Source organism: Crocodylus siamensis, chromosome 2 (assembly GCF_052110815.1).
Source record: "Crocodylus siamensis isolate JL-2025a chromosome 2, ASM5211081v1, whole genome shotgun sequence".
NCBI lineage: Eukaryota > Metazoa > Chordata > Crocodylia > Crocodylidae > Crocodylus > Crocodylus siamensis.
The window spans coordinates 269,028,941-269,173,119 of NC_143396.1; the positions used below are offsets into that span (position 1 = coordinate 269,028,941).

Genomic DNA, 144,179 nt, shown 5'->3' on the forward strand with positions numbered 1-144,179 from the left:
GACTGGGGTGTAAACCTGGGACCCATAAGATCCAAATCAGGAGCTGAGGGGCTCATGGCCTACAAGTGTGAGACAAGGGACTGAGAGGCCCAGAGACTATGAGGGGTAAGACTGAAGCTGGGGCCTAGGATCCTAGTGTCCCGGTGCCATGAGCCCCAGGTGGAGGAATACAGCCAACGCAAAGTGGGCCAAGGCCAGAATGCCTCAGCCCAGACAAGGGCCCTACATCCAAAACCTACCCCCTACCCTCTAGCCTTCCTGTCTAACCACAACATCAAGCACAGCAGGCAAGATAACAGGGTAGGACTCTGGGAGGCCAGAAGATGTAACAGCGTGTAGGTCCAGGTAGTGCCAGGAGGGGCAATCAGGAGGCAGCAAGAGAAATAACATCACACCCCTTTCCTGAGGGGAGGAAGAGAAGAGCTCTCCTGGACCTGATTGAAGACTGCAAACTGTCAGGTCTGGAAGACTTCAGGGGCGGAGCCCTGGAGTGTATAAAAGAAGCTGCGTGCGCAGCAAAAGGGGCAGATGCATCGGGAACAGAGAAGAGAAGAGCGGGGCTTAAAATTGCTGAGGAGAGCTGCTCAGCAGGGCGAAGCACTAGCCCAGGAAGAGCCCCTGAAGACTTCTATCAGCGGGGAGCAGGGGACAGCTCCAGCGGTTAGGTTCTCAGTGCACAGCACGGCATCCAGACCCTGGGAGCTACGTGAGGTGGCTTGGGTCTGCAACCTCTGGCGTGCAGCCAGAGACACGGTGCACAGGCCAGTGCACAGAGCAGGATCTTTGGAGCCCCTGGGGTAGCTCAGGTTCTCAACCCCTGGAACAAGGCTGGGAGCTCAGTGCAGGAGGCGCTGCACGGAGGGTGAGAGACCCTGGGACCTGCTTGAGGGCTCGGGTCTACAGCTGCTGACATGGGGCAGCAACTCAGTGCAGATGATGCAGTCCAGAGGAACCAAGAACAGACTGAGCCCTGGTGCTGCACAAGGCTGTCCAGGCCTCCAGCCCCTAGCACAAGGTGAAGCATCCGCTACACACAACAGTGCATGTGGCCCTGAGCCAGGACGGTGACAGCAGAGTCAGGTGTCAGGAAAACCTGGCAGGGACAGAGCTTGGCCTGGAGAACAAGAGGCAACCCTCCGGGACTGTAAGTTACCCTGGAGAGAGGGTCCCCACAGGGGAGGGCCCCCAGTCCCCGCCCCACCCAAGGGTTGCAAATGGGCACTACGTGGGCTGCTCTTGGGTGATAGCAGTGCAACTTAGGAGTCTTTGGGGTCTTCCTCTTCTTTTTCCTTTCCCCCCACCTCCTTTCCTGTAGTGGTACCTAGGGAGTGAGGCTCCTGCCCTGGAGGGCACTCAAGTATGTCTAAGGACTGCTGATTATATTTATAGACTGGGCCTTACAGTTTATGTGAATAATTTGTATATGAATAGTTATAAGGTTGCCCAATCAATATCCTTTGGTCTGGTTTTGTTCTATTGTTCATCTGTATTTCAAATGATAACTGGGCGTGGTGTGTATGTGTCTATGCATATATATGTGTGTGTGTATATATATTGTAGGGCTTATTGTTTTGTGATAATAAATCTGTATAGTGTAATTGATTGACTAGACCTGACTCTATAGGGGATGAAGGCGGCCGCTGGGCTGTTGTGTCCCTCCACAGCACACTGCCCTGCCAATACTTCCCTCAATTGGAGAGGGAAGTACAAACCCATGTACACCCGGGATACACTTGTTATAACAGCATTAATTATTTCTGGTGCTCAGTGTGTATTTTCAGATACCACAGTGATGTATCTGGTTTAAAAAAAAAACACATAAAAATCTGTGATTTTTTTTCTTCATAAAAGGTGCATAATTAATAATTAAATATGAATGCAATGAGCTGCTTTCTAATGTTTACTTCAGCATTTTATTTCATGCCCAAAAAATTCTGAAGGAGTCACTGAATATTGTCTAGCATGTGGGTGGGAACCAATTAACACTAATATTTTATCTGCCAGAAAAGGCTTTTTATATTGTAATTTTAACTGAAAAAAGTAGCAGCCATAATAAAAATGTAAAGGATTAATCCTTTGGTGGCCAAAACTCAGAGGATCATCTATACAGATTTTATTTTTAAGCAAAGGAGTGATTTTAATTACTACATTGGCTTTTCAATTATGCCTCTCAAATATACAGCTCACCAACTGAAATACAGACTAAACTGCCATCCAGGATTCACAGTCTTATAAATGAGATAGGATATTTCTATGCATCTTGCTGTAGTGATATAATCCTCTGCTACCTGGAATGGGTAATTCTAAGACATCAAAATCATCCTCAGTTTCTTGATCCATTATATTATAGTGTCTTCTCTCCATGCATGCTCATTTCTCTGGGTTAGCAGCAGGTGTGGCATTAAGTAACTCATCACTGGTTGGCTCATTGAATATAAGGAAGTCTTCATCCACAGCCCCAGCAGCTGTCAAGTCCACTCTTGTCCACTCTTGTCATATTGCTAGGACATAAAACATCATTTGAGGAACAACATCTGACTCCTTCCTGTCCTTGCTTTGCTCTTTTTCCTCTGGCACAGCAGAGGATTTTATGAACTTTCTTTTCTTGAAACAGTCGTGAATTCATTTTTTGGCTTTAAATCTTGCCTCACTTCAATCAGATAAACATCATGTGACAGGTTGACAGCTTTCCAAAGTGAATGAACAGCTGCGCCTTGTTTATATTGGAAGCAAAAAAAATCTAACTTACAACCACTGATAATGTCCTTTCAGGTTTTTATTTGCACCCTGATCCACAGGTTGCAACAAAGATAGCATGTTTGGGGCTAGGAATGCAAGCTGAATGTTAGTAAGAGGCAGTATGCTGAGCAGTAGGCCTGTGTGAATAGGGAATTATTCAATCTGGATTTGGATTCAGATTCAGCTAATTCAGAGGCCAGCCGTTCAATTCAGAGATTCGGATCACTGTTCTGAATTGATTCAGCCAAATTGGCTTTGGAAGATTTGGCGCTGATTCAGAGAGACTCTGAAAAGTGATTTGAAAATTCAAACAAGAACCTAACCTCATCCCCAGAACTGAAGCCAATTTCCTACAGCTCAAAACAAAACCTGCCACTTATCTCCAGTACGCCCACACACTGCACACCAGAATCCATCCAAGACCACAACAGCCAACTACCTGTGGGGGCACATTCCTCACCAAAAAAAACCTCTGCGTCCAGTCTCTCAGGCCTGATCCTGAAAGGGAACCATTTACAAACCATGTTTCACAGCTGGGCCTATGAACTTCACCTCATCAGCCTCCTAGGTATAGAAACTCCTGGACTCAATACAGATTAGACAGTGGAATTCTGACACACTGCGACCTGCCGGACATCTGACTCCCCAGGTACCTCTGCACTTTTACCTGCGCTGCTACATCGCCCCTCCCCTGCCTGTCCCTCATCGCCTGACACCTCCATTTCCATTTTCACTGACTGGCTTTCTTGCCTGTATTGCAGGCCAGGCCAGCCTCTGGCTTCTTTACTATTCCTTCCATCCAGGAACAGCGCACAGACACACCAACTGCAGATGCTTACTCAGCCTGGTAAGGGTTTTTCAGCCTGAAAGCTGGCATCCCAGGCAGCTAAGCTGAGCAAACCTGGAACCTCACAACTCCACTTCAACCAGCAAGCCTCAGGCCTGTCAAAGACATGACAGGTCTGGGCTTTCCCCAGCCAGGACTGTGCGTGCATGTAGTAGCTGGAGGTTATGGCGCTTCCTACCTGCCTTTCACCAGGGGATCCTCAGTCCTGGCATTTATGGGGCTGCTGTGCTGCCAGCAGTCCCACCAGGCCTCTCTGACCCTGGCAGAGTGGAATTTTAGTGGTCATGCCCAGGACCTGGGGCATCCTCCTTCCCCATACCCCAGCCCATACCTCCAAGTTCATCCTAGTATGGGAGCTCAGTATGGACATGTTCTTCTCCTGCTGGGTTGTGGTGAGTGCCCCCTCCAGCTCTGAGAGCAGGTCAGTAACACTAACCGGCGTCAAAAAATAAAACAGAAATTGGTGCAGACGGAGTGAGGCGGGTGGCACTCAGTCTGTCTGCAGGTGGAGCTTAGGGAACCACAGCAGCGGGAGGTTCACATTTAGGAACACCAGCTGCTTCACCAATGAGGATCCAAGCAGGTGCAGAGGGGTGTCACAACATCCCCAGCAATGCTAAATACCCTCTTGCTTGGAACACTGGTTGGTGGACAGGACAGGTGTTACTGGGCAACCATGGCCAGATCCTGCCACATCTGGCTGTGGCTTGCCTAGTAGGCCAAGGGGTTGCAGTCTAGTGGCTCCATGTTCTTGGTGAGGTAGGTAGCCATTGAAGCCTCAGTGCTACCTGCTCAAGGCTGGGGGTCTGGTGCATTTGGACTTTCCCATGCCAGCATTGAAGCCATGCACTTGGCCCACATTGGCAGTGCCTGGTGTGGAGGAGACTGGCTGGTGCTGGGAGTGCTGGCACAGGAAAGTGGACCACCCTCTTCACATCCCCTCACCTCTGCCGTTTGTCTTCCCTGATTCTGACCAGCACCTGCATCCAATGATTGAGGATTTTGGTGCTGCCAGTGCATGTACTCCCCTTCACCCTCAGGACACATATGCCTGCCAGCATGTGAACTATACTTGACTGCCAGAGATCCAGCCATCTCCTGATGCCCTCCTTTAGCCGCCTCACCAGTGCCTGAACATCTGGTGACAGTGGCTTGCCTCAGCCAGGAACATCGATCCCCTGGAACTTCTCCATTTGGGTCTCCAGTTCCCTCACTATCAGGATCACCTAGCTAAGGAGGGCATTGGCAGTGCTGAGGGTCTTGGTGGCTTCAAGGAAGGGCTTGAGGACCACAAAGATCTGGGAGATGGTACCCCACTCAGCTCTGTTAAGGGGACTGCTGATCCCGATCTCCCTGAGCAAGGCCATCTCATAGCTGGCCTTCTATTGCTCCACCAGCCTTTCCAGCATCGGGTATGTGGAGTTCCACTGAGTCTCCACATCCTGCATGATTTGTGCTATGGGATGATCAGCTCTGCCTGTTTCTCCCACAGTATCTTGCCCGCCTTGATGCTGTGGTGGAAATAGTCCACCACCTTCCTGCATTTTTAAATGAGTTGGCTGGTAGTGGTAGTGGCAGTGCCATCACTGGCATTCCTAACTATGAGGTGCAGCCTGTGTGCTACACAGCAGATGCCAAGAAAGTTAGCATCACGGACAGCCTTGACCATATTGGCCCAGTTGTCAGTGACCATGAACCTGGGGGTGAGCCCGCCCTGCCCAACAAGCCACCCCTGTACCATGCAGTTCATGGCCACCATAATCTCCCTTGCCATGTGAGACTCATCCAGCAACTTGGCTTGTAAGAGAGCCTGAATGATCACATCAGTGTCCTGTGAAGGAGAGGTAGGTGTGATGGCCACATGGGTGCTCCAGATGTTGCAGGTGAAGTGCAAGGCTACCTGCGGCTCTGCCTGAGATGCAGCAGCATCACCATGGTAGTGAAGTGTTTCAACTCCTTGCCCCATCTGATCTGCCTTTGGCAGTGCTTGCAGATGCTGGGATCATCTGCCACCTCAAAATGATCCCACACTACACTACTCCCCTGCTTCTGGGTTGAGGGTAGGGATCTTGCCTTTTCTCCTCCTCAGCAGGCTGAGGCACAACAGCAGGAGGAGCTGACTCAGCTCAGCCACTTGCCTAAGCCTCCATAACCTCAATCTCCTCTGAGGTGCTTTCCAGAGAAGGACACCTTGGTCTAGGGGAACTTTGAGGGGTGTGGAGCACAAACTCAGATTCCTCCTCAGTCCCCAAAATTGCTTAGGTCCCCTGGTTCCAGCTCCAGTTCCTCTGGCAGTGGAAGACTCACTCTGGGAGATAAAATTGGGCGGAGAAGACAGTCATACTGCTGCTGGTACCTATTTCTGGAGTTAGGGGAGGTGGTGCAGGGATTTCGGGTACTGCTTTCACCTCCTTGCTTCCACTGGCAGCAGAAACCTCATAGCTGCTTGGGAAGAGGAGCTGTCTATGTTTGGGGTGGGAGGGGGGAGGAACTCGTATCTCTAGCTCTCTCCCTACCCCCTCTACCTCCCCTGCCAGAAGACCTGGCACCTGCCTTTCCAGCACGCTTCATATTAATCTTTCCTGTGCTGGAAAATGTGTGCGTGTGTCTGACTTCTTCCATGTTGCGTGTTTTCTTTACTCTGTGTTGTGTATGGATTCCACTATGATGATTATGATTGATTATAACTATATGTAGTGTCTTCTTCTGTGATGTGATATAAGAATTAGGAATGTGAATGTGTGATGACTTCTTCTGTGTTGTGTTTCTTTACTATACTGCTCTGTGTTGTGTACCTAAAATAATATATCTTCTTCTTCTTCTAGGACTCTGACTTCTGTGTTGTGTGTGTTAATCTCAGTCTGAACCTCTATCTGACTTCTTCTGTGCTGTCTTTAGTCTATATGTAAACTAACTATAACTAATAATATTAATAACTATATATAATCTCTTCTTCTTCTATGCATATCTGACTTCTTCTATGATGCGTGTATGCAATATGTGCTTCCCTGCACAGTGATGGATCACACTGGCAGGGAAAACACTAAGCTTTCTTTTTAAAAAGTATTGGGAGGAAAAAAAACAAATATAAATTGAAAGAAATGAATTGGATAAGTAAAGTAAAGGGATTCTAAACTAAGCTAAGCTAAGCTATATCCTATCCAATCCTTTCTAGGAGTAAAAAGAAGCAGGTGACTAGCTAGGAAGCCAAGCCAGTCCAGTACCTTTTCAGATGCTGTTGCTCACTCAGGTAGAAACAGCTCATAAAAGGGACAGAAAGGCTGCATACAGAGGCTTTTATGCTGTTTCTATGTCCCTCCCCCAAACACTGTAATTGGAAGGGGACTCAGGGAGAGATCACACTCACTAGCCTGCTAGAGATTTCAGTCCTTCTCCCCCTGCTCCCCTTCCCTCTTCTAAGTTTCTGTTTCCCCTGACACACCACCTCCGAATCTCCGAATCTTTTCCAAATTGATTTGGAGGCTCTGAATCAATTCAGAAAGTTTTAAGCTTCTAGCAATTTGATTCTGATTCAGAGATTCAGCCTCTGAATTGGGCCAAATTTTCTCCAAATCGGATCACAAACTGAAGCTTCACACAGCCCTACTGAGCAGTTGTCTAAAAAGCAGAAAATTTCAGTCAGAGGTATAGCTATCTATGTTGACACCTTGGGTAGTATCCTACCTGTCACAGGATGGTCCACTGTACTGTAATTGCTACAGCTACTGTAGTGCAGGCTCAGGTAGCTGCAGAACAGCTACAGCAGTCCTTGAGGCATAGGTTCTAGGAGGGCTCAGATTTTGGCACTTCCTCTGAATTGGTACCCAGGGCTGGTGCTCTTCTTGCACAGCCTAGTTAAACCACTGCTTGTGGGCCAGGATTCAAAGCTGATGATTGACTTTTTTAGCCACGTTATGAAAATGGAACTTGTCATACAAGCATTTGCCAAATTCTATTGAGAAGAGTCTTAGGCTTTAGAAACTATCTGAGTCATTTTGACTTCTAGTGATCAACAGCAGGTGTTGGCATAGACAAGAAAAGTTACCCTGTCCTTTGAAACTTTCCTACCTTTGAAATTCTTGGACCGGCGCAAGACGGACCAAAGCGAAAGCATTTGCCAAGAATGTTTTCATTAATCAAAAACGAAAGTCGGAGGTTCGAAGACGATCAGATACCGTCATAGTTCCGACCATAAATGATGCCGACTAGCGAACATTTTTTTCTTTTTTTCCATGATGCCTCTGTTAGAGAACCTATTTCATCTGCAGTATAAAGATCAGCTAGGAAAAGCTTGTGAAGTATCTGCAGAAGTTCTAGGATCATAGAAAAGTAGGGCTGGAAGGGACCTCAGAAGGTCATCTAGCCCAGTCCCCTGCTCAAGGAAGAATCATCCCTCACTAAATCATCCCAGCCAGGGTTTGTGTAACCTGCTTTTGAAAGTTTCCAAGGAAACTTTCTTTTCTCTGAGTAGCCTGTTTCAATGCTTGACCACCTTCAGAGTCAGAAAGTTCTTCCTAATCTCCAACCTAAACTTTCCCTGCTGAAGCTTGATGCCATTGCTCCTAGTCCTGTCCCCTATGTCTACAAGGAAAAACACAATTCCATCCCGTCTATAATCACCCTTCAAGTTTTTGAAGACTGTTATCAAATCCCCGCTCAGTCTTCTTTTCAGACTAAATAACTCTAGTTCTTTCAGCCTTTACTCATAAGTCTTGTCTCCCAGGCCCCGATCATTTTTACTGCTCTGCAGCTGACTCTTTCCAAACTGTGCACATCCTTCCTGAAGTGGGGCCAAAAACTCGATCTGCAAATTTTTGCTCTCTTTGCCTTCTTGAGCTATAGAAAAAGAACCTCATCTACATCAGTTTGTCCTTCAGAGTTGCAAAGAATCGTGTGTGGAATGGACTTAAAACATACAGCATATGAGCCTAATCTGCATATAAAATGAACTGTTCCAAACAGGAGATTTTACCACACCTTCAACATTTCTATGAAATAGTATGACAAAGGCACCTTCCAGGCCTAATACTATTAGCGCCCTGCCCTTGTCCCTGGGCAAACCACCTACCTTGCTCACCTGCTACACCTTGTTTGTCAATGATTATGATATCAAATAGGCAGGAGGCTGCCTTTTGTGAGCCCCAAATGACCATGGACAATCAGTATACTACCCCTACATGTGTCCCATGCCTCGCTGATGTCATGCTGTAACCATAAACAGCTCTGGCTTACAGCTGGGTCAAACATAGCCCCTTGTAAGGCTGCTCACATACTGCCCTACTTGGGCCTCTCTCTTACTGCACTCCTTTCACAGGGGCCTCTCACACTCCACACCCCTCTCACAGGAGCCTCTTACACACTGCCTATCCAGGCCACATTCCCACCGCTCTACTCCGGAAAGATCCTCAGGCATGTCCACTTATACTTCAGACAGCCCTGGCCCAGCCTTTTGGGCCTCTCCCATGACCCTCATCTGGGTGGTGACCACTGATTCACTCCACCCCGGGCTCTCTCGGCCCTCACCTCTCACTGGGCCATTATGCCCCACTCCTGGGCCACAACTCTGCCCCCCTTACACTAAGGCTTGGAGTCTTCCACCCCTTAGGGCTCAGCTGCTACTCCCTCAGCTTAACTGGCCCCACAACTCCACCCTGCAACTCTCAGGGCATGGGGTCTTACATCCCCTTGGGCTCACATGCTGCTCATTCAGCATGCCTGGCTCCCTACTCCAGGGTCCAACACCCCATAGGACTCATGCACTTCTCAATAAGATTGCCTGCCCTGCCCCATCTCTCGATAACCCACCAGAAGGTGGGGGCAGGGTTTTAGGTGCCCTGACCTGCCTTACACCAGGGAGGTTCTCAGTTCTGGTATTTGAGTGGCCATGCCCTGACACAGGCAGGACCACCAGGCCTCCTTATCTCAGCAGGGTGCATGTTTAGTTTGTGCCCAGGACCAATGAGGAATCCTCCTTCCCCATAGCCTCACCCTTACCTCCAAGATATTCCTGGAGCAGGAGCTCCACCAGGTGATGTTACTTCCAGCTGGCTGATCTCAAAATGCTCTACTCTTATAACAGAGCTCTCCCAAAATGGTCACTCTACAAAATGGCTACTCTCATTAGCCACTGTTTCTCTCTGTTTATTAGTTGATTTTAATTCTCCATTTTTACACAGAAATGAGCTAAAGAAGCTATAATGTGGTGGCCTACATTTAGGCCCACAATATATTTACAAATGTACATCTTGAAAGAAGCTTATAGTACTTTAAGAATATGAGTGTGTAACAGGATGTGTCCTACAGGCAGCCATGATGCCCCTTAGTGGATGTCTTAATCCCATCTTGCTCCCACTCCAGCCTCCCAGGGACTCACCCTGCTTCCCTACCTGCCATGCCTTGAAGTTAACGATGCAGGGAGGTTGCTCAGCATCCCAGGCCTCCCAGGCCAAGATACTTTGTTCATGGAGTCAGAGCCCCCAAGCCAAGAGCTTCTGGGCAGTGGGGTCGGGGCCTCAATGCCAAGAGACTGTGGGTGGTGGGACTAGGACCTAGTTAGGCAGGCCAAGTTAAACCCAATAAAAGGACCTAGTATAGAGAGGGACAGAGAGCAATCAGAATTTATCAGCCCCTGAGGGCAGCCTCCCCACATCATTAACTTCAAGGCATGATCTCAGTCCTCTCCATATCTTAGGTCTCCAGGCACATTGGCCCGAGCAAATCTTCTTACAGTTCCACCCAGCACCCTGGCATTTCCAACCCAGAGCAAGGCTGCTTGCAATCGCTCAATGGTGTGGCTTTTTCCTCTACACAGCCTTCCCAGATCCTGGAAGGGCTCTATTTGGGCCTTAGCCTCTCCTGCTGCAGGGTGCATATGTAAGCACTAAATGACTGGCAATACTATGCAGTAGTGTCCTGGTACAGCTTCCTGGTGATGCTGATTGCACAGTAGCTCATTAGCACGTGCAGTAGCATCACATCACAGTTCATGTCACATGATGCTACTCCACAGTAGTAATGAGCTACTGTACTACAGCAAGCATCTTGTGTAGATGCATCCTGTATGACTCAATTGGTAACTCCAGTAATATGTCATAAGTAATACTCCTCTTTGGAATAGTTACATAACCAGGTTGCTTTTTAAAACATATGTGTTTTATAAAGTTGTGCAATTTTCTGCTGGGTGTTTCATTTCAAAGATGTTTCGAGGCATTTGAAGCTTGAAACAGAAAAATCAAAATGAAGCAAAAGGCTTTGAAACAGCTTTGAAGTATAATGAGGGCACCTGAAATGTTTCAAAAGTTTCAAAACATTTTGAGTTTCAAAGCTGGGCTTACTTGGCTTCAGCACAGTTGCAGGTGGCAGCGGCAGCCTCCTCTCATCCAGCATGCAGATCCGAGGGTCCACACCCCCATGAAGGCAGTGGGACTGTGCCGGACTTCTTCTGGGGGTGCGGCCCCTGGATCTGCACATCAGACAAGAGGAGGCTGCCACTGCTGCCTGGGACCAGCGGCAGCATCAGTCTTCCCTGGCACTGGGCATGGGCTGCACCCAGCACTGGTCCCAGGTGGCAGCAGCAGCCACCTGTCATCCAGCATGCAGATCTGGGGACCTGCACCCCGGAAGGAGTCTGGCACAGCCCTGCAGCCCTCCCAGGGAAGCAGGTCCCCAGATCTCCACAACAGATGAGAGGAGGCTGGGGCTGCCAGCAAGTGTCACCAGTTTTGCTTTGAACTGTTTGAGGTGCAGTTTCCCAGAAACCTTTGCACCTATCTCCTTGAAACTTGGCAGACTTCATGCCCTCAGAAGGGGGCTACCATCCCTGCAATTTGCGTCTGAATCAGGCAAGAAATTACAAAATTTTAGGGATTTTCATAATTCCCCATTATAGCCTATGTGTGAAACTTTGAAACAGGTTGAAACAGCGAAAGAGTTTTGACAAAACAAGATGGAACAGCGCTTTGAAATGAAACAAAACACTGTCCCTTCAAAACGGTGAAATGGAAGTTGAAACAAAATGATGCTGTTTTGCACAGCCCTAGTGTTTTAGAAGGATTATTTTCTAGGCATATCGATCAGGTCTATACCAAACTAATGTCTGCAATAAAGGGGTTATGTTCTGCTCTTTGAGGAGACATTCTTGTTCATTTATGTTTTGACCAAACGGTTCCTCACTTTACACTTATCATTTGCTGTCTTCACAGTTAAAGACTCCTATTAGAAATTCTTGGCTATTCTAAACCGCTTCCTGGCTGAGCCCAGAACCACTGTCAAAAACCAAACCTTGCCCACAGGCTCTGGTTTTGTATAGGCCTGAGCCTGAGGAGGTCCTGATCCTGGTAGAACATAAAAACTGCACTGAGGCATGTGCTCAGGACCACTCTGAGCTGTCTGCATCCATGATTGCTGTGGGAAAGAGTTCAGGGATTTTTTTCTCAGCAGGGAGGCAATATAGACTTTTTTTGTAAAAAGGCATGAATCACAATAACTAACAGTTACATAATTTTGTCTAGGCATAGCATAAAAAGAAACAGCATAGAATGTTAAATCAGACTAGAAATGATTCCAGAGTCTTTGTAATCAACCTTGAAAGTAAAAGACACGGATTTATGTCTAACAAGGCATTGATCCTTTCAATAATTTGGGGACTTGGCACTGGTTGACAAAAAGCAGAGACTTCCTAAGAATGTTTTTAATAATTTAAAATTTTAATTTTATTATTAAGCACATTAACCCACAGCAAGTGAGCTGTCACACACTTGCCAAATGTCATATAAATGGTAAGAATTTTTTCTTCCAACTATGGTAAAGGTGAGGTAAAGATTATAATACTATACAATTAGAGTAATATATTACAATAATCTTATTAATAACCATTTTGCATCAATATTGAAGTCTGTCCCCTGTGATTATCTCATGTTATCCCTTTTCCTTTTCATGAATAGTCCTTGAACACTGAAGATTTCCTCATATCTTTTGTCATATTAAATTATTAATTAAACTCCCAGAAGGATTTCTCATCTATAAACTGTGAGAGAGCAGTTACTTGTGTGTGTGTGTGTGTGTGTGTGTGTGTGTAATGGGAAGGGAGGGAGAGAGAGAGAGAGAGAGAGACCTATGCTGGTTAATTTTGAATAGGTCCTTTTTTTTTTTTTAAGAGTCCCAATTCTAAGGGTTATGCCTATGTAAACACAAGTTTCTGTCTGATACTCAGACTATGAATAGTTTGACTATAGATCACTTGCATTTTTTTCTGTTTTCTGTCCCCAGAAACAACTTTCAACACCTTAAGAATAATTGCTGGGGACATCCCTGGAAGAGCTTTGCTGCTGCATTTTCAGATTTGGCATCTGTGGGCAAGAACTGGCAGGCTGACAGTGAGTGGAAACATCCCTACCAAGAGGCATTGGGGTTGTGGTGCACACATACCCTTAATCTGCTTTGTGCTTCAGTTCCCTGTTTGTGAAGTGGGAATATCTCACAGGGAAATTTGCTAGGACAAAATCCATTAGTACTCTGAAGTACTCTGGTTGGGTCATTGGTGGCAATCCTTCAATTTGAAGATGATCTCTATCATGGTTCATTGCAGGGTCTTGAGATGACTTAAGAATCCAATCCATGAGGCACAGATCTATCTGCAGAAGTTGCGGGTCTTTCCACAGGGACGAATAGACTGCTGCCTGGGATTCCTCTGCTTTTCCTTCCTCTCCTCTCTCTTCTCAGCTTCAAGGACAAGACACTTTACCTTGAAATGGGCTGTCACTTGCCTGAGGTTGTGGTACCATTGGAGTCGGTCGGCAGCCAGCTCCTCCCAACTCCTGATGTTTGTATCTGTTTTCTTGACCTATGCCTTCAATGTGTCCTTGTAGTATTTCCTCTGGCCACTGCAAGATCTCAGGCTTTTACTAAGCTGGGAGTAGAGTACTTGTTTCGGGAGTTGAGTCAGGCATCTACACGCAGTGTTTGGTCCAAGGAACTTGGTGCTTGACAATCACCAATGTAGTGCTGGTAACATAGCTGTAGCAAGGTGTTTGTGGTGGTGATCTTCCCATCTGATGAGGAGAATTTTCTGGAGGCATCATGGATGGGACCTCTCCAGGCTCTTCAGATAATGGTGGTAGGTCACCTACATTTCACATCCATAGAGGAGAGTGGGGATGATGACTGCATTATAGACCTGGATCTATAGACACTGTTAGGAATAACTCTCTGTCTTCTACCTTGCAGAGTGCACCTTCAGTGGCCCAGTATGACACAAACTGGTCCACATGCTGTTGCAAGGTGAAGTGTACAAATTCAAATGCGATGCATACTCAGACCACAAAGCAGAAGATTGGAGGTCATTGTTAAAGCCACCGCCTGCAAGCTGATTTCTATGGCTTTTTAAAGTTGCCATCTTCATCTGACCCAGCAAAAAACTAGCCAGGAAGATCATGTTCCCCTTCTTTTCTTGGTATGGGATAGAGAAAACATACACAGTCTCAGAGAAATCCAAGCCCAGCCTGCCAAAGACGGTGCTGAGGGCAGCAAAGACCAGCTACAACTGGGGGCCATCGAGGAAGGCATGGAAGAGTCTCCTGCTCGCAGAAAGTGCAGGGTACCAGTGACAATGGGTCTAAGTAGTAGACAAAAGTGACCATAGCCAGGGCCCCATGCAGCAGCCACCAGTGGTGATCACCACTTCTCTTGATGACGGTCAGCTTGTACAGGGTGTGCTATGCTGGGTGGGCTTGCTCACGTGTTGCTGCTACTAGGTGTTGCCCCTACGTCATGTCAAGGCAGGTGATGTGGGCACAGGCAGGACATACTATGACTGCCCACATGTACAGTGCCTTCCCACAAGATCTTGAAGCAGATCCCACCATTGTTCTCACCGGGCACAGGGAGGAACAGCGGGGTACTAGAACCATCACTGTCATTGCTGTCCACAGCTGGAGCAATAGGCAGCAATAGCAGCAGTGGAGGGGTCTCTCTAGTGAGCTGCTGTCAGGGAGGGCACATCTTATGTAAAGGTGGTGGTCCTCCAGGGCAGCAAGAGCATTTATGTGGAGGGCAGCTTTCACTTCAGTCAAGAGGCATGAAGCAAAATGAACAGAGTGCAAGCTCAGCCTGTCGGCCAGCTGTTTTGCCAAAAGCCAATAAGGTGGGGGGAGGGGAGAGAGAAAGAGAAAAATTGTGAATGGGGGTTGCCATTTTTTATAGAGGAAAGTAAAAAAGAAGCTTCTCATTGTATAGGAGAAATGGGAAGAGAATGAGTGAGGAGTAAATCTGGCTTCTTTGTTTTCACTGGAAAACTGCAGGGGTCATGACACAAGGTGCTGATTTAATCATCATCTTATATTCAGTGCCCTTGCAAGGGATATTATCTTTCCAGATTTACTCCTTCCTACTCTTTGCTTCAGTGAGAATTTTTGAGGATCTGGTCTAGAAATGTATTAGTTTGTTTAACTGTTTTCCAGAATTAATTATCAAGTATCAGATAGGACAGAGATAAGAGAGTTCCCAGACAACTTCCTTTTTTGGTTTACTTTTCATTGCTCTTTCCCCCAATGGCTACCTTTTCCACCATCCAGACAGAAGTGGTATGGTTAGAGCTGTGAAGTATTATGCACAGAATATAAAGTTTAAAACCTTTTGATGGTATGAGTAGTTTGGGGATTCAAGGAAGTGATTTTGTTTGCTTCGGACAGCATAAATTGGAGTGTCAATTTTGTATATTCTTGTCAGGATGTTCTACAGTTTTCCCTAATGTCATAAAAGCAAAGGGTTTTGTTTGTTTGTTTTAAAATTAAAATGAATTAATTCAGCCCTGTAAAACACTGCTGATGGAGACGAAGAAATAATCATTGGCTGTCTTGGTAAATGGAAGCCTTTTTATACTTGTTGGCCTTAAGAGTGAGGAAGTTTCTAGCTTATCAAGCTCAGTGGCTGCATCTACATGTGCATATTAATACACTGTGATAAACTCTGGTGCATATTGCACTGAAGTTTATTGCTCCCGGGCATGTATTTACATGTGCATCTGGGATCACAGCATGTTGAGCCAGTTCAGAGCAACCTCAGCTAGCAAAAAGAGTAATGTTCCCAGCCATGAAGCTGCTCCTTTTGTTTGCTGTAGTGGCAAGCATGCATGTAAGACTGTAGCTATTTATGTTTGTATTTGTCTGTCTTTCCTGTAAAAGACATGAGCCCTTGACCAAGTCTGGGTCTAGGGTCTTGGCTAGCCGCACCAAGGTCGTCCGCGATCTTGAAAGCAAGGGGCCTTGACCTGAACCCTGTGACGCAACGGACATAATTTCCCGTTTAGCTGTTTGTAATTGTTTTGATTATGTTTTGATTGTTAAATGACCTTTTAAGAGATATGAGCCGTTGACCAGGTCTGAGACTAGGGTCCTGACCAGCCGCACCAAAATCACTCGTGGTTTTGAAAGCAAGGGGCCTTGACCCGAACCTTGTGACCCAATGGACATCACTCCTCAGCTTTGATTGTTTGATTATTGTATGTTGTCATAGATTAGTATTATATAAGAAATCATTTGCTTAAGTTGTCAATATTTTATAGGTTAAAGCCAAATAAATATTGCATATTAATCATAAACTGCATCCTCATTGGTGTCCAGCCCACCAACCTAGCCACAACTGGGCATTTCAACCGAGTGCAACATACATGTGCCCTACTGCAGAGTAAATTAGTAATCCAACCTAATAGGGGTGCATGTGTCGATATGCATTGTTTAATATGCAGCTAATTAGTATATTACGCAGTAAATGTCTCATGTGGGTGCCCAGTGAGAGGTATTAATATGAACAGAGTAGCACTTAGTTCTTCAGTGAACAAAAGAGGATGCTTATGTTTGTGCTTCATCTAGTCTTTTTCTTTGTCCTGAAATTTTGCAAGGGTTGATTTATTATCACAGGTGTCACTGGAAGGTAGATATGATACAGTGCTATTGTGATGGTAGGGTATAAAGATCAAGATATACTAAGCCATGGCTGATGGATTTAACTCACTTTAGCAAATGCGGTAGGGAAAACAACTTGTCCTTTTAAAAAATATGTATCATTACCCACTTTCCCCTGAAGTTTAGTGCCTTTGAATGAGTTAGAGAAAGAAATACACTATCATCAGGACAAATACAACATCGGCAAGCTTTTCCCTTCCTGCCCTTCAAATGTATCAGATCACTGCCAATGAGGGAACATAGCTGGCAGAGTGTGATGGATTTAATATTCTGACACTTCTCTATTGATTTTCTATGTGTGAGTATGCCCTGTTGCCAGTAGCTCTGCATCTAAGAAATGAACCAGTCACAGACATTCCAGATAGAGAGGACAAATTTTGCTGTTGATATGCACTGCATATAAAAAAGAATTGCCACACAATTAACAGATCTGCTTCTCTGGTTCTTAGTGCTTATGCATTTAGAAAGAAAGAACGTATAGGACTGCATGTTATTGTACCATCTGGTCACTTTTCTAACAGCACCGCAGGTATAAGAGGATGTTGTAGTATTCATTCACCATCCAAAGCTATGTCTTTTTGTCAGTCACCAATTAATACTAATTTTGTTGATCTTCTCTGTGATATGGAAACCTCTTTGGGTGGAAGTTGATTGAGGGCAGGGTTCAAAACTGTTATTTGGGGCTTAATAAATGGGATTTCTGTGGGGTGTGAGGAACCTGTTTGAGTCCTGACCTGAGACTCCCAAGCTTACCACATGTAAACAGCTGGAGCTCAGAAATTTGTCAATTTATTTAAGGTCTATAAAGCAATTTACAAATATTTGCTATTACACTGGAGCTACCATAGTACAGTCATGTAAGAGGAGGAAGGGGATAGAACAGAAAACAGGAAAGGATAAGCTCAAAATCAAAAAAAGCTTTTAAAAGCTATCAGTGCCTGAATCTCCTTGAGGCCTCCTAGGGTTATATAAGCTGCCACATATATAATACCAAGCTGGACGCAACGCTTGTGAATGGACAATAAGGAAAATTCCCAGCTGTATTTTGGGAGGCAATGTGGTCAAATGAATCAGGCATTAGGGGCATCTTTACATGTGCTCTGGGGGTGGGGGACACTTTAATTAGAGTGGCTCTTGGGAGCTGCTCTAATTAAAGCGCCCACATCATCTCATGTATTCAGCACCCCATGTTTCAAAATGGTAGCAGGGGCACTTTAACTAAAGCTCGTTTGACAAGCTTGTTTGACAAGCTTTAGTTAAAGTGCCCCCACCAGCATTTTGAAGCACAGGGACGCCGCTGAATACACAAGAGGTCGAGGCTGCTGGAGCGTGCTAATTAGCATGCTCTAGCAGACTCGATTAATCAAGTCTGCTCCAACACATTGTAATTACAGAACTTCAAAAATGTTAATGGAGTTTAACAAAACACAGTACATCTGTGTCTAAATTTGTTTTAATTTGTGTTCCTTTCCAGTAAGACATCCAATGATTTTGTTTTCAAGGGAGGGAAACTGTGTTTCAAAAGAGCAGTGACATGTATGCTGTACATGTTTTGGAAGGATGTTTTCATTAATTTTGCTCAGTGGTGAAGAAAATGAAAAGTCTGGTGATGACCCAAATTCAGCTAAATTCTGAGCAGCAAAAGCAGGATCATCCCTATATTAGAAAAATACCATGCAAGTGACAGAAAACTGAGAGCTTCCCAACAAATTGTCTGTATAGGTTTGCAGAAGGAGATAATTTTCCCATATGGAATGATCATGGAGTTTAATCCCTCAAAAAAGTCTTTATCATAAGCAGTCAAAGGCAAGTGAAATTGAACTGGATGCCTTCCTAAGCCCTGATCCCTTAGGCTTACTGATAGTGCATTTCTATCAGGGAGCTGCCTCTCAAGCTGCTGGTCCCAGGAATCCGCTGAGAGAGGGAGAAACGGGAGAGAATACCTAAATTAATTCCATGGAGGCAGATGGGGATTATTGTAGGATAATGATGGAGACACATCTTCACAACCTAGATCTATCAGATTAATTAATTCATCCTTCAGAGCCAGAGAGCCAAATTCAGCCCTCTTGTAAGAGAGCCTGCTGAAGCCAACAGAGTTTTGTACCAGATTGAATTCTGGCCATTAGCTCAATTACTAGGTGATTTGTTTCCTGCTTGTAATATATACTCTACCAACCTACACAGCCATCCTCAAAGAAGCTAAACAGTCTCATTCTCCTTTATCTTTATTTTATAATTTGCCTACTGGGTTAAGTCCAATACCTAACCAGGAACTCTTGAGGTTTAATCCTACTAAGCAGGTCCTGCCTCTGACTTGCTACCTGATTTGGGGTAAATCTCATCATCTTTCTGTTTCAGTTTTCCTGGCTCTAAAAACTGGCCTAATAATGTCCGCCTACATCAAAGGGGCTTGAAAGACTGAATAGTTAACACTTCTGCAGGGACTCCAGAATATGAAATGCCTTATATCTATCTAGGGAGTTATTTGATAATTTAACCAGACATTTAGGCTGCTGTGCTCTCTTCCACTGTAAGGCATAGAAGGTGGCAATTAAAACTTGAAAGTGACAGAGAAATCCTGAAAGCTTTGAGTGTGTGTTGAGATAAAGGAAGAATATATCAGATTTTCTGTTCTTTAAGAGTATGTTCACACACACCCTCCCCACAAGCCAACAATTTATTCAGAAAGCCTTGGTATTGGGGTAAGTGTAGAGGGACAATGGTCAGCCAATTTATTTTCTGAAGGGGAGCATATGTGGCGGGGGGGGGAAGGTGGTTGAAGGAGTACAGTACAGGGACAACTTCGGTTAGAAGTGGCAACACAGTTCTTAGGGTGACCATGTTGTCAAGCAAGACAAGTCCTTGTAAGTTAACAGTAAGTGGGATTCAGAGGTGTAACAAGTAGGAATTTTGGCACCTTGGGCAGGGGAGTGCCGAACACTGCAGAAAGGGGAGGAAAAGGGGGGCAGTCCAAGTGCTGGAGAGTCTTACTTCCCTTCATATGGACCACTGAAGCTGGTACCCCCACTAAACTGGGCTGGTTTCCCACTCTAGTTATCAGTGGCGATGCATCGAGGGTGCATGGGGGTGCATGTGTACCCCCTGACTGGCCACGCTCGCCGCTTAGGTGATGGGTGGTGGGGCAAGTGGGAGCCCACCCTGCAAGTGCTGGCCAATCACTGCAGTTGCTGCAGCTGCTTCCAGGAGCGGTGAGTAGCCATCCCAGAAGCAGCTGCAGCGATCACAGCGATTGGTTGCAGTGATCAGCTATTGTGGGATCACCTGGAGTGACCCCCCCCCCCCCCCGTCAGTGGGATAGGCCACAGCCCTCCTCCCTTCCCCCACCCCCTCAGTTGATGGGAATGGGACTAAGGCGGCACCAGTCACTCAGGCTAGTTATGTAACTGAAGTGAGTATCTACATGATACAGGGATAGACAGATCTCTCCTTTCCTTGGGTTGTTGGTATTTTCTGTGTTCATAGTCTTTGTCTATTATTATAATATCATCATAATGCCCCTTCTTCAGCCTTTTCCATATCTCATAGATTTCATAAATTTCATAGACATCAGGGCTGGAAGGGACCTCGGGAGATCATCGAGTCCAGCCCCCTGCCCAAAGGGCAGGAAGTCAGCTGGGGTCATAGGATCCCATCAAGATAAGCATCCAATTTACTCTTGAAGGTGTTCAATGTAGGTGCTTGAACCACCTCCGCTGGCAGGCTGTTCCAGACCTTGGGGGCTCGGACAGTGAAGAAATTCTTCCTTATGTCCAGCCTGAAACGGTCTTGCAGGAGTTTGTGACCGTTCGACCTCATCATCCCTTGGGGCGCTCTGGTGAACAAACGTTCCCCCAGATCCTGGTGGTCTCCATGAGAGAATATTTAGAAACTCTGAACTTCTCCCCTGGGCACATGCCCCTTGCTCACGCGGTTTGCTTTGGCTGGTGCTTAATTCAGTATTTTAAAAAGGCAGGCAACAGAGCACTAGGCACCTGGCTGGGGTCTTATGACCCCTCCCACCCCCAGTGCTCATTCCTGCCCATGGCAGGGGGTCAGACTAGATGATCTGTCTAGGTCCCTTCCGACTCATTGATTCTATGATTCTATGATTTCCAGGAAAGTTGTTCTGTTGTTTAAAGACTAATCTACATTTCATGTTCAGCACTTTGCTCATGACTATCTATGGCTATATAGTTTCAAGCAGTAGACATTAGTTACTACAGCATACATGTAAAGAATTCAAATGTACTGTCATAAAAAGTATACTACAGATCTTGTTTTTTGCTGTCGAACAGAATGGTTGGACTAAGAAAAGGTTAAATGCCTTGGCATAGTGATAAAATATGTTTTATTTCATACAGCTGGAAAAGTAGAACATGTAGTTTTTCCATAGGAATTTAGCTCTGGGCGGTAGATAGGACTAGTTCAGCCAACTTTTCCTCTGGGGATTTTGCAGTCAGAGCCCTCCTTTAATTGGGAAATCTTCTGTTCTTTTTTGTCAGAATTTTTCAGCCCTGTCTCGTGGCTGACTAGGCTGCTGACAGAATGGCTTGTGCTATCTGACCTGAATTGTATGGGAAAACCATAAATCTCTCCAAATGCCAAGTTTTTTTTCCTCTGAGTTTTTAGTAACAACTTAACACTAATTGAATCTAGTTACATAGATTAATGTTTACCTCCTTGTTTTTATATAGCTAGATTCATATGTTCCTGCCAGTATTTATGTGCTAACTATGATAATTTTGACTCATTATCTGAATGGTCTATCTCTGAGGAAACTGGCTTTTAAGCAAAATATGTAGAAAACTTTAATTAACGCCTGAGAGTGCCTCTTGTATCTTGCTTCTATTCTATTAAATAATAGATATAAAGGCTAGGGACAGACATTACACATAAACCAATATAAGTGATCAGAAATGAATTTAAACCTGTAACAGAACAGATGTTCAGTGCATATAAATCAGTTTGACAATGGCTGAAACTGGTTTGAGATAAACCTGGTTGAATGTAGTATTAAACTTAACTGATTTGGGTCAAACTGGTTTATGTAATGTCTGTCCCAGACCTCTTGCTGGTTTAAGTTAAACCAGATTCCCCCAGCATCTTGGCATGCTCTGTGGGGTAGGATGGGCTCTCTGTTCCACAGTGGGGCTGGCCCCTCTCCTCTGCTCCCTGGCTGGAGCTCCAGCAGAGACTGCAGGCTGATCCCCCTATTCCCCTGCACCATGGAATTCCCCATTCCCCTCTGCCTTACTGAGAGGTGTCTGTGTATTAGCTAGCAGACCACATGTTGGCTATGGTCTATGCTGTGAGAGACAAAGGCAGAATCAACAGGTAGCTGGTAATTTCCCTCTGTTGTTTTCTTAATGGGATGGTAAACGCTGAGTTAGGGGTGATAAACACTGTGTTATCAACGCCCTGCTGGGCTGGCCAGAAGTGGGGGAACCCCTCCCTAATCAGAGCATTCTGCCCGGGCCTGGTCATGCCCCCCTCAGCTCAGCACTGTAGAAGGGAAGGGGGGGCTGTTTTAGTACCCTCTGGTATCAGCCTGAATCACTACAGGCATGTGCCTGCATGTCTGAGATGTCTGTGCAGTTACAAACTGATTTAGCCTAGCCAGGTTAGACTAAGTCAAAGATTGAATCAATTCAGGCTCAGGCTTTTTGAATGTCTGTCCCTAGCCAAAGGACCAGATCTTCAGCTGATGCAAACTGACTTCAATAGATCTATGCTGATTTACATAGATCAGTAGCTGACAATCTGGCCAGAGATCTGTCCTAAGTATTTATCACTATGCCCGAGACAAGATCTCTATTTCTGCCTTCTTTAGCAATCAGGAGTTCTTGTGAGGCTGGAAGTAATGATTTCCTAATGGCTTTCTCCATGAGCAGCCATTATTTCTTTTGTTCTTGATATCAGAGTAATTTGTTTTTAATGCTGTGATACTGGTGACCCTAGGATAGAGTGAAATCTCTAACCAGATTTCAGAGGCATTATTGCCCATAGGACTAAGTTCTACGAGAGACTAAGAAGTCCAGTCCTGCAATGTTAAGAATCCTCATACTACCATGGATGAGCTCTCATCCTATCTTGGGGATAGATTCAACTGCAATTTGTAGATATTCCTTCACTGTTACAATTTATGCTAAGTGTTGTAGTTGATATGATTTGATACACACTATGGATTCTGGTATAATTCACATCAATTTAGCTCGGCAATCTGTCTTCCTGTAGTGGTGAATGGGCTACATATAGGGTTTTAGGTTATAATTTTGGTTAACAATGCTTGCGTTTTCAGCTCAGGCATCAGAGGCTTTTGGATTTAGATCTGGAACTAATTGATTTAATTTCTGTTGTGAAGCTTACAGCCAAAAACAAAGTATTATGGTGGTGATAAATCAGAGAACAGTCACAGGAAGACTGACTGCAATCTAAAATTTAGGCTGAAATTAGGGCATTACATACTTGTGCCACAAATACTGAAGTCCATATGTTAATCAGTGCAGAATCTGTCCCATTGTTTCTTAAGATTTATGGAGGCCAACATATCCATTATGGATATTGATCCAAGGATGGACAATTCCCAAAACAACAGCAAGGTAACCAATTCCTGTTTGGGCTGTCATTACAAAAAAGGTAAGCTGGTTTTATAACCAAATAAGAAACAAAGAATCTGAATTCTTGACCCTACCACATAGAATTTGTATTTCCTTGAACAAGTTAGAGTTCTGGTCCCTTCATGTCCTGTAAGACAGGAATGTTTACCTCACAGTGTTTATCTTGCAGCATTTTGGAGTTAAGTTTCTTTGTGTTTGCAAAGGTATTTTGCAGTGGCAATGCATGGGGGTATACATGCACCCCCTGAGAGTGCTGGTGCACCCCCTGTCAGGCTGCGCTCCCTATTTAGGCAACGGGCACCCCTTGCGAGTGCCAGCCGGGGCATGACTTCCAGAAGTGGTGTGGCTGCTCTTTGGTGAGTGACATTGGCTGCAGGGCACCCCCCACCTCCGGTCAGTGAGTTCGGCCATGGGGCACCCCCACAGACTCAAGAGACACCAGTCACCCATGGTATTTTGTGCAAAATGCTTCCTCTAGACCAGCGGTACTCAACCTTTTTGCTCCATAGGCCACATCCAGCTGGTGTTCCTAGTCCAGCACCTGAGCAGGCACAACGGACACCATCTGGCTGCATGAAGGGAAAGGATCTTGATATGGCCCAATACAGAGAGAAGGGGATGTGGCCTGGGCCTGCAGTGGGGAGATGGCATGACCAGGCCCCAACCCAGCCCCAAAGGGGAAAGGGGTATGGCTTGGCCCTGAGAGGGGATGGGGTGTGGCCAGGCCCCAACCCAGCTCTAAAGGGGAAAGGGGCATGGTCCAGCCCCAATGGGAGGGAAGGTTGCATGGCCCAAGCCTGGGCGGGAGGGGGTGGGGTGGGGAAAGGAGAGCATACATGTGCACCACTGTAACCCCCTGTATCTGCCCCAGCACAGTTTATTTGTTGAACCACTGGAGTTCAGCTGATTTGTACTACTGGAAGATCTGTCCCTGCGTTACAATGCAGCATACAAAGGGAACGCTTAGATAGATGTGGTATGTTTTCCCAGGACAGAGAAAGAGTGCTAAGTGAAAAAATAAATAAGCTTCATTATGCTGTGCCCTTAACACATTTCTAGTTAAGAGTGAGATGGCATTCAATTCTGTTGTAGATCAGATTCATCTAATTCCTCTAATATTCATTAATATTAATTTATTTTAAGGCACACACAATACTAGAGGTGAGGAAAACCAAAAGCCCCTAACAAACTTGAGCATGTCAACCCTGAAGGGAAAGCTATGAAACACTGTACATTTCTTAACAGGAATATGTGGTCGTAGGAAGTAGTGCAATGCTACAAACCTACACTTGCTTTGCAGTATTTTGCAGTTCATTGTTGATGGATTGAACTCTGCCTTCGTGTCAGTTATAACAGTGAGGGATGATAAATATTTCAGGGGATCCGTGTTAACTCAAATCATTACAAAATTAAAAGGAAAGGAACTAAACTTTAAAAGGACTGAATATTTTGACCATAAATTGGCTAGAGTGGAACTGAAACAATCAGAAAGTTCTAGGCTGAATGGATTCAGTTCAAGATGTTAATACCTGTGACCCACAAAGAATATAAGGGGAAAAACCCAAGCTTGCAAATGTCCAGGAAGATGAGCTGTAAGTTTACCTGTGTGGACACTCTAAATCACAGTTTGTAGATTTGGCTCAAAAAATACTAGATGAAACGTCTTGGCCTATATAATGGAATACGGTCATTAGATTATCATTATGGTCCCTTATGGCCTTTAATATCTACTAATGTATAAATGCAAAAGATTGTCATTACCTAACGAGATGTATCTGCTTACAGTCTAAATGAAGAACAAATAGGGGCACTGCAAAATCTTGAAGGTGAAAACAAAACAAATCAAAAACCAAAAACTAGACTTTCAATTCATTACAAAGGAAAATTAGCTGTCAGCACACCTTAAAATAACTCCTTTCATGTTACTAGTGGTGAAAGAGAATTGACAACCTGAGGAAAATACCTGACTTATCTTGTTGAAACTTAAAAGGAGACTAAAGATGACAATATCTTTGTTGATTACCAGGGGTCCTGGTTTTCTCTGTTTAAAAATAAAAACTTCCTCCACAGGCATGGCCAGAAGGGAGTCCATAGGGGTGGCGGGTGCAGGCTGCCAGCTGCCTGCTGCAGGCTCAAGCTCCCTGCCCTGCTGCCCTCCCCCAGGTCCTTCATGGTCCAGTGGGTGGGACTCAGTGCAGCAGGGCAGAGAGGCTCATTGCCACTGCTGGGAGCCCTGCACTGCCATAGCAAAGTACCTCCTGCGTGGCAGCAGCAGTAAGGAGCACAACTCTGTACCACCACCTCCACTATTCATGGGCGGGCAGGGGGTTCCTCGCCAGGGCAGCATGAGGCTTGTGGCTGCAGCACTGAGCTTCCCTGCCCAACCAAGCTGTGCCCTGCTACACTGGGTCTCACCTGCTTTACTTCAGAGGCCCCAAGGGGAGGGTAGCAGGGAGAGGAGCCCAAGCTTGTAGCAGGCAGCCCACCCCGACCCCACACACAAATCTGTGGGTCTTGTGTCCCTCATGCCCCCTGGGAGTCCATGCAGCAGCAGGGATCCCCTGCTCTTGGCCCCGTCACTCCTCTCCCTGCCCCTGCCTGCGGCTCCGTCCTGCTCCTCGCCCAGGCCCTGCAGCCATGCTTTTCAACCCCTGGTTCCAAGTTCCACCTGGACTGGGCAGCAGCCCAGCACTGCCCAACTCCCTCCCACCATCCCTCACTGTGGGGGCCTCAATCCCACCCCCCTCACTTAATTGTGGGAGCTGCTCTCTAGGCTGCCTGGTGGCTGTGTGTGCGTGTGTGTGTGTGTGTGTGTGTGTGCACGCGCACGCGCACACAGAGCACCCCCTGCTGATCACCCTCCTCCCGTTCCCCCCAACCCCTTGCAGGCTGCCACTCTGTCAGCCTGCAAGGGGAAACCCACCATTTCCGACATTTTTCTCCTCAAAATGAGAAGATCCAGGTTTTTCTCAATAAAATGAGAAATGAGAAGATCGGAGTTTTACTGCATTTTTTCGTAGCAAACAGAAAATCTGGATAACTGCTGAACATTCAGTTCCTTGAATGGTACCAATAAGAAAAGTAAGGGTTAAGAATTTATAAGTGAATTCTCCTTTGGCAATACAGTCTGATACTATATTAAAAATTCAGCATCCTTGGTGTGCTTCATGGTATACTTTTAACAGTAGATGTCTTCCAGAAATAATGCACTCATTCAGGCAGGGTTCCTCTCATTGATTTGCGTGAGCCTTTGTCAAGAAAACTAATTGCAGGCTCCTGCTACAGCTTGATGCAGTGAGGAGATTTAAGTTACAAATGAAAGTCAGAAAGAAAGAATATTTGATTAATTATTTCACAAATGCTCCAGAAGCCAGGGATTCCCCTTGTGTCCAAGAATGAGATCAAAACTAGAAAAACTGGGATTTGGTAGTGCACTGCTTTGGATAGTGAAATACAAATACAACATATGGTAAATATGATGGCACGGATACAAGCACATTTAAAATGCTCCTCAGTAGCAAGATCCATTTGTCAATTTATGTTAGGTCTGATTTATGAAGCAAAAGCACAGCTTATGCCCATATTCAGTGCAACATAGGATTTCCTACTATGCCCCAGGAAATCTGACAAACCAAACTATGCTCTAATTGACTTATGTTCCACTGTACTGAGAAAGGAGGTCTTTTCTGCAAACTGCTTTAAAGCAAATTGAGAACATGTGAGTCTATCATAGCTTGTTTTTTAGGAACAGGCTAATGTTACATAACTTTACTTGCATTTTTTGCTATGGATTTTTATACTGTATTTGTCAAAGGAACTAATAAATCATGAAGTATCACTAATAAATCACTAATAAATTTTTCTCTTGCATGGGTGACCTCTATCTGACACAGGGAGTTTACGGGCTGATGAGAGGTAAAGCGCTGTTCGACCTGGTACTGGCAACCGGGGACGACCTAATCAGTGACCTAATGATCAAAGAGAAGCTGGGTGACAGTGACCACAAGCTGATCACCTTCATCACCCACTGTAAAGCTGGCAAGTCAGACAGTAATACAGAAGTCCTTGACTTCAGGAAAGCTGCCTTTGACAAGCTAAGGATGCTTGTCAGTGAGGACCTAAAGGGCCACAACCTAAAGGGGAGCGGGGCTCAGGATGGGTGGTTGCCCCTCAAGGGACCAATCCTGGATGCACAAGCAAAGTCTATCCCGTCTTGGAGGAAAGGCAGCAAAAGGGCACAGCAGCCCCCTTGTCTCTCCAGGGAACTAGCGGACCTCCTGCATCTTAAAAGGAAGACCTACAAAGGATGGAAGACTGGACCTACCACCAAGGAGGAATACTCTGCTCTGGCCCGGACCTGCAGGGAGCAAACCAGGAAAGCCAAGGCTGTGATGGAACTCCAGCTAGCTACAAATATCAAATACAATAAAAAGTCCTTTTTTAGATATGTGGGGAGCCGGAGAAAAAGCAAGGGTAACATTGGACCCCTACTAAACCAGATGGGACAGCTGACAACCAATGCCCATGAAAAAGCAAACTTGCTAAATGGGTATTTTGCGTCAGTTTTTCACCAGTCCCATGGGACACCCCTGCCCACTGTGGGTCAGGGATGCCTGGGTGTGGGAGATTCCTTACCCTCCATCAGTGCTGACCTCGTGAACGAACACCTTGACAGTTTGGATACCTTCGAGTCAGCCAGCCCTGATGGTTTACACCCCAGGGTATTAAAGGAGCTGGTGAGTATCATAACTCAGTCCCTGGCACAGATCTTTGAGAACTCCTGGCGCTCTGGTGTAGTGCCCGAAGACTGGAAGAAGGCCAATGTGGTGCCTATCTTCACAAAAGGGAGGAAAGTAGATCCGGCAAACTACAGGACCATCAGCCTGACCTCTGTCCTGAGGAAGGTCTTGGAAAAGATTACGAAAGAGGCCATCCTTAACAGACTAGCTGACGGAAATATCCTGAGGGATACTCAGCACGGGTTTGTTCTGGGTAGGTCTTGCTTGACCAATCTCATTTCCTTTTACAACCAGGTGACCTATCACCTGGACAATGGGGAAGAGATTGATATCGTATATCTTGACTTTAAAAAGCATTCAATCTGGTATCTCATGATCACTTCTTGACAAAACTGGCTAACTGCAGTCTCAACCTCACCACGATCCACTGGCTGGGGAATTGGCTCCATGGTAGGACCCAGAGGGTGGTGGTTGACAGAAGTCAATCATCGCGGTGCAAGGTGACCGGTGGGTTCCTCAAGGCTCTGTCCTAGGGCCTATACTGTTTAACATCTTCATCAGTGATGTAGACATTTGTGTCAGGAATGGACCAGCCAAGTTTGCTGACAACACCAAACTCCAGGGCAAAGCATCCACACCTGAGGACAGGAGAGTGATCCAGGCAGATCTTGACAGGCTCAAGAAATGGGTGGATGAGAACCTGATGGTGTTTAACACCGAAAAATGCAAGGTTCTCCACCTTGGGAGGAAAAACCTGCAGCATACTTATAGGCTCAGCAGTGCTACACTGGCTAGCACTATAGATGAAAGGAACTTGGGGGTCACCATTGACCACAAGATGAACATGAGCCTGCAACGTAATGCTGCGGCTAGTAAAGCGAGCAAAACGCTGGCTTGCATCCATAGATGCTTCTCAAGCAAATCCCGGGACATCACTCTCCCGTTGTACTTGGCCTTGGTGAGGCCGCAGCTGGAGTACTGCATCCAGTTTTGGGCTTCACAATTCAACAAGGATGTGGAGAAGCTTGAGAGAGCGCAGAGAAGAGCCACACGCATGATCAGAGGTCAGGAAAACAGACCTTATGATGAGATGCTGAGAGCCATGGGACTCTTCAGCCTGGAAAAGTGCAGGCTCAGGGGCAATCTGGTGGCCACCTATAAGCTTATCGGGGTGTTCACCAGGATATAGGGGAACATTTCACCAGAGTGCCCCAAGCGGTGACAAGATTGAACGGTCACAAACTCCTTCATGACTGTTTCAGGCTGGACATAAGGAAGAACGTCTTTACTGTCCGAGCCCCCAAGGTTTGGAACAGACTGCCGTTGGAGGTAGTTCAAGCACCCACTCTGAATACCTTCAAGACACATTTGGATGTTTATCTTGCTGGGATCCTATGATCCCTGCTGACTTCCTGCCCCTGGGGTAGGGGGCTGGACTCAATGATCCTTCGGGTCCCTTCCAGCTGGAATGTCTATGAAAGTCTATGAAAATATGTCATTTAAATGTTCTACTTTGCTATCCTAATGATTCTGTGATGCATCTATAGCTTTTGTCGTGGACCATCATCATATTGTGGAAGAGATGTCCACACAAAGTTTAACTGGTGATTTCATATTATGACTTTTTTTAAGTTACCTTTGGCTTGTATACATATTAGGGCCGTGCAAAGCTTCAGTCCCTGATTCGATTCAATGGAGATTCAGCCTGATTCAGTGGCCAAATCTCCTAATCCGAATCAAATCAGGAGACCCTTTAACCTCTCCGAATTGAATCGGAGCCCTCCAAATCGATTTGGAGAGATTTGGAAAGATTCAGTGATTCGGCCATAGACACAACTTTAAATGTTTTTTCTACATGCCTCTGTGTAGCAGGCAGCTCATGAATGCTGCAATGCTGGGGTGCATGGAGTCCCCCACAGAAGAGGGGTGGGTTCCCCAGCACGCTCGGCAGCTGACCTGGAAGTGGATCAGAAGTGGATCGTCCAGGGAGTGCACTGGGGGGGGGCTGTCTGCTTAGTGACTGGTGCCGAATGCTGAGCTGGAAGGGCGCAGGGGGTGGAGGCGCATGCTCTCTGGAGGACCCAGAAGTGGGTCAGAAGTACTTCCAGTCCACTTCTGGTTTGCTGCCGAGCATGCAGGCCCTGCCCCCCCGCATGCTCCTGTGGGACGCTCCATCTGCCCCAGCATCACGGTGTTCACAAGCTGCGCCTGGTACCTTGAGGAATGTAGAAAAAACACTTAAAGCTGTGTCTATGTCTGAATCGCAGCATCGAATCTTCAGATTCAGCGAAATCAAATCCAGGAGAGTGATCTGAATCAACCAATCAAATCGCTATCCCCAATTTGGACTGAATCTGAATCGAACAGGACCTGTTTTGCATACCCCTAATACATATGTCAAAAACCTTTTAAATCTTGTAAGACTCTGGAAGAATCCACTAAGGAAACTGGAGGAATTCTAATATTCAGGGAACCTAATTTAAAATCTTAAACTGAGAGTCTCAATTAGCTCTTATTTGTTTCAGTTAACAGGACTCTTGGCGCACACAAGAATTTTGGCAGGCACACAAAGTCATTCAAGTAACAATTGATTTTTGACATCTGAATTCTTTTCCACTGTCACCTGCTGAAAAATTATATTGAAAAAATTAGCATAAAATTGCCTGGTACAAAGGTGTAACTGTAGTGATTTCTTTTTAAAGCAAGGGAGAAAAATTATTCTTGAGCCACTTCTGCTATTGCATGCTCTTTCTTTATTACTGCATCACAGTAGCACCTGGTCAGGCTCCTACAGTGTTCATCTCTGTAGACATACAAAGCAATAAAAACATGGCCCCAGCTGGCATCAGGGCTTACACAATCTTGAAGATTTTATGATAAGTAAAGGAAACAGATTTATAGCGAGGGAGTAGTGAGGTAACAGCAGTGCAAGTTCAACACCGCAAGTTGTAGTTATGTCTTTCTGTCTGCCTAGCAGTAGTCAATAGGCAAGGGGTTTTTAGGGACCCTAGCAGAAATGAGTGTCTACATGGAATAAGAAAATGTGTAAAGAGTGACTGTTCCAATTTGGAAAGAAACAGCACGAGAAAAAGCATTGGAAAGAATAACCACCTATTGAGTGGTAAAGTTAGTACAGTTGAAGGGCAGTGGTAACTGTAGACATCATGACATAAGCCAGTCAGTGAAAATTATATTAAAAAGGTATGTGAATGGCAAACTTTAGGCACTTGCTCTTCGCTTGTTTAATTGCTCAGGTCTTTGTTTAAGTGGGAGGTGTGCAGTACTTAACACTTAGAGAGAGGCTGTGTTGCGGGACAAGCAGCTGAACAGCATCTAACAAAGAGGTAGAGTTGGTCAGAAAAAAATAGAATTAAATTCCATTACAATCCAACCAGCTTGTGAAAGACCAAAAATATGCTTGTGACATTAAATGTCACAGTTACAAATCTGGAGTGGGGGGGAGGAGGGGCTATCAGGGACCTGTTCACCAGTACCCTGCTACTGATGTAGGTGTACAAGGTGACAAAGGTTGCAAGGACGCCCATCTTCAGCATCTTCAGTAATGGGATACCCGGTCGTAGGCCGTCCCCAACTCTTGGTTCAGCATGGTGACGTTCTGTCCCCTCCCCCGTTGGCACTGTCATGCTTCTCACAGCTGTATCAGGGCATCTGGATCTGTCGCGGCAGCACTGTGCACGCCTGGTCCTCATGGATCACCGCACCTGTAACAGACATCAAACACTGGGCCAAGACTTTGCCCATTAGCTTGTACTCAAGGTCCAGGAGCGTAGCTGGGTGCCAGGTTCCCAGTCCCACCTCGCCCCCGTCTTGCAAAGAAGGCACTGAGCACAGTCCAGCTCCATCCCCTTTGGAGCCGCCCCCCCTTCAGGTAGCCCAAGGCTGCTATTAAATCCCCTCTGTCTTCTCCTTCCCAGACAAAACAAGCCCAGCTCCCTCAGCCTGTCCTCAGGAGTCGTGCTCTGCCATTTCCCTCCTGTTTGTCCGCATTCTTTCTGGAGCGGGTGCCCAAAACCGGACGCGGGACTCCAGATGTGGCCTCCCCGCAGCTGGACCGGGGGGGAAGAATCGCACCCCTCCACGTGCGGGCCGTCAGCCCTTCAGCCCGGGGCTGCGAGCCGCGGCCGCCCGCGAGCCCCAGCCCCAGCGCAGCCAGGCGGCCGCGGCCCCCCGGGGGGAGAGCGGCGGCGGCGGCGGCGGCGGGCGCGTCACGTGGCGCCGGGAGCAGCCCTGCGCCGAGCCGGGCAGAGCCGGGCCGCCGGCACCGCCTTGCGCTGGACCTGGGATCGCGGCCGCGGCTGCTGCTGGCGGAGGAGCCGCTCCCGGTTCCGCTCCCGGTCCCGCCCCGGCGCGGCAGCAGCATCAGCAGCGCCGGGAGCAGCAGCACCAGCACCAGCAGCAGCAGCACCATGGACCTGTCCTTCATGGCAGCGCAGGTAGGGAGGGCCGCGGCCGCCCCGCTGCGCTGCGCGGGAGCCGCGAGGTGCGGGGCCGGGGAGAAGCGCCTCGCCCGCCCCCCCCCCCCCGGGGCTGCCCCCGCAGGCGGCGGTGCTGCCCTCCGCCAGGGGCCGGGCCGCGCCCTCGTGGCGGGGCGGGGGTGGGAGACCCGTGCGGGCGCCCTGCTCCAGCCAGCCGGCGCCGGCTGCCTCCTCCCCCCTCCCTCCCGGGGCCTTCCACGGGTGGAGACGCCGCAGCCCGGCCCTGCGCTCCTGGCCAGGACTGGCTTTCCTTGCTGCAAGTTGTTGCTCCTCGTCCCGGCTGTGCCTCCCCTGAGAGCGGCCTGGCTCCCGGAGGTGGGGGTTGTTCCCTACGAGAGGGCCGGCAGATGCCTGAGTGTGGGACTCTAGCGTTGCTCTGGGTGTTGGGCGTTGAGACAGTCTCTCTAAAAGCCCTGTCCGTGCGTTGCTCCAGCCAGGCTCTTGCTGGCCCTGCGGTGACAGCGGTCCATGCCGGGTAATTCCACCTGGCCTCCGGGCGGGGAAATGTAGGTGCCTCCGGCTGTATCCAGACTTTGAGACACATCGTTCCTCCAGAAACCTGATGGCCTGTGTACAAACGCACACGCGCTGCATGGTTTGAATAGGTTACTCGGCGTCAGGTGGTCTGTGTATGTGTGGCTTAAGGGATGTGCACCTGCAAAGTTCAAGTCCAGGTCTGAACTTTTTTGCAAGGGATCGAGGTATGCTTAGGCCAAATTTGGCTTTTTGTTTCCTGGGACATAGAAGTGAAGGTTTAGGTTGCAGTTGCAGAACTGAGTAAAATTTGAACCCACGTGTGCCACATTTTGCTATTGAGATGATAGTGTTTTCTGGGGGTACAGTCTTTTCCTTTCCTATGCTAACTTATTTTTAGGTGTGGGCATCCACTTATTTCCTTTGGAAGCAGGGGTGATCCTATACCCTAATTCTGAGTTAGGCCTTTGTGTTAAGCAGAATTATCCTCAGTAAGAGAGCATTGTATAAGAAATGCTATGCTGGGCAGGAGGGCCAGGGAGGGGGTTGGGAATTCAGCAGTTCTAGTTTACTGCAGTTTTGCCAGAAGAGACCACTACTGATTTATTCAACATAAACTGCCATACTTGCCAAGTGTCCCTGCTGTTTAATAGCTCATTTAGTTACTTGTGTATAGGTTTTCCTGGGATCTCTATCATCATAATCCAAGTGCCACAAAATCAGTAATTTAATGTGAGGGAAGGAGGTCTTGTCAGCCTGATTTTACACGTAGGTTAAGTGCTCACCATGAAACAGAGCAGTATCCATGGCAGAGGCTGAACTAAAATCCCCCTTAATGTACTCCATTCCCACATCTTAACCATGAGCTCTTCACTGGACTTAATCCATCTGTCCAAAAGAATGAAAATCTGTATCCTTTATTAATAGGGACCTTTTGTAGAGAAAATTATATGATAGCTGTAAGATGTGTTGTTTGTTTTCTGGCACATGAAGATGTGTAGATCCTTTGTGTAGTTTTGCCTGGCAAAGTTGGAGAACCTCCTCATCTTATGGGTGCCCGATTATTTTTGTTCAGAGCTGTCAAAGTTATTAGCCACGTTGTGCTAATGTTCCACAGCAGTGAGTGATACCACTAAAATGAAATCATCCCCAGATGCTCACTTCCCTGTGCAGGAAGGGGTGAGATATTTGTGTTCGGACATTGCTAAGGGAAAGCGGACTTCTTTAGAATCTGCAGTGGAGCATGGAAGAGAAACTGGATGTGCCGTGGGAGGACTGGGCAGTTTGGGGCAGTGCCACATGTGATCCCTCTAGTGTCTGCAAGACTCTTGGAAGGAAAAGATTAAACAGCCTGGAGCTGTGGTGTCTTTCCATACAGGGCCAGTTGTCTCTGGCAATGGAGTTGCAAAGCCATGTTGCCAAGAAACTGTTCACAGGTGCTATCAAAGGGACCCCCTGTTGCTGAATGAGGCCTATAAAGTGAATGAAGGGAACCACTGGCCATGTCCACACCTTATGGATCCCTCCTGGTTCTTTCTGTTATACTTGTACTCCCCTCTTGTCTGAATTGAACAACCTTCCTTCTCTTCTTCCTTTGTAGTTACATTTGCACAGATTCATGTATTTAATATTTTTTCTCTCTCGGTCCAGTCTCTTTTTCATGCTCTGTCGATCTGTCTGTTTGTCTCTTTAATGTAGCATGCTATCAAATATATTAATTTGAAGACATGCCATTTGTTTGATGTGATGGCGTTATTGTGCGTGTTCAGATACTTGGTTCCAGCATCAGATTATTCACTCCATTTATACGGCTTGTCTCTCAACCCATCTTTTTGTTTCAAATCTGTTTGTCTGGCTGGAGTCAAATCTGTTTGTCTGGCTGGAGTCCTTAGCACTCGTGGTGACAGGGCTAAGGTAGTCCTTCTTCACAAGGAATGAAAGGATTTGGAGACCAAAGAAAAGGAGGTAGGAGAGCAAGAGCTGCTAGGAGGAGGGAGCAGAACACCTTTAATTGAATCATGCAGCCACTGACTAAAGTCCTGACAAGTTTTCCTGACCTGAAGCAAGATTATATTTACTGTTTTGCTGTGTATACTGCCATATACATAGTTGTTGTGTATTATTTTTCTGCCAGAAGAGTCCATGCTTATAAGTGAAGTGCATGGTTAAACACGAAGACAAAGGTTACATCTCAGCTGACTTCCTTGCCTCATAATTCATCAGACTGTTTACTATTCCTGTGAGAGATGCTCTGTATATTCTTAATATGTCTTTATACCATACTTCTTGGGCCAAAGCTTGCCTGGTTTAATGCCGTGTGAAATGCCATAGAACATTATATGCCTTAGAGCACTTTATTTGCACACTTTGAGCCAAAGCCTCAGCTGGTATAATTTGGGATAGTTCCATTGACTTCAGTGGTGCTACTGTGATTCATGTCAGCTGAGGATCTGGCCTCATCTAATTTGCAGTCTTTTTCTCTTCAGGTCTCAGTGAAAATGGACTGCCGGAGTCAAAGTTGCAGTGAAGCTCCTTCTTAGTGAAGTTTCAGTATATTTACAAAAATATGTTACAGGCCAAAATTTGCACATCTAAGTATCTGCCACTGTATCCATATGTAAATACCAAAATAATTGTCTCAATTGTCAGAAGTCTCTGGCACCCAAAACTATTGAAATAAGTCAGATTTTGGGAAATCTAGACTATTTTCATTTTGATGCTTAAGGGCTAGTCTACACAACAGAAGCTTTGCAGGAAAGTCTCCTACTGGAGATGCATCTTGAATTAGCCAGATTCTTTGAATGGCGTATATTGTGTTTCATTTAAGGTTGTAGCTTTGGAACTGAAAAAAAATCTATGAACTATTAGCCAGACCCAGTGCAAAATAAGGCTTAGAGTCCAAACTCATATACTGGTGCTGCTGGATCAGCCCCATTGATTGACCCATGGATGGATTAACTCCTGTCATTTTCAAGGCTTCTAATAGCCCTTGGACAGCTGCTTCCCTCTCACTGTTTTCTTGCCAGGTGAGCAGAGTACTGTTAAATTACAAAATAGACTGTGGGGCTGAAGGACGTGCTGAATCTCCTCGAGCAATCTAGGGGTGCTCAACTCCTGTCCCATGGGCCAGATCCAGCCCACAGCACTGTGTCACCCAGACTGCTGGGCTCCCCATACGTCCAGAAATCTGGCAGGAGGGGAGAAGTTGCACTCCTCCATGGCATGAGGTTCCAGACAGGTCCAGAAACTTGGCAATGGGGAGCAGTGTAGAAGTGCAACTTCTCCCCTCCTGCCAGATTTCTGGACCTGTCTGGAACCTCATGCCATGTGCATTTTAAGTATTTTCTCTAACACTCTGTAATTTAATATCAGTTCAAATTGTTGGCTAAAAACATTTTTGATAGGAAAAAACTGCAGCACTGCTGGGTTGCGAGTTGAGTTGTATTCAGCATTAACCTTGAAAAAGCAGGAAATTCAATGGAAAAGCCATTACAAGAAATAGCATTTTGCATTAAGGTTCTGTGACGTTTGTATCACAGGTGGGTGGCACACTAGCTACAGGATTAGTTCCAGTTAGATATTTTGTGGGATTTACATTTTCAATATAATAATTTTCACCTAGCATCTTTATAGTAATTTTTGCTCCGTAATGAAAATACCCCCTCTCAAAATAATTATTATTTGTTCTATTTGTAGTTCTTTCATTGCATTATGTTCTCTAGAAATTACTACAATTAGTTTCCAGATGCCATCAGTGTCATCTTCTTTGTACAAAGCCAGAGAGCGAGTTGTTAGGGTTTTAAATGCCTTCAGCCAAATAAGGCAGACAAGGTTCTTTGGGTAAATCTGATATCTTTTATTAGACCAACTCAATAGTTGGAAAAATATTTTTCTTAGCAAGCTTTACAACTCTTGAGTTGGTCAAATAAAAGATAGCAGAAGAAACTTCCTTTTGTTAGTTTTAAATCTCCTTCCCAGTAATTTCCTTGCATGACTGCTACTTTCAATATTGCGAGTAGTAAATCCCAGTTTCCTTTCTTCACACCATTTATTATTTCTGCACCCCAATCATCTTTGATCTAAGGTGAAGATTCATAGCCTGTTTAGTCTCTCCTCATATGGAAGCCTTTTCATGCTCCTTAGTCATCTTTGTTGGCCTTCTAGTTGCCTTTTTGATCATATCCTTTTGGAGGTAGTGGGACCAGAACTGTACACAAGATGTACATGTACCACGGATTTATAGTGGCATAATTACATTTTATGTTTTGTTTTCAATCCCCTTAATAATTTCTAACGTTCTTTTTGCCTTTTTGACCTGACAAGCATTGGAGCAATATTACTGTGGATAATTCTCGAAACACTTCATGATATTTCCTGTGTAATAACAGCAAATGTAGAGCCTGTCACTGTGTGCACACATTTGGGGTTATTCTTTCCCACACGCATTACTTTGCACTTATCAAAACTGAACTTTATCCGCTATTTTGTTACCCATTCACTCCATTTTCCAAGACTGTTTGCAATTCTTCACAATCAGCTTTCTTTTTTACCTTCCTGAATAATTTGGTGTCATATGCACATTAGCCACTTCTGTTTCCAAATCATTGATGAATATGTTAAAACATTACGTATCTTTGGAGCTCCCCACTCCTTATTTCCCTTCAGTGTGAGATCTGGGCATTTATACCTACTCTTTGCTTCTTGTCCTTTAGCTAGTTTCTGATTTCTAGGCTTATAGGAAAGAAGGGCTTCATCTAGTCCAGCCTCCTGATCAAGGCAGGATCATTCCTGATTTAAACTATCCCAGCCAAGTGTCCATCTAACCTAGTTTTGAAAACTTCCAAAGATAGAGATTCCAGTTTTTCTGTTCCAATTCTTAACTATCCCCATAGTTCCTTCTAATCTCCAACCTAGACTGTTATCAAATATTCCTGTCAGTCTTCTCTTCTCGAGACTAAACAACCCTAGTTCTTTCAGCCTTTCCTCACAAGTCATGCTTCTCAGGCCCCTAATCATTTTTGTTGCTCTGTACCAGACTCTTTCAAAACTGTCTACATCCTTGTTGAAGCGTGGGGCCAAAATTGGACATAGTACTCCAGGTGAGGCCTCACCAGTGCTGAAGAGAGTAAAATAATCATTTCTCTTGACTTGCAACTGACACTTCTGTTAATACAACCCATGAACCCAGTACATTGCTGGCTTTTTTTATTTTTTTGCAACAATAGCACACTGTTGGCTTATATTCAGTTTATGATCCACTGTTGCCCCCAAGTCCCTCTGGATAGTACTGCAGCCTAACCAGTCATTCTCCAGTCTGTATTTGTGTGTGCAGTTATTCTGTCCCATGTGCAGGAATTTTCACATGTTCCTATTGAGTCTTATCTGGTTGCTTGTGGACCATTTTTTGAGTTTATTCAGGTCATTCTGGATCCTGACCCTAATCTTTGGAATATCTGCAGGTATACATTAATGAACACGTTAAATGATGCTAGACTCAGGATAAACCACTGGGGAGCCCCACTTGATAACTCCTCTGAACTAGAAATTGAGCTATTGATGACTACTTATTGAGTATGATGATCCAGCCAGTTATATATCAACCTTACAGTACTTTTGTCTAGTCCCGAGTTGTTCAACCTTTTGGCCCTGTGGGCCAGGTGAGTGGAACGGTGCCAGTACATGGACTGGATTGGACTCTCCATGCTAGGATCAGGCTCACATGCCTGGATTGGGCCCTGCATGGCTTCAACTGGTCCCCAGCATGGTGCAGTGGGATTGGGTCCTGGGGCCCCCACTGCCCCTGCCTAGCCCTGGACATGCTGAGGTTACCATAACTTGTTAATAAGAATGTCATGAGGGACAATATCAAAAGCTTTGCTTAAGTCAAGGTAGACCTCATCCACTGCTCTCCTCTCATCCACAGAGCCTGTTCCTTATTGTAGAAGGAAATCAGTTTGGTCAGACGTGGCTTGCTTTTGCTCTTTATGAGTGGACCTTGCCTCCAATTCTGTCACAGCTTAATTTAATTCAGAGCCTTTGGTGCAGGGTTTTCCAAAGGTTTTTTGAAAGTCTAGGTACAATGTAGCAACTGGATTACATTGATTCACATGTTAGTGGATGCCCCCACAGCGCTCTAGTAGAATGGTGAGGTTGGAGCACCCCCTACAAAAGCTATACAGGAAACCCTCGCTATTCATGGGTTCGGCATTCGTGGTTTCAGATATTTGCGAATGCCAAACCCTCATCTTAAATACACTTAAAGAGCTTCTTGGGAGCTCCGTGCTTGCCACCCCTGGGCTCCCACTGCTCCCGCCATAGTCCCACCGTTGCCAGCATAGCTGTGCCCCCCCGCCAGCCACCAGGAGAACTGCGTTCATGAACGTAGACAGTGTTCATGAACACCGTGCCTTATTTGCGGATTTCGCCATTCACAGGGGGATATGTTCTCATATCCCTGCGAATGGCGAGGGTCTCCTCCATTGATGACTCCTCAGCAGGTTTTATTCATCCACATGACAAAGAATTCTATTTTTCATTAGGGCTTCTCGTAATTTGTTAGGTATGGAAGTTAGGTTAACTGATTTATAGGTTCCTGTATCCCCTCTGGAGCCTTTTTTAAAGATTGGCTTTATGTTGACTGCCTTCCAGACCTCTGGTACAGAGACTGATTTTTAGCAGTAGATTACATAATAAAGTCAGTAGATCCACGATTTAGAGTTGCTTCAGAACTCAGGCAAATGCCCTCTGGTCCTGTGATATGCCACTGTTCAGTCCATCAATTTCCCCTCTAACTTCTACCGATGCTTCAGTTAAGGTCAGTCATACCTATTTGTCTCCCAGAAAGAGTGGCTGTAGAATGCAGCTCTTTCTAACATCTTCCAAGGTGCAAACTAATGCAAATAAGTCTTTTAGCTTCTCTGCAATGGTCTTATTCTCCTTGAGTGCTCTTATTATTTAGTGATTGTCAAGTGCCCCAGTGAATCCCTGGCAGGCTTCCAACTCCTAATGCACTTAAAATTTGTATTATGTTTGGCATCTTTAACAAGTAGCTTCTCAAATTCTTATTTTGCTTGCCTCCGTATAGTTTTATACCTAGCTTGCCAGCTGTGCTCTCTTCTAGGGGTGCACCAATAAAGATTTGGGGGGGCTGATATTGATGGCCAATTATTAGCAAGCCATATTGGCTGATACCAGCCGATTGCAGATATGCAGATCAGCAGCTTGGAGAGCAGCGTCCGGCTGGTAAGTCTGTTGCAGGGAATGGGTGGGGAGAGGGAAGGGATGAGGGGAGCAGATTCATAGATTGTTAGGGGCTGGAAGGGACTTTGCAGATCATCGGATCCAGCTCCTTCCCCCCCTCCCCCCTGCTCTAGGCAGAAAGATAACTGGGGTTAAGTGACCCCAGCAAGGTGACTGTCCAGTCTCCTTTTGAAAACCTCCAAGGTAGGTGACTGCACCACCTCTGGAAGGAGTTTAATCGACAGTATGGACACCCTGACTGTGAAGGAGTTTTTCCTAGTATTAAGCCTGAAGTGGCCTTCCAGGAGTTTGTATCCATTGGTCCTGGTCTTCCCTGGGGGTGCCTTAGTGAACAGTGGTTCACCAAGCTCCAAATGCATTCCTCTGATATAGCGGTAAGCTGCTATCAAGTCCCCTTTCAGCCTTCTCTTCTTTAGGCTAAAGAGACCCAGGTCCCTCAGCCTTTCCTCATATGGCTTGCCTTCCAAGTCCCTGATCGTATGGGTGGCTCTTTTCTGGACCCTCTCAAGTTTTTCCATGTCCTTATTGAAGTGTGGCACCCAGAACTGGACACAGCACTCCAACTGAGGTCTCACTAGTGCTGAGTACAGTGGGAGTATTGTTGCCCTGTGGGGTCAGGCCAACTCTCAGGATCTCAATATTGTGCTGTTGGACAGGAGGGTGTGACACAATTGCACATATACAAACACACATGTGCACACACACACACACACATCCAAACCAGTCTAGGCATATGCATACCTATCACCAATTCAAGCACATACACTATACACCCCAAAAGTTAGACAAAAATCAATTGTATACCTGCACACTCAGTACACATACACAGATATCTAATTCATATATCATGTACATAATGACATATATATATACACACACACACACACACATATACATGCATACACTCACCAGTTCACACACATATAGCCCACCTACACATTTACACAGGTAAGTTCCTTACTTCAGTGGTACATTAAGTATGTGTGTGCTTGGGGTACCTGGGATATTTGGGGGAAGGTTAAGGTGAGAGAGAGAGTTAAAGTGTAGGGAATGAAAGTTGCCAAAACTAGGATTAGAACTGGTGGACTAGAGAGAAGCTGGCTGAGGAATTGAGACTTGGGTTTATTTAAGATCAAGTGGCCCCAGGCTTACTTGAGGTCACTGGTGTAAGGGGAAAAAAAAGCCTAGTGGCAAGGAGACAGCCAGGAAAGAGAGAAAATAACCTGGGAGCTTGGGGCTGGAAACTGAGGCAGACAGCTGAGATATTGGGGGGCGGGGAGGGGGCAGATAAGTGGTGGCAAGGAGGACACAGCCAGGAAAGAAACTGAGTCAGAAACCTGGGAGCTCAGGGGAAAAAACAGTGGGAATAAGACAGTGGCAAAGAAACAGGGGGTTTGCAGGAGGATAGGAGCTCAGGATAGATGTTGGAGGTGGCAGTGAGCCAGAAGCAGGAGGGGGAGAAATGAGACAGAAGTTAGAAGGGCGAGGAGCAGAAATTGGAGCAGGGCTGGACGATAGTAAAGCAAACCCAACTCAGGGGTCCAAATAACAGTTTTATTAAACAGACAACACACTACACTGGCCCATGAAGTTATTGTTTCACACACAATGACAGTGGGAGAAAGAGACTCAGTGAAAGGGTTGGAGTCCAGGTAGGGAAGAGAAGCAAAGTCCAAGTTGAAAAGAGGGTGGGGGGTGATAGCTACCTATCCAGGCTGGAAAGGGGTCTTTCTCCAGCAGGTGTTGTCCAGAGGGGGGTCACCGGCAGGGCCTCTGGGTGGATAGGTGGTGTGGCATGGTGCTGGTCCAGATGGAGAGGGCATCCCAAGGAGCCAGTCTTCACTACCCCTTTTTATGGGGCAGACTACCTGTGATCTCCCATGGGGGGGCCTGTCCAGGCAATGCCATTCCTGTTCCAGAGGGCTCCAGGTGTTCTTATTGAGCATGTGCAGCCTTGGCACAAAGATGGGTTACCTCATCTTTTGTTTCTTGAATGCTGAGGGTGGTTCCAAGGGCTGGGTCGTTGGTCCAGGTATTGGTGTTGATGGTTCAGTCATTCAGAGGGAGCTATTTTTAGACCTACTGCCGTTGGCTCTCAAGCACCCTCATTCATCCCCATTCATTCAGGAACCAAGTTACATGGGGGGGTAGTATGAGTCATAGGTTACACAACTGGGCATAGGGATAAGATGGAGACTTGACATGACTTCTGCTAACTTACATATATAGGCCTAAAACAGTAATCACACAATATAAAAGCAGTAAAAAATCAATACAAACATAATAATTATCACTTATAAAACAGTGGATAGCTATATCAAAATAGCAGGGGACTTATTTGCAAAGAAGGGAGAGAAAAATAAAACTTACTACCTATAATAAAATGTTAAAGCTTATCCTACATCTTAGCTTACTTATACTTATCTATAGGGAATAGCAAGGGAGAGGAAAAGTCAGAAATGGTTGGGGAAAGGGAGGGAATGCATTTTAAAATAAATTTAAAAAAAAATTGGGGGTTTGCCTACAGTATCACTTCCTTAGTTTATGCATCAGTATCTGCAACCTATCTTCTGACGTGACCACACTGCTGCATAACTTGGTGTCATCTGTGAACTTGGCCGGCAAGCTTTTCACTCCCCCATCCAAATCATTGATAAAGATGTTGAAAAGCAGCGATCCAAGCACAGGTCCCTGAGGGACACCATTGGCCACTTCGTGCCAGGATGACACAGATTTGTTCATAAGAAGTCTCTGGGTCCTACTCTGTAGCCAGTTTCCCACCCACTGAACCTTCAAGCAGCTGAGCCCACAATTTTCCAGTTTTCCCACAAGGATATCATGGGATACTAGGTCAAAAGCCTTTTGGAAGTCTAGATATATAACATCTACCTTATCTCCCACATCTAGGTGGCAAGAGACCTGGTAGTAGAAGGAGATGAGATTGGTAAGGCAAGACCTACCTGCAACAAAGCCATGCTGGCTTTTATTCAGAATCTTACCTTCCATGAGCGTATTGCACATAGATTCTTTAATGAGCTTTTCCTAGATTTTCCCTGGGATGGAGGTTAGGCTGATTGGCCTATAGTTGACTGGGTCCTCCTTCTTGAAGATGAGCACAATGTTGGTCCTCTTCCAGTCCTCAGGGATTGCCCCGTGTGCGACGAATTCTGAAAGAGTTTTGCCAGCGGTTCCGCGATGACCTCAGCCAGCTCCTTCAACACCCTCAGATGAAGTCCATCCGATCGTGCTGACTTATAAATGTCTAGCTTTTCTAGCTGGTATTGCACCTACTCGGCATCCGCAGTGGGGAGGCTGTCCATCCTGGTATATCCCCTATGAGACCTATCTTGTTTGATGAGGCCCCCATAGTGAGGGAGGGTTTGGGGCTGGGGCTACGGCAGAGACAGGCACTGCCCAGCTAGCGTGGTGCAGGGCACGGGATGGAGACGCAAACAGCGTATGGGCGGGGGCAGCTCCTGCCACTGCGTGCATCCCCAGGGGAGGCATGGGTGACATGTGCCTCCCAGATCTGTGCATGGGACAAGGAGGCTGCCACTGTGGGATGGTGCAGGGGCGGCGGGGGGGCCTGGGCTTGGGCTGTGCTCAGGGTGGGTGGTGGTGGTGCTGGAGGCAGGGATATGGGGTGGGCTACAGTCATCCCAGAATTCACCATAGGCTCCCCTCCCAGGGGTGCCCCAAGTACAATCTGAGCCCAGCCCCCTCCACTGGGAACACACTGGCACAGCCTCGAGCCCCAAGCATGCAGCAGCAGACCTCCCTCACCTTGTGCACACATCTGGGGGGGGCACAAGCCCCCATGCCTCCCCCAGGGGTGCCTGCAGCCCCTCCCCCTCTTGTGCCGCTGCAAACAAGCCATCCTGCACCCTACCCCGCCCTGCCTGGACGGCCCCTGCCCCTGCCCCAGCCCCACTTCCTCCCTCACCGTGAAGGCCTTGATCTGAGGCTCCTGAACTTGGATTCATGCATTCTTTGAAAACCCAAACCAGTACTTCATGTGGTTCACCCCCTTTGAACAGAATGGACGGATTTACAAAAAAGGCCTCTAGTTTTTCCAACTAAATGGTTAAAAAACCCATCTGGCCCACGTCTACGTAACGGTTACCGTGAAGTAATTATTCTTCACCTATCCCTTGAAGATGGGGATCCCATTATCTCCAGTTAAGGCAATTTTATACTCTTTTCTGTTAGCTGGCTCCATTTTTACACAATACTGGTTAGTGCATTATAAAGTATTATCAGTACAATTATTCAAATTCAGCTACAGTTGTTAAAATAATTTAATAGAGTACATAGACTGTGGCATGCCTGTGATTTAATTGCGTGCGGTTCTCAGTGTGGTAAATCCTACTAAGCCACCCACTGAAAGTGTGATTTGGAAGATACATAATCCTGCTATTTCTTCCGTGCCCATAATTTTGGTCTGTGATTTTTTTTTTTTTTAGGGCATCTCCATTCATGATCATAAAAGTCTAATCTTATGTAAAATTCTGTTTGTATTTTCCTGAGCCTTGGTTCCTTTGAAGTACCATTAATAAAATTTTGAATTCTGTCTGCCCTTGAAAACAGAGCACTTCACAAAAGGCATCAGAAGTGTCTAAGCAGAGCAGTGCTATTGATAAAAATTAAGGAGCCTGAGTATTTTCTAGTTCATTTTCCTATAGTTTTCTGAAGGAAAGTAAAATATGCAAGCTGCATAAGTCCTATATCCTTATAACCAGTGGTTCCAGAAACAAACTCCCATTCCTTTCTTAAATTTGGTACTGTGTGATGCTTGTGGGCATGCCTGTTTTACTCGATAGCTGAATTTTGTTCAAATTATTTCAGACACTCTAAATTCTACTTCCAGCTACAGTGGGTTTTTGCATACAACTCCCACAAAACATTCAAATGTCTCTGGGTTTACACCAGAGTAGCCGATTACAGAACATTGCTTTTTTGTGCTAGAGTTGGATTTTTCAGTTTTGTCACAGAAGCCACTAAGTAGCATCAGCATCTGCTTTTTGTTAATTTTTCCAAACTCCTCAGAAAACGGCCAGGTTGATGGACACAGTTGCTGTTACAAGAGATGAGTCAAAGCAATTGTAGTGGCCTATGCATGTCTAAAGAATATAAATCTGGTAGTATACTGTGAGCCCTCCTCTTGCTATTAGAAAAATCTCAAAACTGGTGTGATGTGGCTTGATCTTGTTGTTTTAGGACTTTATTGTCTTTATCCATAATGTCAGTATCCAGAAGTCAAATTCTTCCCCAGCAGTCTTCCCCTGAATGTTACTATGTTAGGGCTGTGACACTTGGGCACTGAGGCTGTTCAGCTACCATTCTGCCAATAAGCATGGAGGCAAGTCTGAGTGTATCGTGAGTGCAGCTACTGCTTTTACCTCTTGTCCACACACATCACTCAAAGCTGCAACCCTTCAGCTTTGGTCTTAGAAGCCATAGCTGAGCACATGAGGAATTATGCCCTTTGATGCACAAGACAGGTCCTGGGGTTTTTCAGGGCTGTGCTGCCCCAACTGCATTACCTACTAGAAGCAAAATCTTGCTTTAAGTCTTGACTTGGATCAGGATGAGACCCTAAGTTTACCTAGAGCTAATCTGTTATCCAAATCAGTTATCCAACTAACTTGTAACTGTTGGTACTGTAAAACATACTATCCTCCTTGTAAGGTTTATTTAATACAATTCCATATGTCTACTCTTTAGTTTGATATGTTAACTTGTAACTGTTGGCACTACACACTCGGCACATCTACACGTTGCTATGGCACTGTTGTTACTGCGCTGTCATTTAGTACTTCCTATTAGAAGTACTAAAAGACAGTATAGTAACAGCCTGTATTGTGCTGTGTGCACTGCGCACGGACATTTTTAGGCACTGTCACTGTAGCAATGTGCTATGAGGGAGCGTGTTGCTGTTGCATCCTGTTTTTTGCCTACGGATGCTACGTCACCTTAGTTTAATTGCTACTATGACATAACATCATGCGTAGATGTGTCCACTGCATTCTTTTAAGCTCTATTTAGTATAATACTGTATCTCTGCTCTTTATGTCATGGTATCTTTAAATTGTTGGTACCAGCTAATAAACTATTCTCTTCTAAGTTTAATCATATATTTAGTATTTCTACTTCTGAGTTTGACTTGGTGTTATGTTTTAAATCCCATGTTAACATACATGGCTCCTCACAAAATGTTGCTGTTTCACTTATCTGAACTATTCAAAGCGGGTTGGATAGCCAGCAATGTGTTGTAGTTGCATATTCCAGGGGTGGAGAAGAAAGAATGCAGAGGGACACGACAAAATTGTCTCGTACATAAAACATTCAGTAGAGTATATAAAATATGTAAGAGTCACAAACAGGTGCTGGGACCTTCCACATCACAGCTGACACCCACTCTAGTCATATGCACAATTTGTTGAGACCACTCAGTTATTATGTTTGAGCAGCACTACTGTTCTCTCAGACTGCCTGCTTTGCAGCTGAATGAATGCCCTCTAGCAACTTCGCACCTGCACCATCCATAAACGAGAGGCAAATCCATTGTACGAAAGGTTGGAAAACAAACCAGAGCTGATGAATAACAAGCAAATGATCAGTGTGTTTAACTACTGAGAGCATAAGCTGTAAATGGTGGATGCTCCCTAATGAATTAGAAAACTGAAATTATTAAATAAAGGAACTCTAACACTCAGACTTTTATTTTCTTTGTGGACATCACAAATTCCACTAGCTTAATGCAAAGCTTTTAATTTTTCCATTCAGAATACTGTATGATGGCACCAGCCTTGTATACCTGACAGCTCACAAGTGCAGACAGCTGAGTCTGCTTTTTTAAGCAAAAAAGGGAGACTATGGCTGTATACTTTGCCTCTTAAGAAAATCCTCCCCTCCATTCTTTTTTAGACCATTTAAGAGCTCCTTATGAAACCAGAATTTGTTGGGAATTTTCTGTCAATGGAAGAAAGCTTCTGAAAAAATGACATTTTCCAAAATATATTTTTTCGTCAGTTTTACAAGTTTTCTTTCAGAAGGCAAAAACAAAATGTTTAATTTTGGGCCAGTTTGATCCGCATGAAAATATTTTGACCCCTAATGCTCCTTATGAAGTCTGTTCACCATTATTAAACAGCATCACTCTCTGCTTATATTATTTCATGGGAATTACAGTTCAGAACCCAGACATTCCCAGTCTCTCCTCTTGGCCAGGCTACCTGTCTGGCCCAGATTTCCTACTATGCAATTCAGTCTCCCATCTGATCAAGCTGCATGGTCTAATAATAAAAGCCATACAAGTAGGTGAATCATGGCAGGTACAGTCCTGCCAAGGGGTTAAGCTCCCAGAAGAATAATGATACTATCAGGCACAAAAAAGCATCCGGGAGTGTCTCCTTGCTAAAAAGGAGGCTTACACCCAATGGAAGGAAGGGGTCATCACCAGGGAGGGCTATTCTGTAGTTGCTCGGGGATGTAGGGGGTAGTTAGGAAGGCGAAGGCAGAGATGGAACTGGGACTAGCTTCCCAGATTAAGGACAATAAGAAGTCCTTTTTTAAATACATAGGGGGTAAAAAGAAGGTCCCGGGTAATGTGGGGCCCTTGCAGGACGCGATGGGAAACTTGGTCGTCACACCAGACGGCAAAGCTAACATGTTTAACGATTTCTTTGCCTCTGTCTTCCTAAGTAGGAGCCAGAACAGCCACCTTCCTGCTGGGCCCCCGTCGGGCCCCGGGGGAGGCACACCTGGACCATGGGTTAGCGAGGATTTAGTTAGGGAGCTTCTGGAGGGGTTGGACATATTCAAGTCAGCCCGTTCGTCAGAGAGAGAAGACAAAAGATCAAAACCCTCTGCCCCCGGGCACAATCATTAGCAGGCTTTTATCCCCTCTCTTCTGGCACGTGTACAGAAGCAGAAACTCTTACAACTCATTTCCGGTTCATACAAACATGCATGTGAATACGTCAGATCATGCATCCCATGTGTATTATAATTAACTACTTAAGTATGCGGGGCGGATAGGCTTAATATGTATTAGGTTATTGCGCTTGCCCAGAAAGCACTCGAGGTTATGAAGGGTTTAACTTCAAGGCTAAGATTGCAATTATTCTTATCTTAGCCTAAGAATGTGGGAGCCATGAAAGAAAGTGTGATTTAGTGTAACAAAGAGATAGTAAATTTGCAGAACAAAGAGAGAGTGATACCTTAGTACAAAGAGCTCTTGGAGTTTTTCCTTCAGTTTCCAACCCCCCCTTCCCTCTCTCATTAAGGAGACAAGGAGGGCTGGCAGCCGTGCTTATTCAGAGGACAACACTATTGATGGGAGCTAACAGCTATTGATAATGCATTTTTAATAATATTTCTAACAACTTTATGAGCGCTCATGGTGCTCTGGTGAGGTACCGGAGGACTGGAAGAGGGCCAATGTGGTCCCCATCTTCAAAAAAGGCAGGAAGGAGGACCCGGAAAACTATAGGCTGGTTAGTCTTACCTCGATCCTAGGCAAGCTGTTCGAGAAAATTATGCTGGCACACATCCAGGAGGGGCCAGCAGGGGACTGATGCTTAGGGGCAACCAACACGGGTTCATCAGTGGCAGATCCTGTCAGACCAACCTGGTGGCCTTTTACAATCAGATCACCAGATCATTAGATGCAGGGGTAGCAGTGGATATAATCTTCCCGGACTTCCTGAAGGCTTTTGACACTGTCTCTCACCCCGTTCTCATTAAGAAACTGGGGGGCTGTGGTGTAGACACCCACACAGTCAAATGAGTCGCCAACTGGCTGGAGGGCCACACCCAGAGGGTGGTAGTGGATGGGTCCTTCTCACCCTGGAAGGACGTGGGCAGTGGGGCTCCGCAGGGCTCGGTCCTTGGGCCCGCACTGTTCAACATCTTCATCAGTGATTTGGACGAGGGGGTAAAAAGCACCCTGTTCAAATTTGCTGATGACACTAAGATGTGGGGGGATGTGGGCACACTGGAAGGATGCAACAGGCTACAATCAGACCTAGACAGGTTACAAGGCTGGGCAGACGAGAATAGGATGGGATTCAACACAGATGAGTGCAAGGTGATGCACCTGGGGAGGCACAACCGGCACCATACCTACAGGTTAGGGAACTCCCCTCTTATCAGCACGGAGGCGGAAAAGGACCTTGGGGTCATCATTGACTCCAAGATGAACATGGGCCAGCAGTGTGGAGAGGCAGTCAGGAGGGCCAACTGCACCTTGTCATGCATCCACAGATGCATCTTGAGCAGGTCCAAAGAGGTGATCTTCCCCCTCTATGCAGCACTGGTCAGGCCGCAGCTAGAGTACTGCATCCAGTTCTGGGTGCCACACTTCAAGAGGGATGTGGACAACATGGAGAGGGTCCAGAGGAGGGCCACTTGCATGATCAGGGGACAGCAGGGCAGGCCCTATGAGGAGAGGCTACGGGACCTGAACCTGTTCAGCCTCCAGAAGAGAAGGCTGAGGGGGGATGTTGTGGCCTGTTATAAACTAGTCGGGGGGATCAGCAGGCATTGGAGGAGTCACTGTTCCCCTGAGCACCGCCAGGAGTGACCAGGAATAATGGTCACAAGCTGGCGGAGGGTAGATTCAGGCTAGATATCAGGAGGTGCTACTTCACAGTCAGGGCGGCTAGGATCTGGAACCAGCTTCCAAGAGAAGTGGTGCAGGCTCCTACCCTGGGGGTGTTTAAGAGGAGGTTAGATGAACATCTTGCTGGGGTCGTTTGACCCCAGTACTCTTTCCTGCCATGGCAGGGGGTTGGACTAGATGATCTGTTCGAGTCCCTTCCGACCCTAGAAACTATGAAACAGAAACAGAAACTCCCACAGAGCACCTTCCAGAGATGCCATTTTTCATAGAACTGGCTCAGAAGAAAGTACTGTCAATACAATAATATCAAAATGTTGTGATTCTTTGCCATGAAAATCAAAGCCAAAACATTTAACATTTTATAAGTATGTTTCTATAATTTTGTGTTCCTTAAAACATTTAATTTTTCATGCAATTCGGGATGAAAATGGATATTAATATATTAAAATTTCCTGTGGGGTGGAAATTCCATTGGAAATGCAGCTATATTGCTTCTGCAGGCTCAAGATCAGTTATATAGTTCTACCAAACTTGCTTTCATTATTGTGAATCTGACCTCACTTTTAGTTGGATCATATTTTTTTCTGTCCAGTAGAAGTGCACCAATATATCAGTTGCATATTGGATTGGCACTGATAAGAGGAAAATTAACATTATCAGCTTTTTTTTGGCCACTGTAGCTGATAATGTTCACTGATAAATATAACATGTCTTCTGGTCAGGACCCCCAGATACCACGTGCAGGCATGGAGCTGCACACACGCATAGGGCCAGGAATGCAGCCAGCAACTTGAAGAACAGCACCCTGCAGGTAAGTATGTGTGTGTGGAGGGGAGCAGATCAGGGTCCCCATGGTGAGGGAGGGAGTGGGGTAAGGGCTGGGGGCTCTGTCCAGCCAGGGCACTAAATGGGACCCGGGGCTGGGCACAGAGAGAGGGGTCAGGAGTGTGCCAGAGCTGTGTGCAGCTCATCCAGGGGTTCAGTGTCCCTGCACTTTAAAATGGTGGCAGGGGTACTTGAGCTACAGCTCATCTAACGAGCTCTCCGCTCTGCTGCCTTTGCCCTGGGAGCACCGCACTGGCTGTGCACCCCCTGCCCACCCAAAAGCAGTTGGGGCAGCGAATTGTGCCTTCCAGTGCTGGGCGGGCAGGGGACACATGGCCAGTGTGGGGCTTCCGGGGCAAAGGCAGCAGAGCAGAGAGCCCCAAGCTCATAGCAGGCAGCCCGCATCTGCCCAGGCCCCTCTTGGCTCCGCTCCGGTTAAAAACCTCCCTACACTTAAATATGGTGGCAGGGGCGTTTGAACTCAAGTTCATTAGATGATCTTGAGTTCAAGCACCCCTGCCACCATTTTTTAAGTGCCAGGATGCTGATTACCTAGATGAGCCACCCACAGCTGTATCCCACTCCCCACCCTAGCCCTGGGTCCCATTCACCATCCTGGGTGGGCAGCATTACCAGCCCCTGCCCCTGCCCCACTCACTCCCTCACCCTGGGGACCTTTATCTGCCTCGCCCCCCCGTGCCCCTTCCTCTCCATAGACTTACCTGTGTTGCCCAATTGCATTCCTGTTAATCAGTTAATCAGATTGGCCGATTATGGCTGGTTAACAATCAACTATTGGTATTGGCCAAGAAAGTTTTTATCAGTGTATCTCTACTGCCCAGTAATTTCTCAGTTTTTCCTGGTTCCTGCCTCTGCTAATTAAAGCAGGGGTCAGCAGCCTTTAGGAGTGGTGGGACAGAGCTTTCACCCCATCTCTGGCCTCTGACATAGGCCATTGAACCCTTCCACATTACCCAAGCCTCCTGCTACTACCTCTGCCACATGCACCAAATGCTGCCAGTTCCCATCCCAAATAGCCGCGGGGGTGGACTTTGGCAATGTAAGAGAAAGCAGTGAGGGGAGCAGAGGGGATAAGCAATATGGTACAGGGTGGAGAATGGGGGCATGACAGGCAAAACCGTATGCGCTTGATCCCATATGCTGCCATAGGCTGGATCGGACCTTTGCATGCTGGATCCAGTCACTTTGCAGGATGGGACTTGTCCATTGGTCATAGGATGCTGACCCCTGAACTAGAGCAGTATTCATAGTGCCTCCGTGCTGAGACTGTGAAACCACAGAAGCGACCCATTTACCATTTACAAAGCCGCATATTAAACAATTTAACCGGGGGGAAAATTACAGAGTATCATATTAAATGAGATATTTACATAACATCTTCCAGAACTTCTCCCCAAGTGATGTTTGAAAAATATATCTGCAATATTCCTGTCAGTAAGCTTTGAACTGTAGAGCTGAGCTGTTATGGAATTATGGACCAGTGCTCTGAAGGGGACATTTCTAAATACGAATTAATGTCCCATTTCCCCACAATTATTCTATACCTGTAAATCCTTGTTTCTAGCTACATTCCTTACAGAATTCATGGCTGAAGCTCCTTATTTTGCAGTACATCAATGCCACAGATGGTTTTTATTTACCTCTGACAGAAAGTGTTTGATTGTCTGCATTTTAACTTGAGAACTATGGTTTGCTATAGTACTGCATAAGGAAACCGGAAACTCTCTTTTATTTAAATTAAGTTGGTCTGTTTGCAAAAATAATCATGGGTTTGCATTTTATTAACGATGGAGAAATTGGTTTGTTTTGTGCTTATTTTTGAGGATGCTAAAGGGAAGGGGGGGCAGAAACCAAAAGGCAGCTTTTGTAGGCAAAATTGTTGCCATTTTAACAACAAGATTTGCAGAGATGATAGCATTTCTGATTAAATGTATTCATTTTGCAGCAACAGCAGGAAGAACAAATTACTTGCTAATTATACATTTCTGAATTATGACCAGGTGAAATGTAGAAACTGAAGCAAAAGATTGAGACTGTAACATCAGCTTCATCTTTCACTTAGCTCTGCCCCTCTTGGTCCCCACATTCAACCTAAATCCTGTAAATTCCTTCTGCACTGTATTTTTGATTAATCAAACATTTTTCCTCTGTTCTTGAGAAATGCAATTCTATTGTTTTTTGCCTATGGATCTTCTGCAAAGATTATTTTCCTAGCCTGTTGCTCTGACCTTGTTATCCTTCCACTGGTTTTCCTTTTCTCTCTTGCAAACATCAGCAGTTTGTTTTCATTTTCAAAGGCCTGCCTTCTCTCATTCAGTATAAATTGACACCTGCTCCATCAGCCCATGATGCTACCTTTCATCACCCACTTGAAAAAAAGCAGCTTTTTGCTTCCTCCCTTGCTGTCCATCTTGCTTGGGGGAAGCTTTCGTTAAATAGCTGCAAAATTGCCACCTCAATTTCCTTCAGACCTTTCCTTCAAACTTTCTGTTATTGCAATACCTACAAAAGTCTCACCACAGTTAGAATGAGGATGTACTGAGACCCCAGACAATATCATCTCAGTATCCCTTGTCATCCCACATCTGTCTGTGTCCATCTCTTGCACCTTGTTTTAAACTTAGACACCAAGCTCTGAGGCAGGGGCTGTCTCTATCCTGTTTTTGTACAGCACCTAGCACAGTGGCATTCTGGTTCATGGCTAGAGTTCATGGATACTATGGCAATACAAATAATGAATGGGAGTTGATTGAGCTCTGGGTTCTTCTGTTCCTATTTCTGTCACTGTTTTGCTGTGTGGTCTGAGTTTCTTTCAGCAGCTGTAAAACAAGGATAATATTTGCTTACCTCAGAAGTTATGAGGCTTAACTTTTGTACTAAAATGGACACCGAGGTAGTCAGTTCATGCAGTTCTACGTGAAGCACAACTTCAGTGCAGCTGCAAGGACTCTAGAATGCAGTCTGCAAACAGGCAAAGAACACTATACTTTAAGAAGTTCATTTCCTGCACTTGCATCCTGCCTTCCAATTATACTCTTGTTTCAGCACACTGCACTGTTAAAAAGATAAATGTGAAAGGACACAGTCCTCACTTTATTCTACTTTAATGGCCATTTATAGAGATGCATTTTACACATAAATGTGATCACTTGGCATGTGAGGAATTGTGTGTAAACCTAGTTAATGCAGGTAGGCATGTTCAAATTTTCTGGTGTATAACTTGCATCCTCCTTATGAAAATTTGGCTAGTTTTATTATTATTATTGTAATTATTATTATTATTGTCACTATTGATGATGATGAAAATAAAAGTAAAGATCATTGTCATGTGCTTGCTAAGTTTTTAGATGCAGTGTTTCTGGGGCTGTGTATGTAAAGTGATGGCCATTTTGGTTATTTTATTTTCATTATAGTGTGTTTAGAAACTAGTAAGCACATGAAATTGATTTTTATGGATAATCAATTCTTCAGCCCAGTTTATTTTATCATATTAATTCATAATATTTCAGCATTGTATTTCATAGAAAATCATTATTTTTTCTGTACAAGGACTTGTTTTTAACATACCTTTAACTCAAGTGTTGCTCCTAACCTGAATCCTGTCCACACACATTTCTCTAGGCTGAGATTAGGTGATAGTTTTAAGCTTAAACTGTCCAACCTCTCAGGGGTTATTGATAAGTGTCCAGATGCTACTGATGTTCACATTATTAGGGGTGTAGTGATTTACTGGTCTTACTCCTAAAGTAAGGCTGGAAGGGACTGCCATAGGTCCCTTCGTTTAATACTAATCCCATTATTCTGTGCAATTAAAGTGATGTTTGCAGTATTTTCTTTTCATTTTGAGTGTGTGAGTTGCATGTGCATTGAAGTTATACCTTAAGATATGACTCTCTTTCCTCTCCTGGTTCTCATTTTACATTTAAACGATCCTTCTTATCACCAATCCAGTTTTCTTCGGATTCAGTAAGGTCCTCCTATTCCCCTTCAACAATTTAGCTCTTGTAATTTCATCTATAGCAGAGGTGGGCTGGAGGGCTGCTTAATGACTTTTAGTGAGCTGTTAAGGGCCACACAGGTAGCCCCACCCCTTAACAGGTGTCCCACCTCCTGATTGTCATCTTGGAACCAGAAGTCCCACCCTTAACATTTGCCACCCCCCTCCCCATTGTCCCCCGAAGTACTCCTTTTGGGAGGGTGGGTTGCCATCTTGGAGCCAGAAAAAAACCAAAATCATATACTACAACTCAAACATCTACTATAACATAATTTAATTTTATTTCAAAAACTGTTTTAGCCCTGATTTACATGTGTTTGTGTAGTGTATATATAGAGGTGATAGCATAATAGCTCAAAATAAACTCTTACTCTTATATATTGTGTGTGGAGGTTGGGTTATGTGCATGTGAGATTTGTGTGGGGAGTGTGTATGTGGGGATTGTGAAGGGGTGTGGGGGTGGGTTTTGTGGTGGGCAGCAACAGCAGGTGATGGGCCCTCAGGTGGTTCTGGCCTGCTGCAGGCAGGGCCCACTGCAGGCAGAATCCCCTGGTGCTGCATGGTTCCGGCTGAAGCCTGGGAGCTGCACGTGATGCATGGAGCCTGCGCAGCCCAATGGCACACGTACCAGGAGTCATGCACTATCGGGCCAGGTGGGCTCCGTGCCCCTACTTGCAGCTCCCTGCTGGAATGCTGGAAGGCATAGAGCTGGCCCAGCCCGCTGGCCCACAGCTCATACCTGCAGTGCCAAGAGTCACCGCATACTGGCACAGAGCCAGCCTAGTCTGGTTCGAAGGTACGCACTAGCAGACTGGGCTATTCAGGCTCTGTGCCGCCACCTACAGCTCTCAGAATTCAGCTGGAGCTGCATGCCACTGAGGAGCTTTGGCCTTCAGTGGGCCAGGAGCACCCAAAGGACCCACTGCCTGCTGCTGCTGCTGCCACTGGCAGGGGGGCCTGTGCCATGGGGTTGCACACTCACCCACAAACCCCATGCCCATCCACTCCTCCTGCAGGCAGGATTTCCCCTCCCCACTCGCCAGCTGTCCAGTTGCGTGCCATCATGCTCGGTGCCTCCACATGGGGCTCCCAGATGGAGTGCTGGGATCCCCAGGGAGGTGGAGGCATGGAGCCTTCCTAGTCCAATGGCATCTTGCCAGCCTTCAGAGGGGCAGCTGCAGGCAGGTAATAATTGGTTTTTTGGAGGGGCACTGTGGGCCAGATAGAATGGCCTGGCAGCCTGGATCTGGCTTACGGGTTATATTTTGCCCATCTCTGATCTGTAGTCATGAACTCAATTATCATTTCTGTGCTGATGACTCATATCTGGCTCTCTCTTCCAGATCAATTTCCTGTTATCTAAAGCCTGTTGCAGATCTGTTTGTGTACGTCTAGCCATCAGATTAAGCTCAACATTACCGAATCTGAGATCTGAACATTTTTTTCCCCCTCAAGCCTTTCTCATTATCTTCTTTCTTGATCTCTGGGTATCTTGCCTATCACCTGGGGATCATCTTTGGCTTGGAACGCTTGTCTTGGTCTTTGCAGTCAGGCTGTGTCAGACTCTGGAGATTGTCTTATAACACCCACAACAGTCTTTCCTATTCATCTACAGAGCTAAAAATCTCATTATGACTCCAGTGATCTTGTATCACAGTTCTAGCTGTTTTCCTTTCTCTGGCCTTGATAAAGGCATTCTTGCTCAGCTGTTCCTTATTCATAATGCAAGTGCAAAGATCACTTTCCTAGTTCATTGATTTCACCATGCCATCCCTTCACTGGTTCACACTAGTGTCAAACGTGTTGCATGTCTTAGTTTTTCTGGCTCTTCATGACTTACTTACCCCCATTCTGACCATCATCTTTTGGGCAGTATCAAAAGACAGACTGCATCCTTTGATCAGCCAAGGATATCAGCTTCTCAGACTTAATAGTCATGTTTTCAAATAGGCACCTTTGTGTGCTGTCCTTGGGAGGTTTCTCCATAAACATACACAGAGTTGCCTCATACATCTTCAAATTTCTCTTCAAAAGTACTTTCCTGTACCATAATATTTTGGGAGTTGTTTTGTTCAGGTTCCATCTTTTTCTTCTATGCAGCCCAGGGGAGGGCAAAATATGACCTGTGGGCTGGATCCAGACCTCCAGGCCATTGTATCCAGCCTGTGGAACCCCTCCAAAAAACAATTATTACTGGCCTGTGGCTGTCCCTTTGAAAGTCAGTGGGAGGCTTTCAGAGGTTGTGTGCCATCAGATCGGGTGGGCTTTGTGCCTCCACCTCTGTGGAGCTCCTGGCATTCCAGCTGGAAACCCCATGTGGAGGCACCGAGCATGTTGGCAGGTGACTGGACAGCTGGTAAGTGGGGAGGGGAGCTCCTGCTTGCAGTGCTGGGAGCTGCACATGGAGGCAGGGAGCCTGCCAAGCCCAATGGTGTGCGTGTTTGTGGGGAAGGGGTTGTGGGGGACATGGTGGGGGGGGGTTTGTGGGGAGGTCTGTGAGGGGTGTGGGTCTCCCATCCCCCATGGTGCACAGCCCCTGACAGTGGCAGTGGCAACAGCAGTAGGTGGCAGGCTCTCAGAGCGCTCATGGCCCACAGACCCCTGGTGGCATGTGACAGCCTGGAGCCGGATCAGCCCACTGGCATGTGCCTTCAAACCAAACCAGGCTGCCTCCATGCCACCACATGGCGTGCCTGGCCCTCCAGATGGGAGCCATGTGCCATCAGACCAGGCCAGGCTGGCTCCATGCCTCCACGTGGGGCTTTCAGCACTCCAGCGGGGAGCTACACAGTCTGGCCTGCAAGCCCCACATGGTGGCATGGAGCCCACCTAGCCTGATGGTGTATGGACTGGGAGCCACGGGGAGTTGCACACAATTGGGCCAGGTGGACTCCATGTTGCCATGTGGCTTCCTGCTGCAGTGTTGGAAGCCTCATGTTGAAGTACACCTCAACATCCACATTGGCATGGAGCCACACCCCGACACACACCCCAACACACACTCCTACGCCTGCATCCCTCACAGATCCCCCCACAGATCCTATGCCCGCACATTCCCACACCCACACCAGCTCCACAGACCACCCCACAAATCCCACACTCCACAACCCGCACACATCCTGCCATACCCCTTCACAACGCCCCACACATTTCTCCCCACAAACCTCACACCCACACACCCCCATACACAATATATGAGAGTAAGACTTTATTTTGAGCTATTATGCAATCACACTATGCAAACACAGGTAAATGAAGAGAAAAATATTTTTTGAAATAAAATTAAAATATGTTATAGTAGATGTTTGATTTGTAATAGATGACTTGTTTTTTTCCGGTTAGGGGTAGGACTTCTAGTTGGAGCATCTGTCAAGGGATGGGGCTACCCTTGCAGCCCTTGACAGCTCACCAAAGTTGTTAAGTGGCTCTGCAGCTGAAATAATTGCTCACCTTGATGTAGCTCCATGTGGGCCCACCTACTTTTTTTTTGGACTTTTAGACAGTAGAGTTAGAACAGTAACAACATAAAGAAAAAAATTCCATGTCACTGCTCAGCTGCAAAGGATTCGGCCTGTCTTGTAAATAAAATCTTCAGAGAATTTTACCATTCACAGTAGTGGGAAAAGTTGGTGGCAGATATGTTTCCAAACATACATCCAAATGCTTCAGAAAGTTGATGAGAATATTCTGAGATGATCATGGGGAAGGTCAAAATGTGCATAATTGCTTACTCTCATAATAATTTCTATAACATGTTCTGGGAACTCACCATATCTTACAAGATGACTAGTAGCTTTTCATTTATTCTGAGCACAGCATGTTTTGAGGTTATGTTCTTCATTCTTTGTTTGGCAAAGGTAACATTTCATTCGAATAATTAAGTGGGAGAAGTAGCAAAGAGAAAATCAATATGCAGTAGAAGGCAGCAGTGTAAATGAATCTATTAAGCTCAGTCTCTCTGTTATTCTGGTTCCATCCCAGTTCTCTTGCCCTGGGACAAGCAGATAGTAGCTCTCCAAAGGATTAATAGAACTGGTGAATCCAATTAGTTCTTTAATTGTAATGATCTCACCTCAGCAGAAATACCGTGGAGCTAAAGTAAAAGAAGCTGATAGAGAAGAGTAATTCTTGTAGGTCTCTCTAGTCTCAAATTGCAGCAAGTAAAGTTTAGGTTGGATTGTAGGAAAATCTCATGTGGAGGGTAGTAAAGTACTGGAACAGGTTACCCAGAGAGGCTGTGAAACCTCTATCCTTAGAAATGTTTAAGGCCTGGGTAGACAAAGCTCTTGTGGCTGGGATGGTCTAGCTGGGGATGGTCCTTCTTTGAGCAGTGGGTTGCCCTAATTTTCTGATTTTTGTGTCGTATCTTTCCCTTGAAATAACCTGAATTTTAATCATTCTTATTCAGTTCACCAGCAGCATAGCTCTCATGAATTATTATCTCATTTTTTCTCTCATGGAGTACTTGGACAATATTTATCTCTTTCCACCCTCCCTCTCATCAGTTCTGAACAAATCACTGGCCTCACATGCATACCTCGCTTGTGCCTGGGTTTTGCAGTTTTGCTCTAGTTGAGCCATCTAACTGTGTAGCAAAACTACAATAAATTTTCAGTAATCATACAGTGAAGGAAAGGATGATCTTATACCAAAGGATTTAGATCTGTATTGGGATTTGGATTTCAGGTAATGGCAGCCTCAGGCATGTTCTGTTCCAGGGTTCTGGATTAACTCTTTACCAAAAAAAAAAAAAGAGAAAGAAAGAAAAAGCCTGCTTGCAAAATTTGTATTCAGATTATTGCTATTACTTCTATTTCTAACATGTGCTAAAGCCTTTGCAGACATATGTCAATACAGGACCTCCTTTTAAGTGCAAAAGAACAAACAAGTGACCCAGGAGAGAAGAAAGGATTGGTACATACCAGTATAAGTTTGCATTTCAAAAAATAGTGTTATAACTAGAGATAACTAGAGATGGTTAAAAAAAAAAATTCTGGCAGTTTTTTTCCCATTCTAGAATCTACCTTTTTGTCAAAAATGAAAAAATGTCTGCAAAAATGTGTTTTTTACAGAAATGTATTTTTGAAAATAATATTTTAAATTATCCTAATCTGGTCAGAACTTCCTAATTCTTTCTTTTCTGAAAAATGAAAAAAAAAGAAAGATGTCAAAATTCCTTTTGATGTAAGTTGTAAAAGTAAAATCCCAAAGTCAGTATTTTAGCTTTATTGAAATGAAACATTCAGCCTGATCCAAGTGACAAATAGTAAGAGGACAGATATAAGACACAAGTAGAGGGAACAGAGTTACAGTCGGGAAGCACCATATCCATAGCTCAGTTTTTTTCTTTAACTACTTCTGAGTGGATGTAGTTAGGAGGGGAAGGGCAGGGAAAAGTAGAGGGACAGCAAGGAGCAGGAGAGTGGGGAAGAACAAGGATGTAAGGGCAGGTAGGATGAGGCTGCAATGCGAGATGGCTCTTTGCTCCGTCCCCTCAGACCACGTCCCTCTCAGGCTTCGAAGCAAACCAAGAGAAGACACCCTGATTACAGCATCTGTTTCCATTGGTTCCTACTCCAAGCCCTTGAGGCTGCTTTTGTGTCTACTGCTGATTTCTGTTTCTTTGGTATCCAGATCTGTTTCCCCTGTAGCATTTAGTCTTTAATTTAGTCTTAAGAAAATGTATTGCAACAAATACCTAAACTTTAACCCATCCTTTTATGTGCAAGCACTTGCAACTTGGAGCTTGTACATGTTACAGCTGTGTTCCTGTTCCATTATAGTTAAGGATGAGCATTGCTTTTTATTTTATCTGCTGGAATATTCCTCTCCAAATAAAAAATGAATGAAGTTACAGCCAAGGGCTGCACCAGCAGGGGCCATCTGCTGCACAATTTGAGTGTTCCCCACACCTCCTCCAGTCCCAGCTCCCTGGCTAGAGGAGGGAAGAGAAGCCCAGAGGGCTGTAGCCAGAGCAATGAGGGGAGGGGCAGCTGGATGGGAGCCTGGGGGGACACTTTAACCCCTCATGGGACTCATGGTGGACAGTCCTGATCTACATAAAGGAATTTCAATATTATTTTGGTTTGATTTGTGCAGCTATCTGTGTTTGAGTTTGTTCAGTGTTTGAAGCTGCAGGGTGACTGGAAAAAGTGGTATGTCGATAATGACAAAAATGATTAATTATAATAGGATTAAGCATTACTAACGGTGGCTTATTAAAGCTTGACTGCTCAAAGGAAACCTGGATTGCCCTGTCCTACGACTTTGCTGCTGTTCTCTGTTTTGAGCAGTATCATGCTCAGGATGTCTGCTTTGATATTATTCTGTAAAAGCTCCAATCGATACATTAGGTGTAGGTCCATCCTTCAAAGGAGGCTTTTCTTACCACAAGATGTTCTGTACAACGTTTGAAAAATATCTGGTCAGTTCTAAAGGCAGATGCTGGCAATTTTTATTGGTTTGGTAACGAGCCAGCCTTTAGCTGCTTTCTAGAAACTTTTCTATGTCTCTTTTTTTGTCAACTCAGTGATGAGTACCAAAATCAGGGTGGCTGCCATCAAATTTCACCGTCTGAGTGCAGCGCCTGGTGCTATTTTTGCAGCAGAGTGCGATAGCCCCCCTCCCACACTCCCCCCTCTGACTGAGGGGTCCTGGAAGTCCTGCTCCTCCCTGGAAATTGACAGATGGCCCCAAACTGGGGTTTGCTAACATGTCAATTAATGGCTTCCATGGGCATAATCAGGGGATTAAACCCATGGAGGCCATCAGTTGACACATTAGCATGCAGTTTAGGATGCAGTTAATGGCTTCCATGGGCTTAACCACATGCAGCTCCTCACACAGCACCACTGAAACCCATGGTTGCGCAGCAAGTGGGTGGGCAGGCAGCATCAGGCTGGGCATTTGCAATGCAATGCAAAAATTCAAAACAAAATTACAAGGGGGTGGGGGTCAGATTTTCTTGCAAGCTCCAAGCCTGGCCCTTGGCTGGCTTCTGGACTAAGCCCATGTCAGGGGCTTAGCCTCCAGTTTGCTCCCTCTTTCCCCCTCTTCCTTCCCCCATGCTTCAGAATGCCAGGGCTTCCCACTGTTTTCTGTTTTGCAGTTCTCTTTTTTTTCATTTCTCCCACTTGCTTGCCAATTGCATACTTTTTCACAGTCCCCAGACTTTTTTTGTGGGGACCGAGTTTTTTTGCAGTGACCAACCAAATTCACGGTTTCCACGAAAATCACAACTTTGTGAATTTGGTAGGTCCCTACTGATGAGCTTAAAGGTGGCTCCTTGCGGTGTCCCTGTCATGTGGCACAAATGTAGGGCAGGGATAGAAGAGATTGAAACAGGAGGAACAAAGTGTTATTAAGCCAGCCAGGGAAGATAAGGAACTGTGGATCAGTTCTGTTTACCCCAGTCAAAGAGAAGACAGAGATTTTCTGTGTGCCACTTTGTTCCCTCATTTTAATGCCTTAGTGGTGTCATGATGAAGAACTTATTCTCGGGCTTATGGCAGCAGTGCTGTGTGTTGTTTTAGCAATACCACTTTGAACCTTTGTTTTCATATATAAAGCTGTTAAAAGAAACTTGGGAACCAATGGTTTAGTACGAGAATGAAAAGTTATTTCCCACCTAGTTCCTTCTAGATAATGCTAAGTTTTCCCAGATACTTGGTCTGTTTACAGTGTGCATTACTGTTAATATATTGGTAGTCCCTGGGAGACGCATTTACCTCAGTAAGCTTTGTATCAGGCCTAACAGAAAGTACACAGGGCTCGAGCAACTTCCTTTTCAACAGGTCCCCCTGATCTATACGTACCCGTGGTGTCCCTCTACTCTTGCAGCAGCCTCCTGCCTATTGGTGGTTGGTCCACTCAGGCTGGGGCAATTCCCATCCTTTGCTCTAAAGAGTTTAAATATAAATAAAAATAAGTTAGGAAATGATGAAGAGGAGAAGCATGCAGAGAGGTGAAGTGACTGCTTAAGTTGTGGCCCAGCCACTGCACAGCTATGTGAATAGAGCAACGAGCTCCATTCCCGAGTTTTATCCGCTAGAGCGCAATGGATCTCCACCTTCGCTGCTTCAGAAGTGAGAGGATGGGTCAGTCTCCATGTCTTGGATATGTCCTATGAGAAGGTTCATAAAAATCTTCCCATTTCCTTCAGACTGGGTCTAAAATGTTATTACTGAGATAGGCTTTGGAATTGGACTGAGATCACCAAATTCATATCACACAGACCACAAAACAGCCTTCACAATGACTTTCAGTTGACCTGGTTCAGATTCAGACTGTCAGCCTGAAAGTGAGAGGCTGGATAAAGTAGTACCAATTCCCGAAACGCCCAGACTGAACAAAAAACCCCACACTTTTATCACCTTTGGTAATTGAGGGTGAAGCCTTTAGGCTAGACAGTATCTTTCCACTGATATGATCCATTTGATCATTTATATTTCCATGGCAACAATTTAGCATCAAGATGAATTTAATTTATTTCTTCTTTGATTTCTTTCTATAATAGCCAGTAAATAAACGTATTTCTATACTTAACTGAGATTTACTTCAGTGAATAGCAAACTACAGAAAGAAATTACCTTCTCTTTTAAAGGATATAATACAGAGTTCAATTTTCTCCAGTATTTCTAGTCACAGAGGACATTAAGAAATTGCGACATCATGGTTTCCAATTTCATTTCAAGAGTGAATTGAATCGAATGATGAATGGCATGCAAAGAACCATTTAGAGCAGAATCAGTGCTTTCTCAGACTACAGAGGTGCCATCTATGTACCAAAGAAGCCCTGTATAAAATGCAACACTTCTTTATTTTTAACTCTCTCAGCTTTATCATTGTATTTGCATCTGCCTGTTGCTAATGGGAAGTGTAATTAAAATATGATTGGAACTTTGTAGTGGCTCATGCTTTTGCAATCTGAAGACATATATGTACTCCACATAACAGCAGTGTATTATGCCTTCTTTACCACCTGTCTACCTTTGATCTTATACATTTCCCACTTGGATGGCAGCATCGGTGCTTCCTAGAGTGGCAGGTTACAGGCTTGAACTAAGTTTTCTATTGCTTTCACCTTTTTCATATGCAAATGAGACAAGAAAGTAGAAATAGGCAATTTACCTTGTTAGTCTGAAGCTAGGTAGTAGGTAGGGCAGGGTGGCACCTTTATAGACTAACCTGTTCAGAGGGGCATGAACTGACAAAATAGGTTATGTTGTGTGAAAGATGCTATGAAATGCATAGCATACAAAGGCTCTTTCTGAATGAGTTAGACTCTAGGGTGATACCTTACCCTGTCATGAAGAAAGTGCTATTATATTATTATTGCAGTAGAACCCAACATTTGCTAGATGTTTTTCAGACAAGTGAGAGAAACACATAGTTGTTTCAAGGAATTAATGATTAATAGATTACAATTTAAAATGTCTTCCTGTCCCTCCCTCCCCTCTCCCCTTTTTAAGTGGCCTTTGTATTGTATTTGAATTAGGCTCATATATATAGCTCAAAATACGTCTCAGGGTAGACATCATTAAGGTAAAAAAGGGCATGTGTTTTCTTTTTTCTTTTTTACCTATAGTGAGAGGAGCAGGGAATAATTGTCCTAAGACATGCTTCTGTTGAAGAGTTGTAGAAGAGTTACGTTTTTGGTGCTGTGTCAATGGCCTGCCAAGATATATCTTTATCTGTCCTAATTCTAACTTCCTTTTATTCTAAATGCTTCATTGTAATGTTACATACTTGCTAATGAAACATCATAGAGAGGGAATTAAGGGTTGAATCCAAGCCAGTGGTATTGTGGATGGCAGCATCTTGGGGAAAATCCTGAAATGGAGAACATAGGTTAATCTTTTTCAAACAAAGATGATTAAAAATAACGAGTGGTCTCACTTTCACAACTGCTGAGCACCTGTACCAAAACAGCGCTGAAATCCAGCTACTTTTCAAAAGCCTCTGCATACGTAACTGAAACAAATGGGCTTCACAATGGTTCCTCCTACTTATACAAGTTAGAAACTTAGATTCTTAATACATCACAACAATTTCTATATGTTTCTATAAATAAATGCATAGAGCATCCCCTTAGAAGAAGAATGACTACTGCACGGTTCAACCCTAAACACTGAGGCAAATATCCCTTCTTTATTCCATATATCAGCAGTTTCTGCCTTTTATCTTTTGTCCTTTATACTTTTGTCATTCTGATCTATAAGTTATTCTCTTAGGGTGGAAACAGACATTGCCTTTTGCTGCCAGAAGAATTTTTTATGGTGGCACAAAGGCCAAGCGAACAGATGTCCACGACCCTTGTCCTGCTACCAATGCCCAAAACGTGCAGCTACAAAGTACCTGGTATCAATTTGTGCTGCTATTTAGTGATGGCTGTCTGTTTTATGGCACACGAACGCAGGAATCCAAGAGCAACCCACACTCCCCAGCTGCTGTAGGTAAGCACTTCAGGGGCTTGAGGGGCCCAATCCTGCATAGGTATTCTGGCATAGGATGGGTTCCCCTCAAAACTCAGGAGCACCTGCCTGGCTTTCCCTGCTTACAGAGACATGCCATGTCAACACTCCAGTGAGGTCCTGGTCCAGGATCTACATGAGTGAGTTTGATACCCTGGCATGGTCCCAGGGTGGGGACTGTCAGTCAGCTGTTGGCAGTGCTAGCCCCAGGTCTGCACCAGAGCGCGTTTTCTCTGCTTATAGGGATGTGCCTCAGGACATGTTTCTGTAAGCAGGGAACACATCACTCGTAGTTCTGCAGGATCAGTTATGGTACAATGGGCGACATTTCTTTACCCAGTAAAATGGATTGGCTAATTGTAAGTATTGTGATCTAGACCAATGAGACAATACCTTTGCTGAACACACAGGTCTGAACAGATGAATCCAGCTGTTGGTGCACCTGTACTCTGGTTTAGCCTTAGGAGCAAGAAGTATTTGGCATCTTTCACATCCTGATCTCCTGTGTGACATAGAGACTCATTTCTGCCAGTTGGCTTTGCAGCCTGTTTTAGCAGAATATTTTTAATAGCCTAAGAAAAAAGATTTACAGGTTCTTATGTAGCAAAACTAGTTAACATTTTTGTCTATTTTAAACAGGTAATAGCATTTAATATTATTAAGATAACTTAATACACTTTCAGCCAGATTCCTGTGATCCCCAGATCTAAAATTTGACCTTACAAACTAAATCATGTGCCCGTAAAAAAACAGTTTCCGTGTGAAAACTGGGCAAATCCATGTGCAGGTAGGCATAAGTCTTAGGTTATAGGGATGTACTTGTCAATTTTTGAGTGCTTGACCTTAAATGGGCTATATTTCAGTTTGCTCCTTGAAAATGCTTAGAGTAGACTCAGGTTTAGAGACATCCTTGGCCTCAAAGATTCAAATCCGCATTTCCCACCTCCCAGAAGGATGTCTGTCTCATCAACCAAATTATAGGCTTAGCTGGATATAGGCACTTTCTGTCACACCTCTTGAAACTGATGCTGTTCAGTCTAGAGTGCAATATTAGATAGCTCAGGTAACAAGAGGGTATTCTGGTGACAAGGGCATAGTTCCAGATTCTAGCTCGTGCTTCCAAAACTGCTCACCCATTTTATCCAGTTATTCTAATGCAAAATGCAGTACTGGGAGCAGGGACTAGAATCCAGGATTGCCCCTTTCTCCCCATGATCTCTGCCCAGTGGCCCACCTTTAAACGATAGGATAGAGTTAGGGCGCTATCCTGGGAAGTAAGTTCACAGTTAGGGCACTGTCCTGGGAAATAAAAGATGTGGGTTGAACCACCTCAGGCTCAGGAGTATCTCCTGGGCAAATAAGCCAAATACTAACCTTTTATATACAGAAGAGCATCTCTTCCATCTCATCTTCCTCCAGCAGCTGTACTTTGAGAAAGAGAAATAAACATACATGCTCAAAAGGACAAACTAAGCACCTGTCTGTAGGGAAGGAGATATGTCATGCTGCAAGTCCCAGCCTTGCAGCATGACATACCTGCTAACCTGAGTTAGGCATCTAGAAACCTGAATCTGGGGGAGAGGAGGATTTTGGATATATCACCTCCCTCAGTTTCTCTGTTGACATACTTAAGGCAGCACACTGTAATCAGGACATCCCAAGCTTGCCCTGCCCACCCATTCCCATTGAACCAAGAAATACACCAGTGATGTGTATTTCCTAGGACCTTCTTTCTCAGCTACTTAGGACCAACTTTCTCAGCTGCTTTGGAGACCTGTTTCTAGCATGCCCAAGAACAGCTACCAAGAGGCTCCCTCAAGTGGCCTCACAGGCTTATTTCAGGTCTGGAACTTAATATAAGCATGCTGCTTGTGTAGTATAGACCTGCCTTTAGGTACCCCTTTCTCTCCATTCAGCTTACTGACTATTATGGATCCTAGGAAACTAACTTTCCCCATGCAGCGAGTAACAGGGAACTGAGGTGGCTAATGTAGCATTTTGTAAATGCCATTCCCTGAGCCAGTGTGTTAAAGATACATTAAAGCAAGGCATGATCTGGGCTTTAGATAGCTGGCATTGTTCCTTGTGATCTTCAATGCCCTAGGGAAGAACTGCTGTTATTATCCACAATTTAGTTTCTTCTTCCTTTCACAGTGCAAGCTAAAATTGTCATAATTCGCCCACTTCCACAGATTCCTTCATAGATTAAGGCCAGAGGGACTGTTAGATCACAGTGCAAGAAAAGTAATCTTTCATCCTCTTCTCCCCCCCCCGCCCCCGCCTTCCTTCTTTCAAGGCCAGTAGTGGTTCTGCTGTTTGCTCCCCACTCACAGTAAGGAAATATAATCAAAGTTTGATTTCCTACCAACTCCAGTCACCATGTATTTTCCTCATTTTTCTTTCTCACTTTTCCTGGGGGTGGCTCCCCACTGCTGTGCGCACTCCTGGGGAGGGAGGTGGTCAGGGAGCACATGCCCCACAGATTTGTGCACAGGGCAGAAGCAGATGCAGGCTGCCTGCTGTGGGCTCGGGGCTCCCCGCCCTGCTGCCCTCCTCCCATGCCTCTGTGGCAGAACCAGGGGAAGGAGGCTTGGTGCTGCTACCAGGAGTCCCACACCAGCCATGCTGCCATGGTCAAGTGCCCTATGCCCGCCTGGCAGCAGCAGGGGGCACAACTCTACACTGCTACCTCTGGGGTAGGGAGTCCTGAGCCCATGGCAAACAGCCCACATATGCTCCCGCACCCCCACCCCCACCACAGGCTCCGGTCCAGCTATGTCCCCTGCGGAGGGAGAGGGAACCAGGCTCTATCCTCTGCTCCAGCTGCAGCAGCTGTCACTTCTCACGGGCAGCAACCAGGGCTCGGGCACTATTGGGGGGATGGGGCTGCAGGCCCATGCCCCTGGTCTCGTAGCCCTGACAGCTGGGAGCCCCCTCTGGCAGTTTGGGGGGGGGAAGGAGGGGGCTGTGGGTCACAAGTGAGGGGCACTAGCAGGGCTGGCGGGTGGCAGGCTATGGGTGGGAAGTGAGGGGCGCTGGCAGGGCCCAAGGGACTGCAGGCTGGGAGTGAGGGGCACCAGTAGGGCTGGGAGGTGGGGGGGCTGTGGGTCAGGAGTGAGGGGTACTGGCAGGGCTGGGGGGTTGTGAGTCGGGAGTGGTACCAGCAGGGTTGGAGGGAGGGGTCAGCTGTGGGTCGGGAGTGAGGGGCACTGGCAGGGCGGAGGGCTTTGTGTGGGAAATGAGGGACACTGGCAGGGCTGTGGGTTGGGAGTGAGGGGCAACAGCATGTCAGAACTGCTGAGCACCACAAAGCAGTGCAGGGGAGAAGATGTGGCAGCTGCAGCTGGACTTACATCCTGCTGAACAAAGTTGACAGAGGGAGCTCTGGTTTTCTACGATAAAAAACCCCAAAATCAATGCCAAAATATATCGGTATTTAGAACATGTCTTATTATAATGATTGAGACTTCAAAATTGCTTTAAAATTGTAAATACATCAACACCATTGTGTTCAACTGATATATATATATATATATATATATATATATACACACATACAGTAAAAGCTCTGTTATCCGGAATGGGGGATGCCGGTTAATCAAATATTCCAGTTAATCAAATGTGCACCATCTGTCAGTGTGCCAGGGGACAGGGAGGGGGCCCTATACAGGCTGCTTTGCTCTGGGCCATGGGCCAATGAAGTAGCAAGAACTCTGCTCATGGTGGCAGCAAAACCCAGAAGTGGTACTTCCAGTTTTGCTTTTGCCGCATCCCTCGGATGCAAGTTAATAGAGTTTTCCAGTTAATAAAGCGCCGGCTAACACAGCTCTCTCTCTCTCTCTGTGTATATGTATGTATATATATGTATATTAATATTAGTGGCATTTCACTTTAATTGTGGAAAAACACAGATTTTGCGGGGGTTTAATTAGAGAAGCTGGGATTGTTTTATATAGGAGAATTTGCATTTTTTTTTAAACAGAGAAAACCAGAATTTGTGGTCCCATTTCTATACTTGGGCTGCCAACCTCATTTCCTAGAAGCTGCTGTAAGTGGTATCTGCTTATTTGCTGTCAGTGAGGTTTTGTTGCATAGGAAATGTGGCTTGAAAGAAACAATGGTACTTTTATTTCCAAACACTTTTTGCACATTTAATACTGATACTGCTCTTGATCTAGGGACTTGGAAAGGAAAAAGTTTTCATAGAAGGTGACAGTAAATAAAAAATTGTTAAATACACATTACAATGTCATATTCTACACCAGGTCCCTCTTCCCTATTGAAAAATGTAATGCAAACATGAAAGGAAGAAAATTAAATTAGGACTGAAAATACTGGACAAAGATTAAATACTCTAAGGGGGAAAAACAAATGCATCATCTGTTTTCCTCCTCTCTGTTCTTGTACTGGATCTGAAAGCAGCATATGGAAAATAATAATTGAGAGGAAAAATTGAGGCAGATAGACACTATTTAGTATCCTTTTGAAGCTGTCCTTTTGAAAATATGTTTGTTTCCCCCATGAGAGGAATAATATTTAAAATTGTTCATAGTACAGAGGTGTTGACTTCATACACTGAATATGTACCCACATGGCTGTATTTTATCATTGCCCACAATGGTACTGATCTGATAGCAGTTGCTAGGCAGACAGCCCAACTTACTTTATAGTATAACCAAGGCTATCTAAAATGTATTAGGCAGATATTTTGGATATTAAATCTGCATGGAATAGAGACTGGAACTTTTTTCTTTTGTGAAACTAAACTAAGCTATGGTATCTTGTTGGTATAATATAGTAAAAACTTCAGCTGATTAATTTTTATGGGCAGTGCAATTGAAATTTGAACTATCATTTAAGATTTTAGTCCTACCTTGTTCAAACAGCATAGGGTCCATGGAGGAATTATGTTTTGAACACTTTCACCTTTTATCCTGTAGTCCAGGGATGTCAAACATACAGCCTAGATTCGGCCCATAGAGCTGTTCTATGTGGCCTACCAGACTACTGCAGAATCCAGGGCCTGCAAGTCCTGGTGGACATGGCAATCCACAGCAGGAGGGCAAGTGAGGATTAACATAGCCCTAGTCATTCTCCAGCTGCTTCTTCTCTCCACACTGCCATGGCCCCAGCTCCCTGGCTGCTGGCCCATGTGCCCCATGCTAAATTACTAGATTCATAGATTGTAGAGCTGGAAGGGACCTCAGAAGATCATCAGGTCCAGCCCCCTGCAGCAGGCAGGAAAGATGACTGGGGTCATGTGACCCCAGCAAGGTGACCATCCAGTCTCCTCTTGAAAATTTCCAGGGTAGGCAATTGCATCACCTCTGGAAGAAGCTTATTTCACAGTCTGGACACCCTGACTGTGAAGAAGTTTTTCCTAATGTTGAGCCTGAAATAGTCTTTAAGGAGTTTGTGACCATTCCTCCTAGTTTTCCCCAAAGGTGCCCTGGTGAACAGTTGTTCACCAAGCCCTTGATGTACACCCCTGAGTGGTAAGCTGCTACCAAGTCCGCTCTCAGCTTTCTCTTTTTCAGGCTGAAGAGTCCCAGATCTTTCAGCCTTTCCTTGTATGGCTTGCTATGCAAGTCTCTGATCATATGGGTGGCACTTCTCTGGACTCTGTCCTTTCCTCCACATGGGAATGGACTTTCTTTGTGCTTCAAGGATCATGTCTTCAAGGAATGACCACTCTCCATATACTCCTTTCGCCTTCAGTGCCTGATCTCACAGTGCTTTCTTTCCCTACTAGTAATCTGAGCTTGTTGAAATTTTCATTTTTTAAGTCCAATACTTCAAGCCTACTATCTAATTTGTCTGCTTTGTGCCAGATAGTGAACAGAGTGGTTTCATGGTCGCTATCACCCAGGCTGCTCTTTATGTTTAAGTCAGTCACCAGGTCGTCTAGTGGACCACTAGAGCCAGAGCTGGAACTGTCTCTGCAGCATGTAGCCTATGCCACCACCAGCTCCAGTACAGGGCACCCAACAGTAGTTGGATCTGCTGCTATGTGCTCTGGGTCAGAGCAAGAGCTGTTGGGTTGGAGCTGGAGCTGCAGTCGCTGCCATCACTATGGGCTCTGGGTTGGAGCAGGAACTGCCACCACAACATGTTCGAGTGAGAGCTGCCTCTGCTGCCCAGCTTCCTCATGTCCCCAGCTGGATCCAGCTTGCAAGGACCTCTGCAGTCCAGATCTGGCCTGGGGTATAAGATGAGTTTGGCATGCCTGCTCGTGTCTGGTGGTTATCAGCCTTTTTAGATTAAGGGCCCTCTTCATAACTTTTCTGAATTTGGCATCAGTCCAGTTGAGAACCATAGCTGGGCTGCCTCAGCTCACCTCAGGGCTTCTCAACTGGGAGCTGCTACTGCAACTGCCCCATGTGTCTTGTTCACAGCCAGACCAGGAAGGGCTGCAGCACAAACACACGCTCCTCCCTGCATTAGAGTTCCCTAAGCCTAACACAGGCATGAGCGCTGATCTTTCTGCAGTCCTTCCTGGTGCAACCTCCCCACAATCTTCCTGGAAACAGAAGTATATGGGACAGTTCCACCTACCCTGCCTGCGATTCTGGGAGACACTGTACAAGGTCAGAGTAGAAAGGACCTGGCACTCTGGGTTATCAGTTGGTATAACTTGGGTTATCAGATAAACCTGAACCAGGCAGGAGCACAGGCTCATGCTGCAGCCCTTCCCAGCCTGGCTGTGCACAAGGCATGCAGGGTAGTCTTGCAGAGTCCCTGCAAGAGACTCACAATGCTCCAGTTTGAGAACCACTGCCCTAGGTCTTCTAAGGTTCATCTGCCACTAGTGGAGTGGCTCAGGGAGCAATTAATGATGCCACCCATCTACCACCAGCTGTCTAAAATTCCTTCAAGCTTTGTCCAGAGTGCCACACCTACATAGTACTGTTTTCTGTATAGCCATGTTTTTAAAAATCAGCCTTGTCAGTAATAAGTTTTAGTTAGTCATTTAAATAATCTCAGCTGAGATGCATACTTCCACCTCCAGCTTTGCAAATCAGATCCAAACACCTGCCTACTCTGTCCAATAATACAGAGATAATCTCAATATCCCATCAGGCTGGTAGTTTTGAGAGGTGAAAAAAAATCCAAAGCTTTGATTCGGTATCTAGTGAAATCCATGCTAAGACCTGCATAAACTTTAGTGGGATCAGGCTCTGACTAACTGGGTAAGGTCCTTTTAATGGTTCTTCCAAGAATGTGCCATGTATCTCCACATGAGACTACTATCTACTGTGCCGCTATATCATTATCTTGATTTTGAGGAACATGAAACTTACCCATGGTTTTAAAATCTACATTGGGCTTTCTACTGATAGACAAATAGGCTTTTTTTTTTACAGTGGAAGCTTTTTGTCTATCCTACTGCTCACCAAAATGCGAAGCGTTGCCATTTGTCTGAGATGAAGTGTGTTCTCAGGGACATTGTCCCCTAAGTTGTGTTGCTTTTCACAGCTAAAATAACATTGGAAGGGAGAAAAATAGGATTTACTGTGCTGGATCTAACCCAAGGTCCATCAAGGCAAGAAGCCTGTGCTTGGGAGTAGCTAGCACCAGAAATAGCAGAGGAAGGTATAGGAAATCCCACCGCTGGTGGATGTGAAATAATCTGTATCAGAAAGTCTCATTTACATTGCATATAGTTAACTGCTACATTCAACTGTAAAGCTTGAGGCTTTATATTCCTTCCAAAACAGGAACAACTCTGGGTTTTGTATTGTATGAATGGATACTTTTATTTGAAATCCTGCTACACTCTTGCCCTCATTGGCATCCTGCAACACTGAGTTCAACAGCATAACAACTGCTGTGTGAGAGAATTTTCTTCTATCACTTTTAATTATTTCCACCTCCCTGTTTCATTAGATATCTAGTGCTAGCTCTTGTCTTGAAATCTCTTCCATTATTCTCTTCTCTCTTTTGAGTGCTCATTGTTTGCCTAGGCATTTCTCACATCCCACATAACTGATTTCATTTTTGCCTTTAGTTGAGTTCCTTTTTGTTCAGTGAGATGCATGACTGAGATATGCACATTTTTAATGTGTACTGGAGCTGGTGGTGGCATAGGCTACATGCTGCAGAGGCAGTTCCAGCTCTGGCTCTAGTGGTCCACTAGACGACCTGGTGACTGACTTAAACATAAAGAGCAGCCTGGGCGATAGAGACCATGAAACCACTCTGTTCACTATCTATAAATTTAAGGGACGCTTGTGCCATCTTCAAGATTTTATTTCCTTTACTTTTTCACTTCAGAACCCATGTTTATATTTTATTCAGATCTTTTCTAAAAATCATCATCACTGTTTTCCCAGTGGAATGTTGAGTATCATCCTATTGTAGTTGCTGTGACGTAGGGCCTGATCCTATTTACCTTTCATGTGGCATCTACACAGCCATGTGACTGCTGTTATCAGCACTTGTGCACAATTTGGGTTTTAGCATAGCTGTGTTCACTTTGCATGGCCTTGCATGCTCAATCAGTTACACCAGTGGTGCTCAACCTATGGCCCACAGAGCTGTGTCACCTGGCCTGTGGGATTCCCCACAGGTCTTGAAATTTGGTGGTAGAGTAGTTGTGGTAGCATTTAATTGCTCCCAGAGCCACAGCACTGCCATTGATCCTCTCCCACCAAATTTCCAGACCTGTGGGGAGTTCCACAGTCAAGGTGACATGGCTTCAGGCACCAGATTTCACTGGTGTCATGGGGATACTCTGCAGCTGGATCCTGCATGCTTATGGACCATCCCTGCACCACACATCTGGGCTCTGGGCCAGATGGACTGAGCACCATTGGGTTACAACTACACTATGGCTGTTCAGTTGCCAGGGGGAATAGAATTGCCCATGCATGTACATAACACTGGGCAGGATACAAAACTGTAGTCTCAAAAAAAATACTGGAGTCAGGGAAGGAAGTTCTTCTGCATTTTTAGCCCAGTAGTTTAGTGCTTAGAACATTTACCAAGGGACTAGATGACCCACCTTCCACCTTTTCAGCCAGAGGGGGCTTGAAGCAGTGTCTTCTGCCTCAGACTAGACTGTTCTAACCAAAAGGCTGCAGGTTCAGCATTGCTCAGAACACCTTGCAGCCCTCCCTTTGAAGCTGGCTCACTGGGGCACCAGGAGGGGAAAATATGTGGGGTCAGAAAGATGAGAACAAACCAGAGGTAAGAGCTAAGTACAGATGGTCAAAAAACCCGGGGCTGAATTGACTCAGTCTTTGCAGGTTTATCTAAACTGCAGAGATTGAACTGATAAGCAAATGAACACTCATTCACTTTTGATTCAGGAAATACAGCTATTTGTCTGCAGTAGCTCTAGCCAGAAGCTGGGGAGGATGGGGCAGGAGGGGGTGGGGGATTCTGCAGTGTTGCTCATCGCTTCCTCTTCCTGCTTCTAGGTGCCTCTGGGATGTGTAGTCCACAGTCACGGCCAGCACTAAGCCAGCAGGGCAGCTCCTTACTCAGGGGAAGATGAGTTTAACCTCCCCCTCCTGGCCCCAGACCCCAGCCAGGTTTTGTCTGAGGTGACAGTGAGACCAGTGAGGCAGCCCTCACTGCTCCAGCTAGGGAGTGGATGGGCGGGGCCAGCCCTGCTCTCTGGAGGAGACAGCACAACACAGCCCAGGGCTGCAAAGCATGCTGGGATACTGGGGGACTGCAATTTAACTTGAACCAGGAAGGGGTCAAGGACAGAAGTTTCATAAACCTGTTTGACCCAAATCAGTTAAGTCTGACAAAACATTCAACCAGGTTTATCTTAAACCAGTTTCAAAATGGCTGAAACTGGTTTATGTGCACTGTACTTCTGTTCTGTTACAGGTTTTAATCAGTTTCTGATTAATTAAACTGTTTTTTGTGTAACTTCTGTCCCTAACCTTAGACACTTTCTGTGGACCCCCAGGGGTCTGTGGACTACAGGTTGAAAATTACTGTCCTAAACAATATTTCAGCCTAGCTTTGGTTGCTAAATGCCTTTCAGGCTCAGGTTCTGGCATGCTTCAAGAACAAGGGAATTTTAGACCTAAGGAACAACTGCTGAAAATAACCTCCCATGCAAAGGGACTTGGTGCACTGGTGCACTGCCCACAAAAGCAGAACATGAAATTCACCACTTTTTATAATGGAAAAGAATTACCTTTCACCATTCAAATTGGGTTGGAAACTTTTTAATGGTGTGACTGAAATGTACATTTCTCTTCCTTTCTAAGAACTTATTTGTTTCCACTTCAGGGTGCTGTTAGCATTAGACACAAGGAAATGCTTGGTGGAGTGACCTCTTGAAAGCTAAGATGAGGACATGTTCTGTATTCAAGTTTGTGGCAGGTGTTTTATTGACAGTAGGGTTCCCCACTTCCCCCAACACTTATTTTCAGACCTAGCAGGAGAATTAAAAATGTATCACATCGAACAGCAGTTGATGGAGGGGGATAATTAGCTTGAATAGAGTGGATTTCTCTGTGGAGATGATAAAGATTATTTGAGGAAGGAACTGAGCAGCAAGGAGGCATATGTAATCTTGCAGAAGAAAATCAGTGACTGTTCGCCATTGGGGAGGTTGGAACATTACCCATTCAGATGCAACAACAACAACAACAAATGTAAGAAATTAAATGCATTTATATTCCAGTTCTCTGCATCATTCTCTGCATCTGATTTTAACAGAATAGCCTTCCAGAGAGAATCCAGCTACAGAGGTATTTTCTCCAGTGCCACTGGCTGTATACAGTCCTGCAGAATACAAGATTCTGTCAAATGCCCTATTTCAAGTAAAACTGTGAGAAGTTGTGGAAAGGACAATGTCAGATTTTATCTAGCCCCTGCACATGTATATCAGAAGAGGAAGGTCAATAAAAATAACAGAAGCTCCTTCCCAATATGCAGGGGAAAGAGAGTTGAATTTTGCTATTTGAGTAGAATAAGGAGAAGTATGGGGTTGCCAGGGGGGTTAATGACCCATTAAAATAACTGATAAAGTCCTGGTGCACCCCCCAGTCAATGGCAAATCTCTTTAATTCTGAGTTTCAGTAGAAAGAGAGGACTTCTGTAAGTATGTTTAAAAATAAATGTCTTGCTTAGACATGTCCATTTGAGGGTACTAAGGAAAAATAACTCAAATTAAAGGTAAAATCTTAAAATGGATGAATTAAACTTCACTAAACCCCTGGGTAGACAACTGTAATTTAAAATTAAATTTGGCTTCATTGAATTACATGGGAGGTAAGTTTAATTCAGTTCATTGTGACTGAGTTTGTTACACGGGGCTTTAATACAGTTTGACTAATCAACTTGAAAAATTAATTTTGACTAACTTCTGAGTATTGCCATGCCAGCTAAATTGCATCTATGTAAGGATGGGCATTATCTGTTTGGACACTGGAACTGGGCCTACAGATTTTGTTATACAAGCAATCATGATAACTTCCATACTTTTATTAGAGAGAGAACCCTCTGTTAGTGACATGCGCTCTGTGTGTGCATACGTGCGCATAAAAGAAGTTGAGGGTGAGAAAAACAATGACTCTGTGGTTATCTTTTTGCTATGGGTATCTGCTTTGTTTAAAAACTAATGAAAAGCTTAATATCTTAAAACGATATTGTATCCAAATTGTAACTTTATTTGTACACCTCTTGCATTTCTACCATCTTGGGCAATGAATTATTAGAGTTGTTTGTAACTAGCTTCTAAATCAATTCCATTTCAAAGCACAATACTGCAGTTTCAAATGCTACAAACAAATTATGGGTGTGTTTATTTGACTTTGTAAAATTAAAAGTAACCCTGAAGGGCAGGTCCCCACATGCCGGGGCAGGTGCTTATAGAGGCACAAATTTGTGCCACTGCTTTGTGCCCCATTGCACACCCCTGTACATGCAATTTGGCATACTACAAATTGTCCTGGGTAGGACTAGGGGAGGCTGAGGGTGAGGGCCCCAGTAGTATTAACTGGTGTCCTGATGTAGCAGGGGTGCAGATCCAGGAGTACAGAGCCTGGCTGGCAGCCATGGTGTTGCTCTGGACGGTCAGGCCTCCATTTGTTTCAGTGCACACTACTGATGTGTGTTCTGTGCTGTTTTTTTTCCTGGAGGTATTCTTTTTGCCAGGATTTTTGCCACTGTGTTGCAAATTTGCAACGGTGCATGTAATCACTTGAGACTTGTAAAAGCACATTGTAACAAAATCTAAATACTAGGTCACAGCTGATGCCCTGAAGCCATTACTAGCATAGCTAAAGGGAATTGTAACACCTCAGTCAATGTTACTAAGGATTTCTAATCTCTGAAATATGTAACATTTTTAAACTATCATACTATTTAGCATCTTTGACATTATGCTGTTATTCAGCATCACAGACAAATGCAAATTGTGAACTGATGTGATGATAAGAACAGCACTGCTGAAAAGTAAAGATGACTCCTCCTGGCCCTTTTTTTTTTAAATCACTTCTGACATAATATGGGATTTTTCTGCTAACCAGAGGGGCCCAACCTGCAAACTTTTCAGTTGTAGATATAGATCTTTACTGGAAAGAAATACCCTGTAATCCTTGGGAAGAAAATATGGCTCAGTGTTTAGAACCAAGGGGCTGGGAATGAGGGGCCACAAACAATGATTTTTTTTTTCTAGTGGTGATGCATGTTGCTTCCTATGAAGCCAGTAGTAACTGAGTATGTGTAAATTAACTCGGTTATCAGTCCTCTGGTTCTGTTGTCCTTCTCTGACATTGACCTGATGTGTAGCCATGGGCAGATCACTTAACCAAAAAGTAAAAGCTTAATCCTCACCTGTTATCCAAGAAAATCCTGTTGACGTCAACAGGAGTAATTTGCTTTCTCCAGAAAAATAGTCCCACTGGGTTTTAGTTTATACTTCTATAGAATGGGCATAATACTTCACAGGAGTGTTGGGGACAGGGGTTAAATGTTTAATAGTCTTAAGGCACTACAAGATACAAAGTAGAAATTTGCTTTATGTATTAGTAAGCCTTGTGGAAATGTTGACTAAAACGTATATTGATCTAATTAAATATACCATCTATATGGTTGAAAGATTTAAAATCTTTATCCACAGAATAGGTAAATCTGGACAGGATCAATGCAAATTTTTGCATACTAACTAATGAACATCAATATTGAAGTGTACATACCATTAACAGGGGAAGAGGATAGTTCTCCCTCTGTGTCTGTTAAAACTTGGCATCTATGCCGTAACTACTAAAACATGTGCCAGACACCTTATAGAAACTTATCTGCTCTAAACCAGAATTGAGCTACTACACAGCCAACAGATAATTAGACTTCCTTCTAAAGAAGGGGGCTGGATTTGAATCACCAACTTCTACTTGAAAAATATTGTTCCTCATTTAAAAAATCTTGAGGCATTAGACACTGTATTACTTCTAAGGTTCTTGGTCTGGGTTTCTCAGCTCAGTAGCTCTCCTCTCAACTGTTGTCGAAATCCTCTCCTTGAATCTGTGCTTTCTAAGCTGCTTCTTTTCACTGATTTTGCCTTTCAAATTTTGCACCATAAATAGGAAGTTGCTTAGAATTTCCCTTTCTGTTCAATCATTACTTCATTGTCTAACCAACTGGAATCCAAGTTGTGTAGCGATCAGTTCTGCTCTACAGCAAAAGCAATTGACTGGACTTGTGCACTGTCATTAGCCACAGGAATTGCTTATTAGTGCTTGCTTGACAATTTGCAGTTTAATTAAACAGCTGTGGGCAGATAACCACACAAACTCACTTGTTTTCAGAAACCATCAAAAAGCAACTTACTGTTAGTCTTAATTGTTCTTATCTGCAGTCATTGGGGGGGACCAGCAGAAACTTTTCACACCAACACTTCACTATATTGCAGTGCTCTTTTTGCCTGCTTATACTGCATTTATCATGCTGACTGTTGGGGAAAGGAGCTCACATTAGGAGACAACCTTTCTAAATACTCTTCACGCCTGGTCTTTTAATATAGTGATGTGCTCTGGCATTTGCAAAGGTGTTTCTGTTTGCCAGGCCTCAAATACACCAGATTAATATGAACATTGTTATCTACCTCATACTAAAGTGAAGTCCAAGTACTCAGAGAGATGGGCAAAATTTTCATCTGATTTTAGTAGAGGTTTGTCATGTTCATAACAGCTGGGTATCTGTGTGTATATCAGTGTACACAGTGGTATCTCCTATCTATTGCATGTCTTCTTGTTCCTGGTCTTCTATTTATCTATTCAAGAAGCTTGTGTAACTCCCTTCAATAATATCAGCTGAAGGCCTCACAGTCTTTAATGTACCTACTCTCCAGACCCTCCTGTGAGATGAAGTGTTACTACAACCCTTTGACAGATGGCAGACTAAGGTGCAGGAAGTGGCAGTCCAGATGCTTGGATCCAGGCCTCCTAAATTGTTGGCTATTTCAGTAATCAGTGGATGACCCTTTACCATCAGAAAACAGGAGGGCAATGTTAGTAAAATAGTTTTTTGCTAAGGGACATCTCTTATTAAGGAGACAACCACTATCATTGAACAATCAGTATTAACTGCACATTTGGAAGTAAATATGAAGTGCTGCTAACAAATAGAGATGATCACATTTTGTTTTTTTTTAAATACAGTACATGCATACCAGGTGCTGCAAGTCAATTATTTATCATGGGTCACTAAAAGCCCCTCAATGTCAGATGAGTTGCTTTACCATGAATGACTCTCAGATGATGAAAGCTGTCTGTTCCCACTCTTTTTATGGTATATTGGAGGGTTGCAAGCTGATGTTGGTCATGTTATGCATGTTTGTACTGTACTGGAACCTTGAATAGTGGCTTCAAGTAGCTAGAGTAGCCCTCCCTTCCCTTCTGCAGGGAGCTGAGCTGAGGGGGATGTGCCAGGCCCTGGCAGGACTCTCATTAGGGACGTCTGCCCGCACAGTCGCAGGCTTTTCCCTTCTGGCTGATCAAGGGCCAGGAGTGTTGCCACTTTGGAGCTAATCAACAAGTCAGCCAGTAAGCTGTTTAAGAAATTTGATATTATGTGGAGAGAAGCTATTGTTTTGCTAATCAGGTGATAAACACTGTTATCAGCACTTTGGTGCTCCACACTAACTAAGAATGTTACATCTTTAATCAAATGATGAATCGTGAAGTCTAGCAGAGGGTCCCTTTTAAAATGGCTTGTTGAAATAAAGTGTTCTGCTGGCATAATTACACATGTACACAAACACCTGAAGGGGTGGAGGACCAATATTACTAGAGCTGTTCTGAGAACATGTAGCTATGTTTTTATATATAAACACTCACGATGAATTGTTGGTTCTGATGCAGATGAATATTCTATTATTTACACAAAGAATACACAGAAAGACCCATCCCAACAAAAGCTAACCAAAATTTTCATTGAAAAAAATCCAGACCACAAGGAATTTTGTTGTTTTGGGTCCAAACAAACCTAGCTTGTTTTCCTGTGAATCACTTGCTTCAGTTTCAAAAAGGTCCCCATAAAAAGTGTTAGATTTTTCTCAACAGGGGGCAAATATTCAAATGTGAGTTTTGCAATATTCTGTTTGGTTCTCTATAAAACTGCTTATCTAATCCTATTTTATTGCACATATAATTGTATTTTTAAGCATTAAATTATGTGCTGTGCCCATCACAGTGGTAACTGAACTGCCCCTGCCCACGGTCATTTACTTTTTGCAGTATAAATGTTATACTGGTTTTTCCAGTAAAAACTGCTCTACATACGAATGACAGCAGACAAGGTTCTTTGGGTTAATGTGATATCTTTTATTAGACTAACTAAATAGTTGGAAACAATTTTCTTTGCAAGCTTTTGGGCACAAACTCCTGAAGAAGGGTGTTTGTGCCCAAAAGCTTGCAAAGGGCAATTTTTTCCAGGTATTTAGGTGGTCTAATAAAAGATAGGCAGACAAGATTCTTTGGGTAAAAGTGCTGTGTCTTTAGACCAACACAGCTGCGACCAACTGGAGGAAGGGAGGGCAGACGTTTACAGTTTTGTGTGCTAATAATATTATCTATTGAAAACACAATGGCTCAGAAGACGCCTATGTATTCTACAATTGTTGGGCAGAATTCCATAAATCAGAGTTGAAGCTGGTAGCTATGAACTGTGAACCCTCATTCCCCAGCTGCCCCTGGGGGCTAGGGACAGACGTTCAAAAAGCCTGAGCCTAAACTGATTCAATCTTTGCAGGTTAGTCTACCCTAGCTAGGCTGAACTGATTTGAAACTGGACAGACATTCTCTTTGAACTGAGGAAATTCAGGCATATGCCTGCAGTGGCTCAAACTAGAAGCTGGGGGGTGCTAGAGTAGCCCTCCCTTCCCTTCTGCAGGGAGCTGAGCTGAGGGGGATGTGGCCAGGCCCTGGCAGGACTCTCTCATTAGGGACATCTGCCTGCATGGTCACAGGCTTCTGGCTGCTCAAGGGGCGGGAGTGTTGCCAGCTCCCAGCCCCAAGTTAGGAAAGGCGGTGTGTGCAGGTCGTGTATCTGTTGATGATACAGAGCTTTTCAGTCTCCCTCCCTACTTCATCATACAGCAAACTGACAGGCGAGCAAGCTAGGTGGGGGGGGGAGCAGGGGGGCTGATAACAGTCTTTATCACCCAATTAGCAAAACAATAGCTTCTCTCCACGTTGCTTTAAACTTCTTAAAGACATTACTGCCTTACCTGTTGATAGCTCCAAAACCCCTAAGCAGTCACTATTCTGTCTGCCTATCCCAGTGAAATTAGAGAGAGACACACATAGAGACACCTTTCTGCATTAGCTAACATATCACATGCTGGCTATGATCCCTGCTGTGGCAGAGAGGAGAGGATCTCTGCTTAAGCAGCGGGGGCGGGGAGGGGTGCAGGGGAAGCCAGCAGACCCTGCTGTGCCTGGAAGTCTGTTCCAGAGCTCTGGCCAGGGAGCAGAGTGGTGGGGCCAGCCTTGTCAGGGAGCAGAGAGCCCCACTCAGCCCAGAGAGCATGCCAGGATGCTGGGGGACTCTTGATTTAACTTAAACCAGCAAGGGGTCTGGGACAGACATTGCATAAACTGGTTTCAGCCAAATTAGTTAAGTCTGATACTACATTCAACCAGATTTATCTCAGACTGGTTTCAGACATTTCAAACTGGTTTATATACAGTAAACATGTTCTGTTACAGGTTTAAATCAGTTGTGATCACTTATATTGGTTTATGTGTAATATCTGTCCCTAGCCTTGAAGTTCAGCTCCAAGGGCCCAGGAAGGTTGTGGCTTAGGTGTGAAGGGATGGAATTAGGGAAGAGACAAAGCAATGGTTAAAGCCAGGCTGCCTCCAACTTGCAGCTTGTTCCCCTTGCAGTCCAGCGTGGAAGATGTAAGTTAATGCTTCTAGATAAAGTAGATAGAAAACTGGCTGGATTGTCAGATCCAAAGGGTAGTAATCAATAGCTCTGTCTAGTTGGCAACCAGTATCAAGTGGAGTGGGGCGGTTCTGGGACCAGTTCTGTTCCATACTTTCATCAACAATTTGGAATATGGGATGGAGTGCACCCTTAGCAAGCTTGCAGATGACACCAAGCTGAAGGGAGTAGTAGATATTCTGGAGGGTAGGGCTAGGATTCAGCGAGACCTAGACAAATTGGAGGATTGGGCTAAAATCTCATGAGGTTCAATAAGGACAAGGGGAAAACATCTCCATGTAGAAGACAGGATGAGCACATTAGGAATAATCGCCTTCCTACTATCGCTGTAGAATTGGCGTATGACCAATTTAAAAAATTAGATATATACAAGTCAGCGGGACTGGATGATCTTCATCTGAGAGTGCTGAAGAAGCTGGCCAAAGTCATTGAAGAACCCCAGGCGAAACTCTTCCACAACTTACGGTGCTCTGGAGAAGTTCCTGAGGACTGGAAGAGGGCCAAAGTTGTGCACATCGACAAGGAAGGCAGGAGGAGGGACCCGGGTAACTGTAGGCCAGGCACTTTAACTTCCATCATACGGAAATTCCCCCAAAAGTTCAAGGAGTATATCTGTGATAAGCTTTCAAAAGGTAAGATGCTGAATGACAGCCAGCATGCCTTTATTGTAGGCAGGGCTTGCCTTACCAACCTCATCTCCTTCTATGACCAGGTAACTAGACACCTGGACACGAGACCAGGTTGACATTGTATACCTAGACTTCCAAAAGGCCATAGTATCCCATGATGTCCTTCTGAGAAAATTGGAGGATTGTAAGTTTAATTCTGAGACAGGTGGGTGAGAAACTGACTGCAGGATAGGATCCAGAGAGTCGTAGTGAACCGATCTGTGTCATCCTGGCAAGAAGTGGGCAGCAGTGTCCCACAGGGGTCGTTGCTCGGTCCAGTACTTTTCAACATCTTTATTAACAATTTGGATGTTGGGGTGAAGAGCTCACTAGCCAAGTTTGTGGAAGACACCAAGTTATGGGGAAGTATGGTCATGCTTGAAAATAAGCTACAGATACAGGTGGATGTAGAGCTATCAAGTTGGGTGGATCAGAATCTTTTGAAGTTCATTGTTGAGAAATGTGAAGTGCTTCACTTTGGTATGAGCAGCCCCCAACACACCTAAAGGCTTGGCAGCACCAAACTGACTAGCACTATAAATGAAAGGGACCTGGGGGTAAGAATAGATCACAGTATGAATATGAGCCAGCAGTGTAATGCTGTATCCAGTAGGGCAAATAATATTCTGGCATGCATCAATTAATGCATCTTCACCAAAACCAAGGAAGTGATTCTTCCTCTCTACTCAGTACTGGTGAGACGACAGCTGGAGTACTGCATCCAGTTCTGGGCAGCACACTTTAACAAGGATGTGGAGAGAGAGAGAGTCCAAAGAAGAGCAACCCATATGATCAGAGTCCTAAAAGGCAAGCTGTACAAGAAAAGGCTGAGGGACCTGGGACTCTTCAGCCTGAGGAAAAGAAGGCCAGGTAGCAGCTTACCACTACACTACGGGAGTACATCAAGGGCGAAGTGAGCAACTGTTTACCAGGGCACCCAAGGGGGAAACTAGGAGTAATGGCCACAAACTCTTGGAAGACCATTTCAGCTCAACATTAGGAAAAACTTCTTCACAGTCAGGGTGTGCAGACTATAGAATAAGCTGTCTCCAGAGGTGGTGCTATCACCTACCCTGGAAGTCTTCAAGAGGAGACTAGACAATAACCTTGCTGGGATCACCTGACCCCCCAGTTATCTTTCCCACTTGGTGCAGGGGGCTGGACCCGATGATCTTTCAAGGTCCCTTCTGGGCTTACAGTCTATGAATGGATGACAAGTGCAAAGTCCTGCACTTAGGGCAGAATAATTCTATGTATCGGTACAGACTGGGGACTGTCTGGCTAAGCAGTAGCTCTGCAGGAAAAGACCTGGGAGGTACAGTGGAAAATAAGGTGAATATGAGCCAACAGGGTGCCCCTTTTGAAAAGAAGGGTAATAGCAGACTGGGCTGCATTAGCACTAGTGTTGCCAGCAGATCAAGGGAAGTGATTATTCCTTTCTGTTCAGCACTGGTGAGGCCGCATCTGGAGTACTATGTCCTCTTTTGGATCCCCTAAAGGGATATAGACAAATTGGAGAGATTCCAGCAGAGAGCAATAAAAATTATTAGAGGGCTAGGAAACATGACTTATGAGGAGAGGCTGAGGGAACTGGGCTTATTTAGCCTGGAGAAGAGAAGGCTGAGGGGAGATTTAACAGCAGCCTTCAAGTACCTGAAGGGGAGTTTCAAAGAGAATGGAGCTAAACTGTTCTCAGTGATGGCAGATGACAGAGTGAAGAGCAATGGTCTCAAATTGCACCAAGGGAAGTTTATGTAAAAAATAAGAAAAAAACATCCTTACTAGGAGGGTAGTAAAGTACTGAAACAGGTTACCCAGAGAGGGTGTGGAATCTCCATCCTTGGAGTTCTTTAAGATCCAGGTAGGTAAGTCATTGGCTGGCAGGATCTAGTTGGGTTTGGTTCTGCTTTGAGCAGAGGGTCGGACTGGATGACATTCTGAGTTCCCTTCCACCCCTAATTTTCTATGAAGATGTTTGCTTGGGAACTTAGCAAGTAGCTAATGGCTAACTGGAAGTGGCAGCTGACATTTCACTGATGAATGAGAGAAGACAGATAGGATAAGATGCCATGAAGGGCCTTGACGGTAAAGATAAGCATCCTGTGTTTGAAGCTATTTAAGGGGTGTGGATGGATGCAGAGAGAAGAGCCACACAGTTAAAACAATAATTCAAGAAACTATCTTTGCCGCCACATTCTGAGCAAAATTGCATTTGTCAAAGCGAAAGAGACAGGGAAAAGCCCTAATCAGTATGCAAGATGATGAGTTAGTGGATTGGAAATGTTCTACCATAGCGATATTATACATAAGGAATCTGTACACTTTTTGCATAACCTCCAGGGACCTGGAGGGAAGTACAAGTAATAGATGATGTCCAAGTCATGAACCTGCACAACGGGTGTGATGGTGGTATGTTCTGTAATGCTTGAGATCAGAAGAGAAGGGGCAAGGGCATAATATAGCAGTGCTGCAGAACTGGGATCCATGGAGACAGATCCGTGCTATGTGGAAAGCCAGACTTCCATCAAGGTCTGCCTGCAGGTTTTTTTTTTCTGTATCTTTTGATGAGCACATATTACTTGAGAAACCACTTTAGCAGAAACTGTACTTCCCAGAGGGAAGGGTATAGCCACCTAGAGGGAAGGTTACAGCCACCAAATATATAAAACTGCTGAGCCTTTGAGGTTTTTATTTTTGTTCAGAGGGGAATGTGATTGTAAGTGTATATCCTGTTTGTACTGCATAGAGCAGTCATACTCAACCTCTCACCCATGGGTCAGATCTGACATGCAGAGCATGTCCTCTGGCCCACGAGGCTCACCACAGATCCTGAAATTCAGCAGCCGGGGAATGGTAGCCAAATGGTATTAATTGCTGCCAAATTTCCAGAGCTGTGGAGAATCCCATGGGCCGGATGACATGGTCCTGCATACTAGATCATGTTGGTGAGCAGGTTCACTCTGAAGTGGGGGCTAACACATGCAGGTGGATCCAGCATTCAAGGCCAGAAGGTTGAGCACCACTGATATAGTGGTGTGCCAGACAGGTGGGTGAGCAGGCACTGCTGCTGCTGCCCACGCTGCCTGACTTGGCTGCTCCTGAGCAGTGGCTAGAGGTGGGTGGTGGGCTGGGCACCACTCCTCCTGCCTGGCGCAGGGATCGGCCACGATGGGCTGGGGGGAGAGCTCTGATGTGAGCATCGTCTGCTCGTGCGCGTGTATGCATGTGTGCATGCGTGTGGTGATCCCCTGACCATGGTGCCCTGGGCAGTCGCCCACATTGCCCAACCCTAAGGCCTGGATCTGAGTACTTCTCAGACCCTAAGCAGCTGGGGCCATGTTTTCACTTCCCCACTCCTTCCTGGACCCACTGATTCTTACACAAACTTATGCTTATGGGAACTAGGAAGCCAATTTTTAGAGAGAATTGATTTTACAGAGGCTTTTCCCACAATGAATATGTAATCCCTAGAGAAGCTGTTCATCTTCTCTAACTCCTGCAAACCCAGGGAAGAAATGGATTTAGTCTCTCCGGACTTTTAGTGCAGGATTTAATATTCAGAGATCTGATCCACCCTTTTTTCTTAAAAGCCATCAATGGTTTTGTTTTCTAAAATGCTAGAATTATAATTCTAAACTAAGACTAATATCCTAAATTTATAAATTGATTGCTTTCCTCCTCACACATTCTTTTTGATGATTGAGGTAATTTTAACTAATTTCCCTTTCCCTAAAGGGAAAGGCTAATATGTGAATAACTGACAGAAATGGTCAGTTTTATTAATTTTTTTATTTCACCCCACATTTTCTCATTCAAAATCTTTATGGATGATATGATCAGCCTCTCACTAATAACCGGGAATTATTTTCTTGATTCAGAAACAAATGGTTGCTGATGGCTGAAAGCAAGGTGAAAAGTATAATGGAAATGTTATTGAATTTTGATCTATTTTCTGTTGATACCAGTGGGAATATTCATTTAATTTTAGTGGAGACTGTAATGGGTGCCTAAAGACCCTGTTGACTAATAGGAAGTAGTTCCCCTTGCTGTTTTATTACATGGTGCTTGCAGTAAATGCCTTCGTCCTCCCCCTTCTCCCCCTGTAAGTAAACCTCCATGTGTTGACTGAACAATTTTTTCCAAGGACTTTTTCAAATGATGTAGTCTAAACCCTAGGAAACATGATCTTTTTGAATAATACAACACTCAGTTCTTGAGATCCCTAACAAATGTGAATGTAAAATATGTTTATATACTATTTAAATGGAAAAGTTTTTAAGGACTTTAGATGAAAAGCCAGTTGTAGCAACTACTGGAACACTTTTTTTTCCCAAAAAATCTTCATGGCAGAGACACCACAGGTTATGCACAGAACAAATCCCATGGCAATTCAAACTGTCATTTTGAGGCTGCTTGTTAATGGTTTCCCATCCAGCTAAAATCTAATACTTTTTGTAACAGTGATTCAAGAGGACAATTAAGGAAAAAACATTTTTCACAGCTGTCCTGGCTCAGCAGTGTCCTTAAAATGAGGTGACCTTTAGCTTCTGCAGGCTTCTCATTTATAAAGTCTTTTCACAAATCTGTTTGAGCTCTTTTCCATTTTTTTAATTTGCAAGGGAACTGCAAATTAAAAAAATGTGTTTCACCAGATTTTGGAGTACAAATAACAACGATCTTTCACCAGGTTCTTAAAGGTTTGTAGAGAAAATCTCATTGTGAAGTAATAACTTACCAAGGACTTTTGTTGACCTCCACTCCTTGCTTCTGAAAGTTAGTGAATAATTTTATGTTAGGGCAAGAGGATAATTGCAGTTTGTTTCTATAATTGACTTACATTTCGATCTTGGACTACTCTGTACATTACTGATCACAGTGCCTCTCAACTAAGCATTGTTATTTCTCCAGTCTCTGCAGGTTCAAAAGTGTTGTGTTTCACGTGCCAAATCTCTCAAACTGCTGAGCACCCTTAAGTTCTAATGACTGTCAGCACAGAGGGTGCTGGGGAAGCCACAATACATTGTGCAATCTGGCTTTCCAACAGTAATTGTAAACTGTCCTTGTCATAGTGAAATGACTATTAAGCCTTCTCCCTGCATAGAATAAATCTACCTTTCAACTCTGGCCTTCATAAGAATGTGAAGGGCCCGATACAGTGATGAAAGTTCAAGTTTACTAGCCACCAATTTTATGTATAGCAGCAATTCTCAACTGCAAGATCTTTTTGAAGGGTGCTGCAAAGTATGAGAAAATAAGCGCAGGCTCAGGCTCATTACTACATGGGTGCTGTCCTGCCATCACTGCCTAGCTCCTTTGCAAGGAGACAAGAACTCTAATAAATTATTTCATTTTTTAAAATGGGGTGCTGCTCAGTTACAAAAGTTGTGGAGGAGTGCCTTGAGTTTGTAAAGGTTGAGAATTACTGGTCTATGGAGCTAGGCATTGTCTGTCTTTTAGTTATGGCTCCAAGCTTTCACATCCTTGAAATCAATTGCCTAACTAAAGGTGTGAATGTTTCTTCTACCTGTTCCTGCATAAGAGTGCCAGGATTCACAGCTGGTCTCTGGATACAACTCTAATAGTCGTCTCATAATCATCATCAAATCTCTCTGCCTATCTGCAGGAATTCTGTTCTTAGGAATAGAATTGTATGTCTCTAGTTAACTGAAGAAGATGAAAACAGACTTGGGAGCATTGTTTCTTGGCCCTAATTTGCTGCTTTTTAAGCATTTTCAGAAAATGATTTAAAGTTATTTTTAGACCCCAGTGAAAACTACAACCAATCAGTGGACGAGCTTTTCACAGCCAACTCTCTCTCCCTCTGCCATCCCAGCAGCGCTTAATTTGCTTTGAGCTGTTCCTGCCATAGATGGTTACAGGGGAGAACATGCAGATTAGAGCTGGGTTGAAGTTATCCATCAAAATGTTTTCCACTCCTCCCGCTTGGAAAATGGTTCCTACAAAACTAAAATTTTCTACCAAAAAAAAAAGAAAGAAAGATAATTGTGGGGGACAGACCTGGCTGATAAGCCACAAAGGCTAGCACAGCTGAGGGATAGAAGTCCTTCATGTGCAAGATGAGGAAGAGGGAGGAAACAAAATGATATTTTGTCTAAGGCCTTCAGGATGTGGAACTAGCCTAACAATGTTGAACTTCATCCTTAAATAAACGAGGAGTCAATAGGCTTGTTGGAAGATAAGATGATGTGGCTGTTCCTTTTTGTACATGAGATTGGCTGTACTATCACAACATAAAATTCTGCCTTGACTAAGACAAGCTTGGAAGCACAATTTAAATTCTAACTACAGTATTGTTAGTGTGCTTTGAAGTTTCCATATCCTAAGAGTCTGACTCATACACAGAATAATTTCCATCTTACAGAGTTCTTTTTTTTTCCTCTTCATTTTTTTTAAATGCCATGTACAGTGCTAACTTACCTATTAAGAAGAGAAAGGCAACTTTACCCTTCTCCACAGATATCTATCGGGCAGTTTTTAAAAGCTTTTTTTTCCATTTAGCAGATAGCCCTCTGTTCCTCTGGGCTTTTTTTAACACGTTGGCTCAGATCTTTGACCATAATGCCATGAATTATACAGATTAACACCTGCTGCAAGTCAGGACTTTCAGCATCAGTTCTGAAGTCTTCTGTAATTTATTCAGAGTTGTGAATATGACATCTTGACAAGGGAGTTTGTAGACTCCAGAGGGGAAACAATGAATAATTTCTATTGCAGGAGGGCAATGTTAAATTGATCAGAAGCTGCTTTAGCAAACACAGAATTGGGGTGGTTGTGTTAATTGGGATTGTTGTGTTCTCTTTGTTCTATGTAATTTACCTGGTCGCTTCTTGATAACACATCACATACCTCAGGGTTTCTGTGGCCATCAGTAAACCAGGAAGGCCTCTTTCTTTGCCTCCTTTATTAATGCTGTATTGGCTTCTGGATGTTTGGGACATTGGCTATGACCTATGACTAAGGCTGTGGCTTCGATTGAGGTACACAGCCACTGCTCCTGCTGGTAACAAGAAATCGTACAGTTTTCCTGCTAGAGGATCTTGCTGTTTTACTTGGGTCAAAGCAATCACCAGATTTAGGGTCAGGAAGGATTTTTCCCTCAAGTCAGTTTGGTAAGGGTTTTTGGGGTTTCTGCTTTCCTCTGTGGGGTGTAGGGCATGGTCCTCTTCCTAGAATCCTGTGAGCATACTTGCATTGCAGCAACAGAGAGCTTTGGCAATGCTTTCGTTTCTCCTGTTTTTACCTGTGGCTTGTTATAGGGGAGTCTTAGTATTTCTGGTCTTGTCTTGTAGTTGTGGTGTGTGAGTATTTGAAGTGGGTGCTTTTTCAGGAATCTTTAGATAGATTATGGTCTGTGAATAGTGCCCCAGAAGTCTCTTTTCAGTCCTATGTTCCTGTGATGTGGGGAAAGCATCATATACTTAATTTTCTGTTCCGTTATTTCTTTAGTCTCCTCTTCTAATAGTTCTGTTCATCACACTAAGCCTTTTGGTGCTAATGGTTTGTACCCTAGTAGTAAAATTAGGGCCATGTTGTAGGCATAGTCAGATCTATTGACCTTTACTGAAAAGAATATGCATACTGAAAGATACTCTTGTGTGCATGATCATTGGATCCCAATATGCACATGAGATCTCTGCAAACTTAGCAAAAGGGGATTGTTACTGGCTTATTTGAAATTATAACCTTCTAGAACAAAACAAATGTTAATTTTGAATTTCATTCTAATGGTAATCATAACTCTGTCCTTCACAGCTTCCTGTTATGGGAGGAGCTTTCATGGACTCTCCCAATGAGGACTTTAGCACTGAATACTCCTTGTTTAACTCATCGGCCAATGTCCATGCAGCTGCTTCAATGCAGAACCCGCCAGAAGAAACGCCTCGCTCCTCAAATGATGCCATACTATTATGGATTGCGATCATAGCAACAATTGGAAACATTGTGGTTGTGGGAGTGGTATATGCCTTCACATTCTAAGAAGATTGGAGACCCGAATACTGCAGGAGTGGACAGCTACAACAGTATTTCTCGTGTGTGTGTGTTTCTGTATAGATGTCTATATAAATATAGGTAGACATGTCCATTTTAAGCACGGGCCCAGCCTTAGAATTTGAACCTTGGTAGCAAAAAGTTTGCCTACACTTGCAAATTGTTTGGAGGTGAAAGCTTTACTCCCGAGCAAAGCCAGTGGATGTCCTCTGTATAAACTTGATGTGACAGATCAGTGTGGGTCCATTAAATATAAAAAGAAAGTGATGTTTCTATAGAAAGTGCTTATTTTCTACTGGTTGAATTTTCTATTAGCTTGTGTTTGTGTGTGTGTAATCTGCTTTTGGGTTGGTATTTTGATCACAGCATTGTATTAAATAACTGTACATCTGATACTCCCAGAAAATGTAGTTACCAAGTTTTCCAGGTGCAATGGATGGGAGACATTGGAAGATTTTAAGGGTCCTTGAAACTGTACATTAAGCATATGTGTAAATTTTAAACATGCTATCATTCAGCTGTGTTTTAGAGCATTAACTAATGCTTCCTTTTTCAAGGCAGTGAATAGGGATGATGCGTATCTTGACTGTAATAGTTCCAGAAGTATAGGTGTCACTGCCTGCAGGCAGCCTGTATTCCAGGGGATGAAGTACTGGCAAGCATGTGAAGTGGGAAAGGCAAAAAACTTCAGTTTCCATTGTACAGCTGGCTAACTGAAACAACACTGGTAGTTCATTGGATCTATCTCTTCTAGAAAATACAATCTGGGTAGTATGATGCCTTTTTCATTGGTTGTGTTGAAGTCCACATTTGCTACCAAAGTCATCTGGTCAAATAAACATTATTTATAAATGAAAGCAAAATCTTAATTCAGAGAAATTTTGCAGCCAAAATAACTGCCAATGATCCCCCTTGAGGGGGGAGAACTGCCATCAGAAGGATTACTGAATAGTCCTGTTTTGCTTATGTGTAGGCTTTCATAGTGAATTGGTTTCACGAGTTAATTATAGTGGGGAGGCAACAGAAAAAAGGAGAGCAGTATTTGAAGTGAAATTACTGACAAGCTTGACAAAAATTCATATTTAGATGTTAATATATTCCTATGGGTAGATAATAGCTTTGGGGCGGGGGGGGGCAATGTAAAATCAATTGCAGACAGCATTTTATACAGGTATTTATATTCAGTGTTCTGTTACTAGATAATGTCTCTGTATTACCTTTTGTGAGTAATTGTTTGAAGGGCCTTACCCATCCAGAATAATTTGTAGCCTTCCTTGCCTTGGGCATACGTAGCTGCATCTTCAGGCAAAACTCAAATGAATGCTAGTCATGTCTTGCCTCTTTCTCCTTTTTTAAAAAGATGCAGGGCCTGAGCATAGAAAAATAGCAGCTGATAAATATTAATATACAACCTCCACATATTGGGTAGTTTTCCATCTTCTCCCCCCTTTACAGGCATGGGGATGGCTGCTTTTTCCCCCTGTTATTCTCTGCCACGCAGCTCAAGGCTGAATTAAAGCTGTCAAATATATGGAGAGTTTTGGGTTATTTTTCCCTTTGAATCATTTTCCTCTCCAAGTCTGAATGCCCTAAATCAGCATTTCAGCTTTTGCATATAGTTATTGTTCAAAGTGTTGGCCTTTAAAGCTGCCCTCGTTCTTTTGGCAGCTGGCTTGCTGTCACACTGCTGCAGAAATCCTCAATCCATGAAATTGCATGAGAGGATTCCCAAAGCTGCACTCTAGAGACCATAAGGTTCTCCGAGAGCGAGAGAGTAGTGGCATTCCTGTCGTTCAGTGGTGTGGAAGGTGAATCCGAGTTAGGCTTTAGAGGCTCAATCTGGCACCTATAATATTTAAGATGATGAGCATCCTATAAACTCTATTCTCCCCTTCACAGAGAGAGAGTTTACAAAGGAGGACTTTGGTTAATGCTCATGGGAGGTCCATAAATGAACTCCCCAAGTGTTCTAGCTAGAGACAAAGCCTTGAAGTGCCAAATCTTATGGCCTAAATAAAGCCTTGAATGTAATGAAAATAGTGTGACCATGCAGAAATGCCTCTGACAGCCTAGGCCTTGTACTTGGGGGGGCATGGAGAGATGTGTAAGCATAATCTCTGTGTGTAGGACACCTTCCCTCTTCCCCCCGCCTCCTCCCCTTCAAGGATCAGCCTAGAGCAAAGTCCTCAACACTCAGCTGGAGTACTAATGCCAAACCCATCTAATTGGGATTGGGCCAGATGAAAAGTGTCCCTCCTCCACTTTTTTCATTTTAAAACAATAATGCATGAGAGAATAGTTTGATGGCATGTCCCCCTCAGCTTTCAGATGTTTCACTAGCTTCATAACTGCATTATTAGTTCCATGGGATTGTTCAGTGTTTCAGCGAGGCTCTATAGATATGATACATCTTGCAGTAAAACTACTTCATGGTTGAAAGCAAAACAGTTTCACCATGATTAAAAAATAAATTGACATCATGGTAATTACCCAATAGGATTTTTTTAACTGCTTGATGACTTTGCCAGTAGAATGCTTGACTTAGATTTAAAAACCTAAAAAAGTTTAAGTGCAATTAGCTGCGAATGTATGTGTGCATGTGTGTGTGTTACCTCCTGAAGTACTGGGCCAAAACGAAAGGGCATGCTTAGCCATGAAAATCAAGTACTCAGGAATGAACTGAAAAGGACCAAGCTTCTGCTTATGAAAATGAGACACTGCCATGTAGTCATATACAAAGAAGTGCCCTATTTTTATATAACTTTGTTAGTAATTGCAGGCAAGATGAAAAGGAACCAGTTCCTCACTACACATATTTTCATCATCAGAAGCTGTCGGGGAAGAATCTGATGTAACTTAATTAAAACAATTGGCTTGACAGGGCGGCATGTAAAATAGAGAAACTTGGCAGCAGGCCCAGTCTCAAGACTTAACAAGATCATAAATAAATCCTGTATTTAAATAAGTGCAGGTGCCCATAGCAACTTTATAGTTAAATAAGTTGAATATTCCAAGGATTTAAACATATTGTTGGTTGAAAAGGCTCTGCAGTGTGTTTTTGTGAAGTGGATTAGGGATGGTCTTGGCCTGAGGCTGAGGCTCTTAAAACTCTGCACCTGGACCTGGACATGTTTGCCTAAAGGCATTTTATAACAAACTTATTGATGTGATACCTAAGTATTAAGACCAAGGCACCTATCTGAACCTCAGAACTTGGCTCATTCTCTGTACATGAGAACATGGGGAATTTCAGATTTAGATGCATTGTAACTTGGACCAACTCTAAACCCTCTGACCACTGGAATTATTATATTTACCTAAATTAATGACAACTTCAAATTTAAGACAATCCCCCAGTAATTAGATTCTATATATGATCACTTTATGAATTTGTTGTATATTTCTAGGTATAGAGTCTGATAAACAGAAGGTCATCCCTCCCACTGCTACAGTGAACGCAGCTGCAGGGGGGCAGGTGGCCTCCTTGCTCTCTGCCTCCAGACTACTTCTTTCCTCTGCAGCCTGCTCCCCACAGCCCCTGTCCCCCCTTCCTTGCTATCAGATGCAGCTCTGCCTTGATTCCCCTTGGTCACAGAGCACATGGAGGCATGGCCCTTGCCTGACCATGCAGCAGTTCTGTGACTGGACCTATGCCCCTGCTAATTGGAGAGGCAGGGGACAGTTTCCCCACCCTGCCCCAGCGGGAATTGAGCCAGAGCCAGAGCTGCATCATACATTAAAGTGGGGAGGGGAGAAGGTGTGGGGGAAGCTGAAGAGGGCACAACTGGGGGGGTGGGACAGGCAGCTGCTGTGGCTCTGACTCGAGCCTTTGACCCAGGCTTGGAGCCAAAGTCAGTCACAACAGCTGCCTGGTCCTCTACCCTGCCTTGTACTCAAATGCAAGATGAGGGGCTCCCTGCCCCCCCATGCTGAACAGAGAAAAAACCTCACCTTGTATTCAAGTAAATATGGTAAACAGTGCTCACAGAAAGAGTAGGGGCATTGGCAGGTGTTTCTTTTGCATCGTGACCCCCCAATGGCCCAAACAAAAGGAAGAAGTATCTTTGACTGCACTTACCTGTTCCTCCAAGCAGGTGTATATAGGTGACTGCATTGTGGCCTCTAGGCATCTGGGAGCCAAACAGCTCCCCCTTTTCTTACAGATCTCTCCCTTTGGAGCGTGGTGTTAGCTTTTGTGTGTAGACCATGCTATGTGGTCATTTATCAAAGAAGAAAGAGATTCTTTCACTTCCCCTTCAGTCCTTTTTGTGCATCAGCACAGGGCTCATCTGTCAGATTAGATAAGGTCTATATAAAATCTGAAGCACATGAGACCACAGGCAAGTGACGCTGAGATACTCAGTAGTATTTGGAAAATGATAATCACATATTGGTCTTCTAACTGAATAAGGCAAACCACCGTATAAATATTAAAGTAAGACCAGTAGATAGCTATCTTATAATTAGCACACCACACTTTGCAAATGCAGGTAGCAGTAATATCTGTCCTCTCCAAAGTTAATGATCCTTGAAATGATACATTGTGGGGATTCTGACAAAATTTCCCCCCGCTCTGTAGTTCATGTTTCTGACAAAACATATTCTGACAAAATTTCCCCCCCCATCTGTAGTTCTTAGGACTTTCTGGCAATGGATAAAATGGTGTAACTCTTAAGAATTATTGTGCTGTAAGCAGCCAGCATCCTAACTCAGTTGGCCACTCATGGACAAACATTTGAAAGGAGACACCCAGTTCCTTGAGGATGGAGATAGGTACGTCATATGACAGAATTGAAGGCAGCTTGGCTCTTCTGCTCTGTGTTCTATCCAATCTCCAAACACAGTGTTTTGCCCCTAGAATTAATGTTTGGGGAAAAAAAATTAAGATTATGAAACGTGTTTGCTTGGGAATGTGTTTTTCACGTATTATCCACCTTGCTACACAAACTGACAAGTGCAGTTGAGAAAGAGGGGAGACTCATGTTATGAGTAAAATGTATATATAATTGTCTAAGTTGAAACATGGCTGAATTGTGCAAGCTGTTAAATATATCCTTGAGATCCTGAACTCCTTGAACGCTCATTGATCTCACCCAGCATCATATACAGAAATGCTCAGTGCCATACAAGATTGAGCTACTCGGTGATGAATACAAGCAAGACAGACATTTGCTATGGTGTTTTCCAACACACACACTTCAAACCATCTGGAAAATTTTGTACTGTGGGTGAGCCTGGACCAAATTATATTCCTTCCTTTATTCTATGATCCATTTTCTATTTCTTTCTTATCTGAAGTTTCCTTTTTAATATCCTGGTGTTTTTCAGGATCTTAATCTCTTCACATTTTCCTGCAGGGTAGTAAAAATTATTAATTTCACATTGCTCTGCTTTTCACACTGTGTCCTTGCAAATGTTGCTTTACTGGGCTTCCTGTGGTTAATCACAGAATTCAGCCTGGAAAATGACATTAAAAATCGTTAATAAAAAGTAAGTCAGAACCCATAATCCCAGATAGAAATACTTTAGAACTTTGAGTTTTCAAGAAACAAAACTTAATTTCATCTAATTAATGTCAGGAAATACAAGGGTCATTCCCATATTTTTGCTAATGATGTAAAATGTTATCATTCTAACAGATGAAGTTCAGAGCTATTAATTAGCATCCTGTTTCTGTAAATCCCATGGCCCTCATTTGTGTCTAACAGCCTGTTTATACTAGAGCCGAACTTCCCTCCAGAACACTGGATGGCAGGTCCTTCCTCATCTCATTGTTGGGAAGCATCAGGGAAACTTTTGTACTGGGAGTAAGTGTTCAGTGATTCAAGATTCAGTTGTTTATGCCTGTCATAAAGGGGGAAAAAAACAAGGGGGAAAAAAACAAACGAGGGTGGGCCTGGAGGCAAGGGCATTTGAGGGCATCCTACACAAGCCACAGCATCTGGAGGGCCTGCTGATATGCTGTAAATCATATCAGCTGCTGTCATCCCTTATCTTAGGGGTGATCAACCCACACCACACATCACAAGCAACACAGACTGCTTTTATGTGTTCTGCAGGAAACATAGTGGAAGATAGGGCAGAGAGCAGCAAGCAAAGCACCAGATCAGACAAGGAAAGGGGCTCTGAGTGGCACTGAGGGAGGATACAGGGTCTACTTTGTGGCCAAAAGGCTGGCTCCCACTGCCTTAGCTGGTTATTTCTGGAGCACATTGAGCTCTTTGCACTATTCCTCATGCCCAGTCTTCTCTTCTTCGTCCCTGCTTCTGACATATTCCCAAATAAAAGCATTTGGTGTGAAAGGACAGAAGAGGAGGGAATTCTATTAATTCTCTGCTCACTGGGGACCCTACACCCATGAGGAATACCCCAGCTAGGCTGTCTCCCTTTCTAGTGCCTGAGGCCACAAAGGGCTAATAGATTAGGATCAAGAATCTGTTTCAAGTTTCCAGAGTCCTGAGTGCTTTGCAGAATAAAGCATGTAGCGCTCTTACCTGGTGTCAGCCTGTTCCAGAGTACTCAGACTGAGTCAGTGTATCCAGGCCTCTATCACTGGACAGGTTATTTCAGGTGGTATAGTTAAGCTGGCCCACTTCACTTGTGCTCTGGGTGCCAACATGTGTCTTGTCTCCTTATGAAGCAGGTTAAAAGAAGCCACTGTAAACTTGACTGTGCTTATAAAACTGCAAGTGATCTGACTAGCACAATTGATGTTTGTCAAAAATAACCCTTAAGCAACCTGTATTTACATCAGTGCTGTTTGCTCCTGAATAATCATTGTAGTGGAAGAAAATATATACTTCTTAAAAAGATTTAACAACCTGGGGCATTTCTAGGTGCCTAAGAACTCTTTTGCTGCTGTTATTCTGTAATTCTCTACAGCCTGGGATTGCAGTTGCCTAGTTGTAGAGTTATTGTAAAAGTTAGCCAGAAAGACCCCACCAAAATACAGAATCTTCTTGTGATAGAAAATCCTTTAGATACATTAGACCTCTTTTGCATGTATGAGGATGCACCCAAACAGACAGACGTACTTGGGCTATATGGACCAGTTCAGTCTGTTGTTACCAAGACTACTAAGATGTAGCATGAGCACAACCAATGATCTCTTCAAATATTTGAGATTCAAAGCTCTGGACAATGGTCATGTCCTTCCTATGGCATTCATGGGTTTTGTGAGGGGTGTTCAGGGAATCCTTCCTGTGGGATGTTTGTTTGTTGCAAACCACTCTGAGCCTTTGGATAGGACAGGATATAAATCTAATAAAGAAATAACACTGCCAACTGGTATCTCATGTCTTATGCCAGTATATCTTGAAGCACGTCACTAAGGAGGTTAGTCTCTTTACCCAGTTTTGCAGAGGAGGAAAATGGAGAGACAGATATATGAGCTGACTTGCTCAAGGTCACCCAGCAGGCCAGTGATACAACTGGGAATCAAGTCTTCTGAGCCCAGCCCACTGCAGTATCCCTCAGGTGATGCTACTTCCAGCCTCTTTTATTTCAAGTGAATGCCCTTCCTCTGCACTACCAACCTGCAACAAACCAAGTGCACTGTGTCCTTTCTCTCTCTTAATCTCCTGTAGGTTTGCATGAACTAAATCCCATTAGCCTATCGAGGTGATAGCAGAGCTGAGACTTGCTCATAGCTTCCACCGGCCAAATATCACTATAGAAAATCAAGGGAAACAAAGATTTCTTTTTCTTCCTAAAATTGTTAGTTTTCATGGCCTATAACAAACTACAAAACCAGGAAATTCATTGCAACCACTGCATTTATCCCCTCATTTGCTAGTAAGTCTGCTTATCAGTATGTATACATGACAAGCATGTCTACTGTCCAAATTGTTAGCAGTTCAGACTTTATCAGCAAGCTGAAACCCACAGCTACAAGCTCTTATCTGGCCAGCATTTAGTAATCACCAAGCTGAAAAACCCCAAGCCCTAAGTAATTTTTGAAGGGCATCATAACTATAATTTAGAAAAAGAAAGAGGCTGTTGGGGCATAAAGAGCTGTATTTCGTATAGGTGAAAAATGTAGCTACACTCATTCTCATAGCTAAGGTAGGATTGAACTTATACATAAATGTCTATAGTAGTTTGGTATAATTTTTGCCATGTTTTAACATGATTAACTGTTAAAACTTTGTGTTCATAGTTTGCTTTTGGGGTTTTTTTGTAGGGCTTTTTTTTTTTTTGTAATATACAGCAAAAGCTGTGTTATCTGGCATCCAGGGGGAATGAGGCATGCCAATTAATCAAATATGCAGGTTATCTGAAAGGCATCTGTTAGGGCCCCTGCCCCTCCCACCACATTCGGTGCACCAGGGCTTTCACTCCCTGGCATCAGTGTGGGCTGCTTTGCCCCAGGCCATGGGACTTGGTGAAACCTGAAGTGTCATGGTGGGACTTCCGGTTTCGCTTTTGTCATGTCGATCGGCATACCAGTTGCATGCATAATAGCACATGCCAGTTAGTAAAGTGCTGGATAGCACAGCTTTTACTGTAGAATGATCTAATCTTGCTACATTTCATAGCAGAAGATTTCATAGTTTCACAGTTGTTATTACTCCAGGACTGTGGAGACTTTCTTCCAAAGTCTAACACACATTTCATCCAGTCTTTTTTCTCCTCTGTATATAGAAAAGTATTATTTATAGAAAGTACATCAAAGCTTCTGTACAGTGTGTTTGCACTATATTGTTCACTGTGCTGTGATTAGAAGGTGGGTAGCGTGAATAGAATAAACCAGTTCTATGCATCCCTGTTCCATAACAGGGGAAAGGTACACTTCTGGTACTACCCCAGTAGGCAACATTAGCCTAAAGCCATCCCTCTGGACTGAAATTATACCATACCCTCAAATAGAGAACTCCAACATACATGCTTTTTGCTGTGTGTTGATATTCCAGATCTTACTGTCTTTTATGTATTGTTATTTTCCCAAGGTTTCATTTTACAGCATGTCTTACTCTTCCTTATCTAAAAAGTTACGAGCAGGGATCCTGAAATTGCAAATTCTCTCATAAACCACCCCAAATCCATGATTAAAATGAAAGGCCCCTCATTCCCCCCCCACAGCCCCCTGCTGGCCCTGCTGGTGCCCCTCACTTGCCCTCCAGAGTCCCTCCCTCACCCCCAGCCCTGCTGGTGCCCCTTGCTTACACCCTCCCCCCCCCCCGCAACCCACTGGCCCTGATTGTGCCCTTCCCCCCCCGACAGCCCTGCTGGTGCCCCTCACCCCCACTCACAGCCCCAGTGACCCCCAACCCTGCCAGAGGGGCCTTCCAACTGCCAGGCTGATGGGGTCAGGGTCCTGGGTCTGCAGCCCCCAACCCCTGGCAGGAGGCGGTGGCTGCTGCAGCGAAGCCTGGCTCCCCCACTGCTGCCTGCCTGCTGCAGGCTCAGGCTCAGGCTCCTGCCCTGCTGCCCTACACCAGGGCCTCCGTAGCCCAATGGGTACAACGTGGCACTGCAGGGCACAGTGGGGCCGCACGGGGATCTCCTTACCACTGCGAACTCCACAGTACCCTGACAACATGTCCCCTGTGTGTGCAACAGCAGCAGGGGTGGCAGCATAGGTTTGTGCCCCTCAGCCTGCAGAGAGGTGTTTGTAAAACTGCAAAATCCAAGGTTTCTCTGGTACAACGAGAAATCGCGTTTTCCTCCAGTAAAAGATAAAATCTGTGAGTTTCTCCTTTTTTCCATGGGAAACTGAAAACCCAGATCCCTGGTTTATAACCCGGTATGTAGGTCTGTGAATGCTCTTTCTCTTGGCTGTTCTTCATTTTGAGAATGGTGAACTACAGCTTTTAGTGCTGTAGCTTGAATCCCTTGTAAATAGCAGCACTTTCACTGATTTTTCATGGGGCAAGATCAAGGGAAAAATTAACTAGAGTTGAAATACTTCTCCACAGTCTTGAGCCACAGATGTTAAACAACAGGAATAATCTTTTGCTCTCCAATGCGCTCCCAAGCATATATAGCCTGATGGCACTTGAACCTTCCTAAATCAACTGAGCAAAAAGCATGGATGCAGAAATTTACTGGTAGGGATTAGGTGGGAGATGCTGACAATAAACTTAAAGGTAGTCAAGCACAGCCTATTTTTACTGCCATTGGAATAAAAGGGAGCTGGCTGAGTCTATAATCACTAAGGCCCCTCTCTTGTGAATATTAAGGTACTGCTGGAATTTTACATGAGTAGTCCTATTATCATCAATGGGATTACTCATGCGAGCAAAGTGTTTGCAGAATTTGAACATAAAATTGATACTGGGTTAGGCTACTTCCCTTACAAGAACGAATAAAACTCAACCCAAGAACTGCTACGTGCAGATAGATGTTTGCACCCATGAAGCCTCACTTGCTTGACTGAGGTTCTTCTCAGTCTGGGGGTCCTCCTGTCCAGCACAGCTTCCAGGACTGGGCCTTTAAGTCTTTTATACAAATTTGTAATTTTTTTAATTTACAAAAGAAATCAGAGCAATGTATTTTTAAATGAATGAGTAATATAAAATATGAGGATTTTGATAGAAGTGTTGGAAGGGTCTATAGTATAACAAATTATTATATTGCTTGTCCACTGGGCTGCTTCATTTAGAAGCAGTCCTTAACTATGTGAAAGCTGCTTTCAGTTCTGAAGCTACTGAACCCTGCATCAGGTGCAGAGCCTCAGAGTTTTCTAGATGATCTAAACAGCCAAACAAATAACTCTGTGATCTAGCCTGTTCTGAATGCATGTATTGTACGGTTGTCATTAGCTGTTCACTTTAAATATCACTGTGCAGTATCTTTGCAGCAGTTCAATCTGAAGGTAAATTCACTGCAGTTGTCCACACTTCACTAGAAAGTTTACTGATTTCAGAAACTGAATTCTTCTCACTCTCCTTCTAGCCACAGGCTTTCACAAGAGTCCTTGTATGTTGTACTATTTTTATTAATTAACTTTGACAATGTAACTTTCATATTCTTTCTCTTTACTACTCCTCTCCCTGTACAAACAAGTTTGCATTGAAGAGGCTTCACTGTACTGTTTTATATAGCATTGGTTGGTTTACAGAAACTTTATTCTTGTAATGAATTGTTCTTGAAATGTGGATTTATCTGTTCAGAGAGAAAAAATGAAGTGTTTAACTAGGTTTTCCTTAACTTTTTGTAATCATGACTGGTTTAGTAAACAGAAAATGTATTCTGTTCTATTCCTTCCATGGTTAGTTAACTGGTTTCATTCACTATGTATGTACTTACTACTGGTTTATTCTTTTACTATGGTGAGGATAATAAACTTTGTTAATGTAAGATTAAATATGTGCTTTGGGGGATAAAGTTCTTGAAACTGACAACTGTGATGATTTGTATTTCATTCTGTAGATCTACATGAAAGGATATGGATTATACTTAAAGCTGATGATATGCTTATTGTTACCTGTAGCTTGCAGCTCTTCATGATTTGTCAGCCACTGGGAGCCTTATTAAAAATAAATTAAAATATAAATTTAAAATAAATTGGCAGCATGTCAGTTACACATGCAGCAAATAAAGGTTGAAAAGCCATATGGTTGACATATATACGGTTACTTCTCTGTGGCCCTCCTCTGTAGCCGCTCCCAGCTGATTGGCCCACTTTAGATTTCATGGGGAGCGTGCATGTCTGTCCTCTCATTCTTTGGGAAATTAGTTAAATTCCATTTCCGTCACTCCGCCCTCTGTACTGTGAATTCCCAAATCTCATTCTGTAGGACTGGGACATGCTTCTATACTTGTGTTACCTCCACTTTATGATGCCTTCTGCCTCGTTACAGTGGTTCGCATTCTAAGGATTGCCTATCCTTGCCATGCTTTTGGCTAATTAATCCCCAGAGTGAGAGAAAGGACTCTAGGAAATGGCAGAAGCCTGGTTAAGGAAGAGTCTCCTGCTCTGGTTTTTCCTGTCCAATCCTGCAGCAGTTAGGCCTCTAACTTCACACTAGTGGGTGAGGGGTGGGGGGACAGGAGCACCTGCAGAGCTGCTGACCAGATTATAAGAAGCAGGGTGAGTTAGGAAATGGCTTCAGCCATCTGTCTAGTGAAGGGCAGGTAGAATGTCAGCTTCATCAGGATCCTCCAAAAGACAGCCAAGGACCAGGGGAAGTCCAGGTCTGCTGAGGGAAGGGCAGATGGACATGCTAAGAACCTCCTCTTGCATGGGGTCCAGTAAATCTTTGTCATAAATTTGAGGATAAATCTGAAACAGGTCACCAAACTACACAAACAAAATTGGTATATATGTCTACTTGTGGCAGAGCACCTTTGGGTGCCTGCCACTTTAAGGGCTTGAGCAGGCTGCAGGCCAACCTACAGATGGAAGCAGACCCAATCAGGTGGTCATGTGGTAGCCAGGCGGCTACCTGATCAGAGGAGGGCTGGGCAGCCAGGGTAGCCAGGAGCAGAGCTGCCACTTGCAACTGGGGAGCCAAAGGATGAACGTCATCTGGCCTGAGTACTGCTGTTCCCAGAACTTTTGGGGTTAGTCTGGGAAAACTCGAGGAGTGAAGCTGGCCCTGGAGGGGTTTCTAGAGGGGCTCAGATGAACTCAATGAAGTAAAAGGCCTCTTTGCCCAAGGTTTGTGAGGCTCCAGGCAAGCCCAGTGTGAGAGGACTGCTTTATGGAGGGGCCCAGAGGTGGATTCTTATCAAGTGGGGGGAGTCAGCTGTTTGTAAATGGGCCAGTTGAGAGCCCTGGGCCAAAGGGGCCAAAGGGCAAGTATGCCCACTGTGAGGGGCAGGCCAGGGCGGCGGAGAGCTCTGGCACCCCAACTGGCCAGACAGTGGCCAGGCACAAGTGAGTGAAGGTCTCTCAAGGGAGAGATCACCAACGAGACAGTAAGGGGGTCTGTCAGGAAGGAGGCTAGAAGGATGGAGGCTGAAGCTCAGCCACCTGATGGAGGTATTCTGTAAGGGGCCTAAGAGAAATGGGGCCAGTGGCTTTGGGTTATGTTATGAGATGGAGGAACAGCGTGCCCAAAAATGAGCAGCCCATAAAGAACATCAGGGAGCCCAATGAGGGAGGAATAAGACCAGGGCAGGTAGGCCTGCAATAGTCCTGGGGCATAACCTAAAACCGCACCGTGCTGGAGCTGGACGATGTGGTAGGGCTGCCTGTGCTGGGGCAGTCTCCAGGATATGCCACACCTGTGCCCCCCACTGAAAGCCTCAGCCCCACCTGCCTTGTGGGTGATCCTGTGGAGGGGGAAAAAGCTGGGGAGCACACCCCGAGAGAAAAGCACCAGGCTTGGATGACATACCATGGGGGCCAGGGGAACCTGAGGCCTAGGTCCCACCTAACCCCTTCCAGTTGCTCACTGGGGGTCCCTCCCCATGCTACAAATTTTTCCCATGGGGAATGTTTTCTCATTTCTGCATGTTCCTCTTGCAGTGACTCAAAGGGCTTTGAGATATGCACACTCATGTGGATGTGCCCACTGAGTGCCAGGTAGCCTGCTCCACTTTCAAAATCTATGGCTCTATGCTTAATTTGCACTGTCCACTAGGGAATTGGTATAAAATAATTATTGTGCTGCAAATTCACATTCTCACTGAGCATTAAATTTCCTGTATATATAATCCTTAGGACTTGACTCAGAAAGATCAGAAATGCCATTCGCAGGTCTGCTCAGTAAAAATGTTGTGCTGTAGCACCTTCATTTTTAACGGAAAAGGAAACATGGGGGGAAAAACATTTTAAATGAAGTGAGGAAGAACTGTTTTGTATCAAAATTTGGCACAATTGAGGACAATGCTTCTCTTAGATTCTTGTGTGATTTTTTTCCCCCACCCCCACCCCAGCACAAAAAGAGGCAGAAGTCACCCTGCTGAGTCTCTGTTATTTAGCACAATTTCTCGGTACTAGTACACCCAAGAACTGTAACTCGGAAATTCACTTCTTCTATCTGCACTGCAGATCTCTATTGCCTATTCTGCACACATTTCACAGGCAGAAGTGTAAAACAATAGAGACTCTAGAGAAATGATCCACAATGCAAATCAGAGAGGAAAATTTTGCTTCAAGGCTTTATTCTGAGTTTTAATCCTTATGGACCCAATTGTGCCTTTGCCATTTTGAAGTTTGCTGGCGGGGAGCCCCACCACTGTAGTCCCCACAGGATTGCTTATCTGAGTCTGACACTGCACCCAGAAATGTAACCTGGCATGACCAAATCTATTTTCTGTTACTGTAAGTATAATCAATGTATTCTTGGCTCTTTTGCTTTTCGTGGTATAGCTACACACTTCATCTTATACCTCATGTGTTCAGTTTGTGCCTACAATTTGTAAAGATTGTACTGAACCATTGCCAAAAACTCTGCTACTTAAAATGTCCACAGCTAACAGAGCCAGCCATTATATTGCATTAAATAGTCTATCCCAGTTGTTCTCAACCTTTTTAGACTTGAAACAACCCTCACTAGATTCAGGTGACTGGAAAATGCTAGCTCTTAGAGTTCATTAATTTTTGGACTATGGAAAGTTATTGAGTAGTTCTTTTGTTGTTTTTTTTGTGGGGGAGGGCAGCAGGGGAGTGCTCTGTTGCAAAGAACTCAGAAAGTCCACAACAGGTCAGTATGTTTTTAACACTATAGATTCCTATTTAAACTCTCTGGACGTATTTTGTGAATCTTGTTCGCACATCTAGCAGTGCTAACATTGCACAACTTCCTGTGAGACCCTTGAAAGGATCTCAGGGTTGCCAACTCTGTTTGAATCTATGCTGGCAGGTTTCTGAACCGCCAACATGCCTGTGACAACACAAATGTGCCCATGTAGCTGAATGCATCAGTTACAGAGTATGGTGTGTTGACTTTACATCAGGAAGGCAAATGCACATTACTATTACGTTTTAAAAACTTACTGGACTACAATATAAATTGGATTCAACATTTAATATTTATTTTAATGATTGCCCTATCATTTAATTTCCACACGGCTCAGGAGTTTCCTGGAGATTTATATCTAACTTCTGGAGACTCCAGGACAATCCTGGAGGGTTGGCTACCCTAATCTCAATACACCCTGTTGAGAATCACTTGTCTAGCCTTTTGCTGTCTCCATAGATCTCAGTGCTAAAGGCATTGCCAGGTGTTTCCTGGAGACCCAACTGTTCTTATATTTTTTCACTGATCATACCAGCCGTGAAATTGACATTTTTCTGTTTCAGTGCTGGCACGGGAAGGTTTTGCTCTTCCCCTCACTTATTTAGTTTATTAACCCCCAAAAGATGTAGTTTCAGTCACCACCAAAATAATCTGCAAATCCGGTGATGCTTGTCCTGTTGTCCAAGAACACTGATTAGGATACTCACACAGCACGTAGGCATTCTGGATGAACACTCATTGGGTCATCTCAGTCTCCCCTCTTGAACATATTCAGTTTTGAAACAAATATTCACTGACCCAGGAACCTGAAATCAGGTGTTCCCTCCTTTTCCCCACCACCCTCTTCCCCTTCCCAGATGAGCACCTTAACCATTAATGGGTCTCAAACTTTCCAACTTTGACTGGAATACTTAGGCAGGCTGCATCTATACAAGATGATGTTTGCATGGTAGCTCTTTACTACTGTGCAGTAGCTTTGCATGGCATGAAGTGTGACGCAACACTACTGTATAGTAGTAATGAGCTACTATGCAGTCAGCATCACCAAAAAGCCATTCGGGGATGCCACTGTACTTGTGTACGCATTTACGAAATTATCATCTTGTTTGGACATGGCCACATTCACAGAGAAGAGAGAGAAAATTAATCTTAGGTCTGGTAGCTAGGACACTTGCATGGGAGATGAGTTCTTGTCTTGGCTCCAGTGAAATATTTAATTATTCCAAGCAAAGTGGAACAGTACTAACAGAAGGGACAGAGATCATCCTGCCCTGAAAATAGCCTGTAATAACTAGCACTCATTGATGGGGCACAGTATTTTGGAGCTGTGGAATAACCAGCAGTTCAAGAATTTTTGCATGAAGAAGCAGATCTTCCTGGACTTGTCAGCGGACGGTGCTAGGGAAACCAGTACTAGTAGAGAACTGGGAAGCCACGACAATCTTCTGACTTGCTTCCCCTGACTGTGAAACATCCAGGGCTAAGCCATTTCATGCAGGTAAGTCAACTGCAAAGAGCAGTGGCAGAGGAGGTTTACAACACATGATTAGACTTTTTTACCCATTGGATTTTGGCATCAGGGATGTTTCTGAAATAAGAGCTGGCTTTCAGCAAGTGAATTTTCCAAAACATGATGGAGCCATTGATGCCATGGGTGTGCCCAGTGTCTGCCCTCCTGCCAGCATTTGTGAATATGTAAGCCATAAAGTAGTGGGTGCCAACCATTGCGGCAGGTGTGCCACAAATTAGCCCCACATCCTCCCTAAATGCTCCTTTGATCTCCTTCCTAATATGTGGTGTGCCACAGGTTAGCCATCCCTGCCATAAGGGATCCCACTTCCTGGGTCTGCAGTGTGGTAGATCATGCACACTAATGTTGACACTGCTACCAAGGTGTACCATGCTAGGGTTTTCAAGAGAGCAGGTGTTTACATGCTTGAAGAAGCTGGAGCCTTATTCCCTTCTTCTGATATGTTCATTGGTCAGATACAGCCGCAGGCTCAGAAACTCTGCATACTGTATTTTGACAATTCTGAGGTAGCCGTATCCCAGCAAAGATGGAATGAACTGAACATTTAACTTCATTTTTAGTGACAGCAAATGGCAGTCTAGTATATATTTCAGAGGCTTAACAGGATGTAGCCCCAATATCTCCTACTGTTTAAAGGGGTTATTATATAACATATGCCCTTTGATTGCTGAAGCATGATCCTCCATTGGGAATCTGTGCTATTCTGACATGTATCACACAATTTGGAGTTGCTCCAAATAAAGTCAGGCCTTATTTTCACCACATATTGTATTCCTGTATCTTATTCCTCTGAGCCAAATCCTCTGAAAAAGTCATCACTTCTTGGTTGTCTTTACTGCTCAGACAGTTTTCTTACAAGTCTGTGACAATAAGATGGGTTTTTTATAACCCAAAATAACATAATTTACATATGCTATGTTCAGCAGTTTTATTTGTATACTGTGCACAATATTGGATTGATTCTCTAAACTGGATTGCAAAATTATAGTTATGGATGGATGGGAAATTGATTTTCCTATCCTGCAAATTGTCAACATGCCCCAAAAAAATCCCATCACAAAGCAGGAAAAAGTCAAAATCCCAGGTTTTCACAAACAGTATATGATAACTGGGGCATGTCTACACATGTATTTACACCATCTTAAATTTTACTGCACAGTAAGCAGGAACAGACTGGTGTCTACACATGCAGGTGTTAAAGTATTAACACTGCATGTGGACTGACTTGGGAATATAGTTAGTCCCAAGTCAGTCCAAACACAGTATTACTGCACAGTAAGGCATCTACACTGCATTACTACACAGTAACTAATTGGGTGTAAATTTGATACCTACATGACGCAGGTATCAAATTTACATTCAAATCAGTGTAAATCACCATATTTACTGTACAGTACAGGAGTGCGTGTGTAGATGCGTGCCCATACTGTGCGGTAATTTTTATTACTGCACAGTAAATGTGCATGTATAGATGTGCCCTCAATATTTTGTTTGCAGTTTTAGTTTCAATGGACTATTACTGTAATTTTCTTTTATTCTAAATCTAGTATAGATTTTAAAGCTAGAAGTTTTTCAATTAGAAAAAAATAATTTCAGTTCAAGAAATATAAAGATGGGGTGTTACAATTTTAAACCCTTTTTTCAGTAAAATTTGGACGGGAAGATTTGTCAAAATTAACCCTGTTTTGAGAATAATAGTCTGTGTTAAGTGGCAATTTTCAATGAGAAAAAGATTAATCAAAACCTTTCCAGCTCTAGTTATAATTACTATGAAGCGATACAAAAACATTTAAAGATACCTATTTACATTCATTCTCCATTAATGAAACTGGTCAAGAGTCCTTGTTTGATCAGTTGGCTGGCAGGTTTTGTTTCTGTGAAAAAAAACTGAGTTCAATTTTTAAGTCAATACACTCTTATTCAACATTGTTTGGAAATGGAGTTTATTATTGAATTCTGGTGACAGATATAAAACAGAAGATTTTTCAATGTTGTGTCTCCAGCTGCTTGTTTCAACTGTCTGTTTTCTTATCTAAAAGAAAGGGATGATGAATGTCAATTTGGAGACCTCCTTTCCATTAAATTAGCGTGACTTTTCTAAAAAATGCATGGAGGGCAAATATTTCTGAACTATCTAAGTCCTAGATGTTGCATCACTGAATTTCTAGCAGTTTTACTATCTAGTGGAATCCAAACCCCCTGAGTTAAGCATCTAGTTTTCTTGTCAAGGTCTGGGAAGAGTTAAATGTCTAATAATACCAGAAACCACAACAGCCAGAGCAAAGAGGCATCTGAGCTGAAGAGAGGAATGTGTTCTAAAAACCCATCGTTGACTGCAGGGCCTTACTTTTGACTGCAAACAGGCACACATCTTCAGCCAGGATTTGCTCCTTCAATGCCATGTACGCCAAGTCCCCTGCCACCCAAAACAGAAATAATATAGCCACCTTGGTGACAGCGGGTGGGGAGTTAAAGTGGGGATGGGGGGAGAGAGGGAGAGAGCAAGCAAGCGTGCTTATTGGCATGTGCAGGGCTACAAAATATTCATTCCATTTTAGGAGACAGTGTGCGTGGTCCTAATTCACTGGCAAACTACTGAGGCAGAGTAGACAAGCCCTCAAGCATTAAAAGGATCACTGAAAAGTCACAACAGCTCCTGTAGGATTAGCCTGGGTTAAGTTACTTTCGGTATGGATCTCTGAGAATTCTTGTTAACAATGTTATTGTTTATAAAATTAACAATAAAAATTGCCCATGAAATATTACAATAACTATATACAATATTGCCTGTGCAATGTTAACAAATTGAATGAGCAATTCTTTTGGAGAATGTTGGGGACAACTTCCTGGTGCAAGAGAGGACAAGTAGGGGATATGCCATTCTTGACCTGCTGCTCACAAACAAGGAAGAATGGTGGGGAATGTAGAAGGGGATGGCAATTTGGCAACAGTGACCAGGATCCTGAGGGAAGGAAGGGAGAGCAGCAGAGTAAGGAATGGACTTCAGAAAAGCAAACTCAAGGGACTGATGGTCAGGATCTCCTGGGAGGCCAGTCTGAAGGAGAAAGCAGTCCATGACAGCTGGTTGTATTTTAAAGAACCCTTACTGAGGATGCAGTAACAAGCCATCCTCATGTACAGAAAGACTGCTAAGTATGGTAGAATACTAGATTGGCTTAGCAGAGAACTCTTCAGAGAGCTTTAGCTCACTGAAAAGCTTACTAGAAGTGGAAGTTTAAACAAATGACTGGAGAGGAGTATAAAGGTATTGCTCGGGCATGCAGGAATGAAGTCAGGAAGGCCAAAGCACAATTGGAGTTGCAACTAGCAAGGGATGTGAAGGGTAACAAGAAGGGTTTCTACAAGGATGTCAGCAACAAAAGGGAGGTCAAGGAAAGAGTGGGTTCCTTATTGAATGGGTTAGGCAAGCTAATGACAGATGATGCAGAAAAGGCTGAAGCACTCAATGCTTCTTTTTTTTCTTCAATCTTCAGAAGCAAGATCAGCTCCCAGACTACTGCAGCTGGCAGGACAGTTTGGGGAGGAGGTAAGCAGCCAACAGTGCCAAAAGAATAGATAAGGGGCTACTTAGAAAAGGTAGGTGTGTACAAGTCCATGGGGCCAGACATGATGCACCCAAGGGTGCTGAGGGATTTGATCAAAGTGATTGCAGAGCTGCTGGCTATTATCTTTGAAAACTTGTGGAGATTAGGAGAGGTCCTTGATGATTGGAAAGAAGCAAATATAGTGCCCCTCTTTAAGAAAAGAAAGATCTAGAGAACTACAGACCTGTCAACCTCACCTTAGTCCCTGCAAAAATCATGAAACAGGGCCTCAAGGAATCCATTTCTAGCCACTTGGAGGAGAAGAAGGTAATTAGGAAAAGTCAGCATGGATTCACCAAGAGTAAATTATGCCTGACCAACCTGATTCCCTTCTATGATGAAATGACTGGTTATGGGGATATGGGGAGAGCAGTGGATATGATATACTTTGACTTTAGTAAGGATTTTGATAGTTTCCAACATCAGTCTTGCAAATAAACTAAGGAAATACAGGTTGCATGAATGGACTGTAAGGTGGATAGAAAACTGGCTGCATTATTGTGCTCAGAGAGTAGTAATAAACAGCTCAATGTCTAATTGGCAGCCAGTATCAAATGGAGTGCTGGGAAGCTGTGGCTAGGAGGGGTATGAGGCATGGTAGCCATAGGGGCTTCTCCCACAGCTCCCTCATCCAGGGAGAGGCAGGCACAGACTGAAGAGCCACAAGAGAATCTGCAGTCACCCGGCTGTGCCTGCCTCTCCTTGGCCAATTGAATCGCTGAATCAGCACCGAATCTCCAATTCTGATTTGGCCGAATCGAATGGGGACAGTGATTCAAATCACCAAACTGAATCACTGTCCTCCGAATCGGCTGAATCCAAATTGAATACTTCTCTGTCTGCACAGGCCTAGAGGCCAGCCCCTGCCACACTTCTTCCCTCCCCTTCATCCCCCGCTCCCTGTATGAGGTGGGGAGAAGACAGCCTTTGCCAGGGTTTTCTCCCTCAAGTGGAGAGTGGGGGACATGGCCATGCCCTGGCTCAGGGCTGGCATGCTGAGGCAGGGAGGAAGAGGGTTTAAACCCCACTTCCTCCCCACCTGAGTGTGCAAACTCCAGACTGGGGTGGCCACAACCCCCTCCACTAGAGCGAGTAGCGGGGTGGGGGGCGTGGAAAAGCCTGGTAGCCCCCCACCCAGGCAAATCCCAGCTGGGTTCCAGGGCTGGATCCTGGCCATATCCTCTTGATACAGGCTGAATACCAATTGGATAGGCAGCAGCTCTGCAGAAAAAGACCTGAGGGTTACAGTGAACAATAAGCTGAATATGAGCCAGCAGTGTGCCCTTGTTGCCAAGAAAGTTAATGTCATACTGGGCTGCATGAGTAGGAGCATTATCAGCAGACTGAGAGAAGTGATGCTTCCCCCCTATTCAGCACAGTGAGGCCACATCGGGACTACTGTGTTCATTTTTGGGGACCTCCACTGCAGAAAGGATCTGAACAAATTGGAGTCCAGCAGTGGGCAACAAAAATGGTTATGGAGCTGGGGCACTTGAATTATAAAAAGAAGCTGAGGGAATTAGGTTTATTTAGTCTGAAGAAGAGAAGACTGAGGGAGGATTTAATAGTAGCCTTCAAATACCTGAAAGGTGGTTTCTAAGAGGATGGAGCTAGATGGTTCTTGGTAGTGCCAGATGACAGAACAAGGAGCAATGGTCTTAAGTTGTAGCAAGGGAAGTTCAGGTTAGATATTTGGAAATAAACTCTCTCACAAAAAGGGTAGTCAACCACTGGAACAGGTTATCCAGACTGGCTGTGTCCATCCTTGGGGGGGTCTTAAGACCTGGTTAGACAAAACCTTGGCTGGCATTACCTAATTGGGCATAGTACTGCTTTGAACAGGGGATTGGACTAGATAACCTCCTAAGGTCCCTTCTAATCCTAAATTCTTTTCACTGCCATAAGCCCTGCCAATGACTCTGTTTGTAGAAAAATGGGGTATTGGGTTGGCCATGTTTCTTATATATATATTGCATTTGAATCTATTAAAGTAACGTATAATATAGTGTTAAATAAACTATCTTGCATTAATGCATGGAGGCTGCCAGAAAATGGCACTATGGTTTCTCTATATTTAGGAGATTACTGTTAGGGAAGAAGGGAGAGTCAAAGGAAGGAATCTACTCAACTGCAGGAATAAATACCATGTATTTTTGCAAAATTTATACCATCTCTTTCCAGTGAGGCCTGTAAACAACCCCCTTTTTTTTTAGTCTGCCTATGCTGTTTGCAACGAAGCACCAAACCATGGAGTATTTGTTTGATATAATGACAAATTAGAGTCTTCTTAGATAATATCTGATTATGGGTCAAGTGAACTAAAAGGTGTTTTTAAATCACCTAGCTGGGTTGCCCTTTAGTTGGGTCTTCATGGCAAGAGAAGTGGCTAAACTATATTACCTTGCATAAAATAGCAGTTGCTTTTGGGAGGCCCATTGAACCCTTACAATTATTGTGCACATTCTGTAAAAGCAAAGGCTAGCAAGATAATGTTATTCCTACCATATACAAATCATGTTTCCTGAATAAGGGATAATTAAATTATTTTTAGGAATCATGTAAGTATTAAACGACCATAAAAATAATTGGATGATCTGTTAATACAAAGGATCCTGACTGTATCAAAGGCAGGGCATGAAAGACGCAGTAGATTGTAAGGCTGGCAGGGACCTCGGAAGATCACTGGGTGATCATCCAGCCCCCTGCACCAGGCAGGAAAGATAACTGAGGGTCAGACAACCCCAGCAAGGTGACTGTCCAGTCTCCTCTTGAAGATTTCCAGGGTAGGTGATTACACCACCTCTGGAGGGAGCTTATTCCACAGTCTGGACACTAACTGTGAAGAAGTTTTTCCTAATGTTAAACCTAAAATAGTCATCCAGGAGTCTGTGGCCATTTCTTCTGGTTTTTCCCTCAGGTGCCCTGGTGAACAGTTATTCAATGAGCCCTTGATGTACATATCTACACAGGCCCATGTGCGCCGGGACAGGCTGCACTTCTGACAGGGCTCAGTCTCTCCATCACTGAGCTGAAGCCTCTGGGGATGGCCCTGCTCCCACAGCCCGGCCCAGTCTGGCCTGGACTGGCCCGGCCCCACTGTGTGGCTGCCTCATCTGGGGGTGAGTGGGGCCAGGCCATGGGGGCAGGGCCATCGCCGGAGGCTGTGGCTCAGTGACAGCTGCTTCCCATGCCCAGGCTAGGTCAGGCCAGGCAGCCCTGCACAGAGCACACTGGTGGGGGGGGAGGAAGATGGGGAAGAGAACCCCTTTGGGGCTGGGCAGCCATGCACAGAGCTCCCTTCCCCATTCTACAGCAATAGGTGGCAGGGAGAAAGGGAGCTGCTCCATCCTAGCTGCAGTCCCCTAGTGGGAGGGGGGAATTAACCCCCTCCCTGTCCCCTTAGCCTTAATGAGGCTATGCTGGGATAGCTGTGGTCCCTGCTGGTGGGACAGGTAAGGGAAGGCAGGGAATAAACCCTCTCCTAGGCATCCTGACACAGAGGCTGCTGCCCGCTTCAGCAGAGGGACCTGGCCAGACGCTGTCCCAGCATGACTCCGTTAAGATGAAGGGGGTCAGGGATAGGGTTAATTTCTCCCTCCATTCCTTCTTCCCCTGGGGACTGCATCTGCGGTCTTTCAGCCGCCTGTCCCCTCCACTGCCCATGCAGTGGTGGGGCGGGAGGGAAGGAGGAAAGAATTAACTCTCTCCATGCCCACTTTGCCTTAATAGGGCGATGCCTGCCTCTCCATGTCCAGCCCTGTCCTGCTCAGGCAAGAGAGCAGACAGGTTGGGCCAGCCCTACTCTCTGGAGCAGAGAGCACAGCCCAGCCCAGAGAGCAGCCGGGATGCTGGAGGACTCTGGTTTAACTTAAACCAGGAAGATGTCTAGGACAGACTTTGCATAAACTGGTTTGACCCAAATCGGTTAAGTCTGATACTACATTCAAGCAGTTTTATCTTAAACTAGTTTCAGCCATTTTGAAACTGGTTTATGTGCACTGAAGTTATGTTCTGTTACAGGTTTAAACCAGTTTCTGATCACTTAAACTGGTTGATGTGCAACTTCTGTCCCTAGTCAAGAAGCTCAGTGTACATAAATCATTTTCAAAACGGCTGAAACTGGTTTAAGATAAACTTGGGTGATTGTAATATCAGACTTGACTAATTTAGGTTAAATCAGTTTATTGAACTTCCGTCTCAAATCCCCTCCACATACAAGTTAACTTACAGTCCTCCAGCATCCTAGGATGCTTTCCAACTCCCCTGCAACCCGTTTTCTCTCCTCACAGGATGGGCAAGCTAGCCTTGGCTCGAGCTGTCTGCTCCAGCCAGGAGCCCAATCAGGGAGGTGTACTCTAGAACCATCCAGCTTCAGAGCCACTCACAATCTTGCCCTATCACTGTTACCCTATGGGCTTGAAAGGTGTTATAAATTATCATAAAAGGTTACTACGTAGACTCTGGTTTATCCAATAAGCAAATTACAATGTAGCACCTTTCAGTTTGAAATTGACATTACTCCACCTAAGCCCAATCCCTTTTCTCTGAATATGCTTTCCTGGGACATGTTTTCCTGGAATCTGTTGGGTGTGCCAGGTGGCTGGATCCAGTTTTTATTGTCAAGGCTGAACCTTGAGCAAAAACCATTAGGTTACCTAATCTTGCCATTAGGTTACATCTTCACCTTTGAGGCTCAGTCAGTTCCACGATTAATATGAACAATTAGTTTTATCATTTTAGTTAAACTTATGACAGACAAGTTACATTTGCGGGTTATGAACTTACAAGCTTTATATTAGCTAATATTACCTGTTAGGCAAAATACCAAATGCCTCCAAGAAAGACATATTTATTGCTTATTAATCCCTCTGGTTCTGGCCGTCACAACCTCTAAGTGAAGGAAAACAAAGGGAGAATGTCCTTTATGTAAGGATGACCATCACTACTGGAACTGATACATAAGGGCATTGTTTCTGTTAATGACCATGCAGTGTTAAAAGCAATATACCACAGGAGCTGGTAACTTTGCACAGATTGCTGTTTTTAAATTTCCTTTGCAAAATGTTATATAAATCCTGATTGCCACCTCCATTTTCTAACACAGCTTTCCTAAAGTGCCATGAGTTATTACTTGGCCCATGAAGTCATACATTGACAATAAAATAGGTTTCCTACTTCTTAGGTCATCCTACTTTTCAGTCAATTTGTAAGTGTCCAAAATATGATTTAAATATTTTCCACCTTTACATCTGTTTGAAAAATTGGTAAATGGCATTTTACAGGCTCCTCTCTGAAAAGCAAATGCTTCAATATTGTGTGGAGGAGAAAGGGGAGGGGAAATATAGCTCTCTACACTGCCCTAGAGCTTGGACAGAGTTGAAGGTAGATAAGCCAACCAACATTGAGTTATCAGAATGCCATCCCCATTTGGGAGTAAAAGAGCTATGCTCAGATTTTATGACATAATCCAAAACTATGCAGAATCTATCTGGTGTCAGGGTTTCATAATCATTGACACACTGCCTATCTTTATCAAGAAAGATATTGAGGATTCAAATGAAGACCTGGTTTTGTGTGAGCCTGGACTGATGTGTCATTTGTTGTATGTTTGTAAGGGCCTGATCCACACTCATCATGTCAGAGAATCTAGTTGATGTCAGTGGGCTTGGAATGAGGCTCTTGGTGCATTTATGAGATTTGCTTTGAGACAAACCTTCAAAAAGAGATTGAGTGCATTACCCACCAAGAACCAGAATCACCAGCTTCTGCTCAGCAACCATGAGCAGCTCTACCATAGCAGAAGAGTAAATATGTAAGCCCTCATGCTCCCCTGTGGAAGAACGAGGCCCTTGGCAAAAGGCGCAAGTTTGAGTTTCAAGCTCCCAAAGGATTACAAATAACAAATTACAGTTACTTTTAGGATCTCTCTGATAAGACAACATGTCGGCATTAAACTTGCTGTGCCAAGATGTAGTGCCTGAACTGTGAGACAACATCCACACACTCAATCTGCCTTTTTCATCTGCATTCCCTATCCCTTCTGGGTGAATGCAAACACTTCATCTCGGGCCTCTGCTTCCTCAACAACACCCTGACTATTTTGGTCTTTTATTTGGTTCTTTCATGCACATATTTGTTCTCCATTCTTCACATTCTAGGCTGCAGGATTCCTGCCACAAACAGCAGCTGTGATTATATAACTCTTGTTTTTCCTCACATTTTAACTACTCACAGCCCTTGAGCTCATTCACTCCCACATTGATTTGTTTTACTTCCACAGGAGATCTATGAATAGCATCTCTTCTTGCTAAAACAACTGAAAACATGTCCCTTGTGTAGCATCTTGACACAGTAAAGCCATCCCTGCATGGAACTAATCCTGGAGGTCTATATCCTAATGAAGAATCTTTGCTCAGACATAATACAGATGCCTCCAGCCATTTTGAAAGTGTTTCCTCATTCTCCTTCCTTATGGAAGTGGATTTTTTAAAATTAGAAATGGGTCCAATCTGTGAGGTTGGACGCTAAATTCAAACTTTCCAACCTTCAGGAGAGAGCTGGCATAGACCCTAGAGCTATGGCTTAAGGTTCTGATAGTCTGAATACACATACTGCGTATTTTAGTACTTAGTCATTCAGTGCCAAGTCTAATAAGGACCTTGACACTTTGTGAAGGATTTAAGCAGAATTTATATGCCTCAATCCATTACTGTGATCCCAAACAAAAGCCCCACTCAGCTGCCCCTACCTCCAAAGATGCTTATACTCCACAGGAACCTAATGTCTTTAACATTCTTCAGCTTATTAGAGTTATGCCATGTAACATACCCAGAACTGCCTCACTTTTGGCAAGGCAGGAGCTTGGCCGTAGCTCACGTCAACTCTGACTGGGATCCAGAAATCAGACACTCCTCTGATTAGCTCCTCAGAGAGGCCCAATCCTGAGGGTGTTCTCACAGCCTGTCTCATACAGAGGGGATCAGGATTTTCACAAAACGGGCCCAACCACCCCTTTTTAATATCAGAACCTTGTGTTTGGAAACTCGCTCCAAAGTAGAAGACCCAAGTTCAGTGGCCTCTTATACCTGACTCAGTTCAAACCCACATCTCCCACCTCATCACAATGTCCTAAGTCAGCAGTTGACAACCTTTTCCAGCTGCAAGCCAGAATGACTAGCCTCAGGTCAGAGGCAAGTAGGTGGGTGTTAGGATCCAACTGCAGCTGCCACTTCTCACCGCAGCAACATGGAGAGAGCACCTGCAGTGGAAGTCCTCCCTGCTGCCAAATACTGTTGAAGCTCCACATCCATGGGTTGGGTCCAATGACTCTGTGGGCTGGATCCAGCCTACAGGCTAGAGGTTGCCAACCCTTGCCCTAGCCAATAGCTATTCTGGGTGGGGCACACTACTCTACCCTTCCTGTTGAATGTGTGCCTCTCCACAGAAAAGAATATGAGCACCATTGGACCAGTGAGAGAGAGAATAAGAGGCAGCATGATTGTAGCCTAGTAGTTGGGGCAATTCCTAGGGAGGTATGAGCATAACGAGTATCTTTTGTGCCTTGGACAGCATCAGCAGCCAATAATCTTGCATCTCTTCTAAGTCAGCACCTCAGGCTTGTGCCCTCTTGCCCACCCCTACTTGTGGTACTGCTTGGGGAGTGTGTGGGGGGGGCCTCATCAGGAAATCACTCCTACTTGGGATGTTTCTGTCTTTTACACCCCACACTCATTCTAAAAAAGGCTGAAATAAGCCCTGAAATGGGACCAGAATCTAGAGCCCTTCCTCCAGCTTAGTGCCTCAACTGCTAGACTACACAGTCATACTTCCTCTTCTGCTCACTTCTTTCTGCCCCATTGCAGCAAAGAATGTAACATCCACAGTGGCATGACTTCTACTGGAGAGAAGAAGGGTATGCCTCATCCCCCCCGCCATACATAGGCACTGCTGGCCTAGTGGTAAGTGTTTTCTCTTGGGAAGTGAAAGATATGGATGGAGCCCCTTTATGCAGAGAAGACAACTGACACTAGGTTTTCCACTTCCTGGTTGAGTCCCTCATGCACCATGCTTTGATTCGAAAGGTGGACAGCACCACCACCTCCTACTCTGCTTTTATTTTAGAAGAAAGAGATCTGCTTAGTAATATATGGGGAAAAAACATGCAGTACAGGCCCCTTGCTTTCTTCAGAAGGGGATTCCAGGCTGAGGCTTGCAAGTGGAGAGGCATCTCCCTCAAGTCTTGAGTGGGGCATCTAAGCATCAGAGTGTGACAGGATTTCACTCAGCATCTCCTACAGGTTAGCCCTAGGGGGCTTCCTACCCAGTGTGCTAACGGACTGGGACCCAGTCTGAGGCACCCAACTCCTCCCTTGCTCTGCCAAGGTAACCTAAACACTTAACACAAAGTACTTTCCACCCTGGGGGCTAGACCCTACCACCTAATTTTCAGTTACCTCAGTCCTTTGTTAGATCTAGGGCTTATTACCAGGTCATTCCTTTCCTGTGCTTCATGCATTCCTATTTCTAGGTCTTCATTCAGTTTCTTTGCTTGTTGTTTTTGATTAAACACATTATAGCTAGGTTAAAATATTACAGCTTGAGCCCCTGTCAATTTTAAACTGTGTTTCCCAAGAAAGTTAACAATGAAAAAAACCCTCTCTTTATAGAATATGACTTTTAGGGAAGTGAAGGACTTATTCCAACTAAAATAATTAGGCTAACCCTGGCAACAAAAGCAGAGGATAAATATGAAAATATGTTAGACTGCTAAAATAAGTGTGAAAACCAAGAAGAGACAGTCCCAAGACCTTGGGGCTATGGAACTAATCCAAGGAGTTTGAGAAACTAGATACATGTCCTGAAAACATGAAAAAATGAGCTGATATGGAGTTTTAGAAAATCCCATGCTTGGCTTAAATCGTAAAATGTATTAAGCACAGGTTCCACGTTGTTTTGTAGAGCTGTTAAAAGATTAGAGTTAAAGTTAGAGGTTAGAAATTAAAATACCCACAATTCACTTCTGCCCACTGACAGCCAATATGTATGCCATAAAAATGTGTACTGGGTATTTGGTTGTAGCCACATTGGTCTAAGGACAAAGACAGGCAAGGTTTTTTGGGTAGATGCGTTACCTTTTATTAGAACAACTAAGAAGTGTTTTATCTCTGTTGTCTCCCTCTGACTTTTTCTTCCCCCTGCTCTGTGCCCCCTCCGTTCCCTGCTTTTCCATTTGTCTTGATTATCTCTACCTATCTACATTTTCACTGACATCCCTCTACACTTTTAGCTTCTCTCATTCCTTGGCATCTCACACCAGCAGACTCCGTATGCCTGACAAAGGGTAATTGCGCCCCAAAGCTTGGTAAGAACTTTTTTCCAACTACTCAGTTGGTCTAATAAAAGGTATTGCATCTACCCAACGAGCCTTGCCTGCCTATAAAAATGTGTATTGACTAAGTGTTTGTTGCAGGCTGAGAGTTGCCTGTCACAGAGTGAAAACTTCAGGGGTCATTTCCTTTTAAAAACAGACATTTGGAAAGTTTTGTTCTGAAAAATGAACTGGGAACTACCCCGGGGAGCACCGCAGACAATCATGTCTAAGACAGTTCAGAGCAAAATGGGCATAAGCAAAATGGGAGCAATGGGCAGGTGGGATACACTTGCAGCAATGATCCCAGGCACGGCATGGAAGTGAGTTAGAGAAGTCCTGTAAGGCACATACATTTTAAACAGAGTGAGAGCCTCGGCCAAAAGCCTCAACACAATCACCACAAGCAGATCTCTGCAGCCCACAGCTCTGTCAAACTACATGATCGGAGCCTTCATCTCTTTCCAGTCTATTTCACTTCCAGTAAAATTCATCCCCCTGTAGACAGCTAGAGTTGGGCTTAGCTCTACTGATCATACCGTTTCTTCCACTGGCACCATACAGCAATGGTTGTGCTGGAATATTTCAATATTTTGTGTTTATACTTTATATTTGTGTGTATCTTTTAAGTTGAGCTATCTAACTTGCAGCTCCTGAGAGCTTAACATCCAGCCTTTGGCTTGTGCTTCCTCCTCCAGCTTCTGCTTCCTACCCAGCTCCTGAGGGTCGGGCAGGACAGGTAGCAGCAGGGAGAGGGGCCAAGTTGGCCATGCTGCTTGCAGGGCCCCTGGGCGTGGGGCAACTAGGGGTACCCATGCACTATGATGCCTCAGGCTCTGCAGCCCCCCCGACTATCCAGAAATTGAACAGCCCTGTTTTAAGTAAAGATTGTTCTTTTAGGCTTTGTAAGAATTTTGACAACAGTAAGAACAGTTATGATAATACTATTATTAGTTATTAACTGTTATTAATAATTATTAATTAACTGTTATTAATAATTCTATCCCCTAGATCTTAAATAATACTTGTCATCAGTAAGTCTGTGAGGTGGCCAGTATAATTTTTCATGATTGAATAAGGATGGAAATCAAGGCACAGAGTAAAGTGACTTCCTTAAGGCTACCCAATAGGCCACTAACAGAGCCAGGAGGTGGACCCAGGTTTCCTGCTCTCTATTCTGCTGCCTTATTCTTACACACAAGAAGGAGAGGGAGCAAGGAGAACTGGTTTGGACTTGTTTTGCCTGGGAGTTCAACAAAGCCCTTCAACCTAACAGACAGAGATAAGCTCTTTTGTCCCATTTCCCTCAAATGAAGGAAAGTGGTTATTGCTTGAGTGCAAAATACACAAGGGTCATCCTGGGAACTAAGGGCTATTTGCCTTGCAAAGACTGGTTCTGTCATCAACCATAGAAGGTTACTCACAGACTGTTTTCTATTTAATCATTGGAATGATATATTGACAAGCTAAAGATAATATCATTTGGGAGGTGAGTGCAAGTACACTGTGAAGACCATGGGGTGGAATTTGATTAGCCACAAGTGTCAAAGAGATGCAGCATCTAGGAGCAGCATGTAGCACCAGAAGGTTCCACTTTCTCTTCTTTGACCCATACTGTTTGTCTTCTGCAGAGCAGTCAAGCAACGAATGGAATGTTTACCAAATAAAGTCCAAAATGAATGATGAATAAGAGACACGCTATGCTTTTGAACCTATTTTTCTATTTCCTTCCAGCCATAAAATGCATGGTACATGTCTGCCTTAAAGAAAATGCCATTAGTTCTCCTCAATCTGGGAATTCTAAATTACTTCCCTAATGGAAGAGGAAGAAATTATTAATACAAAATAAGGAATAACTCAGGCTCCTGGCAGTTGGCAATTTCCTCCTTCAGCAACAGAGCTGAGGAATTCTCTGTCTTAACAACAGTGGCAGTAGCAGAACGGAAGCCAAGTAGCACCAAAAGGACACTGACTAAATAAAACCCAACAAAGGGGAACTGTCTGAGGAATAGACTGCGTCATGGTCAAAGAAATCATTAAACATCAAAGCATTTAAACTAAAATAAATATCATTATTTTATATTTGACAGTTAAATAGCTAAACGTAAGTAAAAACACCTACAAATAACTTGAGCTGGCAAGCATAAGAAATTCTCAGCAAGATGGATGACAAAGAAGGGAAAAGACATGGCCATTTCCTACAGAATTGGAAATTTTAAAAGTAAATACTTTGTCTGATCCAGGCTTTACAGAGCACATTAAATGGTGTCTAGGAGGAGGTAGTCCAGGAACTGGATTCTTCAGCTATGTGCATCAACAGAGTGATCCTCCACACAAAAGGAATTCACAGCCAGGCAGATTCAGTTGCTTTTTAGCATCTGCTTTGTTCCTTTCAGGCTGCACTAGAGTCACAATACGTCAGAGAATCTGGCTGCAAGTTCCACCTAACGACTCCGTCACATTACTCTTCTAACAAGAACAAAGTATTTTATCCCCTCGGCACCAGCCGTTATACATTGCATGATACAGAAAGCAACATATAATGGGACAGTTGCTATGCATATATACAGCACCATGACAGTCTTTGCCAGCAACAAGTCATTTTCCCATCGTAGGTAGTGACTTTGAGGTTCAAGACAGCAATGGCTGGGTTGTTGCAGGCCAAAACTGAAGAGTATTTTCAGGTCTGTGTAGGGAAAATACTCTGTCTGTCCAGTTCCTGTTCCTATGATACCTGTCTCAAGTAAGTTTTGTTCCTTTCTGACTCTTGATGGAACTGTATTCACCCATTAGTTCTTACTAAAAATGGATGAGACACCAACACTTTGATTCCTCTTTAAAAAAGAAATTTAAAAGGAATTGGATGGAGAGCGACATTGTTGGCATTCTCATAACAGCTAAATATTGTAAGGACTCTGTGTTCGTAAAAGTTCTCCTTGACTGGGTTGGTAAAACCTATTGAACTGGATTGCTCCCTTGCTGCTGTGATGGGCTAGCTGGCAGTGACCTAGCCCAGGGGTTTTGTAGGGGTAAAAGATGATTGGAGGACTTGGGATTCCCTTTCCACACCAATCAGGCCCCAGAGACTCACCCCCCTGTGTCCCGATTGGCCCCTTGGGTCACCTGGAGGGGGATAAATGGGGCAGTGTGGGCTAACTCAGGGGAGAGACCAGTAAGGGACAACAAGGAAGGAGGTTCATATTGCTGGCAAGAGCTAAGTCAGCAGGGCAGGAGCAGTGCCCCAGAAGAGCCTGAAAGAGCAGGACCTGCAGGCAGCAGTGGGACCCTCAGCAGTGAGGCATGCAGCCAGCAGGAGAGGCTCCCCCTGCTCCAGGAAGGATCTGAGCAGCGACCTCAGAGGTTCCCAGCTCTGCTTCCAACTCCTCCAATCAGAGGCCAGGCATCTCAACATGAGGCTGGGGCTCCAGGAAGGTCAAGACCCCCAACAGGCTGGAGGAGTGCTACCAGTAGTGGCTGTATGGTAGTGTTCTTGCCGATCACTTGGGAGATCTGGGTTCAAGTCCTAGCTGAAGTGACTTGGGGTAAGTGAAATAACAGGAAGCAAATCTCCTTGCAGTGGAAAGGGGCCACTGTGTTCCCTCCCCCTCCAGGTACCAAGGCCCTATAATTTTGTGCCTTTTTATATTTCACCAACCCGTACTGTTTGTTCTGCTGTCTGTGTTTTATATTTTGTTAACCCTGTTTTTTCTCAATGATTGTAAGTGTCTAACCTTTGTTGAATCCTGCCCCCTTGGGGCATTGTAGTGTCCACTATACCCTCTGATTTATGTCTGTTATGTTCCCAGTATTAAAAGGTATATGGTTAAGTCCCTAGTAGTGGTCTGGTTCTGCTCTATAGGGGGAGGAGAGTCCCTAGACCTCCCACAGCACTTGTTCACCTGCTTTGAAGTTTCCATGGTTGTTACTGCTACTCACCATTCGCTCTGGATATTGAGAGCCAATGTTCTAAGCCACTGCATAACAGATGGCCTTCACTGGAGGGTGATGGCCATTGAGAAGGTAGACCCAATGCCAAAGACTGGGCCCTGGGTCCGATCAAAATGGAATGTGAGAAATACCAAGAAAGAGGTCCGAGTTAAAATAAAAAGGGAGTAAAACCATGTTTTGTGCGCCCTTATCCCTTGAAGCCCAAAGCTGAACAGAGAGTAAGTGAAATGCTTCTGAAACCATTGTAAGCCAGGCTGGTGGAGCCCACTATCTCCCACTGGAACTCCCCCTTATGGCCCATGTGTAAGGCTAGTAGAAAATAGGAGATAGTGATAGACTATCAAAAAGTAAACAAAAGAACCAAAAAATTAAGTCCTATAGCGAGCACCTTACCCAAAATGTAGGACATGGCCCGAAAAGCAAACGCCTCCCATTTTACAGTAATTGATATTTCAAATTGTTTCTGGGCAATTCCCATACAGAAAGATGATCAAAATGTTCTTGCTTGCATGTTCAAGGAGAAACAATACCGACTGTTGCGCCTACCACAAGGTTGTGGCAACTCGCCGATTTTAGCACATCAACTAGTGCGAGAAGCACTTGAGTCCCAACCACAAATTCAAAGCTATGTAGATGATATACTAATTTAGTCAAACACTCCCAAAGAGTTTGCAGATTTTTCACAAAGTGCTGGAGACCTTAGAGGCAACGAAGTTCCGAGTAGATCCAAAAAAGGTACAATGAGTGCAACATTCAGTAAGATACCTGGAAATGCAGCTGGATGCCCAGAGTTTGGGAATCCTAGAGCAGACTAAAGAGGCATTAGTTCAACTCCCCCCACCCTGCTCTCCAAAACAATTACAGTCCCAGCTGGGATTGATGAGATGGTGCCAGGCGGCAGTCCCCAATTTCACAGCCTTGCCTTGTTTGCTGAATCAAGCACTGAAATTCAAAAGTGAGCAGTGAGAGTTGGGGGAGAAAAAAGAGGAGCTTCATCAGAAAATGCTGCAAGCCATATTAGAGAGCCCACCTTTGCTCCCTCCGGACCCCAGCACCCCTAAGTATTTAGAGGCGGGAGTCCAGGGGGACACCATCAGTGCAGTGCTATACCAACAAAGCCAAAAAAGAAAATAAGTGAAAATTGCTAAGAGCCTGGAGTCAAATTCTATCTAATGTAAAGGCTCACTACAAACCTTTGCAAAAAAAAATGTTGGTAGTAGTTTTTAGATTAGACAAAAGAGAGAAATTAGTAGAAGATGCTCCCTTACAGATTCAAGCATGGGCTGAAATTTTGATGGCTTTAAAAAAAGGCCCACCTGAGGGATCTCCACCCCAAACCCAATGACTGAAGTAGAGTTTGTAGTTGACAGGATACCCACTTGGAAAGGCAGCGAGCATGCCATAAAAGCCACTACTCCCATGATTAGAGACCCCTACAGACAGAAAGATCATAAATCCCATAAAATGTGCTGACAGTTTCGATCAGGCCAACCCCCACGCTCTGTTTACCAGTGGAGCAGCGGAAGGCCCAGTAGCAACTTGGGCCGGGAACTGCCCTTTCTTGAAGGAATATGAAAAAAAGAACATAAAGGAGAGTGCCCAGCTCGCAAAATTAAAGGCAGTAGAAGAAGCAATTGCATCAAGCAGAGTTAAAAAAAAGTGAAGGTGTACACTGATAGTTAAGTATGCACAAAGAGAGCTAGTGAGTAGATTTGCTATTGACAGAAAGCGAGATAGCACCTAAAAAGTAGGCCAGTTTGAAGAATAAAAATTTAGCAACGCATTTAGAGAATGAAAGATCAAATCAAAGTGGGTATTCAGCATGTGGCCGGGCACCAAAAGGGTGATTAGCCCGAGGCATGGGTGAACACCCAGGCGGACTCCTTGACCTGTCCTTCCATCATTAGCTCTTTAGAGAAAGCTCAAGCTGTGCACGCATTTGCCCATGAAAGAAAAAAAGAAGTGCAGAGAAGGCTTCAGCAAAAAGAAAAAAATGCTACTGAGTCAGAGGTACAGCAGGCCATAGAGGAATACCCGGCCTGCAGTACCTACCGACGGTCCCCATATCCCGAAACAGAACGAGCAGATGTTCGAGCGTTAGAGCCCGAAAAAAGTGGCAAACAAATGTTATAAGTCCTTTAAAACCTAGTGAGAAAAAATATATATATCTTAGTGGCAGCAGACGTAGCCACGGGCTGGTGGGAGATGTGGCCTACGGCTGAGGCTACTAGAGAAGTAGTGCTGCGAGCTCTAAAAGATTTGAAAGCTCGTTTTAGAAAACCACACCGTTTAAAAACAGACAATGTCTCACTTCAAAAATACAAAAGTCACGCAGTAGTGTAAAAAGAAAAACGTGAAGCGCTGTTTTAGTATCCCCTACCATCCACAAAGTCAGAAAAAAGTAGAGCGCTTACATCAAGAAATAAAAAAAATTTAATATTGCCCAAGAGGTATTTAAAAAATAAGTTCAGCAAGTCTCCTGTTACAAACTCTACAAACACACACAAAAAATAAGCCTTTTGCCCAAATAATAAGCCGACCCCCCAAATACCAATAAAAAAAAAAGCATAGTTAAACCTAAAGCAAAAAAAATTTAAACCAGATTTAAAAATTTAAATGTTGCCAGCCCCCAGTAGGGGCCCAAGTGAGATTTCTTGTCCCACCAGGGCAAAAGAGAGAACTAGAGAGTCTAGTTCTAGCCTAAAAACAGAAAAATTCAATATTAGTAGAAACCCCTACCACTAAGTACTGAGTTCTGGCTAACCAAACAGTTGTCTTTCAAAAATCATCTTAAAAGCCAAAGTACTGCTGCTCATAATAAAATTAATGAAATTAGAGGCATAAAAAGAGATAAATCCACACTCCTAGATAAACCGCTGAAATTACCCCCCCATTCTGAGTGGTAGCAGCTCAAACATTAAAAAAAAAAACTAGATAAAGAAACCCAAAACACAACCACTACTGATTACCTAGCCCAATATTTCTTGTGCCCCCAAAGCCCATCAAAAATTTGTATTCAAATTGCTCCTAATGAAAATCTAAAATACTAGTGTACAACCTAATAACGCCAATTAAAAAACAGTTTAACAACCGACTGACCCCAATCGGAGCCCCTAGAGCACATTGGTGCGTGTAGATTAACACCACCAAGACTAAAAAATCCCAGATCTAGAGAAACACCCATTGAAAAATACATGTCTCCAACTCACAAAAAAAATCACATTCCATTATAAAATTTCAACAACTCCAAAAACTAACTAGTTTTTATTAACCCATGATGAAAACTATATCATTGAAATTAAAACATTTCAACACACCAAAGTAAAGAACACCCAAAACTTTCCTAAAAACAGCTATAAACATACCACGTGCAATGAGCTCCAAATAAATTGTGTGTTAATGTTTGCCGAAATTGCTAAGTTTATAAAAGATTGTACGCCCAGAAAGCACCCCATCCTGACAAAAGTATGAAACACTTTGTGTAGTAAAAAAAACCAAAACAAAAAAATTACTAAAAAAACCAAAAAAGTTAACAAACGAAGGGGTGATCTCCTTTTAGAGTTCAGTGAGTTCCACCTATCCAGAGGAGATCCCCACCATGATAAAGTCTAAAGTCCCCAAAACTTATAGTATTCCCCTCAATATTCGTAAAAAAATTTGTAATTTTACAATGAAAAATCAATGTTACCAAAATACACCCCTAGTACCAGATAAGCAAAACCCATCCTCTCTGCTTGACAAAAGAACTCCAGTTCCCATTGCAAGTTCCGAAGAAACGCACCTACTGTCCTAAAAACACTGAAAACAGCACAAGCAGCACCCAATATCATAAATATTGAAGTCATAAAAAATAAGCTTGCCAAAATGAAACAACTCACCCAGCAAGCACCAAAAAGTCAAATTGTAGTAAATACAAAATACCAAAAAAACCACATCAAATCACTGACCCTGGTGGTGCAGCCCCCCAAGCAAATGCAATCCATTCTAAGTGCAATAGTAGAAAGAGCAAAAAACCTGGCGAATAAAACAAGCTCAACTATAGCGTGTGTTACAATGCATTCCTTCGTGTTGCACCAGTATGAAAAACAAACACTGAGTTAAATCTAAAAATCCAGCAGTTATCGCAAATTCTTATGTAAGATAGTGCCCAAAATGTAAACCCCTCTTTGCTAAAGTTATCTCATCAAAAATAAAATCACCATTAAACAAATACATCCACCTTAAGTCTGTAAAAATAAAAACAAAAATTTAACCTTTGTATAAATATGTTCCTGTCCCCATAGTTTTAGCAAAAAAAGTTTAAACCCTTCGGTCCCCTACCGCATAGCTAACTCAATCTAAAAAACTTCTAAACCCTAAAAAATGTAAACAATAGAGAAAAAATGAGTAAATGTGTTACCAAAACAACTTCTTGATAAACCCTTGTCACCTACATCAAAAAAGTGTTAACAACTGCATGTTAATATTTTTAATCTTAGTACAGTAATAGTCAATAATGCTATCAAATATATGTGTGTAGCGTCAGTTGTTCCTGTAACCTAAAACAATAAAAACACCTCCCAAACTCCCGTTAGAAAATGCTGCTGGTAATGCTATGGCAGTTAAAAATAAAAAAAATATATACCAATTTACTCCCAGTCACACACATTAGCAAAAATATTCCCAATAAATTAAACAATATCATTAAGTCCTTCTTAAAAAACCATATACCAACAATTAGAAACATTAAAAAAATAATTAAAGCTTATAATAATGCTTAAATTAAAAAAAACTAAGTTTACATATCATTCACCAAAAACCCCCCTCCTAAAATTAACAACAAAATTAGAGTCAATATCCAAACATCGCTAATATAATATCTTTTTAAAATTAACCCTACATAAAAAATTAATAAACTTAATAATACATACTATAGTAATTGTGTTATTATGTATCATTTTATACATTTTAATGTATATAATAACCTACTATACTCACAAACTGTATTAAAGTGTCAAAAATCTAACAAATTATATCGATAAATATGTTACTCTACGCAATTTTAATCAACATAAATATATACAAATTTAAGAGTCACAAAAAGATAGTCAGGCCCAAACCAGGCCTCGCCCCGAGAGGCTTCTGGGAGGAGGCCAACCTGACACCCTGAAGGGGTGTCAGTTTCGCGGAACCCAGAGGCTATGACCTAATGCATCTGCTAATGCTTGCTAATGCAGAAAAGGAAAACTGCCCTAACCGACCCTCTCTCCTGGAAAGTCCTGGGCCTAGCAGAATGCCAAGATAGCCATTCTAATTTTAAGAATAACTGCTTGCAAAAAATGCGATAACAGCTGGCTCTAATCCCATAAAAGGCAGTAAGGCTAAAAGTGAACTTCCCCTCCTAAAAAAGATAACGAGAAATGAAGAAAAAAGAAAAAAGTACATAAGATAAAAAAAAGTCGAGTCCCAAGCGAAACTGCTTCAAAAAAGACAAAACTGAAAACCCAATAAAAGAGGCAGTCTCACCACCCTGAACGCAGGATGGGATTCCCAAGACCTAACAAGTAATAACAAAAAATAAAGTGTAGAGTACCTTTCCTCCAGCCCGACATACTTGCAGCTCAAAAGCTTGTTACAATAATTTCTCCGTGTGTTATTCATTTTTCTTCATAATAAAAAGTAACATTTAAGTTTTACTTAGCGTGTAACTTGTAAGTTACTCACCTACCCCTATTTAAAAAAGAGAGAGTCCCTAACAGTTACGCACTCGCATCAATTGATATATTTTTTCCTGCTCTTCTCCACTAACCATAAACACAGACACCACATTTGTCTCGCTCATCTATTAACAACTAGGATCTGATTGGCATCACTGAGACCTGGTAGGACAGCTCTTATGACTGGAATGTGAACATTGAGGGTTACACTCTGTTTTGAAAGTACAGGGTTGGGAGAAAAGATGGTGGTCTTACCTTGTATGTCAAAAACACATACACTTATTCCCTGGTTCAGGAGGAAGACAATGGCTAAGCAGAATGCATTTAGGTGAAGATTAAAAGTGAAAGGTACGGCACCAATGTAATAGTGTGGTTATATTATAGGCCTCCTAATCAGGAAGAGGAGGTAGATGAGGCATTCTTCAAGCAGGCGACAAATCTATCCAAAACCTGTGGGATAGTACTGATGGGAAACTTCAATTTTCTGGACACAGAATCACAGAAAATTAGGATTGTAAGGGACCTCAGGAGGTCATGTAGTCCAACCCTGTGTTCAAAGCAGGACCATGCCAACTAGATAATCCCAACCAAGGCTTTGTCTAGCTGGGTCTTAAAAACCTCCAAAGATGGAGATTCCGCAACCTGTCTGGGTAACCTATTTCAGTTACCACCCTCATTGTGATAAAATTTTTCCTAATATCTAACCTAAGCTTCTCTGCTGCAACTTGAGACCATTGCTCCTTGTTTTGTCATCTGCCACCACTGAAAACATCCTAGCTCCATCCTCTTTATATGGAGGACATCTGCTGTATGGTCCACATCTGCTGGAAGAACAATGCAGCCAAACATAAAATGTCATGCCAGTTCCTAACTTCTGTGGAGGACAACTTTTTTTCCCACAAAGTGGAGGATACAACATCTGTCTTGGATCTTTTTCTGACCAATAGGGAAGAATTGGAAGATGTGAAAGTGATGAGTAACTTGTGAAGAAGCAATCCTGATATGATAGAATTCCAGATCCTGAGACAGGGTAATCATGAGGTCAGCAAAATTAGGATACTAGATTTAAAAAAGGTGGATTTCATCTGACTCAAGGAGCAAATAGATATGGGGTCCTGGAAGGATGGATGGAAGGATAAAGGTGCCCAGGAGCTTCTTAGGGGCACAGTATTAGGACCCTAACAAGACACTGTCCCAGCACAATGGAAGTGCAAGAAGAATGGCAAGAAAACCAAAGGGGCTGTACAAGAAGCTTCTAAAATGCCTCAAATGCAAAAGGAAACCATACAGGCAGTGGAAGAATGGGCAGGTCACCAAGGATATCAGGAAATAGCAAGAACCTGCAAGGACAAAATCAGGAAGGCAAAGATAAAGAATGAGCTACACCTGACAAAGGAGGTTAAAGATGACAAGAAGAGGTTTTATAAGTATAAAACAGAACAATAGGACCAAGGAAGCTGTGAGTCCTCTGTTAACAACCCAGGGAGAACTCCTAAGTAAAGATACAAAGAAGGCAGAGTTTCTCAACAGCTACTTTGCTACAGTCTTCACAAAAAATGTAAGCTGCCCGGCACCTACCAGAGATTATCTGGATCAGGAAGTGATCAAGTTGAGGGAGGAGATAACAAAAGATATAGTCAGAGAGCTTTTGTTAGATATGAATGAATTCAAGCCAGAAGGGCCAGGTGAACTTCATCCCAGGGTCCTGAAGGAACTGAAAGAAGAAATCTTGGAGCCCTTGGCAATGATCTTCATGAAGTTACAGGAGATGGGCCAGGCACCAGGGGACATGAAAAGGGCCAGTGTAATGCCCCTCTAAAAAGGCAAAAAGGAGAACCTGGGGAACTACAGACCAGTTAGCTTCACCTCAATACCTGGGAGGTTACTGGAGCACATCCTATGGAAGGCCATTTCCAAGAATCTGGAGAAGGAAGGGCTGATTGCAAGCAGCCAGCATGGCTTTATGAAAAGCAAATCATGTCAAGCAAACCTGATCTCCTCCTTTTTGACAAGGTAACTATTCAGGTGGATGAAGGGAATGCAGTGAACTTCAGCAAGGCTTTTAACAAGGTCTCACATGACCTTCTCTTAAACAACAAACACACTGGAGAAATTTGGGCTGGGTAAAGCTACTACTAGGTGGATAGATAACTGGCTTAATAACTAGAAGCAAAGGGTAATTGTTAACAGGTCCATGTCTGAACTGCAGGAGGTTTAGAGTGGAGTCCCACAGTGGTCCACAGTGGGACCACAGTGGAGTGGTCTGTCCTTGGCTCGGTGCTGTTCCACTTATTTATTAATGATTTGGATGCTGGCACAGAAAGCTTCTTGAGCAAGTTTGTGGGTGACATTAAACTGGGAAGCATTGTGAACATGTTGAAGAAGGAACACGTAATTCAGAAGGAACTTGACAGACTGGAAAGTTAGACATAAAAAGATGAAAAGCACCTTTTCTCTCTTGCTGCAGAGAGAAGGATGAGAACCAATAGCTTGAAATTGCAGCAAAGTAAATTTAGATTGCTAATTTCTTCACATGCCTAATAGTGTTGTATGTGCAGACAGCGTTACTTTACTGCAGAGCTAATCAGTCAGTTAGCTCTGCAGTAAAGCATCTCATGTAGATGCACCAACTATCTCTGAATCACCATACCAGACTAAACAACTGTCCCCCTATTGCCAGTGTCTTCAACAGCACCATTTTTTTTTTCATTTTCTCTATCCAATGAGACTGTACCATGAAATCTTTTTCTTTGCTGTGGAATGGAAAAGCAATGGAAAGGCAGTGGTAAAACTGCGGCTGATCTCTAAGGAAGACAAATCATAGAATCAGGTGGGTAACTCCCACTGATTCACAGATATTTGCCCCATATAAGTTATTAGCTATTGAGGATCTGACTTGGATTCTTGGCTTGCAGGCCACCTTTTGTCGGAGGTGATAAAGAAGTGCCAACACTCTCATCCAGACTGGGCTAAAATAGTTTTCTGGGGAGCTGGGATAGTATTTGTTAAGTATAGCTAATACAGCTAAATACATAGTTAATTATAGTTCCATGAAGTGAAAATCTATAGTGGGCACGTCTACATGAGATGCTAACTGCGCAGTAGCTGAATAATACTGTGCATGTACAGTAGTGTGTCAAAGCATCAACAGTGCTAGTACACTACTGCACAGCATTATTAGGCTGCTGCATAAGTAGTGTCACTTAAAAGTCAATGCTACTGTGTTGTAAGTACAGTTAATTTGTATTTATTTAGTACTTGATATACAAGTACTAATAAATGCGTGGTAACCACTGTGCATATCGTCTCATGTAGATGCACCCAATAAAGCTAAAACAATGACCGTCTGTCTGGCCAGGCCTGAAAATGACACAAAAAATTCTTTCATTTCTTACTGTGGACCATTAGGAACCTATAGAAAATGTGTTATGCTAAATCAAATCCATTAATTTAATATCTAGAGGTTGTCTGTATTATGATACAGAAATGCATATGGTTAGTGATGTCTTGAAGTTAAGGAAAAGACTTGCCAACTTTTCTATTCATAGGATAGGATCCTGCTGATTACTGTCATTCAAAGAGATAAAGATCATTAAAAGAGGAATTTTCTGGAAGCCCCCTGAGACTGGTAAAATTTATAAATGTCTGGAATTTGAAGCCAGCTTAATTGCTTCTACAGGAGAGTGGCGACATTTACATGTAGGACAAATAAAGCAGATTTTGCTGTTGTGTTTTGTGATGAATGGAAAGGCCAGATCACAGAGTAGATTGATAAGCCCATCAATAGACTAAGACTTTTTTCTGTATATTTTTAATTTTAAAGTGATTCTGATGATAGGTTATAATTTCAGGGTTTCATAGTTAGTAGGGTCGGAAGGGACCTGAGCAGATCATCAAGTCCAATCCCCTGCCATGGCAGCAAAGAGTACTGGGGTCAAACAACCCCAGCAAGGTGATTGTAAAGGCTTGTCTTAAAGATCCCCAGGGTAGGAGCCAGCACCACTTCGCTTGGAAGTTGGTTCCAGATCCTAGCCGCCCTGACAGTGAAGTAGCGCCTCCTGATGTCTAGTCTGAATCTACCCTCTGCCAACTTGTGACCATTATTTCTAGTCACTCCGGGTAGTGCTCAGGGAAACAGACTCCCCCAATGTCTGCTGGTCTCCTCTGACTAGTTTGTAGGCCACCAGATCCCTCCTCAGCCTTCTCTTAGAGGCTGAACAGGTTCAGGCCCCGTAGCCTGTCCTCGTAGGGCCTGCCCTGCTGTCCCCTGATCATGCGAGTGGCCTCCTCTGGACCCTCTCCATGTTGTCCACATCCCTCTTGAAGTGCGGCGCCCAGAACTGGACACAGTACTCCAACTGCGGCCTGACCAGTGCGGCATAGAGGGGGAGGATCACCTCTTTGGACCTTCTTGAGATGAATCACAGAATCAATGAGTGGGAAGGGACCTAGACAGATCATCTAGTCTGACCCCCTGCCATGGGCAGAAAGGAGCACTGGGGGTGGCAGGGATCATAAGACCCCAGCCAGGTGCCTATCCAGTCTCCTCTTGAAGATCTCCAGGGAAGATGAGCGCACCACCTCTCTGGGAAACCTATTCCAGGCTCTGGCCACCCTTACAGTGAAGTAGTTCTTCCTAATATCTAACCTAAACCTCTCCTCCCTCAGCTTGTGGCCATTGTTCCCGGTGACTCCAAGGGGGGCCCTGGTGAACAGACTTTCCCGAGTCCCTGCTGGTGGCCCCTGATAAGGTTGTAGACAGCCACAAGATCCCCCCTCAGTCTCCTCTTGCGGAGACTGAAGAGATTCAGGTCCCTCAGCCTCTCCTCATAGGGCTGGCCATGGAGGCCCCCAACCATATGAGTGGCCTCCTCTGGACCTCTCCAGGGTCTCCATGTCCCTCTTGAAGTGTGGCGCCCAGAACTGGACACAGTACACTAGCTGCGGCCTGACCAGTGCCGCATAGAGGGAGAGCAAGACCTCTCTGGACCTGTTAGTGATGCCCCTGGTGATGTATGACAGGGTGCAGTTGGTTCTGCCTATTGCTTCTTCGCATTGGCGACTCATATTCATCCTGGAGTCAATCCAAGATCCCTCTCTATCTCTGTCCTGCTAAGAGGGTTGGTCCCTAACCTATAACCATAATGCTGGTTCCCTCTCCCCAGGTGCAGGACCCTGCACTTGTCCTTGTTGAACCGCGTCCTGTTCAGATCTGCCCACTTCTCTAACCTATCCAGGTCTGCCTGGATGCGGTCCCTGCCTGCCGGTGTATTCACTTTACCCCACAGCTTGGTGTCATCAGCGAACTTGAACAGGGTGTATTCCACACCCTCGTCCAGGTCACTAATGAAGATATTGAACAGCACTGGCCCAAGGACCAAGCCCTGATCAACATCGACATCAACCTGTCCACCACCACCCTCTGGGTGCACCCCTGAAGCCAGTTTGTCACCCATGTGACTGTGCATTCATCAATGTCGCAGTCCCTCAGCTTGCCCACCAGAATTGGGTGGGACACTGTGTTGAAGGCCTTCTAAAAGTCCAAGAAGATGACATACACTTCCTCCTTCCTATCTAAGCTCTTTGTTACCTGGTCATAGAAAGAGACCAGGTTAGTCAGGCAGGATCGGCCTTGCAGGAACCCATTCTGGTTACCCCTCAACCTCACTTTCCCTGCAGGGCTGTCACAAATGTGGCCCTTGGTAATTTTTTCAAAGACCTTCCCCAGGACAGAAGTGAGGCTGACTGGCCTGTAGTTGCCAGCCTCTTCCTTCCTCCCCTTCTTGAAAATAGGGACTGCATTGGACCTTTTCCAGTCCTCAGGGACTTGGCCCGAGCACCAGGAGCCCTCGAACAGCCATGCCAATGGCTCCACGATAACACCATCAAATTCCCTCAGCACCCACGGATGAAGGTCATCCAGGCCCACTGACTTGGACACATCTAAGCCCTCCAGGTAATCCTTAACTAGGTCTGAACTAACAGTCAGGGGATGTGCATCCTTCCTGGGGCTCTCTACGCTATCACCTGAGAACACCCCATTGTCAGCAGACAGGAACACGGAGGCAAAGAATTTGTTGAAGAGTTCTGCCTTCTCTCATGCATTCATCACCAACTGCCCTGCCCTGCCCTGCCTCGTAGGGGTCCAATGCTACCCCGAGACGTCTTCTTGCTACCTATATACTTGAAAAAGGACTTTTTGTTATCCTTAATCCCAGAAGCTAATATAAGCTCTAGTGCTGCTTTAGCCTTCCTCACCAAATCCCTACAAGCTTGGGTCAGGGAGGTGTACTTCTCCTTTGTCCCTGCCCCCTGCTTCCACCGCCAATATGCTTTTTTCTTTGCCCTCAGGCCAGCCTGGATATCCGTGCTCAGCCATGAAGATTTCTTGGACCCTTTTCCCACCTTCCTGCCCAGAGGAATTGTGTGCTGCTGCGCCCCAAGGATATCCTCCTTGAGGAAGGACCACCTTTCCTGGACCCCCATACTAGCTACACCCTGGGCTCTGACTGCCTCCTTGACTACTGTCCTGAGCACACCGAAGTTGGCTTTCCTAAAGTCAAGCATTTGTGCTGTGCTAGTTACCCTTCCCACCTTTCTCTGAATAGCAAACTAGATCATTTCATGATCACTGTCCCCTAGCCAACCTTGTACTAGCACCTCCCCCACCAGGTCGTCCCCAGAGGCTAACACCAGATCCAGTATGGCATTTCTCCTAGTAGGGATGAGTACCTCCCGCACAAGGTGTAGGTCCTGTACGCACATCAGGAACCTTTGAGAGTGGCTAGACCTGGCCGACTGCTCCTCCCAGTTGTTGTCAGGGTAATTCATATCACCCATGACCACAACATCCTTTGCATGCACGGCCTCCCCAAGCTGCCTGGAAAATTCCAGATCCAGCTCTTCCTCCTGATGTGGTGGCCTGTAGTAAACCCCTACCACCAGATCCCTCTCCCCCTGCCCTTCTTGAAGTTTGACCCACAGGGTCTCAGTTAAGCCTTCCTCTGGTCCTATTTGGAAGGTAGAACTGGTATACTGTTCCCTAACATAAAGCACAACCCCCCCACCTTTTTTCCCCTTCCTATTTCTTCTAAACAACCTATAGCCCTCTATGTCTACTACCCAGTCAAAACTTTCATCCCACCATGTCTCCACTAGGCCAACCAGGTCGATTTTACTACTTGCAAGTGGGAGAGCAAGCTCCTCTTGCTTGTTCCCCATGCTTCTTGCATTAGTGAAGAGACACTTTAATCCCCCCAAGAGAGCCCTGGGAACCCCCTCTTCCTGAGAGACCACTGTTCCCTTGGTATATACCTGAGCTCTTACCTGGGCAGGTCCTACACCTGGTTGAGTTTTCTCTTGCTCCTGCGGATCCCCATCCCCTGACGAACTTAGTTTAAAGCCCACTGGAGGAGATCAACTAGCCTGTAAGAAAACAAACTCTTACCTTTGGGGAAGAGATGGAGACCATCATGCCCCAGGACGCCCTCTGCTCTGAAGTGCGGGTTGTGGTCCAGGAAGCCAAATCTGGCGTGACAACACCAACTCTGGAGGCGCCAGTTCACTTCACGGATGCAGGCGCTCTGCCACTGACAGCCTCCACTAACAGGGAGGAGGGACGAAAAGACCACCTGGGCCCCCAACTCTCTAAGCTTGGCCCCCAGAACCACGTAGTCATCCATGATCTGGTCCGGACTACTCCAGGCCACATCGTTGGTTCCCACATGGATGAGGACCATAGGATAGTAGTCGGAAGGCCAGATGAGGTCAGTGATCTTCCCTGTGATGTCGCCAATCTTGGCTCCTGGGAGACAGTACACTTCTCTCACATTGGGTTCCATGCAGTGGATGGGTCCCTCCATTCCTCTGAGGAGGGAGTCCCCTATGACTAGATATCAGGAGGTGCTACTTCACGGTCAGACGAGGCTAGATGTACACCTTGCTGGTGTCGTTTGACCCCAGTACTCTTTCCTGCCATGGCAGGGGGTTGGACTAGATGATCTACTCAGGTCCCTTCCGACCCTAGAAACCATGAAACTATGAAATTATGACGATGACCCACCGTCTCTACCTCTGGGTCACTGGATGATGCTCAGTTGGTATGGATGCCAACTTGTTGGATGAGAGTGTGGCTTCCTCCCTTCCTCCTTCCTTATGCCCAGTCTCCTCCAGCACTGCCAGGGCCGCATACCTGTTCCCCAGTTGTACTGGGTTGACAGTTGATGCAGCTACACGCTGCCTGCAATGCCGCCTGGCCCTAGAGGTGACCATCCTCTATTCGCCTCCTGCAGAATCCTGGGTGGTGACAGCTTGAGGGGACGGGCCCTGCAGAGAGAGAAAGTACCCATCAATCTCGTCCTCCATGGCCCTGATCCCCCGCAGCCTGCTCACCTCCGCCTGGAGCTCTCTTACTTGCCCCTCCAGTGCTGCAATCCTGGAACAGGTGGGACAGGTGAGAGAAGCCCCCACCTCTGTGTCCTCCCCCAACCCCAGGGACCAAGCCAGGCAGACCCCACAGACAGGTGGCCCCACCTGTGTGCAAGCCTCACCAGTCCCTGGGCCAGGAGGCAGCCATGGGGCAGGGCAGGAGATGCATCTGTGGATGCATGACAAGGTGCGGTTGGCCTTCCTGACTGCATCCCCACACTGCCAGCTCGAGAACCGAGCCCTGTGGGACACCACTGCCCACATCCCTTCAGGTCGAAAATGACCCATCCACTACCACTCTCTGGGTGCGGCCCTCCAGCCAGTTGGTGACCCATTTGACTGTGTAAGTGTCGACACCACAGTCCCCCAGTTTCTTAATGAGAACAGGGTGAGAGACAGTGTCGAAGGCCTTCCGAAAGTCCAGAAAGACTATGTCCACTGCTACCCCTGCATCTAAGGATTTGGTGACCTGGTCATAGAAGGCCACCAGGTTGGTCTGACAGGACCTGCCTCTAATGCTGGTCCTGTGTTGGTTGCCCCTAAGCATAGTCTCCCCTGCTGGCCCCTTGTGGACTTCTGCCAGAATAATACTCTCAAAAAGCTTACTCAGGATCGAGGTAAGACTAACTGGCCTATAGTTTCCTGGGTCCTCCTTCCTCCGCTTTTTGAAGATGGGAACCACAATGCCCTCTTCCAGTCCTCTGGCACCACACCAGAGTACTGTGAGTGCTCGTACAGCCATGCCAGGGGTCCCGCAATGACCTCAGCTAATTCCCTCAGCACTCTGGGATGGAGATCATCCAGACCAGTTGATTTAAATACATCCAGTCCCTCCAGAAGTTCCCTGACTAGATCCTCCCTGACTCATGGCCTAGGTGCGCCTCCCCTGGGGCCTGAGGGGGGGCTCAGTGGGAGGGGCTGATCTGTTCCCTGCTCAGCAAAATGAAGGCAAAGAAGTCATTAAATAGGTTAGCTTTGTTGTCTGGTGTGACAACCAAATTTCCTAGCGTGTCTTGCAGGGGCCCCACATTACCCGCTACCTTCTTTTTGCCCCCTATGTATTTAAAAAAGGACTTATTGTCCTTGATCCGGGAAGCTAGTCCCAGTTCCATCTCCGCCTTGGCCTTCCTGACTGCCCCCTTGCATCCCTGAGCAACTGCAGTATAATCCTCCCTGGTGATGGCCCCTGCCTTCCATTGGGTGTACACCTCCCTTTTAGCTAGAAGACATTCCCAGATATTTTTGGTGAGCCATGGGGGCTTTTGTGCCCTGCTGCTCCCTTTGATCCGTGTTGGGTTTCTCCCCCTTTGGACTTGGAGGATCATCTCCTCAAGGAGCAACCACCCTTTTTGGACACCTGGCTCCCCTCCCCTCTGGGACCTCAGTGCTTCCCTGACTATTCTCCTTAACTCATTGAAATCTGCCCTCCTGAAATCTGGGGCTGCTGCCTTGCTGTAGGCCTTTGCCACCTTGCACTGCATGGTGAATTCCAGCAGGTGATGATCACTGTTGCCCAGGTGGTCAAGCACCCGCAGCCCTCTCACCAGGTCGCCACCCATAGCCAGAACCAGGTCCAAGAAGGTGTCTCTCCTGGTGGGGCTGTGCACCTCCTGGGTTAGATGGAGGTCCTGCATTTGGGCTAGGAACCTACGTGAGTGGTCAGACCTGGCTTACTGCTCTTCCCAGCAGATGTCTGGAAAGTTCAGGTCACCATTGATGACCACGTCCTTTGACTTAACTACCTCCATGAGCTGACTTAAGAATTCCTGGTCTAGCTCTTCCCCTTGGCTGGGTGGTCTGTAGTAGACCCCCACCATTAAGTCTCTCTCCCCTCGATTGCCTTGTATTCTAACCCAGAGCACTTCTGTGTGCCCCTCCTCTGACTCTGTACTACCTGGTAAGGATGTGTATTCCTCCTTAATGTAAAGCACCACACCCCCACCTTTCCTCCCTGTCCTGTCCCCCCTGTATAGCCTATAGCCCAGTCATGCGTTGGGTCCCACCACGTTTCAGTGAGTCCCACTCTGTCTGGATTGGTGTCAGCTAGCAGGATGGTAAGTTCCTCCTTCTTGTTTCCCATACTATGAGTGTTTGTGTAGAGGCATTTGAGGCCTCCTGAGGGTGTGTGCACTGGTGCCCTAATCACAGCATTGCCCTGGCCCCTGTTGCTTACTGTCAGGGTAACTGAACACTGAGTGAATCGGGCCCCAAGGTCACAGTGGGCTGGGGTGGCAATTGGAATACAAACAGGTGGGATTAGTGGCGGTGGAGTGTGAGCTGTACGGGAAGTTTAAACAAAGATGATTTATTTACTCACGCTTGGGAAGCGGAGGCTCAGATATTTCTTCAGTTACAGTATAGCAAACAACAAAGGGGTCTGTTGGCCCATGGGGTTCACTAGCGAGCCCTTGCTTTCTACCCCCTGAGGGATAGGCGGCTGCCCACTAGCTAGTCCCAGGGCTGGTGAACAGCTCATGAATGGGATAACAAACAACAAAAACTGTAATGTAGTGAATCAAGGAACGGGGTCGTGATGCCAGTCCAAAAGACAGTCCGTAAACCGAGGTCGGAGACTTACAGAACGAAGTAAGCCGAAGTAAGCCGAAGTCAAAATCGAAGCCAAACAGTCCCGTAACCGAGATCAAAAAGACGAGTCACTCCACCCGCCGTCCACAGCCTCTGCTTGCACCTCACAGTCCCTGCCGTCCGCAGCCTCTGCTCACAGGATCGTTCTCTCCCTGCGAGACAGTCCCTGCAAAGGCAGCCTCTGCTCACAGGATCGAGCACAGTCTCTCCTCCAAAACACATGCACACTACCTCACCACACCCAGGTGGCAGCTCACAAACCTTTTAGAAGAATTTAGTGGCCAATCAGAATGCTCTTCACAGAGAAATTTCTAGTCAAATTACATCATGCAGTCAGTGAACTGAGCATGTCCGTTAGATCAGATTACCTCATGCTCTGTGATTGACAAGCCTCCAGGTCACCCAGAGGGCACATTCTGGGGGCCTGTCTGTAGTTTCAACTCCTTGTGATGGCAGCACCAAACTTAAGATTTTTCCTTGACATGCCCCCTTGCTGTCAATACAGGAGTTGAAACATAACATAACATGACATATTAGTCCATCGGTTTTTGGTCCTGAAGCCATGATGTCCAGGCTTGTGTGACGCTTCTTAACGTCTTGGCGATGAACCTGGAACAACACAAAACAAACAGGACAGTCTACGTTCTATAATGTAACTATATACAAGATTAAATTACGGGCCTAAGTAACGGTGTTAGTGCTGGACCGCCTAGATAGCCAGTTATGGTGAACTAATAGTTTCTGCCTACTTTCTCCGAGCTCCACCGTGTAAGTGTTAAGATAATATTCTGCTTTTTCTATTACACCCTTTAGGACCTTTGGATGGCGATTTTTTGGGTTAGGGAGTGTGACCCACACTAGCTCAGACATTTTGAATTTCTGTTTCCATGGTTCCACTGGCTCAATGTCTCGTTAATTCCACATCTCTTTCCCGGTATTTAAATTCGTGAGGACCTCATGATTAAGTTTAGTCCAATTTTTGTATGACCCTTGTCCCCTCAGGTGCAGAGCTTCCTTGTGCAGCCCTACGGCTTGCTCCACCACCCCGTTGGACTAGGGGTGGTACGGCATATGGTGGTGCCAGCTTATGTTATGGAGGCGTGCTAATTTCTCGATGGCAGTTGATGTGAAGGGTGGTCCCCCATCCGACTGAATTACTTTAGGTACTTGCCAAACTGCAAAGATACTGATTAGGGCTGAAATCACGGCCACCGCATGGGTCTTCCAAAGGGGCACGACGGTGACCTGTCGTGTTCCTAAATCTATTACTATTAGTCCTTTGTTAGGGGCTGCTTCCCCGGGTAGAGGGCCTAACAGGTCCACCTGCCATGATCTCCCAGGTGCAAATGTTTTGGGGTTTAAGGCTCCTTTGAGATTGCTCGTCGGGTGAGCTTTCTCTGTGGCGCAGGTCTTACAGGCTTGGGTGACCCTTTTCCAGTCTATGTGGGTCCCATGTTTCGAGTGGTTTCCTGATTCCTTGCGCCATCTCTACTGGCATGCTCAAGGACCTGGATGACCCCAGTGCTCGTGGAGCCACTCCAGGTATGGGTCCACGCATACTTTGTTTTCGATGTCCTTCACAGTCAATACTCTCAGTAACTGGTCGATCGTCTCGTGGATTGGGTCTGTATCCGTTTGGTGTGACCTTGTGTGCCTTATCAATGGTAGCATTGTAAATTCAGACAGTAAATCATATATTTCTTGCCAGAGGTCAGCGTTTTCAGACGGTGAAGCTGTGCCGGTCACAATTTGATAAATATACTGCGAATCGATGGCAATGACTGGTATGGGAAGTGTTCCGTCATGATGTTGTAGACAGTGTTGTATTACTTCCCGGAACCCCAACAATTCATTCTTTTGCGCTGATTCACAGCCAGGGTGGATTTGATGTACGTGGCATGGATGGCAATAAAATCCATACTTCCCTCCACCTCGCGTAGTGCCGTCCAAGGCCATCCATGCTGGCTGGGCCGTTCCATAGAGAGTTATAGCCGGAGGTGATACGTCCTTGTGTTTCCAAGCATGCCATTGGTATAGGTGGTTAAGTAACAAGGCGCTCCATGTTGACAACTCGCCTTGGAAACAAGGGTCTGGTCGGTCATGGATGAGTCGGGGTAACAAGGTTGCTCTGGAAGCCCTCAACTTGCCTCTCCCAATGGTTAGTGGTTCCACCAACTGGGCAGCAAGGAGAGTTTTCCCGACCACTCCGTACCTATGTTGTGCCATCTGGAGGGTTCGGTGGGCAACAAAAACAAGATTCCCTTCAGGGTTGGTCACTGTCACGAAAAGGTGTTCCGTGGTGAACCCGATGGTAACTGTCAGAGGTGTCTTGAAGTCGATGGCGTGTAGTGTGGTGTTCCGAACCGATGCTATTAATTCATCTAGAGCTCTGGAGTCCTTAGGGGACCATGGTGTCTTCAGTCTGGTCCTCTTTCGAATCTGCCTCTGGATGCGAGCCAGTACCAGGTGTTGTGGAGTGATGTAATGCCGGTACCAATTTAACTTTCCCAGTATTGATTGGAATTCGGCCTTTTTCGTTGGGTATTTCTCTGGCAAATCAATGTTGATAGCCTCATGACTCACTCCGTACCATCTGGGTCCGGTGAAAGTTGTCCCCAGAAAACTGATTTGGTTGGTCAGGGTTAATTGGGACTTGCCCTCATTGATAATCCACCCATAGTCCTCCAGGTGGTGTACCAGTGCTGTTGTGATGCTTCGGACTAATTCTTCTGTCCGTCCCATGATTGCCAGGTCATCTATATAACTCCAGAGCTTGACTTGACTGTTTCTACCAGAAACACCCTGAAGCCAATCAAGGCTCTCGTTCATTGCACCGGTTGCCAGCACAGGGGCGTTACAATACCCTTGTGGGCAGACATTCCACCTGTACATTCTCCCCCTTACACACATATTTAGGACACCTTCTCTGTCATCAATTGGAATGGAAAAGAACATATTTTTTAGATCTAAGGTCATTCCAACCCAATACTCCGAGTGGTATATCGCCATCTCATTGAGACTCCGAATTAAGGTGTAAGGTGCCGGTTGAGTCAGAATGGTACATCGCTTGTTGACCTCATGATAGTCCACAATGAGGCGGACCTCATTTGGCTTCTCTGGCTTGGGTATCCCCCATCCGGGTGATAGTTGGGTGCTAGCAGGTACTGGAGTAATGGACCCTTCTTGTTGCAAGCTCTTGAGTAATACTTCCAG

The 144,179-nt window shown here is 44.7% G+C and overlaps 1 protein-coding gene across 1 annotated transcript; it reads left to right on the forward strand.

Moving 5' to 3' along the window:
* The first annotated feature begins 31,821 nt into the window (after positions 1 to 31,821).
* Positions 31,822 to 102,638, forward strand: C2H14orf132 (chromosome 2 C14orf132 homolog). Its single transcript, XM_090033964.1, has 2 exons — positions 31,822 to 32,358; positions 90,937 to 102,638. The coding sequence occupies exons 1-2, from the start codon at positions 32,332 to 32,334 to the stop codon at positions 91,159 to 91,161; spliced, it is 252 nt and encodes an 83-aa protein (XP_089890090.1). The 5' UTR covers positions 31,822 to 32,331; the 3' UTR covers positions 91,162 to 102,638.
* Positions 102,639 to 144,179: the final 41,541 nt, after the last annotated feature.

Bases quoted from the DNA above. Each gene is read 5' to 3' on its own strand.
- C2H14orf132 (XM_090033964.1), top strand. From the start codon at position 32,332: ATGGACCTGTCCTTCATGGCAGCGCAG. The intron at 32,359-90,936 runs GTAGGGAGGGCC...TGTCCTTCACAG, and splicing joins TGTCCTTCATGGCAGCGCAG to CTTCCTGTTATGGGAGGAGC.